The sequence below is a fragment of the Vitis vinifera genome, chromosome 6, assembly GCF_030704535.1.
Source record: "Vitis vinifera cultivar Pinot Noir 40024 chromosome 6, ASM3070453v1".
NCBI lineage: Eukaryota > Viridiplantae > Streptophyta > Magnoliopsida > Vitales > Vitaceae > Vitis > Vitis vinifera.
The window spans coordinates 8,096,956-8,238,981 of NC_081810.1; the positions used below are offsets into that span (position 1 = coordinate 8,096,956).

General features: G+C 36.5%; 12 protein-coding genes, 3 long non-coding RNA genes, 2 other non-coding genes and 1 pseudogene across 27 annotated transcripts; 10 read left to right on the top strand and 8 right to left on the bottom strand.

Moving 5' to 3' along the window:
- Window positions 1–1,297: 1,297 nt before the first annotated feature.
- Window positions 1,298–2,273, top strand: LOC109122760 (uncharacterized). Its single transcript, XM_059737292.1, has 4 exons — window positions 1,298–1,689; window positions 1,779–1,991; window positions 2,066–2,158; window positions 2,268–2,273. Exons 1-4 carry the CDS (start codon window positions 1,432–1,434, stop codon window positions 2,271–2,273), a joined length of 570 nt encoding a protein of 189 aa, XP_059593275.1. The 5' UTR covers window positions 1,298–1,431.
- Window positions 2,274–2,331: 58 nt separating this feature from the next.
- On the top strand, window positions 2,332–3,433 carry LOC104878736 (uncharacterized). The gene is made up of 3 exons (XR_009465795.1): window positions 2,332–2,436; window positions 2,533–2,912; window positions 3,213–3,433. It is a non-coding gene; the product is annotated as an uncharacterized LOC104878736 (long non-coding RNA).
- A 473-nt stretch (window positions 3,434–3,906) lies between these two features.
- On the top strand, window positions 3,907–6,315 carry LOC109122254 (uncharacterized). The gene is made up of 5 exons (XM_059737255.1): window positions 3,907–4,043; window positions 4,133–4,237; window positions 4,309–4,378; window positions 4,910–4,983; window positions 6,073–6,315. Exons 1-5 carry the CDS (start codon window positions 3,946–3,948, stop codon window positions 6,074–6,076), a joined length of 351 nt encoding a protein of 116 aa, XP_059593238.1. The 5' UTR covers window positions 3,907–3,945; the 3' UTR covers window positions 6,077–6,315.
- A 14,906-nt stretch (window positions 6,316–21,221) lies between these two features.
- Window positions 21,222–45,300, bottom strand: LOC100246673 (uncharacterized). 6 transcript variants are annotated; one of them, XM_010652555.3, is made up of 5 exons: window positions 45,193–45,300; window positions 43,699–43,849; window positions 36,033–36,275; window positions 22,463–22,552; window positions 21,222–21,741 (listed from the first exon to the last, which is right to left on the bottom strand). In XM_010652555.3, exons 2-5 carry the CDS (start codon window positions 43,835–43,837, stop codon window positions 21,539–21,541), a joined length of 675 nt encoding a protein of 224 aa, XP_010650857.1. In that variant the 5' UTR covers window positions 43,838–43,849; window positions 45,193–45,300; the 3' UTR covers window positions 21,222–21,538. The 6 variants fall into 6 exon arrangements, with proteins under 6 accessions (XP_010650857.1, XP_019076122.1, XP_019076124.1 ...); XM_019220577.2 differs by having other exon boundaries at window positions 43,699–43,846; window positions 45,193–45,298; XM_019220579.2 differs by having other exon boundaries at window positions 45,182–45,268.
- Window positions 45,301–45,595: 295 nt separating this feature from the next.
- Window positions 45,596–49,771, top strand: LOC100853238 (uncharacterized). The gene is made up of 2 exons (XM_003632082.4): window positions 45,596–46,464; window positions 49,242–49,771. Exons 1-2 carry the CDS (start codon window positions 45,697–45,699, stop codon window positions 49,455–49,457), a joined length of 984 nt encoding a protein of 327 aa, XP_003632130.1. The 5' UTR covers window positions 45,596–45,696; the 3' UTR covers window positions 49,458–49,771.
- A 277-nt stretch (window positions 49,772–50,048) lies between these two features.
- LOC100267390 (probable protein phosphatase 2C 26) lies at window positions 50,049–53,542 on the bottom strand. 3 transcript variants are annotated; one of them, XM_002273482.4, is made up of 11 exons: window positions 53,166–53,542; window positions 52,213–52,264; window positions 51,991–52,070; window positions 51,587–51,668; window positions 51,386–51,456; window positions 51,207–51,286; window positions 51,010–51,107; window positions 50,733–50,856; window positions 50,552–50,634; window positions 50,397–50,445; window positions 50,049–50,314 (listed from the first exon to the last, which is right to left on the bottom strand). In XM_002273482.4, exons 1-11 carry the CDS (start codon window positions 53,540–53,542, stop codon window positions 50,262–50,264), a joined length of 1,149 nt encoding a protein of 382 aa, XP_002273518.2. In that variant the 3' UTR covers window positions 50,049–50,261. The 3 variants fall into 3 exon arrangements, with proteins under 3 accessions (XP_002273518.2, XP_059593506.1, XP_059593507.1); XM_059737523.1 differs by having other exon boundaries at window positions 51,010–51,286; XM_059737524.1 differs by lacking the exons at window positions 50,049–50,314; window positions 50,397–50,445 and having other exon boundaries at window positions 50,552–50,629; window positions 51,010–51,286.
- On the top strand, window positions 53,467–53,537 carry TRNAG-GCC (transfer RNA glycine (anticodon GCC)). The gene has a single exon. It is a non-coding gene; the product is annotated as a tRNA-Gly (tRNA).
- Window positions 53,543–53,618: 76 nt separating the features above from the next.
- On the top strand, window positions 53,619–54,460 carry LOC100251809 (uncharacterized). Its single transcript, XM_003632079.4, has 2 exons — window positions 53,619–53,726; window positions 53,814–54,460. The coding sequence occupies exons 1-2, from the start codon at window positions 53,687–53,689 to the stop codon at window positions 54,284–54,286; spliced, it is 513 nt and encodes a 170-aa protein (XP_003632127.1). The 5' UTR covers window positions 53,619–53,686; the 3' UTR covers window positions 54,287–54,460.
- Window positions 54,461–54,521: 61 nt separating this feature from the next.
- On the bottom strand, window positions 54,522–58,802 carry LOC100245074 (uncharacterized). Of its 2 annotated transcripts, none has more exons than XM_002273410.4 (10): window positions 58,324–58,802; window positions 57,446–57,531; window positions 57,220–57,286; window positions 56,446–56,588; window positions 55,819–55,867; window positions 55,596–55,733; window positions 55,414–55,494; window positions 55,158–55,334; window positions 54,991–55,077; window positions 54,522–54,889 (listed from the first exon to the last, which is right to left on the bottom strand). In XM_002273410.4, exons 1-10 carry the CDS (start codon window positions 58,609–58,611, stop codon window positions 54,827–54,829), a joined length of 1,179 nt encoding a protein of 392 aa, XP_002273446.1. In that variant the 5' UTR covers window positions 58,612–58,802; the 3' UTR covers window positions 54,522–54,826. The 2 variants fall into 2 exon arrangements, with proteins under 2 accessions (XP_002273446.1, XP_019076120.1); XM_019220575.2 differs by having other exon boundaries at window positions 57,940–58,325.
- A 545-nt stretch (window positions 58,803–59,347) lies between these two features.
- On the top strand, window positions 59,348–59,845 carry LOC132253918 (abscisic acid receptor PYL5-like). The gene has a single exon (XM_059737293.1). The coding sequence runs from the start codon at window positions 59,348–59,350 to the stop codon at window positions 59,843–59,845; it is 498 nt and encodes a 165-aa protein (XP_059593276.1).
- A 1,216-nt stretch (window positions 59,846–61,061) lies between these two features.
- LOC100262041 (shewanella-like protein phosphatase 1) lies at window positions 61,062–66,226 on the bottom strand. The gene is made up of 10 exons (XM_002277745.4): window positions 65,972–66,226; window positions 64,858–64,958; window positions 64,401–64,514; window positions 63,842–64,054; window positions 63,470–63,605; window positions 63,186–63,361; window positions 62,755–62,843; window positions 62,505–62,574; window positions 61,988–62,105; window positions 61,062–61,485 (listed from the first exon to the last, which is right to left on the bottom strand). Exons 1-9 carry the CDS (start codon window positions 66,141–66,143, stop codon window positions 62,019–62,021), a joined length of 1,158 nt encoding a protein of 385 aa, XP_002277781.1. The 5' UTR covers window positions 66,144–66,226; the 3' UTR covers window positions 61,062–61,485; window positions 61,988–62,018.
- Window positions 66,227–75,793: 9,567 nt separating this feature from the next.
- LOC132253899 (uncharacterized) lies at window positions 75,794–76,563 on the top strand. The gene is made up of 2 exons (XR_009465796.1): window positions 75,794–76,076; window positions 76,376–76,563. It is a non-coding gene; the product is annotated as an uncharacterized LOC132253899 (long non-coding RNA).
- On the top strand, window positions 75,887–76,026 carry MIR390 (microRNA MIR390). The gene has a single exon (NR_127798.1). It is a non-coding gene; the product is annotated as a microRNA MIR390 (primary transcript).
- Window positions 76,564–79,666: 3,103 nt separating the features above from the next.
- Window positions 79,667–82,739, top strand: LOC100267213 (cation/H(+) antiporter 24). Its single transcript, XM_059737294.1, has 3 exons — window positions 79,667–80,137; window positions 80,246–81,286; window positions 81,330–82,739. Exons 1-3 carry the CDS (start codon window positions 79,925–79,927, stop codon window positions 82,461–82,463), a joined length of 2,388 nt encoding a protein of 795 aa, XP_059593277.1. The 5' UTR covers window positions 79,667–79,924; the 3' UTR covers window positions 82,464–82,739.
- Window positions 82,740–87,601: 4,862 nt separating this feature from the next.
- Window positions 87,602–88,509, bottom strand: LOC100854660 (uncharacterized). The gene is made up of 2 exons (XR_785919.3): window positions 88,050–88,509; window positions 87,602–87,864 (listed from the first exon to the last, which is right to left on the bottom strand). It is a non-coding gene; the product is annotated as an uncharacterized LOC100854660 (long non-coding RNA).
- A 512-nt stretch (window positions 88,510–89,021) lies between these two features.
- LOC100250239 (laccase-12) lies at window positions 89,022–92,440 on the bottom strand. Its single transcript, XM_002277686.4, has 6 exons — window positions 92,299–92,440; window positions 91,712–91,863; window positions 91,374–91,618; window positions 90,568–90,696; window positions 89,488–90,435; window positions 89,022–89,402 (listed from the first exon to the last, which is right to left on the bottom strand). The coding sequence occupies exons 1-6, from the start codon at window positions 92,416–92,418 to the stop codon at window positions 89,272–89,274; spliced, it is 1,725 nt and encodes a 574-aa protein (XP_002277722.3). The 5' UTR covers window positions 92,419–92,440; the 3' UTR covers window positions 89,022–89,271.
- Window positions 92,441–93,894: 1,454 nt separating this feature from the next.
- LOC100250209 (N-terminal acetyltransferase B complex auxiliary subunit NAA25) lies at window positions 93,895–119,679 on the bottom strand. Of its 3 annotated transcripts, XM_010652550.3 has the most exons (19): window positions 119,260–119,678; window positions 118,766–118,922; window positions 118,575–118,693; window positions 118,390–118,464; window positions 117,891–117,984; window positions 117,632–117,750; window positions 116,895–116,965; window positions 111,716–111,857; window positions 111,413–111,588; window positions 110,694–110,896; window positions 109,818–109,948; window positions 105,718–105,794; window positions 100,587–100,661; window positions 100,206–100,398; window positions 96,934–97,053; window positions 96,686–96,824; window positions 96,198–96,238; window positions 95,696–95,959; window positions 93,895–95,008 (listed from the first exon to the last, which is right to left on the bottom strand). In XM_010652550.3, the coding sequence occupies exons 1-19, from the start codon at window positions 119,404–119,406 to the stop codon at window positions 94,313–94,315; spliced, it is 3,039 nt and encodes a 1,012-aa protein (XP_010650852.1). In that variant the 5' UTR covers window positions 119,407–119,678; the 3' UTR covers window positions 93,895–94,312. The 3 variants fall into 3 exon arrangements, with proteins under 3 accessions (XP_010650852.1, XP_059593508.1, XP_010650854.1); XM_059737525.1 differs by having other exon boundaries at window positions 118,575–118,922; window positions 119,260–119,679; XM_010652552.3 differs by lacking the exons at window positions 118,766–118,922; window positions 119,260–119,678 and having other exon boundaries at window positions 118,390–118,460; window positions 118,575–118,689.
- Window positions 119,680–139,119: 19,440 nt separating this feature from the next.
- Window positions 139,120–142,026, bottom strand: part of LOC100257362 (signal peptide peptidase-like 1) — a 6,677-nt pseudogene continuing 3,770 nt past the window's right edge.

Below are 142,026 nucleotides of genomic sequence, written 5' to 3' on the forward strand. Positions count from 1 at the left end.
CATCATTATGTGTTGGAAAATACAACTATCATCCAACCTTATATCGAGTAAGGGTCAACTATTTTGATTTTATGTGTAGATTACTTAAACTAATTTTGGAAACTTATTGTTACTTTCTTATACATATCTTATAGAGAACACATGAAATGGTTGAAATTGAACAATCCTCGTCAATCTAAGAGACAAAAGTGGCTACAAGAAGAACACATGTGAACATTCACTCATTGGTTGCGAAAAAATGTATTGAATTTATTCTAAAAATTGCACCATTCTTAGCACTAATCATAAAAAATATTAATAACTATGGTCCATTCTAATAGGTAGAAGTTGCCATTGCTGACAAAGAACCTATATCTGAAACCTTAAGATGGATGGCACATGGTCTTACCCACTACGTGGCCAAGTATCATGGCTATGTTATAAATGGGTGTCAGTACAATACAAAAGACCGTGATGAGTTACGAGTTACCCAGAATAGTGGAGTTAGCATTGTAGCAACAACAATGCAAATTTCTAGTGCCAAGGATAAGAATCCAGTATTTGGTGAGCTATGTTTCTATGGTATTATTACTGAGATATGGGATCTTGATTATACCATGTTTAGGATTCCAGTTTTCAAATGCAATTGGGTTGATAATAAGAGCGGCATCAAAGTTGATGAGTTTGGGTTGACATTAGTTGACTTCACTAAGATGGCTCATAAATCAGATCCATTTATTTTAGCCTCCCAAGCCAAGCAAGTATTCTATGTACAAGACCAACTTGATCCAAGATGGTCAGTTGTTTTGTCAACTCCTGAAAGGGACTTCTCATTTTCAGCAAAGGATTCTGATGACTTCATAGATAATTCTATTGAACACCATCCTCTCATTACCACCTTGGCACAAGTTGAATCATTTGATACAATGGATGACTCTGATGTCATTTGCATTCGAGGAGACTGTGATGGATTCTAGATTGATAACAAATCTTCTATGTAACTAAATTTATGACCTTGTTGTTTTGTTGTGAAGGTTGTAACTATCCCATTAACTTGTTAATATTGAAATTCTGCATTTCAGTAAATAGTTTATTTATTTTCTAAGTGGATTAAATTCATCATGTTTCTAAATTTATTGATTCCCTATTTCATGATTATTATTATACACATATCTTAGAGTGATCTAAAGGGTAATACAAGGATATCAATTTGTCTCAGCTCAAAGCTTATGATTTCTAGTTCCATAAGAAAAAAGTTTGGTGAGGATCTTCTAGTAAGTTTTTATTATTATTATTTTTAAATATTTCATGACAACATGTGAATATTGTTATCTAGCATGTAAAATGTTCCTAGTATGTTCATGTTACTAATATGAGTTCATGTTATAAAAAATTCAATTTTACTTGCAATTAATGGGTATACTTATCATTTCTCATTGATGTGTTATAGGCATGGATTCAAAGGAAGAGAAAACCCCTTCACAAAAAAAATATAGAGGGACAACAAGGAAATCCATGATTATAAGGAATAGGAATAGAGGGATAAAGTTGGTCATAAAGTACAATGCTGATGGTATCTATGTAGGAGAATCTTCTGTGCACCTAACAAGCTACTTAGGTGTATTGGCACGTACGATGGTACCAATCAGATATAACACATGGCGAGATGTCCCTGAACAATTGAAGGATAAGTTGTGGGACTCTATTGAGGTTACTTTTTTTTTTTAACATAAATAAGTTTTCTACAATCTCTATATTTCTTTCAAATTTTGAGAAACTAATGACTTTATAATTTGTAGATTGCTTTTACATTAGACAAGAAAAGCAGAAGGAATTGTATGCTTACATTGGGAAAATGTTTTCGATCTTTTAAGAACACGTTGACTGTGAAACATATTCTTCCTTTCAAAGATGAGCCAGAGCTTCTTAAGAAACCACCAACTGAATATCATTTTATCGATGATGAAGATTGGAATATTTTTGTGAAAAATAGGTTGTCTGAAAAATTCCAGGTACAAATACAATTAACATTAAACATACTACATGCATCCACATATATATACTAAGCATCCATTTTAATTTGTAGGAATATAGGGAAGTACAAAAACAGAGAAGAAAGAAGCATATATATAATCATCATCTAAGTAGAAAAGGGTATGTTGGACTTGAAGAAGAGATGGTAAGTTTTTGTTAATTCTTATAGTGGTTTAATTTTGTATGATTGTATAAGTAATGAAGGAATATTTTATATGGGTTTCTTAATTGTTTCTTTTCTGACAAAAAAATAGAAATAAAACCACATGTGTCATCTAATAACTATCTTTAATTTTCCATTTCTATTAGATGATTGAAGTTGGCTCCACAGAAAGCATTGATAGAAGTTTACTTTGGAAGAGGGCAATGCAAAAAAAAGATGGCAGCTATGATGATGTGGTCCTACCGGTAGTGGAAAAAATAGTAAGTAGACATTTTGTACCCAAAAATCACATCTTTAAACACCTTATTTGGTTTTACTTATTTGAAAGTTAACTTCATAACTTCCTTTTGTTTTAGGATGAATTGATGAAAGAGTCTCAAGAGAGTGGCATAAGCTATAGTGGGAGCAATGACATACTTTCTCAAGCACTAGGTACTCCTGAGTATACTGGTCGGGTTCGAGCTAAAGGGAAGCACTACACACGCTTGGACAATATTTCAATAGTATGTCAGAACGTGTTGTGAGGGATATTTTAAAAGCAACTCAAGAACGTCAAGTTAAGTTTGAGGCTGATGTGTTAGCGAGACTATCTCAGATAGGAGTTGCTACACCATAACCTAATGTGAGTAGTTCCAACATGAAATCAAAACTGTTGCTTCTACCAGAAGTAGTGGAGAAACCAATTCGTAAAGTTGAGGAAGAGACCTTACCTGTGAAAATAGAACCACACATGAAGGTGTGTTATTTTTAGTTTACATTTCCTAGTTCAATGACGTAATTGTCACAAATTCCTAGATAATTTTCATAAATAATTTCTTCCAATTGCTTTTATTTTTGTTAGATTGATACTTACATTTTAGGTAGATTCTATTACAGTATAATTACTACTAGTAATATTCTATTCCACTACAACTATTACTTATAAAATATGTAACTTTATGTCTTAAATATAGCCCTAACATAGTCAATGCACTTTAAGCTTCATTTATTGATTATTTTTTTATATTGAAATTAACAATTTAATTTACTTTTGAAGGCAAGAAAATGTGAGTTGGCAGTAGGGACTAGAGAAAATACAGTGGCTGGTGGAACAATTGTAATGGATTGTGGTCCCAACTACCTAGTTGTTTTGGATGCTCCCTATGAGTCAAATACACCACTTCCTATTCCCATTCCTGGACAAGCTACAACAGTTGGAGCGGCAGTGGGCTACCAAGTTTTATGGCCAACCCATTTAGTCAATTTGAGTACTAAATTCATTAAAGTGTGTTATTTTCATTTGCAATAGTTTATAAAGATATGTATATCATTTGAAAACATGGTGCTTTCTTTTATAGGGATCTCACATAGGGAAAAGACAAAAAACAACAGAAAATGACTTGAAAATTGGTGAAAACCCTCAAGATATCAACAATTTTGATGCATTAGTAGGTCTCATGCTAAATGAGGGGAAAGCACAAGGTGTGGAGGTCCCAAATGATGTATTTGGCGAGAGTTTTAAGACCTTCCTTATGAAAGAAAACATGGATATGATAAATTTCATTTAAGGAAGTGTCGGCTAATTGTGTCATATATTATATATGGTAAATAATTTTATAACTTGCTAATGTGTGTTAATATATATATATATATATATATATATAAGTAAAATGGTCATTTCTTATCAAGGTATGTGGAATTTAAACAGGCACCTACAGAAAAAGTTAAGTGATGCAAGGCTCATTGAACGATTTGCTTTTATCAATCCAGCTTTAGTCTCTAAAGCTGGAATGGGTGAGACAACAAAGGAAAATAGGTCAAGGTTGATTGCAAATCGTTTAATGCATGCAAAGCGTGCTGACTACATTTTTATTCCATATAACCCTGAGTAAGTTATGAAAAATATTAAGTTTTTTTTTAATGCTAAATAGCTTAATCAATGCTAATTACTAAATAATATCTAATGTACTATTGTAGTTTCCACTGGGTCTTGGTGGCATTGGATATGAGGACAATGACTGCGTACTACCTTGATCCGATGCAAAAGCAACCATGTGATGATCTTAAGGAAATTGTTAACATGTAAGTGTCTTCATTTCCATACTTGAATAAAGTGCATAGTATCTAAAATGTTAATTTTCTTTTCCATGTAGGGCACTACGAATTCATCCACCAGAGAAACAAAGATCATCAAAGAGGAAGCCGACATGGGTAAAAGTAGTGGTAAGTTACTTGGTTAGAGTAAGATATATCATATGACCACTTATATCAACCCTAAAATTTGAATATGGTTTTATGTTTTGTCACTTAGATAATAATGACATAAAACATCATGATATTAATGTTTTTATGGTACCATAATTCATATGTGTGCCTATAGTGCCCAAGACAACTAGGAAGTGTGGAGTGTGGTTATTATGTGATGAGATACATGAAAGATATAATTGTTGATCCAAGCCTCCTATCCACAAAGGTATATACTCATTAATAAATTTTATTAGTTTCTATACTTTAGTAATTTTTTGTTAACTTAACTAATCATCATGTATGTACAATTAATTATTAGTTTAAAGGGAAAAAATCGTATAGTGAAGTTGAACTTAATGAAGTACAATCTGAGTGGGTTATGTTGGCAACTCAATTGATTCTTACCCATGCCTGAAGGTATAAATTAACATCTATAATGCTTGATTTTCATTATTAATGAAGTCTTGAATGGACTAATTTTTTTAATTTACCATCTTATGTATGCAGATGCCCTCATTTCAGTCCAGTAAGAGTTGTAGATCACATTTTGACGATTCTCATAAGTTCTCATCTCATGATAAGTAATTTTTTCCTCCATAGTGATAGAATATAATAGTTTTATACATAAACTATTTCAATATAAAAAATCAAATTATTACATCATCACCAATGTTGTTACATGGAGAAGTTATTTTTGTTATTGTTGTATGGAGAAGAAGCATATAATTTGGGAACTCAATAAATCAAATTATTATATCATGATCATCAATGTTGTCATTATTATTGTTGTTGTTGCATAGAGAAGTTGTTATTGTTATATATTTGGACTAAACAAATCAAATTATTACTAATATAATTATCACCATCGATCATCAATGTTATTGTTATTGTTATTGTTGTTGTTGTTGTTACATGGAGAAATTGTTATTGTTGTATGTAGAAATTGTTATTGTTGTATGGAGAAGTTATTGTTGTTGGAAAGGTTGTTGTTGGATGGAGGGATGGTAGAGAGCTTTTTTTTGTGTAGGGTTAATTATTATATTTGGGTTATAATTTTGGAATTGAAAATAAAGGCAAGTTTTAGAATGGTTGTTATTATGACATTTAACCAATGATTTGTAGGTTTCTATTGCCTTGGTTGTGCTCTTTTAATTTTTAGTTTAATACTCTTTTTTTCCTTATGGAATGTTATTAGTTAACTAAATTTGGTAATATAGGAAAGTTGTAAAAAGAAATTAAGGCATTTGCAAATGCTTAATATTAAATGTCTTATATTACTAGATATGATGATTTATGATTGAAACTAATTATAAACCATACCTACTGGTATATTCATATATTTATTTATGAGAAATGAGTTTGATATGTTAGACATAGATAAGAAAATATTATATTACATTCCATATTGTAGAATTTATACCATTGAAAGCCTAACTTGTTTCCTCTAACTTAATAATGAACTAAAAAAGTATTTTAATATTTTATAAACAAGTATCAAATTAAACAATTTTTCATCTTCATTGAAGCATAACATCTCATTAAATACCAAGTTATTCTCATTTGCACTTCTTTCATGGACCATTCATAGATTTAGATTTAACTTTCATTGCATGTATATTAACTAAACATAATTTGTTTCTTCTATTAATTTTTTTTTTAAATGTATACAGGTAAAAGATTTCAAGTTCAGGAGTGGATATGCAACCAACAAAAATACTTTTGGCTATAAATACTTTTGGCTTCTTCTTCTTCTTGTTGTAATATTATTTTTGATAAGGAATTTGGAGACCTTGTTTTTTGGTACATGTGTACTTGTTTTATATATGTTGAAGTTGGAAAATATGCTTGTAAATATTTTGATACATTTACAAATTTGCGTATTAATTAACTATGTAGACATTAGTTCTTTATCATTATATTATTCCCAAATTTATTCAATTTCTTTTGGAAGATGTAGTTATTAATATTGAAGTTATTGTTTGGTACTTTATAAATAATCATGCAGCCAAAATTATATATAACAAGACATACAAAATATATCATTTCAACAGGGGGATTTTCAATATTATTATCCACATAAGATGACACTTTTTTTAGTGTCGAAATAGACAAATGATATTTTGGTCATTCCTTGGCGCTAGTGTAAGTGTTAACATAGGTAGATCAATATTGACGTTTTTTAACGTGTTAATATAAACCAATCAACAATGACGCTGTCTAGAAGCGACATGGTTGCCTGCACCTATTCCTTGACAGAGACGAAAAGGACGCTTTCGAGAAGCGTCATCGTATACATTTATTGACGCCTAAAAAGCGTCATTATTACCCTTTTTCTTATAGTGTAACCTATTTTTTGTTATCATATTTGCATCTCCCTTATAATAAATTAAACTATGTTATAATATATTGTAACGTTAGTGTATAATGATTCTTGCTACACTGGCTGGATATCTCAAAAGAAATGGTTGGGTTTTGTTAATTCATCATTTTGATTGTCTTCATTAACGGGAAATTTGAGTTGCTTAGGAAGTTCTTTAGCCATGTTTAGAAGATATGGCAAAAGGTTTTAAATGAAAGGCAAAAAGGAGCTTCCAATTGTTTCTATTTTACATGCCAGATTATGCCTCTGTTTTCGTGGATGCTGATTTGGGTTGCTTTATCTTGTAGGAAGCACTTTTGCATTGGCTACAACCATTTGATCTTTGATCATGGATGTTGATTTGGGTTGCTTTATCTTGTAAGTGGTTGCCTTATAAGCAACTATGAATGGTGGGACTACTGTTGAGGGCAAGGAGTTTGTTGTCTTAACGAAGTTGCTTATGAGGCAATTATTGAAATTGGATGGCATCGAGACTGAAAGAGAAGCAAAAGTGTAGAGAAGGGCTGAGGTTAGTAGCCAATGCAAAAGTGCCAAGGAGTTTGTTGTCTTAACTTTTTTTTTTTTTAGTTTGTTGTCTTAATAGATAACTTTTTTTTCAAGCTTATTGTGGATGTACAATTTTATATTGTTTCCAAGATCATGAGTCCAGATTTAAATATTTCTTTACATATGTGGTTTGTTAGTGTGAAACTAATTAAATTTCAGATTAATGCTTGCTTTGTATGAGTTGAATTTTTTTTTTTTTGCAAGATTAGCATACTGTACTTGCTGAGTATTATAATCTAAGGAGTACATGTAATTTACTTTTTATGATTGGTATCTAACCGTTAACGGAATAATCGGACCTGGTGTCATTTAAAGAAAGATATTTTACAACTATTTGGTTTCATCAATAACTCTAGCCCCGCCCCGACAACACACCTAGGACGGGTCGGGTCGGGGATGGGATTGCATACCCCGCCCCGCCCCAGGTTTGGGACAGGATGGGAAATAACCAAATATTTTGGGACGGAAATGGGATAGGGGTGACCCGTCCTGTTGCCATTCCTACCCAGTTGGCTCCACTAGTGAACCTAACATATCCACACCACCGAGTCTTTGGAGTATTGGATGGATTGCTTGCTTGAAAGTATTCTATAGTGTGTTCCTTTAAATGAATGCATATAATTTCCATACTATTCTTACTTTCTTAAATAACTTTTGCACTTTTCTGCTAAAATGTAATAAATAAGTTTATCATGACATTGTTATGCTTAAAAAACAAATCCTAAGAAACAATAATGCAAAATTGTTTACTATTTGCATATAGTCTTTGAATCGTCTACTTTTTATATATCGTATTTGATTCATGTGCATCGCATGTGAACACTTATTAGCATATATATAAATGCACAATATTTCTCTAGATATATCGGTGGATATTTTGACACAAAATATTGATGGACTGAAAATTTGATAAAAACTTATAGAAATGTAAAAAAAAAAAAACTCTTAAAATATGAAATTAAAAGTATAATAGATATTTTAACGTTATTTTGTTCAAAAAACTGATATATGTATAATATAATTCATCATATTTCAAAATAACATTGTATACGTCGATAAAAAATATAAATTTCATAAATATACATTTATTATTAAATTATATCAAATATTATTCGATAATAATGTTGTGATATTTGATTATACTTTATCTAATTTAAAAATATATTTAATATTAAAATTATAATTCATTTAATATATGTATAATTTTTAATATTTGATTAATATATTAATGATATTAAAAACACTATGAAGAAAATTATCATGATAATTTTTATATTTTTGGTAGTCAATTAAATGAAAATTTTTCATTTAATTATAAAATAAATTATAATTAATTTGTTCATTAAAATATTATTTTAATATTATGTTTATGTGATGAGTTTTAGGTCATATATGTTTAGTGCAATATACATTATAAGAACCAAGGTTGGCCTAGTGGTTGGCCCAACCACAAGTTGAATCTTTTGGTTGAGGTTTGACCCCTTAGCTACAAAAAAAAAAAATTAAAAAATCAAGTGAGTTTCTACCTTTGACCACACTTCCCCGCGTTGATTGCAACAAAATATCGCAATAAATGGTCAAAAATCGATAAAATGGCGATAAATTACGATATATAAGAGAAATTCTCGATAAATTGACAAAATATCGAAGTACTGATTTTTCTCTGCTATATATCATGTCAGGTCTACCGAAACACGATATTTTAATCCACAGTTAGGATGAGCACAGGTAGTCTCGTGATTACCATGCTAACCACACTTAATGAGAATATCTACCTTATGTTTGTTGCAAAACACATCAAGGATTTTTACCTTAATTAGTATCTTAAATTTTTCCTTCAATAAAGGTAATTGATGACTTAGGATCTTGTACAGTTATTAACATAATTTTGATTTTTTTTTTCTTTCTAAATGATAGTTTTATGTTTCTTAATGTTACAGAGATACTTTAAGCCTTATCAGGTCTAAAATATAATGGGAAACATCCCTATAACATTCTTAAGGAAAAATAGGAGATGTGATTACACCAAACACTCACGAATGTTATAATCCCCCAACTTTTAACATAAAACCCCTCCACCCTATAATTTTAAAAAAAAAATTTATAGCTATCAAGTTCAACTTCATCACTTTGAATTCTCTTTATGACCTTATTTATTTTTGGATTAAATTATTATATAACTTTGATTATTACTTGTGCTTCATTTAATTTCATGGTTTAGGTGAAGAGCAACCCAAACTTATATGCTTTACTCTCAGATACATGCATTTGAATCTGATTAGCACCAACATATTTTTCATCCCACTATTTTAAAATCAAAGACCCTAAATGGAAAGTTAGAAAATTCAACCTCATTGAAGGTGGTGTAGTGCAAATCATCCAATACTTACGAATTGCATAGTGTTTCCTATAAATCTTAATATTCTTATGAAAATTGCAAAAAAAAAAAGTTGAGACCAAGTTCTTGCAACATATCTTAAGCTTTTTCTTCTTCTACAAGATTTCTACTTAATTATTAATCTTTTCAAACTTTATTTTACAAATTGGAGAAGTGACAAAGGAGATAAGTTATGGCAGTACTACTAACATTTTTTTTATAATGATAGTAAGTGATAGTCACTTTCTGCTTATATCATTACAAGTAGTGTCACATATAAAGAAAGAAAAATATGACAAAGATCAAGCATCTAGATGGAATATTTTTCTCTTACCTGTTAACATATTCCAAATAATATAGCTAAAAATTAACCATACTCCATTATCTTTGTAGGAAAAAAGTCAAGACTATCTAACTGATATTCTTTGTCGCTTATCCAATTGTAATTAAAGCCTTAAAAAAATTAATAATTAAGTAAAATTGTTGTACAAGAGGAAGATTAAGGTATACTACAGACACTTATCCTTGACCATTTTTGTAGTTTTATGTAAGAATACTAAGATTTAGAGGAAACACTTTCCTACTTGTAAGTATTAGATGGCTTGCACTTCACCTAAGCCATGAAGTTAAATGAAGAATATGTAATAATCAAAGTTCTACACTCATTTAATTCTAAAAGAAATAAAGTTAGAAAGAGAATTTTAAAGTGATTAAGTTGATCCTAATAGTTTGAAAAGATTGTAAGGAAAATGAGTTTGATGTCAAAAGTGGGGATTGCAATGTTACTGAATATCTATTGTAGTTGCCTATCTCCTAGTGTTTCCTTAATAAGGTTGTGAAGAAGCTTCCTGCCATATTTTGGACTTGATAAGGGTTTGATTATTTTGGTAACATTAGGAAACATAAAACCATTATTTAGAAAGAAAAGAAAGGTTAAAATCAGATTAATCACTATAAAAATCCTTGAATCATTTAATTAATTAAACACAATTATCCTTATTATGGAAAATCTAGCCACCTAATGTCTTACACATAGAAACCTGTTTGAAATAGATCCATCAGAAATTTAAGTTTCAAGAAAAAGAAAAACCAATGACCATCCATTGTTTCTAATCCTAGGTCCACAGTGCCTAATTTGTTGAATCCTTATGGTATGCACAACTCAGCATGTGCTATGGTCTCCTTGTGGTCATAATCATTTCCATACACCATGATTTGCTCATGCACTACAATAAAAATTGTTTAACCACTTCACCATGTCCATATTTCAAGATTCTTTTTGCAATCCTCTTTTGTATCTCTACATTTTAGGTTCCGTTTTTTTAGAAAATTTCACTATTTTATATTAGAAAAAACTTTGATACCGCTTGTGCTAATGAAGCTTTAAATGCCACTTAATAGTGCAATAGCATAAGAATAAAATCATCCATACTCAAAGATACAAGAGGTTTTAACATAATTTGACCAACCATGCTTACATCCATGAATAAGAGAGAATTATTGCATTGTACCATAGAGAATATTATATAGAGCTGAAAAAATAGATACAACTATTGAAGTTTGAACAATCTCATACATATTTTTTCATCCTTTGTATTTATAATTTGAATGGTGAGTCCTTGCTCTGTTGGGTAACTTACTGTTTTTCTTACATATTTATCTTCACAAGCTTATCTCAATCTTATAACTTTATATTTTCTAGCATGACCTAAAATATTTATAGAGATATTTATAATATTTTTCCTTATGCAATCAAAGAAACATGTTTTTTATAATAAAATATTATTCTTTATAAAATATATATATATATATATATATATATCAAATATGAATTGGAGACACCTTCCAACAAGTTATGAATTACAAATCCAATTATGATTAAGCCCTTAATCATATGACCGTTATTTGATTAGAATTATTACATGAAGTTGTCATGACTCTCTTGATAGCCCTTACAAATAGCTCATCTTTCTATCAGGTTTGTCATCAACAAAACCATCGAAGTCACTTGGCTAAACACATCTTTCTCTCTTTTCTTTTTCTGGGTTGCTTTCAAACTCCTGCTCTGAAGAATAGGAATACACCCCCCTACCACCGAGCCTTCCTGCTATTCTATTTTCTATATTTTTAAAATAATTTTTAGTAGTTATGTTCTATTTTTAATCATTCCCATATAATTGTTTCTTAAAACATTATTTAGAAAATAAGTAAAAACAACTTAGAATGAGTGAAAGATGTTATCTAAAAATATTATATTTTTTATATTTAAAATAAAAAATCAATTTTGATTTTATAATTATCAAATGTGTTTTTCTTTTATTTCGTTTAGAGGAAGAGTACTATTTTTAAAAACAGTTTTCACATTACATGCGTGTAATGTTACCTAGTAATTGCATACGTGTTCTGAGAACACATTGATGGCTTAGAATTTAGAAACTCCACTTGGACTACCATGTGTATGATTGTAGGTGACAAATCATGTAAAATCATTTCAAGGGAAGCAGTGGAGTAAAGGTCACCTACGTATTCGAATGGAGGTGGCCATCCATGATGACTCAAAATAGTCAAGATTTCAAGTCCATCGTCTATCAAAGTTGATTGTAATCCTAGTTTTTTAGTTTTCAAACGTTATATATATGCACATTAAGTAACCACCTAAAACATGGTCTGTACCTAGTTCATTTATGGGCATGTTTAACTGTAAGTGATATATGGAACTTATTCCACAACCTCAAACGTGTACTAAAAAAGTGAACAGTTCCACTCCAAGCATAGAGAGAGAGAGAGGGAGAGAGAGAGAGAGTTGAGGTAAATATAAATTAGTAAGTAGACCATGAAATATTTTTATGCTTTATCTTTGTAGAGTTTGCCAACTATCAAGTGACAAGTGGCAAGGCCATTGACTAAGCTCCACTAGCAAACAATAAAACTCGCTTACTTGGGTAGAAAATAACGGCTGGGAGTATTGTTAGTTAATTAAAGGTTTTTTACTAATATAAAAGGTGTAGTCTCGGGAAAACAAAAAAAAGGCATTCAGTTATATAGAACAGAGAACAAGAAATGAAGAGAGCTTTGCAAATCCATAACCATAGGTGTGTCTCGGTTATCTTGTATAGAAAGAAACAGAGGTGAGGAGGGTTCTTGGGAAAAGCTGTAATTTCTTTGTTTTTTATTCTTGTGTAATCTCTAGTTGGTACAGTTGAATAAAGGCTTCAGGAAATCAGTGTGGATGTAGATCAAGTTGATTGAACCACGATAATTCTCTTGTGTTCTTGATCTTGGTTGATTGTGTACCAGTTGTTTGATTTTATTCCTAAGAGAAGTTCTTGCAAACTGGTTGTTTTTCCTTTTAGTTTCTGCTCTAACAGTCCCTAGTTCAAGGCTGGTTCTTCTTCAACAATTGGTATCAGAGCCTTTGGGTTATAACGGGGACTGCAAAGTTTGATGTAGAAAATTTTACGGGCAAAAATGATTTTGGGTTATGGAGACTAAAGATGAGGGCATTGATGGTTCAACAGGGGCTCCAAGATGTCCTACTTGGAGAGAAAACTCATAGTGTTATCATTCTTTCTTTAGGTGATACTATGCTGAGAGAGGTGGCCAAAACAAAGTTTGCAGCTGAGTTGTGGCTCAAGATTGAGAGCCTATACATGACCAAGTTATTAGCAAACCGATTACATAAGAAGATCAAGTTATATACATTCAAGATGACCCCGGGTATGTCAATTGAAGAGCATCTTGATCACTTCAATAAGATAATATTGGATTTGGAAAATATTGATATCGCAGTATCAGATGAAGATAAAGCAATTCTGTTACTGACTTCTTTAGATGCATCATATACTAATATGAAAGAGGCCATAATGTATGAGAGAGACAGCCTGACCTTTGACAAGGTGCAGTCCATTTTGCATGCTAGAGAATTACAAAAACAAAAAGAATCCAATGAGGAGTCGGGTGAGGGTTCAAACATCAAGGGCAGATATGAAAAATGAGAAAAGAAGGGCAAGAATTCAAAGTCCATATCAAAATCCAAGACTAAGAAGCTCAAGTGTTTTATCTGTCACAAGGAAGAACACTTCAAGAAGGATTGCCCGGATAGGAGACAAAACACAGTAAAAAAAAAACAGTGAATGAGGGTGATGCTGCTGTGATTTTGAATGGATATGACAGTGCTGAGGTGCTGAATGTGGCAGAGATGGACTCGGGCAAGGAGTGGATACTTGATTCAAGGTGCTCTTTTCACATGTGTCCTATCAAAGCTTGGTTTGAAGACTTTAAAGAAGTTAATGGAGGTCATGTACTGCTGGGCAATAATAAACATTGTAAGATTCTTGATACTGGTACCATCAGGATCAAGCACTATGATGGCATTGAAAGAGTTCTTGAAGATGTCAGGTATATACCCGAGTTAAAAAGGAACCTTATCTCACTTGGAATTCTGGACAAGTTAGGATATACATTCAAGTCAGAACCTAACTCTTTGAGAGTGGCTAGAGGTTCACTTACTGTCATGAAAGGGACAATAAAAAATGGGTTGTATACTCTTATAGGCCAGACTATGACAGGCAAAGTTTTTACTATGCTAAAGGAGGATGTGGGGACAACCAAGCTATGGCATCAGAGGCTTGGTCACATCAGCCACAGGGGACTACAAGAGCTGGAGAAGCAAGGAGTGTTGGGAAACTACAAGCTGACATATTTGCCTTTTTTTTAACATTATGTGTTTGGCAAGGCTACAAGGGTGAAGTTTGCCAAAGCAGTACATGAAACACAAAACCAGTTGGACTACATACACTATGACTTGTGGGGACCATCACGAGTATTGTCGATAGGTGGAGCAAGGTACTTCTTAACTTTTATTGATGATAACTCTAGGAAAGTGTGGATTTATTTTCTTAAAAATAAAAGTGAGACCTTCCTAAAGTTCAAAGAGTGGAAAATTCTGGTTGAAACTCAAGCAGACAGAAAAGTGAAGAAGTTGAGAACAGATAATGGGCTTGAATTCCTATCAAATGATTTTAATTCATTTTGTCAAAAGGAAAGCATGGCTACACATAGAACTGTCAGATATACACCTCAACAAAATGGCCTAGCTGAGCGCATGAATAGGACCATTTTGGAGAGGGTGAGATGCATGTTGTCAAGTTCAAGGTTGTCAAAGGTTCTCTAGGCTAAGGCTGCAGAAACATTTGTCCATTTGATCAACAGGAGCCCATCATCAGCATTACAATTCAAAACCCCTCAAGAAAAGTGGACTAGGAAAGTTGCAGATTATCAACATCGCAAAGTTTTTGGGTGCACAGCTTATTTACACACCAAAACAAATAAGTTAGAACCAGGGGCTGTAAAGTGTATTTTCTTGGGGTATCTGAAAGAAGTTAAAGGTTACAAGTTGTGGATAGAAACACAAGGCAAAGGGAAGTGTATAATTAGCAGAGATGTAACTTTTAATGAGCAAGATATGCCAAAACAAACTCCAGCCAAAGATGTGGAAGGGTCATATCAGTTACAGTTTGAGGTGGATCATGAGACTTTGCAACCTGAAAAGTTTACAAATACTTCATCCAAGACAATTCAAGAAGAAATAGTACATGAAAGACAAAATGAACCAACTCAAGGGTTGGAATCCTATAGTCTAGCAAGAGACAGACAAAAAAGACAAGTCAAACCTCCCAAAAGATATGGCCAAGTTGAGATGACAACATTTGCATTGAGTGTAGCTGAAGAAATAATGGATATGGAGCCAAAAACATACCAAGAAGCCATCAATAGCAATGAGGTTGATCAGTGGGTAAAAGTTATACAAGAAGAGATGGATTCCTTAAGGAAAAATGAGACTTGGGAATTGGTCACTAAACCCAAGGACCGAAAGGTAGTAGGCTCCAAGTGGGTTTTTAAAAGAAAGCAAGGGACACTAGGGAATGAGGCTCCAAGGTACAAGGCAAAGGTGGCTAAGGGGTTTTCACAAAAGGAGAGTGTTGACTATAATGAGATATTCTCTCATGTAGTCAAAGACAGTTCAATCCGATTGTTGTTGGCTTTTGTAGCTCATGAAGACTTGGAGTTGGATCAACTAGATGTGAAGACAACATTCTTGCATGGAGAACTTGATGAGCTGATTTATATGCAACCACCCAAAGGCTTTGGGGAAGGAATCAAGGATGGTCAGGTATGTTTACTTAAGAAATCTCTTTATGGCCTAAAGCAATCACCTAGGCAATGGTATAAGAGATTTGATAAGTACATGCTAGATATTGGTTTCAATCGGAGTAGCCATGATGGATGTGTATATTTTAAGCTAACTGAAAACAGCATGGTATATCTTTTACTACATGTGGATGACATGCTGGTGGCATGTAAGGAGAAAAGACACTTGGAGCAGGTCAAAGAGATGCTTAAGGCTAAATTTGAAATGAAAGATCTTGGTTCAGCCAAGAGGATTTTGGGAACAGAGATAGAAAGACACAGGAGCAAAAGGGTACTTAGGCTTTCTCAAAAGTCATACATCTCAAAGGTACTAAGCAGATTTGAGATGAATAATATAAAGACAGTGAGTACTCCTCTAGGACAGCATTTTAGACTTTCCATAACACAAGCACCTGAGACTCATGAAGAGAAAAGGTTTATGGAAATGATACCTTATGCTAGCATGGTGGGTAGTGTGATGTACACTATGGTGTGTTCTCAGCCTGATCTTGCATATGCGGTTAGCATGATAAGTAGATACATGAGCTGCCCTAGAAAGTCACATTGGCAAGCAGTAAAGTGGTTTTTTCAATACTTAGCTGGTACTAGAAGCTTGGGGCTGGTTTATGGAGGTAATAGTCAATTGGGAACTCAGTTACAAGGGTTTGTAGATGTTGATTATGCTGGGAACATTGACACCAGAAAGTTTCTTACTGGATATGTATTCACAGTGTTTAGAGGAGTGGTGAGCTGGAAGGCCAACCTTCAATCAGTGGTAGCTCTCTCAACCATTGAAGCTGAATACATGGCAGTGACAGAGGCTGTGAAGGAGGCAATTTGCCTTAAGGGTATTACGGAAGAATTGGCTATGTACAGAAGTAAAGTTGTTGTATATTGTGATAACCATAGTGCAATCCATTTAGCCAAGAATCAATCCTTCTACGAAATGTCCAAACATATTGATGTAAGGCTGCACTTTGTGAGAGATATCATTGTTGTAGGAGAGATTGGAGTTGGAAAAGTTCCTACTAAAGACAATCCATCCGACATGTTGACTAAGTCTCTAAATGTGACTAAGTTCAAACACTATTTGAATTTGATCAACATGGAAGAATATTGAAGACTTCCCATTAGGGAAGGTACTGAGACCTGAAGGTAGTTCAGACACTTGTCAACTTAATAGGTTGTTAAGGTGGAATTTTGTAGAGTTTGTCGAATATCAAGTGACAAGTGGCAAGGCCATTGACTAAGCTCAACTAGCAAACAATAAAGCTTGCTGACCTGGGTAGAAAATAACGGTTGGGAGTATTGTTAGTTAGTTAGAGGTTTTTGACTGATATAAAAAGTGCAATCTCGGGAAAACAAAAAGGAGGCATTCAATTGAATAGAATAAAGAGCAAGAAATGAAAAGAGCTTTGCAAATCCATAACCATGGGTCTGTCTTAGTTATCTTGTATAGAAAGAAACGGAGGTGAGGAGAGTTCTTGGGAAAAACTGTAATTTCTTTGTTTTTTATTCTTGTGTAATCTCTAGTTGGTATAGTTGAATAAAGGCTTTAGGAAATCAGTGTGGATGTAGATCAAGTTGATTGAACCACGATAATTCTCTTGTGTTCTTGATTTTAGTTGATTGCGTACCAGCTATTTGATTTTATTCCTAAGAGAAGTTCTTGCAAACTAGTTGTTTTTCCCTTTAGTTTCTGCTCTAACAGCCCCTAGTTCAAGGCTGGTTTTTCTTCAACAACCTTGTTGGAGAAGTTTTTTAGAGAAGCTGGTGAGCCACTTCCACGTTTTCCATATTCTAATCATCCAAGCAATAGCCCTTCAATAAAAATTGCCACCAAGCTCGCCTTCTTTTCCTGTACTAGGTCATCTCCACCTGGTGAAATTACCTTTCCATCGAGCTCTACAGACTCTTTTTGAAAAGTGGTCCCATATTCGCCCTCCGCCTCAAGCTTGCCCAGTTGTTGTCGTCTCCTCTCCCTCCGCCGTCGAAGAATGCTTCATCAAGAACGACATCGTCCTCGCAAACCGTCCTCACTTCTTGAGTTCTAAGCACCTGAGCTACAACCACACCACTGTGGACACCTTACCATATAGTGAAGACTAGCGCAACCTCCACCGCATCTACTCAATCGAAATCATCTCCTCCAATCGCCTTAACATGTTTCTAGGCATCCGCAGTGATGAAGCCAAGCTTCTGTTGCATCGACTGTCTCAGGATTCCAGGGATAAGTTTGCAAAGGTAGAGTTAAAATCATTGTTTTCAAAGCTGACATTTTATACTATAATGAGGACGATTGCAGGGCAGCGATACCATGGCGAAGAAGTGGGTATGAAGGAGGTGAAGTAGTTTCGGGAGATCATAGGGGGGATTTTTGAGTTGGGTGGGACTTCAAACCCGATGGACTACTTGCTTATATTGGAGTGGGTTGACTATGGGGGTTACAAGAAGAAGCTGATGAAGCTCAGTAGACAGACAGAGGCTTCCATCAATAATAAGTGTTTATTATTAGCTACCATACTTGTCAGCTTCTTCTTATAGAGCTATAATTAAGTGTTCTATTCCATCAATAATATACATATGAGAAAACCTAAGGGTAAAGGAGTTAAGGAAAAGAAACACAATTTCTATTATGCTTATTATTTGGTCTCTCCAAAAATTCCCTACGAATTAAATGTATTTTTTGTTTTTCTCTCGATAATAGAATTGTGAAAATCATATTGTTCTAAAATCCTTGGTTACTATGATTGTTCTATAGGAATTAGAGTTATGATTATTCTATAAAAAAAAATAGGGTTATGATTGTTCTGTAAGAATTAGGGTTATTATTGTTTTGCATAAATAAAGAAAACCTAACATGTGGAATTAGAGTCATGGTTCCAGAACTTATGATTTTCCTTTAAAGATTATTTTATGTCTCTCTTATGATATCAAATTTTGATGAGAGAATTAAATTTATTGATAATACTTTTCTGTTACAATCAAAATATTTTATCAATATTTTTGTATTCGATTTCTTCCCGAAATCAATTATGGTGGCTTTAAGTTATCCTATGAATTACAATTTTATGTCAATTATTATTTGTTACCACATAATTGTTTATTGCTATTAATGCACGATTTGAATAAATTGAATTCGACTTTATGTCAAACTTGATCCTTTTATAAAGAAATTGCATATTGTACAACTTGAGATCATAAGTTATTTTTGGCAAATTGTCTTTTATGCTTCCATAATAGTATTATGAAGTTTTAACATGATTGGGATTTTGTTTAATTTGATATTCATATTATGCTTGTTTGCAATCACCAAAGGGCCCTTACGCGCATCTCGACTAATCTCACGAGGCCTTGAAGTTAACGATCAGGTAAACCTTCAATGGCCCTTAGGGGACTCGAACTAGTGATCATTGGGGAGTAAACCTAAGGCCGGACTAATTGAGCTACCCATCAGAGTTTGGTCAAACTGTAATATTTTGAATATCAAATTATATAATAATTATTTATATTATACCATTTGAAATTCTTATGGAGCTATGATGTGTAATACATTTCTCTCCTCTCTCTCCTAGGGTTTCCCCTGAATTTATTTTCTGATTTTGGGAATATGGTATTTGGGTGTCACGTGCAAGTCCTATTCTCCCCAACCCCCATCACCTTTGTCCTTTGGGAGCAGCCTCATACGTAACGCATTTGTCTATTTACTATGCCATGTGTCATAATCTTTTTGGGCCATTCTATGAGACTAAAATGCAGTTCCCGATCTCATTTAAAAAAATGGTGATCAATAAAAAACATACCGTATAACAAAAATATCTTGTTTATTTATATTTTAGCATAATTCCATTTGTTTCTACCCATGATTCATTTCCTTTTATACACGTGAGATATTTTAACAATTTTTTATTTTTAATTATATTAATAGGAAATACAAAATAATAAAAATATCTATTAATTTGAAAAGCTTAAGCACAAAAAGTCCATTTTTGTGTCTTTTTTTAAAAAGTCACTAAAAAAATTAAAATCATTTAAGTTAAAGAAGAAATTAATATAAACTAAGAGAGTTAATTTTTTATTTTTGTGACTTATTATAAATTTTTTATTCAGTAAAAAATAACCAAAATCTTTAATTTTTTTTTATAAAAAAAGTAATATGTTGATTTTTTTTATTTTAAAATACTTAATAAAAATAAAATATTATAAAAACAAATAGCTTAATACTTAACACTATTAAGCGCTATTTAGTTTTAAATTCTATTTATAATTAAGTAAAAAACAAAACATAAACACCACCTAAGGGAATATTTGGTAAAACTTAATATTTATTACTTAATCGCTTAAGTTGATTTTAAGTTAAATTATATTTAAGTTATTGATTTAAAATTTATTACTTAATTATTATTTTAAATATTAAGGTTGTTTGATAAAATTAACTTAAAATTTATTTCAAATCATTAAATTAACATATTAATTCTCATAATAATTAAAGTTAAATATTTTAATTTTAATAAATATTTTATTCGCATCATTTTTCTATTATTTTGCTAACTTTGCAAGACTTTACAAAATTTGTGTGTTGGATTTCAAATATTAAAACCATGAAAGGGATACACGCCCATATTTCCTAGAGAAAGTTAAATAATATTTCATACTATTATAATATTTCACACATTTCGTATGAAATATTTTATAATTGAATAAATTAAATTTTAAGTAAAAAAAATTTTCTATAATTTAAATTTATTTTTATTTTTATTTTGTTATTAATAATATAAATTGTTAGTAACTTTGATGAAAATAATTAATAAAACTTTCATTAAAATTTAATATTATAATAGTATATTTAAAATGTAATTTTCATATATTTGAAAGAGGGTAATAACTGTTTTATTTATTTTATTTTTTGCATATATTTTAGAATTTTCATACGAAATATATTCTTATTATATAAAATAAAAAATCATATTGAAATAATTTAAAAAATAATTTTAATAAATTTTTTGAAATAAACTTTTCAAATCAAGATTTTACTTCACACGTGAATTTAATTTATTTATTTTTATCATTTTAAAAAATAAATCACTAAAGAATTAAAAACCTAAACAAAAAAAGAAAAACAAATATGATGCATTATATATAATATAACATAATCACACAATATAAATTCATTTTATACAATTTCCATATCCTATAAATATTTTTGGCATTATGAGAAAATCAAAAACTGAAATTTACACCTCTTATGGACCTTAGACCCATTACTAGTTTTACCCGTAAAGCATAGTCATCTCTACTAAATAAAAATTAAAATGTTCCATTTGAGATGTTAGAAATTTATCCCTTTTGTAATTTTATTGAAACAAACAAATATTTGGGTAAGAGCTATTTTATGTAATGGTGCTCACGTGCAAACATTTACCAAAAACTAGGAACCGATTATATTCTAAACGCCGCCAACCTGCTCCTATTTCTACTTCATGCCAATACAGCATATGGATGGGGTCCCCATTGTTCTGTTTCTATACTTCTAACTCATGTACCGGTGTTCTTCAACATTTTAACATGCTCTGGAAAAAACTACAAGAGAATTCAGGCATCATCAAATGAATCATGGGTTTGCACCCTCGGGGAAGAATGAATCTCAGTTCACACCATCATCAGAGCCCCAAGCATCATCCTTCAAAATTTTCCTTGCAACGATGCGCTGCTTTCTGGCCGCCTCCTGTTTCTTCAATTCCCTTGACCCAAATGATGTGGAAGGTAGCTTCATTCCCATTGCCTGAGCGATCAGCCTCCCAGCAGTTCTTGCTGATGTCTCTGGCCTTTGCCGAGGAGGCTCCAGATCTGAAAGCAAATAACACAATGTTTGCCGAGTCTTTTAATCCTTTGGGATTTCTTTTGGCAGAGATAACTTGAGAACCATCAGATGATACTTCGTTCAAGACTCTTAAAGAAGCATGTATTCATTCAGGGCAATACTGCATAATACTTTTGTGGGATGCTACTTCATAACAATGTGGTATAAAGAAGGGGTAAAATTGAACAAAGTAGAAAAACTAGGATAGTCGGGCACAAATGTATAAACAAAATGATGATTGTAATTAATATTGCAAGAAATAAGTTATTAGGTTGAAATAATAAGGGGGAATTATTGAAAATTTAAAGCCTAACCAACGCTAAGGCAAGATTTAGTGCAAGTTCCAGCCTAAGAAAGGGGAAAAGACTCGGGAGGAAGGATGGATCTATAAACAAAAAACAGTGCTTAAATTTGAAGATAAAACATTCATCAGATGATGGCAGAACAAGACAGGACCTGTATTCATTATGTTCAGAAAATATTTAATTAATAAGAATCAAAATCGAAGAGAAATATAAGTACTGTTGCTGGACTTCCAAAAATGATTGATAAATTCTCATGACAAAATTATCATGCAAATAATTTTGTATGTATGTATGTATGTATTAACTTAGGTTTCAGGGTTTCCAGGGTTTCCTCAAACTGCAAATAATTTGATATGCAGTTCAAACTGAATCCAAAAGAAAGAGGAAAGACTAAGGAGTTTACCTCTTGTTTGAATTGAGTTCAAAAGGATATCAGTCTCATCCAGTACACGGACTGTAAACGGGCAACGGACAAAGTTACAGGCCTCAATTGCTGCATTAGAAGATTGAGACTCTTAACCATAAATCCAGAACCTAAGATGCCATTAAAAAACTTAACAAAACCCTAGGGCCATAAGAAAATGAAAAATGCCTGATTTTTAACATAGCATAAGCCTAAAAGAAAAAAGTCAGTATACAACAAAAATCAAGTTGATTTAACATTCAGGCAAGGACAAAAAGAATCAAAAGTACTTGAAAACAATTCCATTGGTCTTGTGCATGTGCATGTCCATGCACTCTTTTCCAGTCTCTCGCTGCTTTACTCTTTCTTCCTTATTTTTTTTATCTATTGTTATTATTATCATTTTTTTTCAGGCAAAATCACTGCAGACAGGAACATTTTCATAAAGTATAATAGAGAAATTAAATAAATAATGAAATTTTAGTATTTTTCAATTTTCTTTTGCTTCTAAGTACATCATTGTTCTGACTGGAAATTATACTGTTGCAATATCCATCTTTGACTTAATCACAGCACCTGTAAATAGAGAATGGAAAACCAGGTGAGGGGCTAGGTTAGGCTTAGGCCTAAAATTTTCGAGTCACCCAAATGCCAATAATATGATTGGGAAATTTTAGCCCAAACCACTCAGTTTACATGGGATCAACTCACTATTAATTAAGAACCCATTTATCACATACATTAATCATAGTTAGTGCCCATTTGCTCCAGCTGTACTATTCAGTAAAGTGTTTCTGTGAGAGGACCTATGGAGAGAAGAGTTTGGTTCAATTCAAACACCTGCTCATGTAGCCTCCACTGCCAAAGCATCTTGATCCTAACTTTTCTACAAAGAGCTTCTAAGAGGCTAGTTCTCATTTTCTTTTAAGTTCTTTAGGAGGCAACCAAACCACTGTAAAGTACTTTTGACGGTTGGACAACAATGTTTTCAAAACCGGACTGGACCAACTGGTCAGACTAGTCGGACTGTCAACCGGTTGACATTCTGGTTCGGTTTGGTTATTTGGCCTCTTATAACTTCCAGAATCTCCTTCAATTTGGGATGCATGTATTATGCCAAGGCTCAAAAACTGTTTTATTATTATGTAAGGGTTTTTTTTTTTTGGGTTCAGGTTTTATTTTGGTTTTCTGTAAGAAAGTGAAACCTTTCATACATTCAATTCAAATGGTTGGAAACTTTTTTTTTTATTTTATAAGTAAGCACGGAATTCAATAAAAAGAGGCAAAATAGCCACAAAGTATACAAGGGGTATACAAGGCTACTAAGGCCTCACAAGCAAAAAACCAATAAAAAACCCACCACCCCTTATCTGGAGGCTAACCACTCCAAAAAGCCTATGAGGGAAGACGGCTCCTCTCCAATATACAATTTAGTCCAACCCCATATATTACAAACAAAGAAATATTTAAGTCTCTGTATTGCTAACACCCCTCCCCCCCCCCTACCCCTAAAAGTTAGTCTATTCCTCTCCTTCCAAACCGTCCAAAAAATAAACAACGGAATGGAATTCAAAAGTTTTTTCCTTTTTTTCCCCACAAAGGATCCCCTCCAACTAAATAAAACCTCTTTTACAGTTTCTAGAAACAACCACTAAACCCCAAACAAACCCAAAACTAAATCCCACAGCACTCTGACCATTGTACAATGTATGAGAATATGATTTACATTTTCCTCTTCACAACCACACAAAAAACAACGATTGGGAAGTTGTCACCCTCTCTTCTTGAGTCTATCAAGAGTCATAATCTTCCCCCAAGCAGTTTCACGCGAAAAACACAATTTTAGTTGGAACTCTCTCCACCCATATGTTATTTTTTGGAAAGACGGCCATCAAAGGGCTTTCCAACAAGCTGTATGCTTTCTTTACTCTAAACTATCCGTTTTTTCCTTCCTTCCAAAAAACCAAATCTTCCTCCAAAGTTATCCTGTGACCCCTCAAAACATGCAGCAAGTTGCCTACCATATCCAATTCCCAATCATTAAAATCTCTAATAAACCTCAAATTCCATCCTCCTTCGCCAAAATTCTGGTCCCACATTTCTTCTATTGTCGCATTCCTTTGAGCAGCCAAAGTGAAGAAATGCGAGAATCTTTAAGACAGCACTGTACCCCCACACCAAAGATCAGTCCAAAACCTGATTTTAGTGTCTTTTCCCACTTTAAACGCCATTTTTTTCCCAGCACCATCCAGCTTCCTTCAAAATCTCCTTCCAAAGCCTCACTCCAAACACACCAAAAGTCTTTTTGGTCCTCCAACCGAAATCCTCTTGCCCATACTTCGCCATGAGCACTGGCTTCCAAAGATCCTCCTTAGCACAAGCAAATCTCCAAATCCATTTGCCAAGCAAGGCTTTGTTCAATAGGGTTAGCTTCCTTATGCCAAGCCCCCCTTTCTCCTTATCCACACAAACCGCCTCCCAATTGACAAAGTAAGCTTTCCTTTCCAGATTTCCCCCTCCCCACAAAAAATCTCTTTGCAGTTTTTCTAACCTCCTTGCCATAGACTTGGGCATGCTGAAAAGGGACATTTGATATACTGGCATGCTAGTCATCGTGCTCTTTATAAGAGTGATTCTCCCACCTTTTGAAATATATTGGCGTTTCCAAAGGACAAGTCTCCTCCTCACTCTCTCTTCCACCCCATCCCACACGGAAGTGGCCTTATTTGGCGCCCCCAGTGGTAGCCCTAGGTAGACTGCAGGCAGCTGCCCCACCCTACACCCTAGCTCCACTGCCATTTCGTCCACCTCTCCAACCAGGATGATTTCACTTTTAGTCAAATTAATTCTTAACCCTGAAGCAGCTTCAAACCAAAAAAGAATCCAACTCAAATGCGTTAAATGCTCATTCTTTACCTCACAAAAAACGATTGTGTCATCGGCAAAGAGCAAGTGTGAAATGTGGACCGCCCGCCCTTTACCATGCCGAATGTTACACCCCGAAATAAAACCCCCTTCCACAGCCCTTTTGTTTAAAACGCTCAACACTTCCATTCCCATGACGAAAAGATAGAGGGAAAGAGGGTCTCCTTGGCGCAGCCCCTTCGAACTTGAGAAGAAGCCAACTGGAACTCCGTTCACCAAGACTAAGAACTTGGCTATGGAGATGCAACACCACATCCAACTCAACCACTTTGGACCAAACCCCATTTTTTGCATAACCTTCATTAGGAACTACCAATTAATGCTATCATATGTCTTCTCGATATCCAACTTACAGATTAGACCTTTCTCACCCCTTTTTTGCCATGCATCAATCACCTCATTTGCAATTAAAGAGGCATCTAAGATCTGTCTTCCCATGACAAACGCATTCTGATCGGGGGAAACCACTTTTCCTATCACTTTTTTAAGTCTATTGGCCAGCACCTTAGCCAATAACTTATACAGCCCCCCCAAAAGGTTGATGGGTCTAAAGTCCCCTAGGTCCTCGACCCCTCATCTCTTGGGTAACAGCACCAAAAAAGTATTGTTGAGGCTTTTGAGGAAAGCATTCTGCTCATAGTTTTCCTTAAACATATCCAATATCTCCTCCTTCACAAAGTCCCAACAACTTTGTCAGAAAGCCAAGGTGAAACCATCTGGTCCTAGGGCTTTATCCCTGTTCATATCCATCAAAGCAGCCTGGACCTCAGCCTTAGAGAAAGGGAGCTCTAGTAGACCCGCTTCTTGAAGGCTAATTTGGTTCAACTGTAGCCTTCCAATGTCCGCCTTCCAATCCAAGCATTCTGAGAGCATCTGCTAATAGGCATTCGCTACCCCTTCCCTCACTTTTTGATCCCCTGACAGCCTCACCCCATTTATCTTGATTCTGTCCATGTAGTTGGCTCTTCTATGGGCGGATGCCATACGGTGGAAATAGCCCGTGTTTCTATCCCTTTCCTTTAACCATAACTCCCTTGAAGCCTATCTCCAATGGGTTTCTTCTAGGTCCACCCACTTAACGTACCCCTCCTTGGCTTCCTTTTTACAAGCTAATTCCTCATCTGTCAAACTTCTCTCACATTCCATTCGATCCCAATACTCCACTTGTTGGAGAGCTGCAGCCTTATTGCACTCCAGACTCCCAAACACCTCTCTATTCCAGATTTTTAAGTTTTGTTTCAACTCCTTCAGTTTTGCAGTCAATCTAAAGCCGGCACTGCCTCTAACCACCATCCCCTACCACCAACTACGAATTAGATCTTTAAACCCCTCAACTTTGAGCCACATATTTTCGAATCTAAAAGGGGTGGGCCCTCTCCTTAGGCCACCCCCCTCAAGTAAGATTGGAAAATGATCCGAGATATGCCAAGGTAACCTTCTCTGGACTACCCTACTGAACTGGTCAAGCCAGCAGGAAGTCACCAGAAATCTATCTAGCCTGGCCCTTGACTGGTTATTAAGGCCCCCACTCCAGGTGAAAGATTCCCCTTGCAATTGTAAATCCACGAGTCCTAGCTCGTCTACAACTTGAGCAAACCTCCTCGTAGCTGAGGTTATTCTCCCCTGTCTTCTTCTTTCACTTTGAGAGAGGATGATATTAAAATCACCCCCCAAACACCAAGGTTCTTCCCAAATTCCTCTAATCGCCCCGAAAGAGCCTAACACTTGCCGGCCCCAGTCGGACCCGTGACGAAACCCTTCTCTTGCTTTCCACGATGAAAACCAGGGTTTTGCCTCTTCTCTCCTCCACTTCGACTTCAAAAACCTTCGACTCCACCCCAAAGCTACTCCCCTGCCGTTTTCTCCGCCTCCCCGATTGGCTTTCTCCCTCATTGCCATTGCCCTCGCTCTCTCTCTCCCTCATCGCTTATAAAAGCAAGAACTATTAAATATAGGAACAAGGAAACTCTGAGTTGCAGGAGGAAGAACAGACCTGAAATTTCAAATGGTTGGAAACTTAATGGCATAAGGACACAAATGCATTTTTTCCCCTCCAATATTGACCCATTGCCTAGGAGTTTTGAGGCAGAGACTTTTTCTCAGCATCAGGGTTTGCTTGGATAGGTGTTTCTAATATGTTGGTTGTATATTTCTAGGGTTTGATAAGAGGCCCGTAGTCAGGGCCTTGTTAGAAGGGCCATATCCTAGCAACCTTACGAGTTATTTGGCTGGATAGAAATGTTTGGATCTTTGCACATAAGAAAAGACTGGTTATTGAGTCTTGAGAGAATATATATTTCCTCACCTATTTGAATGCTAGTTACCAAGCAGTTCTCAGGAAATCTAGTAAGCATCATCTTAGACGATTGGAGTTCAATAGCCTCCCAGTTAGGAAAGTGGTGGAGAGGGGGTAGAAGAGGGCTATTCCATTAGTTGGTTTGCAAAAACTAAATTTAAATGCATAGCCCTTGAGCAATCTAAGTCAGAAGGGTATTGATAGACTCACTAAGATCATAAAAGTGAGATTATTCAAGTGCAATAAAAAGAGCTAGGTTTGGACTAGCTATAGAAGTAGAGATACTTGCTTTACTGCAGCATCTAAGTTGCAATGCAATGGGTGTCACCCATTTACTGGTAAAGAGGGATTTAGAAACAGTTTTGTCTTGGCTAACTAAAAGTCACAGAGGGCCTTTGAGATTTGATCATTGGACAAGGAGGATTATAAAATCGGGGCTGCATTGCTGTTTGTGGAAGCCTAGATCAGCCAACCACAAAACCAATAGGAAAATAAGAAGGAGAACATAGGTCTCATTGGCACTACCTATGTGAAGATTGGGATTAGTTAGCAGATATACCAAGGGGATCGCCAGTGCAAGTTTGCATAAAACTTTATGCAAGTGGAGGATGTGTGACATCTTTATACATAGTTGAGGAGTGTTTAGGAAATACAAACTGTTATATTAATAATGCTTACATATTAAGGGCATTTTCATAGTTCCACATTTGACAGTTTTATTAGGTAACATGAGTAGAGAAACCATAATCCTGTGAAATCCTTCAGCCGCCAAAGTTTCTTTCTTCTTTCCATCTTCCTGCTAGTTTCTTTCTCTCTTTTCTTTTTGATGCTCTCTCTCACCGTAAACAATATATAATTCCAACTAAAAGAATGATACAAATTCTTGTAATGGCAATTTATCACTCTGCTCATCACATTTGTTAGCTATCTTTTCAAAAGTCAACTTCTTAAAGCTTTCACTGGCATGTCCATTTCAACCACTTATTCTACCACCATGTAATTACATGTCTGCTCATCACATTTGTTAGCTATCTTTTCAAAAGTCAACTTCTTAAAGCTATCACTGGCATGTCCATTTCAACCACTTATTCTACCACCATGTAATTACATGTTTTTTTTTATTTTAAGTATTATGTTATCATTGTATGAGGAGAACAAGAACATAATGTACCCATGCTCTATTTGCTAATTATATGATGCAGCTTTACCTAATTATGACTCTTATTCCAAATAAAAATGTCCTCCAATTGGACCTAGCTACTCATAGCACTCATACTATGACCAGAAGATAACCGTAGGCCACAGCAGAATCCATGTTACAGAAGTTCTTACTTTATTTATTAACAAAATAAACCCCTTAAAATGATGTCAGAAAACAGGTTGCTGTTAAGTACATGTCATTTATACTATAAAGGGAATCCATCTTTCGAAGAAGGCCATCAAGAAAACAAGCTTGTAACTAAACTCATCCACAAAATCCACAAAAGATACACTCCCAGATAACAGAAAGTAGAGACAAATCCCCTAGTAAAAAATAAAATAAAAGGTTGCAAATAAAAAAAATTTAAACCTATCCCCCAAAAGAGATCTCCCTTTAAAAGGTTTTCTTATCATGCCCTCTACAAATGCACTAAAGAACACTTTTTAACATAGATTCTTACCGTAACAATTAAATCAGTCAATATCAGTCTTTTCCATCAACATGCAAATTGCTACTAAATTAGCTAACTGTTACACCATTACAAAATATTTCTGGAAACAAAATTAATGAATAAAGATAATAATAGCATGCCACAAATTGCCAAAATTAGTTGAACTATTGATTTGAGATATATTATGATGAGGATGAAACTCCAAGATATACATCAAGAAAGGGAATTAGTATTAGTTGCAATTGAAGTAGGATTAGTATTACTTGGAATTAAATTAGGATTAATATTTGTTGGAGTCTAATTAGGATTAGCTAGTTAAGTTATAATATAATTAAAATTTGAGTCATGATAGGTTATTAAAGTCCTAATAGACTTTGGATGTTATAATTAGAATTAGAGTCATAATAAGTTATTAGAGTCTTAGTAGACTTTGAATTTCTTAGAAAAGCCTATAAATAGGCCAATTGATGTAAATCAAAGGGATGAATTGATATTAATAATATTATATTTTCTTTCATTGCAAGCGTTGCAATCCTCAATGGTGAAATTCCATTGATTTTCTTCTAGGTGAGACTCCTAGAAGGCTTTAGTGAGACTCTAAGGTTTTCAATCTTTTCTTCGTGGTTTCTCCTCTCTCTATTTTTTATCTTATATGTTTTCTCTAACATAAAATTTATTCTTTGTTCTTCTCCTTACATCCTAAAAATAAAACCCTAGCCCACCTACTTTTCAGTATAGGCAATCATCCTAGTATTGTCCTACATCAATTTTGGTATTAGAGCAAAAATTCTTGACATGAAGGCATGTGTAATTAAGGAGTGGAGAAACATATGCAAACATGGTTGAAGGCTACAGTTGTTTTATGCAGCCATTGGTGAACATACCAAGGCTAAATGAAGAGGAGGATCGGCGACGTACTAGCATCTTCCGAACTCGTATTGCTTACCAAGGGAGACTGTGTACTTTGATTATTGATGGAGGTAGTTGTTCCAATCAAGCTTCAAAGGAGTTTGTTGAGAAGCATAATCTAAAGACAGAAGGTCATCCAAATCAAGGGAGACTATGTACTTTGATTATTGATAGAGGTAGTTATTTCAATCTAGCTTCAGAGGAGCTTGTTGAGAAGCATAATCTAAAGACAGAAGGTCATCCAAATCCCAATCAAATAGCATGGGTAAATGACACATCTATTTTGGTGAGTTCTCATTATTTAGTGACGTTTAATTTTAGTAATAATTTTGAGTTATCGGCATGGTGTGATGTTTTGCAAATGAAAGCTGCCCATATTATGCTTGGAAGACCATGGCTCTTTTATAATAGTTGCCCTATCGATGTTTGACTTCCCAAGGCCAAACATTATCATGAGTGGTGGCAAACATGAAGAATTTGCTGAAATTTCTTTTAAACATAGGGAATTTAAGAATTTTATTCTTCTACAAGACAGTTTACAAGAAGAGTATGGGAAGCAACTCTTTACAAGCTTGTTGAAGACACGTAATTATTTCGAGAATTATCAACTTGTTTTACAACATCAAAAGGTTTTTCGAAGTCTAGTATTTGTCTTGCATGAAATTGAACAAGTTCAAGAGATCTTGAGATCCCGTCTTAGCACGGTAAAAAGACGACGAAGAAAGAAAGGGTAGAAGGCATTGCTTGGAATTTCAATTGACTGTGGAAAATCACTAAAACTCGAAGTCAAGTTTTTTTTCAAATCAGGGGAAATTAATGAGGATGAATCTCTAAGATATATATCAAGAAAGGGAATTAGTATTAATTGCAATTAAAGTAGGATTAGTATTACTTGGAATTAAATTAGGATTAACATTTGTTGGAGTCTAATTAGGATTAGCTAGTTAAGTTATAATATAATTAGAATTTGAGTCATGATAGGTTATTAGAGTCCTAGTAGACTTTGAATGTTATAATTAGAATTAAAGTCATAATAAGTTATTAAAGTCCTAGCAGACTTTGGATTTCTTAGTGAAACCTATAAATAAGCTAATTGATGTAAATCAAAGGGATGAATTGATATTAATAATATTATATTTTCTTTCATTGCAAGTGTTGCAATCCTCAATGGTGAGATTCCATTGATTTTCTTATAGGTAAGACTCCTAGAAAGCCTTGGTGAGACTCTAAGGTTTTCAATCTTTTCTTCGTTGTTTCTTCTTCCTCTCTATTTCTTATCTTATATATTTTCTCTATCATAAAATTTGTTCCTTGTTCCTCTCCTTACACCCTAAAAATAAAACCCTAGCCCACCTATTTTTGAGTATAGACAACCATCCTAAGGTTGTCCTACATCACATTAACTATTCTCTTAGAGTTTAAAAACATAACAAATAAAAGAATTTGTTATTAGCAATTGTTGTTGTTCGAAATACAGCAAGTGCCATCGTATCATTGACCCAACGAATAACAACTTCACGATCTCTGAAGTTCTCAAAGAGCTTCTCCAGATTTGTTGTCCTCGTACTTGGTGGAAAGTCAGCCAACACAAGAACATGTTGTGTACCATATCTTGCTGAATTCACAACCAAAAAAAAATTAAAAATAAATAAAAATAAAAAATAAAAAATAAATCCTTCACCAAATGTATCTGAAACACAGTTTATGCACATAAAACCTAGCAGGATTTACAATGATATGGTCAGATGATTGGTTAATATGAGAATATAAGTTTCATCATTATGGTAAGCATCCATTTTCTGTGCATGTGTTTTATCTAAGCCTACATGGAGGGGGGGAACAAGAGAAAGGAAAACCTCAGTGTCAATGAGAACTTCATTTTTTTGACCTAATCAAGACCAATGATCATTAAAACCTCCGTGCTTTTTATTATGTTTCTTATCTATTATCCTTATTTTCTGTCCAGACCAGAAAGGGCACAAATTGATGGGCAAGGAAGTTCAAAACTTCAAACCAGTTTTATCATGAATCACAATTGTCAAAACGGTAATTCTTTTTATTAGTGGATAACTTAATCAGAAATTTGTAAGCAATTAGAATCACCAAATGATCATTCATAAATAAGAGAAAACAAAATGAGTACGAAAAGAACACTGCTGGCACATATTTGACAAACATTACAATTCCATTAAAGACAATATAATCAGCAATGGCAAACCATGTCTCTTCCATATCTAAAATATTCTCAATACTTTTCAAAACTGGACTTAGAGAAATTTAGGTCCTGTTTGGGAACTGTTTTCTAGAACAAAAAAACTAGAAAACACATTTGGCAACCAAAAACTATTTTTTGTTTTCTATTATCAGAAAACATAAAATAGAGTATTTTCAGATAACATTTTTTAGTTGTTTTCACTTATTTTTTTAGAGTTGTTTTAAAAAACAACTATACAAACATACATGATGATTAAAAATAAAGTTTTAGACATAAAAATTATTTTTAAAACGGGTTAAAAACATTTTAAGTTCCCAAACAGATTTATGTTCTACAAAACATCAGAGAATTTAAAACCATTCTTTCAAACTATTTTTCAGAATTGTTTTAAAAAACAGTTACCAAACAAGCCCTTATCTTCTTTGGAGATTCTAGCCAATGGATAATCTTCATTTGTGGCAAGATTTAGGGACTCCATAAATGAATTCATTTTGTTCCCATGAGAGAAAGAAGTTTCCATTTTTATTACTAGGACGAAGATCTTATGAGTTATGACCTTTTATAAAAGCACCAAGTGGAACTTGTTTAGCTCTTTGTGTTACCAAAACCACAATGAAGATGTCATAAAAACATGCAATGGTAAAAACAATTTTTTCTCTGTAGTAAGGCGCCAAATATTTCACTTTGACCATACACTTTTTCTATTCTTGCTTGTGGTTTATCATTTAGCTCTAATCAATTGTAAAGAACAGAAAATCAGAAACTTCAGCCAGGTGGGTAGAGTATGGTAGAGAAAGTGTTTGGCTATATGATATAAATTGTCAAGCCACTAATGGCATTACTTGCATGAGTTTATATAACCTTGAACAGCATTTTCGAAAAGTTCCCCCTTTTTTTTTTCCTCTTTTTTTTTTTTTTTCCTTTTTATTGTAGTAAAATAATCTATATCAACAAACTGGTTTGATGCCTATGAAGCTTTACTCAAAATTATCCATGTTTTGAACCTATTCTTCTAAGTTCTTATTCAGGAAAAAAAAAAGCAGCAAACCAAGGTAATGAGCACTGAAGGATCAACAAATACCCCTTCCTTTAGGAAAAACCCAACTAATAAACAAAATTTATTAAAGACATTGAGCATTCATTTATATACAGTTCTACAACCTCTCCTCCCCCGCGCCCCCCCCCCCCCCCCCAAAAAAAAAAACTCCTCCCAAGGAAAAGGCTCTTCAAAAAATGGATTGACACCTTTAATTCCTCTCTTTCCAAACTGTCCAAGAAATGAAGGATCCATGTCATCCCAAAAGAGTCTTTCTAACAGTGGCAAACAGTACAAAAGTAACACCAAACAAAGATAAGAGTGACTGCCAAAGAAACCTTGTCTTGACAATAGTGCAACAAAATGTGATTAATTGATTCTTCATTAACTTTACATAGGAAACATCTATAAACCAACATGCACCATCTTCTCTGAAGCTGATCAAGAATCAATATTTTTCCCCAACAACCTTCCCATGCAAAGAAACTTACTTTAGATGGAACCCATGAATTCCAAATGACCCTCGTCAAAAAAGAGATTAAACACTCCCTTACTCCAAGGAAACATAAATGAGCTCATGCAAAATGTCTCATTCCTTAAATCTATCCACACTGCTCTATCCTCCTCTCTATTCACCACCTTACCTTGCAGCCTTAAGAAGTAATGTTCTACTTCACCCAGCTCCTACTCATTTAGATTTCTAGAAAAACAAGGGTTCCAATGACCCCTCTCACCTATATAGTCCCACAACTCTGCCACCCAAGACTTTAAAATGTACAAGATGGAAATGAAACATGTAAGGGTTCATCCCCACACCACCTATCTTTCCAAAATTTTGCCCTCCTCCCATTGCATACAAGAAAGGAAATTCCACTATGAGGGCATCCCAATCCTTCTTGATAGATTTCCATAACCCACCACCCTACCCATCTCTTACATCACAAAACCATCACCCCTCTTCTTCCTTCCCATATTTTCCACTTATAACCTATCTTCAGAGAGCTTCCCCATCCAAATCCATATATCCACTTGTCTAAGAGAGCATAATTGAGCAAAGAAAGATTTCTAACACCCAAAGCCTCTTTTCTTTTCTCCATGCATACAATTGACCACTTCACTTGAAATTTTTCTTCAATGCCCCACTTGCAAAGAGGAAGTCTCTTTGAATCTTCTCAAGCCTCATTATGACTATTCTTGGAATGGAAAACAATGACACAAAATAAATGGACAAGCTAAATAATGTGCTCCAGATCAAGTATGTCTATCCCTTTGTCGTCTTTTCCACATTGATAGATTTTTGTGAAACTGCTCTTCCACTCTATCCCAAGTCACCACTAATTCAAAAGAAGTGCCCAATGGAAGCCCCAAATAAGAAGATGGATGTTCTCCCACCTTACATCCCAATTCTTAAGCCAACTCCTCTGGCATTGTCTACCCTTCCAATTATAATCAACACATTCTCTTCTAGGTGGTTTTTTTAACATGAGGGCTTCAAGCCACAAGAGAAACCAACTTAAATGAACCATTTGATCTCGAGAAGTCTCACAAAAAACAATGGTATCATCTACAAACAATCAATGAGACACCTTCCCACTTACCCTAAAGCCTAATAAGTAGCCTCCTTCCTTTGCCTTTAGCAAACAATATCTAGTTTGCACATAACACCACATGCCTTGCTTTTCAACATAGAGCCCACTACTTCATTAGTTATCAGCACTACATAAAATAATTGTCTTCCCTCTATAAAAGCATTTTGAGACTCGGAAACCACTTTTCCCTCTCTTCAATCTCTTCTCCAACTTTCCTAAAAACTTTCTGAAAAAACTTAAAATGTTAGGATTTGGATTCAAAATGTATATAGTGCTCCAAGACCTCACATGTAGCCCCATACCCAAATATAGTGAGCACAAATTGAGCTACCAGCTTTCCTAAAAACTTAAAATGTTAGAATTTGAATCTAAAATATATATACTGCTCTAAGACCTTACTTATCAAAACAAATAGTGCTCTAAGACCTCACGTGTAGCCCCATACCCACAAATAGGAGGCACAAACGGTAGTTGAGGTAGACAAATCACCATTTGTCATTGTAGATAATTAGACAAACAAATGGATGGGGGAAGACTTGAGTACTTGAACCTAAGAACTCTAGTTAACCAAAGCTTTGATATCCTATTGAGCTACCAATTGACCTAAAAGATTAAGTTGTTAAGATTTGGATTCATGATGTATATCATACTCTAGCCTAGTTGCGAAAGAGTTACGAGACATGAAACAAAAAAATATGTTGATTCAGGTCAGGCATACTATAAGTAATGATTCTCTATCATTAGGAGAATTGCAAGGAATGAAGGACTCCAATCCAATAACTTCACACATTCATCAGCATCATGTTTTATACCCATGCCACTAATGAGGAGAAACATAAACAAAACATGTCAATTTTTCAAATGTCAAGGCTTGAATTCAAGTAGTATTGCTTGCTTATTAAAACAAAGCATGTAAAAGTGACAATGGAATACACACTACTAACTTACAATGTCTCATTTCTGTTTTTTCTTCTGAATCATGGCAAACAGCTTCATCCCTTGTATCATCAAGGGTGGATCCCTCAGACTGCCTATCACTATACAATTCCTCTTTCTGGTATGAGAATGTTCCCCTTCCTCGCCGCTTAGTGATTTGAGCTTTATTATCTTCCATTGAAAGTGTTGATACATCTGGAAGAGATGGTGGAGAGAGCAATTCATTTGGTGCACGATCTGCAATGGTTTCCCAATCTGTGGTTTTCAAAAATAACATTTAGTTCAACATCACAATATCATATGGGATGCATTAGCTCAAAATTTGCAAAACTATATGGGATTATAACAAAGCAGAGTATAGGAGACAATTGAAATTTAAGCATACATTTAGATCAGCATCACAATATTACATGGGATGCATTAGCTTGAAATTTTCCAAACCATATAGGATTATAACAAAGCAAAGTATAGGAGATAAAAATTTAAGCATAAAATCCATATGATCACAAAGCTAAATTCCTATCAAAATAAATGAATCAAATAAAATCAAAGAGAGAATTAAAAGAGTTATAGTTTCTTATTATTGTTAGCAGAAAATGGAGTTTTTTTTCTCTTTTTTTTTTTAATAGGCAAAAAATGAAAAAATTTATAGTTCTCCAAAATAGTAACTCCCACATTAATTGTTTCATGATATCATTATGGAAGCTTTAGGAGATAACAAGTCTCACAAATACATAACAATCTCCCCTCCCTCACATTCTGATTGAAATGAGTTTGATGCATATCAATTCTAAATTAGTAAGCCTTCAACTCTAGTCACAAATCCAAGACCCTCAAACCTCTCCAAAAGCATCAATTCTAAAGTAATTGACAATTAGTGTGTTAGTTCCACCACCAAGGTGCACCAAGTTCAAAATGGACCCCTCAAACCCTACTTGTAACTCAAAGAGGTGCACCAAGTCCATAATGAACCCCTCGAGCCTTGCTCCCAACTCAGAAGGGCATTTTAGCATCAAGGTGTGTATCAAAGGTGACAACTTCGAGTGGGTTACAAGTAGGGATTAAAATATCGTGTATCAGTGGACCTCAAAATGATATTTACCACGGATATATCCATGGTCAATGTGGGTCAATGCAGGGCGGTCAATGCTAAAAAATGAGTTATTTTTCTACCGCTAAAGGGACTCAAACCCTGAACAAAACATTTGGCAAGCACCTTAGCCCACCACTAGGGCAAGTTTGCCCCTTGATAAATATTTTGCACCAAATATATATATATATATATATATATATATATATTAAACATTATGATATAAACAAAATATTAAAAGAATACTTTAAAGAACAAATTAATTATAATTATTTTATAATTAAATAATTTTTTTTCATTTAATTGATTAACAAAAATATAAAAATTATCATGATAATTTTCTTCATAGTGTTTTTAATATCATTAATATATTAATTAAATATTAAAATATTATACATTTACCATCATTTATTTTATATCATTTAATACAATTGAATTACATGTATCATAATTTTAATATTAAATATATTTTAAAATTAGACATATTATAATCAAATATTACAATTTTTTTTTTTTTTGATAGATAAACACAAATATATTAAAGGGCAAAAAGGCCACAAAGCATACAGGGAGTATACATATCAGCTTAAAACAAGAACGCAAAAAACAAGCAACCTCACCCACCCTTAAGTGGCCGCTAGCCACTCCAAAAAGACTATTCCACTTTTGTTGTTGGGAAATATTACGATATTATTATCGAATAATATTTGATGTAATTTAATAATCCATGCACACTTCTAAAATTTATATTTTTTATCGACACATATAATATTATTATCAAATATGATAAATTATATCATATATATCAATTTCTTCAACAAAACAACTTTAAAATATCTATTATACTTCTAATTTCATTTCTAAGAGTTTTTTTTTACATTTTTATAAGTTATGATCAATTTTAAGCTCACCAATATTTTGTGTCAAAATATCCACCAATATATCCGTAAAATTGAAGTAACGATATATTCATGATTACCGATATTTTTATCCTTGGTTACAAAAGACCAATAGCCCACAACCACTTAAGAGAAATAACTATCTTTCCCAACAACAAGAGTGGAATAGTCATACTCTCAACTGCACATGGTGTCACCCTCACAAAGAGATCGAATATGAGAACCCTTGAGTATATGCTACTAGCACATGATGACACCTTGATGAAGAGGTAGAGTAGATGATGAAAAGAAATCATCTCAAGAGATTATAATCCTTAGATTTTTGGAAATAACATTCTTATTGTAATCCCTATTATTTAGTTACTGTGATTATAGGTTTTAGAATAGGTATTTGACAAACAATGTTTCTCTCTAAATTGTGTGTGAATATATTGGTTTACATGTGACGAAAGGTTAAGTCATTCATCAAAAACCTAAGGCACTTTATGATATTAGAGCCCTTTTGCTTTAAGCAAGTTCCAATTAATCCCAAAACTAGACGTTTTTTACCAAACATGGCCAAAAACTCTTCCCACTCTACCATGTCCCCTAAAAGCTCTAATAGTGTCATTGTCCTAACTAGTGCCCCAAACCTTAACTCATCAAATTATATCATCCCCATTAACACCACCTCGCAACTCCCCTTGAAACTCAACAAATTGAACTACACCTCATGGAGAGTTCAATTCCAATCATTATTGTTCGGATATGACCAACTAGGTTATATTGATGGGACATATCCCTGTCCTCCCTCTGAGATCCATATCGATGCAATTGGTTTTTGAGACTATGGTGCCTCTCATCATGTTAGCTATGTCTACGCGGGAGGATTCTTTAATTTGGAAGATTGAGAGGAAAGGAAAGTTCAGTGTTAAATCTTATTATCAGTCTTTAAAGGTGGAGAACAGACCCTTATTTCCAACAAAGGAGGTACGGGGTTCGCGTGCCCCTTTAAGAACTCGTTTTTTTGCTTGGGAAGCTGTTTGGGGTAAAATTTCTACTGTTGATATGTTAATGAGGAGGGGTTGGTCTATGGTTAATAGATGCAATCTTTGTAAAGAGAATGAGGAATCGGCGGATCATATTCTAATTCATTGTGGTAAGACAAGGGAACTTTGAACTGTGGTGCTCTCTTCTTTTGGGTTGGTGTGGGTGTTCCCAAACTCAGTGAGAAATTTGCTTCTTGAATGGAAAATTAAGGGCCTAGAAAAGAAGAGGAGTGTAGTTTGGAAAATGGCGTCTATTTGTTTGTTTTGGTGTATTTGGGGAGAGCGGAATAGAAGAATGTTCCAAGAAGAAGAGAAGTCAGATACAAGCTTGAAGAATCTCTTCCTTCGGGCTCTTCTTGAATGGTCTCAACAGTTCATGGACGTGGACTATCTCTCTTTTATGAATATGTTGGGTGGTTGATTTGTTAGTCATCTTGGGCTTTTCTAGGTTTTTGTTTCTCCTTTGTTGCCTTGGGTGAGGCCTTCTTTGTATACTGCCGGTATACATAGGGAGCGCCCCCTGTTTTGGCGTGGTCTAATATGATTTCTTCTCTTGGTTTATCAAAAAAAAACATTGGAAGCGTAGACTCAACTAGAGAGGACTTATGTAAACAAGTCCAAAACCCAAAATCATGGCAATTAGTTTTTGAGACTATGGTGCCTCTCATCATGTTAGCTATGTCTATGGTCGAAGCATAGACTCAACTAGAGAAGATTTATGTAAACAAGTCCAAAACCCAAAACCATGGGACTAAGAGAGATGTTGGGCAAAACCACCACAGAGTCCATGTCTATCGTTGAATATATGCAAGCAATCAAAAGCATATAAAGAGTTGAATGTGGCAATTTGTGCTTGTGATTCTTCAATTTCATTTGAAGAACCACATTAAGAACTCTTTCTCACATGAAACGAAGCCATGAAAAAAAATTCTCTAATCACTAGAGAATTCAATAGAAAGGTCCAACAACAATAATAACAAAGGCAAGAACAACAATTCTAATAGTAATCTAAACAACAAAGGACAAGGGCAACACTATGGAAACAAATATCATAGGCAAGACAATTCTAGAGACAAATATTTCCCAAACTTCTTTTTTTATAGGCAAAAGCACAAAAAAGAATTTATTAATAAAAAAAAAAGTGTCCAACAACCAACTCAAAGCATACAAGAAGTATACAACAGGCGCCTATAGGCAAAAAAACAATAGACAAAGGGGTATAAAAACTCTCCCCCGCCCTCATCTAGAGCCCAATCAATCAAAAAAGTTGATTAAAGAATTAGGTCCTTCATCCATACACAACTTAGTCTAAGACCAAAAATTACAAATAAAAGAATATTTCATCCTTTGGATCGAAAGCTTCTCATTTTCAAAAGCAATCCTATTTATTTCCTTCCAAACCATCCAAAAGAGACACAAGGAGATTGCTCTCCAAACCTTTATCCACTTCTTGCCTACAAAAGTGTCATGCCACCTAAGGAGGATCTCTTTAACTGACGAAGGAAGAACCCACAACACACCAAAGATAACAACTCCCACAAAACCCTAGCCTTGGTGCAATGAATTAGAAGATGATCAATAGACTCTTCAGCAGCACAACAAAGGAAACATCTATTCAGGAGTGACCAACCCCTCTTCTTTAGTTGGTCCAACATCAAAGCTTTACCCCATGAAGCTTCCAAACAAAAAAACAACCTTAGTAGGAACACAAGGGCTCCAAATAATGCTTTTCGGAAAAAAGACTATACTGCTGCCCTCCATAGCACTATAAAGGGATTTAACAGAAAAATTCTCATCCTTAGCCTCTTTCCACCTCATCCTTTTGTCCAAATTAGTAACCACCCTCTTCCCTTGTAAGGAGAATAGGAATCTCTCCACCATCTCCATCTCCCAATCATCAAACGGCCTAGAAAACCATGGATTTCAACCTCCCTCCTCCCTCGATGAATCCCAAACCTCCACCACCCACGCCTCTTTTGAGGCTGGCATAGCATACAAAGAAGGGAAGGAAACACTTAAAGCATCGTCTCCACACCACCTATCTTCCCAAAATCTCACTCTTCTACCATCCCCCATGGACAAAACAATTTTGTTTTTAATTAAAAGTCATTCCTTCCTAATTTCCTTCCAAAACCTCACACCATACCCCTCCCTTACTTCTCGAGTACACCACCCCCTTCTTCTACCCTAAACTTTCTACTAATAACTTGTTTCCAAAGAATCCCTCTTTCTTTCGCAAAGCACCAACTCTATTTACCCAAAAGGGCTCTATTGACTTTAGAAAGACATCTGACACTCAAACCACCCTTTCTTTTATTTGAACAAACAATCGCCCACTTTACAAGATGAGGCTTCTTCTCCATCCTCCCAACCCCCCCACTCCTCCAAAGAAAGTCCCTTTGTCAAGTATGCCCATATACTTCATGTCTCTGTTGCGTATGCCACAAGTGGTAAGATTGAGACTAGAGAAAATATTTCCCAAACTCTTATAACTGTAACTTCCAAACAACAATTTCGATGTCCTCAATATGGAAACAATCAACCAAGTCTTGTGTGCCAACTGTGCAATAAAATTGGCCGCAATACCAAGACATGCGGATCACATCCCACACCATTTTTTCAACCTGAAAGCAACTTTATATTGTTGGTCACAAAAGCAACACCAATAACTAGGTGGTAGCTCTAGGCATCTCACCACATCACTTCTAATTTTCAAAACCTATCAATGCACTTCAATTATGGTGGTAATGACGATGTTATTATCAAGGATGATAAACGTATTCCTATAATCCATGTTGGTTGCACTACTCTTATTACATCCACTTCCACATTTGAACTTGACAACGTTTTGTGTGCACCCTCATTCAAAGAAATATGCTTTCTATATCTCAATTTTGCACTCAAAATAATAGATCTATAAAAAAATTTCCCAATTGTTTTGTTGTAAAGGATCTTAGAATGGGTCATTGGAATCAATGAGTCATTGGAATCAATGTCTCAGTCATCCTTCACTCAAGATTTTCAAAAGTATAGTGTCTAGTTAGTTTCTTCCAATGTTCGAGTCCTCAATCACTGTGATTCATGTCTTTGTAATACGTGTCCTAGACTCCTTTTGGAATCTCGTCTATTTCCTACAATAAACCATTTAAAATTTCATACGTGAATACTTAGAGAACTCCACTAATTACATCATTTGATAATTTATGTCATTATGTTCTCTATGCAGATTACTGTACAAAATATTCATGGTCTACTTAATGAAGCAAAAATCTGACGCCAACTCAAATTTTTAGCTGTTAAAAGTATCTATCAAAAAAAAATTAGCTGTTAAAATGAGTCATTGAAAATTCTGTCCAAACTTCCATAATCACAATCTATTCTGAAGGAGGGGTGAATACCGAGGTCTCTACTTGAGAGCAGTAAAACATGGCATTTAGCACCTAAAAATCCGGCTCATGCACCTCAATTCATTAGAACCGCAGAGGGTTGGCGTCAGCACATTGTCAAGACTGGTCTAGGCTATACTCCATGAAGCTTCTATTCCCCATTCTTACTTGCCCATTGCATTCCAAGCTGTCAGCTACCACATATCTTATTAACTGACCTTTTTTTTGGATAGGTAAAAAGAATTATTATATTAAAAGCGCTTGAAAAAGGCGTACCAAAGTACACACGGAATATACAAATAGCACCTTACAACAAGCGAAAGGAAAGAGCAACAACAACCCACAACCTAAACCAAGCCTAGAGCCCTAAAGACCTAGAAGAAATAGAGTGACCTTGAACGACCTTGCAGGCATACAAAAACTGGTTGTTGCAATCCAAACAAAGCCTGGATGAACTTCCTCTTGATTGTTAGAAGACCCTCTAGCATTCCAAAGTGATGAAACAAAGCATCATCTACCCACTAAAGCAAAATCCCACTATCCCTTTCCACTTCCTAATTGTCTATCATTTGGTCCCTTTTAATTCACAAAGCATTCCAACTTCTTTAGTTCTCTTTCAAATTTTGAAGACAAAGAGTTCTTCCTCCTCTTTCCACCCTCTCAGCCCCTCACCTCTTTCCTAGCCGTCATTTTTCTAAGTAGAGCCAAGATCTTAGCCTTGAAGCCCACTGTTGGCATGCCCAACCAGTTGCTGAGAGCTGTTAGGTTGCTTGAGGACCAATCCTCCAATCCCAATTTTGAAAACTGGATTCCAACACTAGTTTTGAGCCTTCAATCCCCATCTGAAAATTTGTTTCATAAAAGCACAAATTATCACAAACTATAAGTGTTTAGCCGTTTGTACTACCCTTGGCCCTCCCTTATCCTTCATCTAGTACCTAAACCTCATATTTACCCAAAATAGGAATTGTTCTAAATGCCCAATTTTTTAGGCAATACAAATAATGATTCAGTAGCATATATGCCATATAATTAGCCCATGCATAACCTCACTTGATGTGCAAAAGCCCAGGCTTATAAGTCCACCTTATCGTCCTATGAACGGATTCAACATAAGATGCAGCCCAAGATAGAGTAGAACAACTATTTGACTTTAAATATTGACCTGGATAGAGTGCATAATTGAAATTAAGTAAACCTTGGACAATTCACATAAAGCTTTCAAGACAAATTGAGTTCAATAAAGAGGGAAAATTTTAAGAAAGAGAAATGCACCATCATTTGAAGACCCATCATGAGCTGAAGCATCGCATAGCAAAGAACCATTTGATGATAAAGCCTGGTATTCCACCGAATCCTTCCTTACAACATCTTCTACTGGTATAACCTGATTTTCCTTTGAGTCCTTTACCATCTCTATACACTGCTAAAATTTAAAACAACATACATAACTAAAAACCCAAGAAGCTACCATATAAAAAATTTATACAATATATTAAGGAAAACAAAAGAAAGTAAAATTGAGTCTAGTATTTTCCATTCTTTTTGTTTACAAAAGTTTATATTGTTTATAAAACTATGAAAAGTTTGTATACTTTGTTCATCCCAAAGTAACCTTACTTTTGTCTTCCCAATTCACCTTAAAAATCATAATAAATTCAACTTTATATAATTTATTAGTTGTAGCTAATAAAATCAAATTTATTTTACTTATTTTGCACTTTAAAGTTCTTTATTTTAAGATAAAGAGATTTTACCTTTTTATTTTGGTCGCTCTTCTTTTTTCTTTTTCTTTCAAAGGCTCCCATTTGCATCAAGTACCATTTATGTTTCCAGGGTAAAATTAGTGAACATCAATTCAACCCAAGTTATATTTATATATATATAAATAAAAGCTTGAGTTGTGGTACAAAATGAAATCCCAGAATTCAAAATTTTCAGCAATAGCATTGATGAGTGCAAGTATTCAAAGAGAAACCCCAATCCTATGTTTGGCTTACGAGAAAATAGAGGGGAAAAAAAAAACCAACAACAATAACAAACGTTTTCATTTTTATGCTATCTCTTATGTTTTGCTTCCAAGAACAAAGAAAAAAAAAACACAAAGAAAATAAAATAAACCCACGTCAACTAAGGCAAACAGTCTGTGTGAGTTTGTAGTAAAGCGGCATTTTTCTGTATTCTATAATCCTTGGTGATGAAAACTTTACAATTCAAAATTTAATTAATTTTCTCATATTTTCTCTGCATCTAAACTGAATATATTTTTATATAATAAAACATTACCAAACAGCAAAGACCACAAACCTAGCAAAAGTTTCAGTCATAGCTGTAATCCAAACTTGCAATAATTCCACATTTGTTCAAAGAGAAACCATAGATTTCAAAACTCCCAGCAGTAGGATTCCCAAATTATAAAGCACTCAGAGTGAAATCCGACCCTCTGCTTGGTTACCAAGAAAAAAATGAGTAAAAAATAAAAGAAAACCACATTTCTACTCCTATGAATTCTCTCGCAATTTCTTAGCTGCCAAAATCAGATCAACCCAGCCAAAGAATCATACGAGTTTTAGGTAAAGCTTCTTATTTGTATTCCCGAGCCCTAGATGGTGAAAAATTTGCAATCCAATTTTTTTTTTTCATTTTCTCATTATTTTCTCAGCATCCCAAGGATAATATACAACCTACAAGTACTTTCTCGATATCCAAATGATTGTAACTAATCTAGAAGTCGATTGATTGAACTGGTAATACAAACCAGAGCAGCACCTTGAACTCGGAGATCGATCGAAACGCAGAGTTTGGAGAAAAATACTGAATGCTTTTATGTAGATGGAGATCGGGGCTTCTGATGCGCTGCAAGCAAACCCGATACCGGTGGACACAGTAACTTAGCCTCAGCCACAGGCATCAATCAGGTGAAAACGGGCTGAGCCTGGGCCAGCCCAATTTTTTAACTATTGGGCTGTATGCGGGCTACTTTCTAATTCGTCAATCGTCATAAGCCCCTATATCAAATGTTGCAGTTCGATAATTTGGTTATAATGAAAAGCTTCTTCTATCTTCTTTCGATATTGACTTGTCAAACCTCTCTCTAGGCTTCAGATGCGATTGATTCAACCGCCACCGTCTGATCCTTCTTCCCACTGATTATCTGTGTATGGAGGGAGACAACCCATACACCCCAAAGTCTTCTCAAAACCCTAATTTTCCTAAGGCCCATTTCAATCTCCGCCGTTAATTTGATTCACACAACACATCTGAGCCTTCTCCATGGCGACCGACGCCACGCCCAAATTCCAAAACCGCGATTTTCGGCCGGTTCAGCCCGATTTCCACCCCGAAATCACTATGTCGGCTCACGACGGGCTCCATTTTTGGCAGTTCATGGTCGCCGGGTCCATTGCGGGTTGCGTCGAGCACATGGCGATGTTTCCGGTGGACACCATTAAGACCCGTATGCAAGTTCTTGGGCCGTGCCCAATTAAATCGGTCAGCCTTAGCCACGCCCTCCGGTCGATTTTGAAGACGGAAGGGCCCTCTGGCCTTTACCGGGGAATCGGCGCAATGGGTCTCGGCGCCGGACCGGCACATGCCGTGTATTTTTCGATTTATGAGATATTTAAGAAGTCTTTATCCGGTGGGAATCCGAATAATTCGGCCGCCCACGCCATCTCCGGCGTATTTGCGACGGTGGCAAGCGATGCGGTGTTTACGCCCATGGATATGGTGAAGCAGAGATTGCAGCTGAGTAGTAGTCCATATAAGGGGGTTTTGGATTGTGTGACGAGGGTTTTGAGAGAAGAGGGGTTTAAAGCTTTTTATGCTTCGTATAGGACTACTGTGTTGATGAATGCTCCCTTCACAGCAGTGCATTTTTCCACGTATGAGGCTGCAAAAAGGGGCTTGATGGAGGTTTCTCCTGACAGCGCCGATGATAACCGAGTGGTGGTTCATGCTACTGCTGGGGCTGCAGCTGGGGCATTGGCTGCTCTCTTGACAACACCGCTTGATGTGGTGAAGACTCAATTACAATGCCAAGTAAGTAATTTATTGTTTTCAAAAATTCTTCCGGCTTGTTTGATTTCGCTTTGTTGGGTCCACTTTTTTATCTAGTCTTTTATATGCTTACCTGATGAAGTTTTGCCTTATATTCAGACATTTTGAAATCTAGTTCTAGCTTAGCCCTGCTATTGCTGCTTTCTGCTTTGGAATATGTACCAAGATGAAACCTTTAGTAAGCTCTTCAAGCATTAAGAACTCCCTTGAGGCCTGGCTCAAATGGAAAAGGGTTGGAGAGGGTTATGGGAGCCTCCTGATTCAAGTCCCAATTGGCACAAAAATCTACCGATCAAAAAAGGATCTTTAAGCATTAAGAACATGAATGCCTCTGGTGATGATGGCACTTCTTGCCTTTCTAAAAGCAATGTAATTATGGGGATGTACATGACTAAAATTTTGGAGTGACTAAGTTTGTAGCGCATAACATGGTTGTCACCAATTTAGCTTGGGTATCGGGTGAAGTTTTGGAAGGACAGGTGGTGCAAGGATTTGTCTTTGAGGGATTCATTCCTAGACCTTTATTCTATAGCCTCTTCTAAAGATGCTTGGATGGTATATGTTTGGGATGGGGGTAGTTGGGGCTCGAGTGTTATTAGACAATTCAATGACTCGGAGATGGAGGAAGTAGTTGCTTTTTTGGGAGGTTGCATAATCACTCCATCTCTTTGGGTATTGATGATGTTATGGTTTGGTTGGAGACTAGAAATAGTTTTAGTTAAATCCTTCTACTCCTCCTTGGCAAGTAGGAGAGCATAGCCTTTCCCTCATAGCATAGTTTGGAACTCTTGGGCTCCTGTAAGAGCAAACTTTTTTGTTTAGGAAGCAACTTGGGCTAAGATATTAACTTAGGATCAACTCAGAATGAGGGGATAGAGGATGCCAAATAGATGCTATATGTGCAAAGTAGAAGAGGAAACAGGTGATTATATTCTCTCGTACTGTCCAAAAGCTTGGATGTTGTGACAATTGATTTTTGCTCTATTTGATGTACAGTGGGTGATGCACTCTTATGTGAGAGAGGTGCTCTTGAGTTGGGGTGGCTTCTTAGTTGGCAAAAAAGGAAAAAGGCTTGGAAGATTGCTCATTTATGCCTTTTTAGGTCCATCTAGAGGGAAAGAAATAGGATAGCTTTTCAGAATTCTTTTGCTTATTGATCAAAAAAAAAAAAAGGACTTAGAGAGATTAATCTAATCCTAGTAGGTGAGGTTCCCATTTTGGAAGAGTCAGCCTTCTTGTTGGGTTGTCAGAGTTTAAATTATCTGCTACCTATTTAGCTTTTAGGTTGGGTGCTCCTTTTTATGTTTTTTTCGATTTACAATATGGTGAGGAGAGCTTTTATAAAAAGTTGGCTTTCTAGAAACGTTTGTATCTATCTAATGATTGGAGATTGACCCCTATAAAGAGCAAATTATTGAGCTTGCCTGTTGCCTTCATGTCCCTCTTGGTCATAGAAGGGTGCATCTAAGATTGGAAAAGTTTCAAAGATACTCTGTTGGAGGAGTTGGCACTTATGGAGAACAAACCTAATCTAATAAACAGTCGACTGTTTGATTAGATTAAAGTAAGGTTGGCTTAGATGTTAGAAACTTGTCTCTATTCAGCAAACCCCTTCATACTGTTGGAGGCTTGCGATGGAGAGGGATAGGTCATCTTAGGCAAGTTTGGTGAAAGAATGGATGGTTGGTGTTCTTAGTTAAGTAGAAGGGTATGGCATGGTGTTGTGGAAAGCCATAAAGAGATGGTGAATAGAGTTTCATGATAGGACCAAACTTGAAGTAGTTGATGAAAGGAGAGTTTGGTTTTGGAATGATTTTTGGTGTTGTGATCCTACATTTGAGTGTATTGTGTTGTGCTTTGTATTTCATTATCAATTATGAAGATATTTAGAGAGCAGAAGTTTGGGTGGAGGTTAGAGGTGTTTGGCATTGGAGCCCTTGTTTTTATAAAAAAAATTCAAGATTGGGGGTTAGAAATGGTGGAAACATTCCTTAAGCAAATTGAAGACCCGATAGTTGGAAGAGATTGTGTAGATGTGTTTTGAAGATTTAATAAAAATGGAAGTTCTCTGTTAATTGTTTTATAGTTATTTGAAATTAATTTTTTCCCAAAAACAAAAAAAATTAGGATTCTTGGGTTCCTCCAAAGGTGGGCCTATTTTTGCTTATAAGGCAGTTCGGGAAAAAATGATGACTTTAGACCAGCTAAGGATGAGAAGTTGAGCTCTGGCCAATGGGTGTTGTTTGTGCAAAAGTGAGGAGTCAGCTAATCATATCCTTGTCTAGTGTGGGCTAGCTCATGGTGTATGACCCCTATTATTCTCACCTTTTAATGAGGTCTGGGTGCTTTCTCATACAGTGAAGGACATGTTGGTAGGATGACACAATGAATGGCTGGATATTTGCTTTGGAGTGGTCGACTCAATTGTTAAAGGATTCTTTTATCTTAACTTTCTTTCATTGTTCCAAATGAGATTTTGTAGTGGAGTGGGTTTGCTCATCCATGCTAGAATTTGTGGATGGGTGATGCCACACTGGTGTGCTTACGTTAATTGTTTCTCGCCCTCTGGCACCCTTCATATACCTTGTGCACTTGGCTTCCACCCCCATTTTTATTGAATTTTTTTTTTAATAAATTGTATTTGGCTTATTTTACATTAATAAAGGAAAAAAAACTTTTAAGGTGTGGATGGTCTGAGTATCAGATTCATTCAGTTATGAGCAACTTTTAAGTGATCACATCTTTTTTTGGCTGCTCAGGGGATCTGCGGATGTGATAGATATAGTAGTGGTTCGATTAGGGACGTTCTTCGGACAATAGTGAAGAAGGATGGATACAGAGGGCTCATGAGAGGATGGATTCCAAGGATGCTCTTCCATGCTCCTGCTGCTGCAATATGCTGGTCTACATATGAAGCCTGGAAATCCATCTTCCAAGAGCTCAATGCTAAAAGTGATAGTGATGGAGGCACCTGAGTAAAACCAAGAAGAAGAAATGACCTTCACAAATGAAAAAGGACACAGATTTTTTTCCTATTCAGAGAATCATCTAGGTGATTGACAATTAAATGTTTGCTTCATACCAGGGATGGATAAGCAACACAAAATAAGCTTCTTTTAGACCCTTCAGTGGTCTCTTTTTTAACAGGTACTTGTAGTCGTAATAGTCGTCAGATTAGAATTCATTTGTATTATATAAATGGTTGTCAGGTGCGATAATGTTTATTCATGAAATATTTTGAGTTATTCCTTTCCTGGATTATGTAATCCATGAAGCCCCTTTTAAACCATTCCACTCATTGTTTTTCACCTTTTAGAGGTTTCATGATATATGGGGTTAGCCGTCGAGCATTTTCATTTCATTTTGTTTTATGAGCTGTGTTGTTCAATTATTATAGCAGGTCTTGGCGTGATGTTTTAGGGTTCATCAGATCACAAATTCTTTTCTGCTTCAAGAAAAATATTATACATTAACAATCCCTGGATTGCTTGGGGCTCCCTTTTTTTTTCAACATTTTTATTTTTATTTTTAGCTGTCTTAAAGCAGTGGAATCATTGTGCTCAAAATACCTGAATTTGGCTTCTTTTCCGCCTGTTTATTTACTTTTCAATTACAATGAAGAAAATTCATAAGTATTCATTGTGAATCCATAAGTAGTTGCTGTGTATCACCCACTATATAAAGAGGGTCTCCTAAGTTTACAATAGAATGATGAGGAAATTAACATTTAAGGGCTATCTGGTGAAGAGATCTCTTAATCTGCGCAATGTATGAATTTTTCACGAGCTGACGACCTGACCAACAACCACAGTGATATCGTCAGGCTTCCCACCTGCTGAAATGAAAAACCTCTGTTCATATTGGCATCTAGCAAAAAGGAAGATTTATCACAAAAGAATTCAGATGAGCCATGCCTGTTAGCTTCACCCCAAGAACTTTCTTCCAGAAGGGAACATCAAAACCCTGCAAGGTATTAATAATCCAGATATTTGATGTTATATATATTGTGTATGTATTGCAATGATATAATTGGAGTAAGAAGTTGGCTAATATTTGAATGGATTTTTACCCTGGTTCTGGCCTCCAATGAATAGGGAGATTCAAAGTTGGAATCCATTGAATGATTGCTAGCCAGATCAGCTAATGCCTTTGCTAATAATGAAACAAGTCAAGGTTAGGAAGAAAAATATGCCCGTGTTGCTACTAAATTAGTAAATTTTCACAAATGGGTTGGATCTGAAGACATCTACCAGCCTCAGCAGCATCACTGTATTGGGTTATTGTTGAAACAATTTCGTGGTCAAAAACGTTATCAAAAAGTCCATCTGAGCCCATGACTATGGTGTCTCCCTCCAAAAGCTTGACACTGGTAACCTGTTTTTGGAGGGAGATTAGCTGACAATGATCAAGATGAGAAGAGGTACTATGCAGTTTAATTCAATCCATGGGAGTGATTTTTTTCCCCTCAAAATTGAATGTGACCATAATATAGTAAGAATGTTGGATATATCTAGTTAATCATCATACCGTGGCATCTAGATATGTTTGAGTAATCACCTCCGAGCTCAACTGGTAAGGGCAATCAAAATAATGCTCTTGGGGCAATGTAGAAAAAATTAGTTTGCCTGTCAATTCAATCAGTTCCCATGTCGTGTCATTACTTGAACTGACATCTAAGAGGAGTTTACAAGTTGAACAAGCAAAAAACCCTGGGTATTTTTTACCTTTTCGGATGACCCTTAGTCCACAATCCCCTACACTGGCGATCTTTAGAACCCCATTTTTCTCCAACATGGCAACAATTCTATGTAGCAAAATGGAGAATAAAACATTAATAGTCATGGTAATATAAATTTTTTAGATCTGCTTGGGCTAACATCTTCTGAAGAAAATAAAAACCTACACTGTAGCTGAACCTTTAGAGGAGGTAGCAGTATGTGCTTTCTTTAAGAGAATCTGGGGATCATAGTTAACCTGTCCAGAAATGAAAAAGTAAAAAAAAAATGAATAACCTGAAATAAAAGCTCCAAATTGGCAAAGATTTGAACTGACAGAAATCTTGCTAAGTGAGATTGTTTGAAGCAATTCATAAAAAAAATACTACCTCCTCATCTCCCACTAAATCTGAAGCATTAGCCATTAGTTCCTTAGGGAATAATGAAGGATCCACATTCTGTTCGGCCCACCTTGAAAAAAATAAGGAGAGAACTCAATCACAAATTCCAAATTCAGGAAGCATATGGGTAATAAGTAATTTGAAGTAGGAGAATTATATGTGAAATGTAGTATTACTCAACAACTCTCAAGCCTAAGGCTCACTCAGCAACTTCGTTAAGCAAATTACAAATAATTTTTTAATTCTGCATTTGTTAACAGGAGAGGTTGTAAATGATTTATGACAGGATTTTTATTAGCATTATCATCATCTTAAGACTATTGAAGTTTGAACCTAAAATTAATAATAAGAAAGATAGTAATGTTTTCCTTTTTTAGAATAAGGCTCCATACCCAGAGACACCATCAGCAACCGCAACAACTCCCCCATTATAGCTGCTTACAAAGAATGCATCTTCACCACCTCTGTCAACCTTTCGAAAAACAAAGACTCACAAATGTGGCACATGTGGAACCAAATTGATAATTTGTGTAACAATATAAGCAGTAAATTAATTTATAGCACAGGAAGCCAACATGGTCACATAGGAGAACCCAAGGCAATCAGTTCACTACCTTGTTGGGGTGGGGAATGAGGTGAGTTCCAACACAAAAAGATACTTCCGACCTACGAACATGGCAAAAGAGATCAACCCAGTAGTTCAATTGGTTACATTAATCTAGAGGGCAATAATAACAATAATATTGAAAGGCACAAGATATAGCATCATGGTGACCAAACAACTGAACCAGCATGCAGCCTTAAAAAAATTCCATATTAAGAGAAAACATTAAAGATCCCAGAAAGGATTTTCCGGCCAAACTGCCCCGTAGAGCACTTCACACCTAAAATATGAACAAGCACAGTGCACATATCCATGGACCCCATAATTTCTGCTGCACTGATGGAGCAGGATAACAATGGAATTCATGCTAATACGCTAAGAATACCCAAGTCACTTATGGCTATATGGGTATTGAAATTTAGGGAAATGCAGAAATTGTTTGGTAACAAAAGAAAAAAAATGAAGTAGATTTTGTTCAAAAACATGTTCATATTCAAAACATGAAAACAGTAAAACATGTTCTTGTTTGGGATCAGTTTTGAGATAAAGTGTTTGCTAAAATGACCAGCTTCTAAGAGGACTTTTGAAAACATTTTAAAAACCATGTCAGCAGAACCCCATACCTTCCTGCATGTTCCACAACATTTATACGGCGAGAATGGTGGCTAAGGATGGATATTCAGCAATCAGTCAAAGGGCTTAGGTTCTTAGAACTCAGAGCTTAAATGACAAAGAACACTGATGACTGATGCATTTCTTCTATTCCTAGGTTTCACCGATACATAAAAAGGATTTCCTAAATTCAATTCTCAGCCAATTTCCAGAATAAAAACAAAATGCTGGTTTGAAGGATTACACTTAGCAGCCAGCTGAATAAAATGCCAAACATGAAATAAAATCAACCAAGCAATAATTGAATTCAGAATTCAAACTTGATGAAAGAAACCAGAGGAGTTGCCGCACCGAAGTGGATTGATTTCCGATGGAGCAGAAGCAGAAGCCGAAGCCGAAGCAGAAACAATCAACCTCCTCTTCTTTGGAATTGACAATAATCTAGTGGTATGCGATAAGGAATTGAAGAATTCGTGAGAATCAGAAATCGCAGCCTTTAGTATGGGAATCGCCATTTCCCGCTTCGACTCTCTCTCAAGCACAACACACTTCCGAAGCTGGGATTGGATTTGATGTCGAGAAATCGAGCCACGTCGTGAAGGTTTGCGTGTTCTTTTGACTAATACAGATAATTCCGTGAAGCTTGCAACAAGCACCAGTGGTCTAGTGGTAGAATAGTACCCTGCCACGGTACAGACCCGGGTTCGATTCCCGGCTGGTGCATTCATTCTTCTTTTTAGGTTTTTCCTCGCCTTAGATTTGGATTTTTCTGGCCATTCTTGCAATTTCTTCGAATTTGAGGGGCGTATTCCATCACGAAACCAGTATTAGACGATTCTTCTCTTTTGAACCCCTCTCAAATCTCTTCGGCAATGAACGGTATGTCCAATCCCACGACTGATTTCATGGAAGGTAAGTTTTGATTTCTTTTTATTAATCCACTAGATTTCTTCTTCTTTAAATCGTGAAATTTGGAGTTGTGTTTGAATTGACGTGAAGGGAACGGTGGTGGAAGCGATTCGGATACGAATTCCGAAGATTCGCCGGAGTATTACCAACCGATCTCCGCAGTCGATTCCGATGGCGAAGCTTCTGATCAAGTCAACTCCGACGAAGATCACGAGGAGCACGCCTCTGATTTTCACCGTCTCCCGAACGGGTACTGCGGTCATGTAGCGGAGAATGGAGTGTCGTCATTGAATCTGAACGACGATGTGGAAGAAGAACACGAAGAGGAGAGAATGAGAGAGACTTCTGATTCGGCGATACGGAGGGCGTTTAGAGAGGATGAGAGCCGGCGAAACGCGCCGTTGACGCCGGAGAATGCGATGCAAGTGATGGAGGCAATGCGTGGGGTTTCGTTTGGTGGATTGGCTCCTGATTGGGCTGGCCATGTTCCCGAGGATCGGTGGATCGATCAGCTCAGGCGATTGAGACAACCTCCTGCACCCTCAACCACAATTCGAAACTGAGAAAAAGGCCAAATCAGAAAGCAAAAAATCAGAGCATGCGATCGCGATGCGATAATGTTTCTCTTCGTTCTCTCTGTTGATTGAACCGTGCTCTGATGCCCACCTCATGTTTGATGAATTTCTTGAATGATTGAATTCTGGTATTCTTAATGAAATTTTGTCTATCATGCTGCATTTTATCTTTATAATCTTTATAAACGACCGATTCAGCAAATGAAGGGCATTGAAATTGAAGTTGAAAAGGGAAAACTGAAGACTCTAGTAGTTCCACTTCATTTCTTTGAGTAATGCAGCAATTCTAAGACATTGGTAATAAACAATATTCAATATAACTCTCCGAAACTACATGAATCCAACAAGCTCTCCAATGATAAACTGAAGGTACAATACGGTTGAACAAATCTTAAAAATTCAAGATCTTGGCTTGGTTTGGCTTCAAAAAGGAACCTATACCCACTGCACCAAGAAGCTAAAGATTCGATTCACGGCAGAAATGGGAAGAAACAAAACGCAGCGCATAACCTCTGATTCCCAGCTCAATCAAGCACTAACATTCTCTAAGTCGGCAGTTTTGTCCATTCTCTTGAAAATGCCAGCGATAACCTGAGATTTGATGGAAAATAGAACTAGAACTGAATTTCTCTGTTTCAGATTTAGGTGTGTGACGAGAGAGGTCAATAGGACTGTAGTCAGAATAATAATACCTTTCCAGGCCCCAATTCGTAACTCTTTTTTAGTCCTTTGGTTAGGAGAGTCTTCACTGTTGTTTCCCATAGAACTGGGGAAGTCACCTGGGGATTTTGAGTTGATTTGTTGAATTAGCATGCCATTTTTTATTCCTGATAGAAGATCACAAGTTCAAGTATCTTACTTGACGCGCCAATATCTTCTTAATCGTGTCGGGATCTGCATGTGGCTGTGCATCAACGTTTGATATAACTGGGATTCTTGGAGTTCTGATTTCCGTAGCTGCCAGTGTGGCTTCCAATCTTGAGACAGCAGGTTCCATGAAATGAGTGTGGAAAGCACCAGCCACTGCAAGACGCACCTGAGAAGAGAAAAAAGTTGTGCCATGAGTCTTGCTGGTGGAAGGATGGCTTCAGACAGAAAACTGTAAAGAAAAATACCGTCATTCGGGCCTTGAATGACTTAGCCTTAGCTTCAACCGCTTCCACTCCTTTCACTCCTCCAGAGACTGCATAATTCCCCTACCAAAGTAACAAGCATTTCATGCTATGGTCTAAAGAATCAAGAATTGATAAGCTGTCTAGGTTTACTGAACCAATAGAAGGATCTAAAAGAACCTTACAGGGCATAAGAAATTTGCGATTTGGACTTTATTATCTTCATCAACTTCTTCATTGGCTGCATCACACAACAGTTGGACTTTTTCTGAATCTAGTCCAATGACACTGACCATAGCACTTTTAGCAGCATCGGCAGCATCCTGATGACAGCCACATAGAAATATAGTTACAAAGGGATTCTTGGTTCAAAATTAAGATAACCCATTAGGTAATAACTGATGGTACCTGCATTGCTTCACCCCTTAATTTGACCAGCTTGAGTCCATCCTCAAAGCTTTAAAACAGAACCAAACAGACCAATAAGACATATTAGAGTAGGGATATGATAATCCAAAAAGAATGTAACAGACAGCAGTGAAAGGTGCATCTCATCATTTATAGACATCATGCACCTTAGTTCTTGATCTAACTCGAAAGGGTATTTGATGTACCATATGAATATTTGGAGAAGATGCTCTATCCCTCCATTCCTTAAACCTTACAAAATCATAGTTTTAAAAGGCACAAGGCGCAAGAGTCTCCTAAGTCTTAGTTGGAAGGCATCCAAATCACCTAAATAAGTTGAAAACAATATGTTAAAGCCGTCCAAACCTTTAAGTTTCATTAGTGTTACAATCAGGAACACTCAATAGCTTGAAAAAAAAAAACCAACCCTGTTGGTTTGTAATTGTGACTTGCTAGGCATGCTTGGCCCGCTGATTCAATTCTGAGATCAGTGAGAATGCGAGTCCCAATTTATGGTGTATAAATCCCATTCACTATTAAGAAAAGCATGATGTTGCTTTCATTTAAACGGTAAGAAAAGCATATACTGAAAGCATTATTGTCATGCTACTAAATTACATGGCACACCTGAAAGCTCCAGCAAATGCTAAAGCAGTGTATTCTCCCAAGCTTAGACCGCATGTGACATCTACAGAATCAATTATCTGCTGACCTCCATCACGAGCACGAAGCACCTCTACTGCAGCTAGGCTTGTGACATATATGGCCGGCTGCAATTAAGCAGAATCAATGCTAATCTATGATTATTACTGGAAATGCCAACGTGTAACAATGGATAGCATAATGTTACGTCATTATCAACATTAACCAAAACACCAACTACTTCCAAGTTAGGAAAAAGATTAAAAATTAAATTGATGAAAAAAAATATTTTCACACTACATTAGAAGCAAAAATGGTGGATATATCATGATTTATAATAAGTGATGTACTTGGTTTGTGCTGAACACGAAAAAAGGGTCTTGGATCTCTGAAAGTAGTAAGGTTATGGTATTATAAGAATGATGTGCTTCATTAAAGATCTTAGGAAAAGTCACACCCATCATATGGTTCTGACTACAGTTTTCTGTCAGTCCAGAGGATATATGGAGGCTAGTTAGAACTTCAGAATATTATTTACAGTAGGGATCCAGTAATCATAGGATAAGTATCTAATAATTAGTAGACAAAAGCCCCTTATCTCAAATATAGACTACTGCCACAGGTTGTCCCTTCTGGGTATAAAACAACAATGAACTATTACCAAGACACAAGTAGCTAAAGAAATCAGATCTAACCTTCCTCATCAGAAAAAAAAAAAAAAGGTAGCTAAAGAAATCACAAAGCAATATGGCAGAATACCTGACTTAAAACAGTAGAATCTAGCTTTTCTTTTGGTCCATTGATGCAAACATCCAGAAGGTCAAATCTGCATGCAACAGAACATCACGTTACTCAAATCAACTACCCTGTGTAAATTGAAAAACATACTTCCAAAATAGCACATTGTCACTATTGTCCCCAGCCGAGGTTTAGATTATATAGCATAAAGCATCAAAAGAACGAAAAGAAAAATTATTGACCCTACCCGAGAATGTCATTTGCTTTCTTATACAAGTCCGCAGCAGCTGGCACACTTTGAGCCTCTGAACCCATTCCAACAGCTTGAGCACCCTGCAATTTTGCAAAATACAGATATAAGTAAGCGGGATCTACATTAATACCCTGCATCGCCAAATCAGATGACTTGCATAATCCAGCAACAGAAACACAATTCTTTGCGTACCATGATACAGTAACTCTCAAATTCATGCACAATAATAATTGTTAGTCAGATGCTATGTGAATAGCCTAGTAGCCACAAAAAGGATTCCCCTATTTCACTTTTCAAAAAACCCATTTTGCAAAATAAAACATCAAACAAGTTAAATTTCCAAGTTATAATTTGTCAAGATGAGACATTAAACAGGGAAATAGATGGTATTATGCTGTTTATAAAGAAAAATACAGTAGGTTTTTTTCCCCTTATTCATGCAAGCTACAATATCACGATCTAAGACGTTAATTGTTCCGTCCTCCTACATTAGATAGTACTTCATAACAGCTCAAGACTAGCAAGGAACTTAGTACATCAACAACAGTTCCGATCATGCCTGTGAAATCCGAAATTCAATTCCATGGACAGATGAATTTGCAAAATTGACTTTCAAATTTCATCAGCAACAAAGCTGGAAACAACATGCGAATTTCAATTCTGGACAAGCACACCTGCTTCATTATCTCCCTTTCGCTGATTCTTTAATTCCCTAATTGATCACTAAATGTATCAAAGCTCGGGAGAAATTAATGCCAAAATCTAAAAATTCACAATCTTTCCGACCTAATCTGTACCAAAACTCCAAATTCACTTCAATTTACAAAAAGGAATTAAAAATTCTGGAAATTTTCGCATCAAACCCAACTCACCTGACCAGGAAAGAGAAAAGCACAAGTGGGCTTGTAATCCGCAAACAACGCGTCATCAACGCAGGTCCTGGACCCCACCGAAACGCTCATGGAAACCCTGGATCTGCCTACATTTCTAGGGCTGAAACCCGAGAGGTTAAAGCCGCGGAACGAGTGAGAAGCGCTGAAAGAGAGGTTCCTGGGAGAGACTGATGGGAGAAGAAGCGAAGAAGCCATGGCGGAGACTGAATGGGAACGAGGACGGCGTAGGATAAGGAGGTGAGGGTGAGCGAGAAGGTGGAGAGGCATGCAATGGGAGCAGAGGACTATATAGCGTGCAGCATGCGTAGGTTAGCGGAGTTTACAAAGCTGAATGGAGCCGGTGGAGGTGACTTTAAAACCAAAGGAACTGGCCAACGCCATAAGGAATGTGGGCTTAGGTTGTTCGATTCTAGCGATGCTTTCCAAACATTTTGTTTTTGTTTTTATTTTTATTTTTATTTTATCATAATCTTTCAATGAAAATCGTTTAAAATTTTATATATTTAAATTTTTTTTGTGCTTTAAGAAAATAAAAATTGATTTTTAACTATATATATATATTAAATAAATGATAAAATAAATAATAAAAATAAAAATATCATTACTTAATTTTGTTGGCAAGGATGTAAATTTTTTTTTTTTTTTTTACCATATTATCTATTTTATACCAAACTTGACTTGTGAAACGTTTTTAAAAAATGATCAATTTTCAATTGCTAAAAATTGAAACAAAATTTCAATATAATTAAAACAATTTCTTATGCCACATTAATAGATAATCATAAATTTATTTTTTTTAATTTAAAAAAATTAATTTAAAATTCAAATATCATTATGAAACGGATAAACAAAGGCAATCTACTTGTCACTCAGTTGAAAAAGGTCCTCACTCTTTCAAGCTATAAATAACACTGAGACACCATCACCTTCTTCATCTTCGTAGAGAGGAGTTCGGGAGGGTTACGGAGAAAAATGGCGATTACAGGCCCAAGAGTCTCTGTCAATGGCGCCAAGGGTTCACAGCCGGGGAGTCGCTCGTCAGGTTCCGTTATCACTACCCATAGCTGTCCCATACGACGTCGCTTTGCGTCACCTCCGCACCGTCAAGCCCAACCAGTTCACCTCCGCTCACTACCGGGAAATTGACGCCCCCATTACCACTGTGTGGTCGATTCTCCGGTGCTTCGATTCCCCGGGAGAGTACAAACCCTTCATCCAGTTCTGCCACCTCGCCAGTGGCAACGTTGAGGTCGGCAGCATCCGCCACCTCGTTGTCCACCGGAACCTCCCCGGAAAGGACAGCATCGAGCGTCTCGACATTCTCGACGATAACGCTTATGTCACCGGCTTCAGCATTATCGGCGGTGCCAATAACCTAAAGAACTACCGCTCTGTCACCACCCTGCACACTGCGGCCAACAGCGAGGGAACGGTCGTAGTTGAGTCGTACGTCATCGATGTTCCGCCGGTGGATCACCGGAGGCCTGCCGGGTCTTCGTGAATACTGTGATTCACTTCGACATGATCATGCTGACAGCCAGGTCCTACAACGAAGCCGGTATTGTGAAGCCGCTGGAAGCACTCTTTTTTCGCCCTCTGCCGACGTGAACGTCGCCGGCCGCCGTGAAACGCCTCCATCAGTCGTGTCCGTACTACCACCGGAGCTTTTCCCCGCGTCCTCTTTCTTTAATCATTTTCTATTCTCCATGGATCATAATGTAATCTAGATAAAAATTATGGAAATAAAAAATTAAAGCAGCCGAGCCTTAACTTCAGTATCAGTTGTTTGGTTTCCTTCAGTTTCCTCCAATTTTTTCTTTCATTCAGAAATTTGATAACAGAAATGGTGGTTCCCTTGAATCTCTTTCGTTTTGAGCCACAAATGAATCATGGTATAGAAAAATGCTAAATTTTTCTTAATTTTTCACATAGATGAAGATTCTATATCTTCAACCAAATGCATTCCACTTTCCATTTTTCCATGTATATGCAAAAGAGCCACACCAGACCTGATTGCTAGGCAATGTAATATGTATCTTCCCTGAATGCAGTTAAGAAAAATCTCACCAAAAAAAAAAAAATTCAGAATGTGAATTATAAATCTGAAAGCTAGACGACCGGCCAGTCTTCATCTTCATTATGGAAAAGGAACATATCTTCAGAATCTGGTTGCAGAGGTGCAACTATTGATGCTTATCCATGCAATTAAGTGATGATTATCTAGAATTCTTTTTCGCGAAAAAGACAAGTTTGAAAATTTCCAGTTTTAGTGATATCTTTGGTGTCATTGCCATGCAAAAATGGCAGTTTTCAGACTTAACTACAGTTAAAAGATACAATGGGTGCCCTGCTGTTGTATAGCCGGTGGGCGCCGTTTATAATCTATAACCCTGTATTTGATATATGATATGGATTAGGGAAAAAAGTTTCTACCATTATATACGTAGTGAGTATATCTTAATCATTAGACATTTTAAAGCTATGAGAGTCCATTGAGCCTAGAACGAAAAATATTTGCGTGGAAAGGAGTCATTATAAATGGTTTTAAAGCCAATCTCCAACTTCGATATGAGACATTATCTGTTCAACCTCACAAATATTAAATTCCTGACATTGTAGATATAGTGGGTATCTCTTCACCACAAAGATATATTTTAGAGTTGTGAAAGCATATTGGGCCTAGAACGGACAATATCTACATAAGAGGAAGCGGACTATTACATGATAAACTAATTATTATTTGTTTGTTGTATTAATCCATAGTAAAATTCTCTCCAATAGAGCTAAGAATGAAGAAATCCACAACCAAACTCCAAATCCTAATACTAATATTTTCTCAAGTTACAATATTTGTTGTTGATCTCATTCATATTCAACAAGTTCTGCATTTGAGTCCTATGTTTCAGTAGGACAATTTCATTCAACACAAAGACAGGTCCTAAAATCAATTAGGAGTAAGTTTTACCTCCTGGATGTGATACAAAGTTTGCTTTGCCTGTCTTGTGCTCTTACTTAAATTGCCAAAGGCAGCTCGGTTTGCATCATTGAACTAACCCCTTTTAACAGAAAGTGTCGACCATGGTAGATAGTCCAACAAGCTATAAATCGAATGTGAATGGGAAGGGAAGTACCCAGTATTTCCTGTGAAATCCATCAAAACAAACAAGACAATTAAACTCAGTTGATCTTAAACTTGTGCATCGAAAATAAGCTTCTATCCAAATCAAGCAGTTCAAACACAAAATGATTGATTTGAAGAATATAAGGTGAGGAAGAAGTGTAAATACTGGCAAAATAGGGGAAGCAATTCAGTATTTTGAATGTGAAGTACTGGCAGAGTGAAGTATTCAAGGACTTGGAACTACAAGCTAAGAATTCATCAATCAAAAGAACAGGCATTTAGGCATCCAATGTTCTCATTTCAAAAAAGGTGTGGAATGTGACATACTGGCATTATCTAGCACTCCAGGACATGAAACTACAAGCTAAAAATACATCACTCAAAAGAACAGATATTTGGGCACCACAAATTCTCACGACAAAATAAAAAAGGTGCAGTACCAGCCAATCACCGTATCCTTTCACAAGAAAACTTATTTTTACTTGACAAAGTAACAGAGCAAGGAATGTGAAAACTCGGTACCTGTTATACTTTGTCGGTTTATATTCTGGGCTTATGTATAATCAACAACCTGACGTTCATTAAACCTGTCTCTTTTGCTCCTTATAACTCTTGCTGTATTGTCTCTTATTTCAAGAACCTGGTGAAAGTAAAAATCGGGTTGAATGTTAGACCCCATTACCCGGAGTGCTGTTCATAACAAAGATTCCAAAAAGAGAAAATAACGAGTAGAAACTTCTACTCAACAGAAACAAAAAATCTGGGCTGTAAAGGGGGTTTTTGGATGTCCCATGGACACATAGCATTTGAAATTTATAAGGAACAAATTGATCCTATGGAATGATCATTTATTGAAATCTGAAGGTGACCCTGTACATAACACAGAGTTGAGATAGAGATAAAAATCATTGGTTTTTTCATAATGAATCATATGAGATGGGATAAAAGATCAAGATCTTCAGGAAATGATATTAAGTGGTTATGTTTTGTTGGATCTCACAAAATTTTTCAAAATGGGAAACTAAGAAGTTCAGTTTACCTCTGGTCTTGAATTAAGAACTCCACTGGACATTCCCACATCAATACGCCATATACTACAATCATATTTACTGCAAGGCAAAACCCAAAACCCAATAACTAGATATACAAAGTATATAAGTCTACAATGCAAGAAACTGCAAGCCTCGCTAGTTTGGGAAGTATGTTATGAACATAGAATTAGTCAAATTAGAGATATCATATATCAGTAGTTCCTCAAAATGAAAAGCCCAGCAATTGAGGTTTCTTACCAATTTACTCCTACAGTTTGAGGAGTATGCCCAACCACCATGGCCTTAGCACCTACTGCTTGCAGTGTCTCTTCAAGAAGAGAATATATCTGCTGAGCAGAACAACTCAGTTCCAATAGGCAGATATACTAGTATAACACAATCCCAAAATTTACTTTGTAACTGAAGATGTCAACTGAATAAATAAGCAACCAATGGACTGGACAAAAAGAAAAAACGCTTTTTTTTTTTTTCAAAACCAGGTTTCCTCACTTTCAAGTCAACAATTCATCCAGCTAAGGAGCTGGTCAAGTGGGCAAATTGAAATTCTGTAAAACCAAAAAACAAGTTCTGAATCTTTCAAAACTCAGTCCACCCAAGTTTCAAGCTGCCAAACTTTTGAAAATGAAATATATAAAAACTAAAGAAAAAAATATTATCAGGATTATTACTTGGTTATTCTGGTAGTCCGCAAAATCTGAAACATCTCGAGAGTATAAGCGGTTCCAAACAACACTGTCATAGCCCCTGGTTGCTATGAAAGGAATTGGACGATCATTATCATTTTCAGTGAGACCTCTCATCCAATGAGATACTTCCCTGTTCATTCTCTCTATGCCATATGCAACTGTGGAAGTACCAACACTCCTATCAGGCATTTCAAACAAGAAAGATAAAACGTCTTACATAAGTTTAAACAAGCAATGCATTCAAATGGCAATGGTACTATTTTTACCATGGTGAGGAAGAAGACCACCATGACAAAACACCCAGTCATCGATTTTAAGAACAACAGCATGTCGTGCAAGCTCGCATGCCAATAGACCCCCTGGTCTTAGAAGAATTGATCTAGCAATCACCCCCTTTTGCTTCTGTCCTAGTATTTAATCGGAGTGATTAATTGAAAAATGATAACTGGACAGGAAGCAGGAATTGCCAAATGCTCTTGAAGGGAATAATAATCACCAAACAAAAACTAATTCGCACGAGATAGAGAGAGAGAGAGAGAGAGAGAGAGAGAGAGAATCAATAATAGCACCACCAATAAAAATGATCAAATATGCTGACTCTTGTGAATATGAATCAATGGGATAGAGAATTTGAGTACCTTCACTAGGTTCCATGGACCCCAATAATTTTGGAGCATTTTTCGATCTTCTTTCCACTTTTCAGAAACACCAACCCAACCAAGAAAAGCTTCTTCCCAGTTCCCTCCATAGTCATCCAAGTATTCAAGGAAATCTGTACACTCATCAAATGCCCCTGAATCAACATATCTGAAATCCCCTTCCACATTCATAGTCTCATGATTTCCGTTAACCTATATCATAACACAAGAACATTAACAGCACATTAATTAGGGAAAGTAGAACTAAAAGTTTCAGAAAATCATCCATTGATAGAATTAAATAAAGTTAAAGATTACTGAGAGCTTTTGCATAGGGTATTCCAAACACATTTTTACAGACCATGGTGAAAAAACAGGATACAGAAAGTCATATTACCATATTTTCTATCAAATCACCAACAAAAAAATGGTACTTCATACAGTGTACACATATCTTTCACAAGCAAATCAAATACAAAAATATAGACATGATAACTTGAGCATCATGAATATTTGTGCAACAGTCAGAAAAAGTCTCTCCACTTGTAGCTGCACAAACCTGGAAAACTGCTCCACCACTAGCTTTCGCCTGGATATCCAATGACCGCAATAAGGATAAGATAGCTATTTCATCTTCTCCTCGATCAAGTATATCTCCAAGCTGAACCAATACCTAGGTGAAAAGGCAAATAAATCATCATTGGTTGGAACACTTCTTGACTAGAAGAATACATCCTACAAGTTTCTCCTTTAAGTCGAGAGTTTTCCAATTGTAATTTATAAAAGTCCAATGATAATTGATAGGGCAGAATAGTATAACGAGAATTTCATGAAATGGAAAAAGGTAATTTTCTTTGGATAGGTATCTAGAACTTATCTACAATTATCAGAAGAATAAAATAAGAGATGTCTGCAACCACGACTTGTACCAAGCCTCTCCACCATAGGTAAATATATAAGATTTTGGCAACTAATTTTATATTAATATTTCTGCATTATGTAAATAAAAGAGTTACCGTATCTCCACCAGTCCATAAGTTTTGACCATTAGAACTTAAGACCCCAGCCATCTCAAGTGCACATCTCGCTTGGGCAAGATCCCCATGCAGGTCCCCAACTAGCACATTCAACTCTTATAAGAAGACAGAATATTCAAAAACCAAGCAAATGAACAAAGAACTAAAATCAAGTTACTGACCTGCATTTTTTAGGAAATCAACATACAAAATTACTAAAAAATTCAATGTCCACATATAGAAGATAACTAAACATATTATCCCAAACTTATCTTGTATTTGTATGCATGCAGAGAGTGAGAGCAGAACTGGCTCTCTCTTTCTCTCGAATGACAGTTCAAATGCCATGACTAAAAATAAGAATTGAACCCCTATAAGTATTAGTTTGATTGCATTACAAGATTCAAACTTCAAATTAGCACCTCTTTTTTTAGTCCCTTCATTCAATACAAAAGTAATATGATAATTGAAAATTGTCTTTCCACATTTATTTAAATTTAGCCACTTAATTTACTTCATATACAGCAATCCAATCATGACCAATAGATAAACTCAGCTATGATCAACTAAGCCTCATATTCCAACTACTCTGGTCAGCTACATCCATAAGGGTTGTAGAAAAAGTCTTAAACTGACCGGATATCCATCAGCAGCCAATAGTCCTAATCTTCAGCTCCTTTCCATGGGCACCTCAATTACAGTCACATCAAATAAGCAGATGCTACAATAACCCTAAATGTTGGTGAATTCAGAATGAATTTCATGTTTACCAAACAAACCATTCATCCAAACCACATTTCTCATTGGACCATCAAACCATTTCCCAAGTAATAATACTAGAACTCGTTAACTTTCATTGAATTATAAAGAAGCCAAAAACTAACCCAAGAACTCAAGACGGAAAAATAAGAATCAGTACAACAACAAAAAAGAAGTCCAAATTCTGATGACCCACCTGCTAAAACGTTAATTCAGAGACTAAAACAAGGAAACAAACGCTAAAATTGGAGAAAAAAAAACACAAAGTGAGTGTCACCAAATTCACTTGAGAAACTATTAAAAACACCAAAAAAACATAAATAAATAAATGAACAAATAAATAAATAAAGCTAACCTGCAACAATACGTCGACCAGGAGCAGAGACAAAAGTGGGCGGGTTGCCACAGACCACTATGGGTTTTGAAGCTTTGGCTATACTGAGAGTAGAACATGGAGAAGTTTGTGTGAGTCTGGGAGACTGATATGGAAGTGGGAAAGCTGACCAATTTAGAGAGAGCTTAGCCATTAGAAGAGGAAAATCATGGTCCCTGCTTTTTGGGTGTCTCGTTTTAAAAAATAAAAACAACTTGCTTTTGCCTTTTTCTTTTATCTTCCGCCACAGAATTTCTTGCAGAAAACTCCTCCGCCAAGTGTTTGGTATTATCGATCCAGTTGTCTGGTCCAAGCCCATTTATTTTGGGTTGGACTTGCCCCATAATAATGCAACCCATCCTTTGGACCAATCACAAGTTTGGGCCAATGCCCACCTCACTTTCAAAATGGGCTTCCATCCTTATCCATCTTTATCCCACACAAAACACCATACATAAAATATCAATTTTCTAGTAAAATCCATAAAATAACAACTTGTACACTAAGATTCCAAACATGGTGAAAGATCTCGTATATATTTCTTAAGAAAAGTATTAAATAGCTTCTACTCTCCGAATCATACAATCAGACGACCCACTTCAACAATGGGGTCTCATTTTCAAATCACATTTTATGTGCCTAAAAAAAGCAATCCATGTAAATTACCTTCCATATACCAACACTATATTTCTAATTTTGTTCAAAAATTATAGCACTTTTTTCATTAATTAGGATAAATTTTTAGGTTGCGTTACCATGCCCTATTGACCGCATTCGTAAATTTTGTTATCAAGTGTCACTGTAGATTTTCATCTTCTCATTGGGCTTCAAAGGTGGGCCCATCACCCTGTGTTTTTTTTTTTTTTCTTTTTGAACTATTCCTTTTTATCTCAACCGAGCGGGTTTGATTCGTTGAAGTTCAAAGGACGAGAGGGAGATGGGAAAGATTTAAAAAGAGGGAAGGAGAAGGAAATGAAGGCTTGAACACTTGCAGGGGGGCATTGGGATTTGAAACACTGAATGGAGAGGTACAGTCAAAGAGAGGATTGGACTGATATTTCAGCTTCAATTTCCAACATACTGACTCCAAATCCCCATTCATTCTCAGCCTGCATCCACGTGCTTTTCCCACATATTCATATAAGCATGGATATTGAGAAGAGTGATGTGTTCTATTTTATGAAAATACACATGGTACGGATTCACAGTCACCTCAAAAATAATTTATCTTAAATTATAAATATATAGTAAAAATAAAAATTTATTAAATTTAGCCCTTTTTTTTTCTTTTTTCTTTTTTAAGTGAAGGAATTAAGCTGTGGAGTTTGGAGAGGGATGTGGGGGGAGAGCCCCTTGCTTTCCCTAAGACCATCCTACACTGCCCGCTCACTACTCACGAGTAATGCTGCATAAATTCAATGATTTTATGACTTTATTTTTGCAAATAATATATGTATTTCATTTATATGATTTGTTTTTCATTTTATGACTTGTTTTTCCAAATATTAGGCTTTTTATTATTATATTTTTAATTACCTTGTAATCCCTATTTGTTAAAACCTTTTAGTATGGATTTGGAAACTTTTTCTATTTTTTAAAATTAAAAATAATAATATTTTTTATATAAGATATAAGACATTAAAGGTTTATAATTGAGAACATGGAGATTTTAAATTAGAATTATTGATATGATAAATGTGCATCCTCTTTCCTTGTTATTCTTCAAATCAATGATAAATGAAATTTTATTTGTTGATGAACCTAATTTAAAATTTATTCAAAAGCTCTTACAAATGAGCAGAAATCCAAAGTAATTCAAATCTAGTTTAGTATTTCTTTTCTTTCAAATAAAATGTTGGTATTTTACATAAAAGCTTATTATTCAGCTCGGTGATGGGTAAACCTTAACCAATAGGAGACTTCCATGCCTTGCACCAATTACCCTTTATTTCAACCCTCTTATGCCTATGGCCACACATGATATTTACAATGGTCCATCATGGGGAATATGCCCTACTCAAATTCAATTGAAGCATATCCAATGCATGTGTGGCTCTTTTCATCTCCAATTCCCATTCATCAAATTATAACCCTCAACATCTCTCAAATATTCAACGGTAGAAAGTTAACTCACTGTCAAAGTATATCAACTTCACATAGGTAGGCACTACCCTCCACTTGGAAAAGTATAATAATATCAAAATGTTATATCAGAATCAAGTATATTTAAATGAGTATAAAACATTAAGTGAATAGACTATAAGTGTAAGAAATTTGAAGGAAGTATCTCTTCTTGAAAGAAGAGTATATTGAAATATCTTATACAGAAGGTTAATGGAAAGTAAGTTGGTCCATTGATGATTAATTTACCGGAGTATGTCAATATCACTCCTATAAGAAAAGTCATTCTATACAACCCTAATAAGACAAGTGGAGTTGATGGAGATTCTCATGAGTCACCTTCGCAAACTAAAATAAAAAGGAAAAACCCTACCCCTTCTATTTTCAAGGGGAGCATTACCTTATTTGAAAATAGCGAGTGCATTCCTTTTCATATATATCATAAATCAATATTTACAATGATAACATTTATTTATGGAAGGTGGACACTCTTACTAACACATGACTTTTAACCTAATATAAGATATATTAATAAAAAGTATACATGATATGATGTAACATATATCGAATCTTACGGATGAGGAATCATTTAGTTGACATCATAATGTATTACAGACAAACAGACACATCGCATTATCTTGACATATGCCAATATCTCCACTATAGTGTGATTTCCAAATATTCTAAAATAACTTCGGGGTGACAAGAAAAAGGAATTATGCCATGGATCATGATAAAAATGAAGAGAATGGTTCAAGCAAAAAGAGGAGGAAAAAAAAAAAATCAGGAACATGTTTGAGGCAGCAGAATCAGAGTGAATCAAATGGGCTTTTAAAGTGGAGCACAAAAGAGATGGAGGAGGGAAAAAATGGGCCTTAACCCTGCATCTACCACGTGGCAAAGAATCCAAAACAAAACGAAGCTAGAGTGCGAATCTGATGGATGTGATGTGACCCAAGAACACCCTTGAAGGCTTAACCTATATGCACATGCGGGCTGGGGTTGCCATTTTCCTCCTCCTCTTAATACCCTACTTTTTAGGTTACCCATTATGCTATGCCGCCCTCCTCCTCCCTACCATCTTCTATGATCTATCATCTATCTATCCACTGCCACCACCCTACCCTAAGACTTTTCTCACTTCCCATCAAATTTTCAAATTGTAAGTGATCTCCCAAATCTCCTCTTTTTTTGTTTTTATTAATTTTGAAAAGACCATATTTATTTCATATTCTATATTTTATGTGGTAATTGAAGTTCTACTTAGGAATGTCATTTGAGTGACTTCAACCCAATTCAATTTTCTACGAACCTAATTCAAGATTTTATTTTTACAAATTTAGATAATTTAAATTAAACTAAAATATTTATTTTGATTTAGAAGAGTGATGGGGAGGCCGCCCATTGGAGAGAAATGGGAGTAGGGTAGGAGGAAAATATAATAATAGGCCAAAAAGGAAGGATCAAAGATGGAATTCACCTTTTCGGCAGGGTGGGGTCAGGGTCGGAAACAGAAACACTGGCCAGCCCCAAATGGCAGTGAAATGGCCCTCAACTCACCCAAATAAAGAGATGGTCAGAGCCCACGAGGGCATTAATGTCCTTTTAATACTTTTCCCAAAAGTTATTATGACAAATTATTTAAAAAAATAAAAAAAATAAAAAAATAAAAAAAGAAGAGGGAAGAAAGAGAGGTGGGGGGTCCTCTTTCTTGGGCGTCGAAACAGAGAGTATGAGTGTGGGGAGTTCTGAGAAATGCAGGGAGATGTGTACTGAATTGAATGAAGAAAAAGGAGGAAAGAAAGAGAAGGAAAAAGAGAGAAAGAGACGGGTGCAGGTGCCGAGGCGTGTCCCTCTGAGTCAGAGAAAGAATGACTCAGGGTACATTTTTTGTTTTTCTACACCCTAAATTGCCCATCTTTTTCTACCTTATTTACATTTCTATCTCCCGCTTCTCAACTTGCATTATCTAAATTCTTTTCTTTTTTTTTCTACTTTTTCTCCCCCAGTAATTGTCAAAATAAATAAAAAGAGAAGATACCCACAAAATTACAATTGTGTTCATATGATGAAGGTGTAATGAATGAATTTTTTTGACACCCCTCAAAAACGTGCCACGTATATATTTTTAGTTTTTATTATTTATAATAAAATATCATTTCTTGATATTTTTATATTTTGATTTCATTTATTAATATTCTTATTTAATAACTTAAATTTTATTATATATATATATATATATATTCACTAGTATAAATCTATTCCATTCATTTATATTTTGATATTATTGGTTTATATTGTGGTGGAACAAAACGTTATTCATTTGGTGTTAAAAAAGCTTATGAGGGAAAAAGAAAATAGAAAAATAATTATAATTTTTTTTAAATGTGGATAAAAAATAAAAAAAATTAATTAATAAAATATATAATTTTTAAAACCTTTTCTTTTTTTTAAAAAAAGAAAAAGAAAATTAGAATGAAATTTTGTTAATACCTTTAAAAAAAAAAATTGGTCCTTTTTCTATGGCATCTAAGAACAAGTTTAGTTAAGATTTTTTTGTGAGAAGATTTAAAAAGGAAATTAAAAATTTTCTTAATGATTTTAAAGGTGTCAGGGTCTTTCCAAAATATTTACAAATGGAAGACTCCTTAGTCCTTACTCTTAATGATTAAAGCCCATGATGCCTTTTGTACTTAAAAAAAAATTTATTTTTTCTTTTAATTGTGAAATTTCTTTGAGAATGGTGATGAATAGTGGAAATTATTGATGAATGTATATATTTCTAAAAAAAATTTCACTTTGTCATTAACTTCAAGTTATGGGTTGAGGATAAATTTAATTATGTTAAGAGATTTTATTTTATTTTATTTTATTTTTAATAATTTGATTGATTCATAAGAAAATTTAAAGAAATTCTTTATTGTCTATAAAATCAATTGTTTTATTAATAATCCAAATGTTTTAAATGTGAAATATATATATAGTAAGAGTTGTTACTCTTGATGTTGCAAATTGCTGGAATGTTAGTTGAAAGGGAAATTTGATTTTTCTTTCTTCTTTTAATCCAATGGAATGTGTTTTTTTAACAAGGGAAGAAATGAAGAAGAAGAAGATGGTGAACATTGAAAGAGTAAGAAAATGCAACTTTGAAAAGGAAATGAGCAAATTGGTCTTTGAGTCTACCAAAGTGAGAATAGAAGCTACATAGGGTTAATGAAAAAGTCAAGGAGATTGATTGATCTGCTAACCATTTAGAGTTCATACTTTTAATAATTTTTCTACTACTTTTAGTTCTAATATAAATCTTTTATATTACAAGTGAATTCAATGTATCGACTCTCAATATTCATCAGAATCATCATCTTTATGTTGACTACACCAATGAAAAAATAAGTATATTCTTAATAAATATAAATAAATCAAAGTACATTCTTAATATATGACTTATACTATGATGTGCTTGACATGATCGTTTCAAAATTATCGCCTTATTTTTGTTTAAATGTCGATCATATAAATGTTGAAATTCCAATTAGAAGAAAGCTTATATTCGATAACATTTTACCTTGGTAACCATCTAAATACAACACATTTCTACAAACCCAATGCATAAACTAAGTTACATTACTTTCTAACCATACCAAGTTTCACATAAATAATATTCAAAATGTACCCAAATTGATCGGAAACAAAATCCATTCATATGCATATAAAAAATTTAAGGTAATCATGCATCAAGTTCATCATTTCACTAGCTTTTTATCCTCATCCTCGTCATCATCCTCATCCTTACCATTTGCACTCTTATTTCCATCATCATTATCTCTTTTATCATCATCAAATGTGTTAGAGTTGGAAGACGCGCACAAGGGTAAGTTGCATTCCCGTCGATGATCAATCTTTCTAATTAAAGATGCAAAAATGTCAACACTTTATTTGTAAATTTATACAAAGTATGTACACCTTTTAAATATCAAAATGAGGTATATGTTGTAAAAATAGTGGTACAACAAGATTCTCTTTCCTTTTTTTTTCTTCAATACTAGGTTTATAGGTCGAAGTCAATAGTATATTACATTCAACAACATCATTCTTCTTGCCTGAGAAATCTACCTCAACTTTCTCAAGAAGCAAACAAATGGTTACACCATATGGAAGGGCCCTTGTTTTAACAATAACGTGTTATGTCTCAATCATATTATAACATATTTATTTCATAAAGTTCAATTGATTGCGAAGGTGCATATGATAAACAATGAATAAAAACAACAAAGTAACCTCATTAAAGTGGCTTTTTTTAGGTGAGAAAAGTCTTGAGCACGATGAGATTGAGATGTTTTATTTTAAAAAGAGAGTATTTTGATTAAGAGTTACACCCATGGAAAATGGCAACCACAAGGTGTTGATATTTTTCCAATCATTGTCCTAATATCATTGTCCGACACTATAACAATACAGTATTTTTGAGCAACGAGAGATTCGAGACATAAAATATAATCTTTTGAGACATGATGCAATAATATAAATAATAAAAAATTACAAATTATAAATTTTCTTCCCAATTTCCCTTACTTCATACCTACATATGCATCCTTCACACCCTTCAATTTTACACACATCTTCCTCCACTCCATCCTAGAAGACTGAAAAATTCATACTCTTATTCTTTCCTTTCCTACTCAAATTTTGCCTTTTATAATTCCTTGTTACATAAACCTATTCATCTTCCCTAACATCTTTTCTCACTTTCATAACTACAAATTCATTTTCCTTGACCCAAGTTTTCATACTCAGATTTTGCTACCATGGGTTTTAAACTCCAAAATCCTAAATACAACTTAACTAGGACATATCAAACCATATATATATATATGGCAGCCACATTTCAACTGCAAAATTCAGACCTCTTTGAGTCAACAAAATTAAACACAAAATCAAACCTAAACACAAACAACAAAAAAATAGAAAAACTAAACTCACATTATGTTCGAGTATACATTGTCACCACAAAATGGGAGGAATTAAAGTTGTTCCCCTAATAGTTGTAGCTTATTGGATCTTTCCTAAATTCCTCTTGTGAGTGGGGTTCTTGGGTAAAAGTTGTGGACTTCAATGAGAAACCAAATTCAAAGCAAAAAAAGATTTCAACCCTAAAAGTTTCCCCTTCTTAAATATTTTTGAAAGACTTCTATATTTTTAACGAAGAAGTTTTAACTGCTCTCTTTTAAAATTGATTTTTGAGTGTTACCTTTTGCATTATTTTCTCTTTATTTAATTTAAATTTTATAAAAAAAAATGTCATAATTATCTTTGTTTTTAATAAAATTATTTTTAAAATATAGCTCTCAAACATAAAATTTTATGGTATTATACTTCTAATAAAAATCAAAGGGCATTATTCCAAATGGAGATAAATGGAAAATGGAAAAAGAAATAGGCTAGTTTCAACTTCCAGTTATCTAGATGTTTTACATTGCAAGAACACCATTAAGATAATAGATTTCAGGAAATAGAAATTAAGCATCATGCCTTAATTTTAATCTTCTAATCATAACAATCCAAGGCATGGTTTGGTTCTTACCCAAAGAGGAAAAAATGTAACCATGCTCAAGCCATTAATCAATTGATATTAAAAGCTATAATTTCAACTGAATTCATAATGGTTTTTTTGGCCTATATTCTCAGTCCTGATTTCATACTTCACCTGGCTTCATGAGTAAAGCAATATGCAGACCGATGAAACTGGGATATGCTCCACCTTTACCACCTGACTTAGGATTTGGTTTTAAAAGCATCCTAACTAAAACAATTATAATCAACCCATTTATTTATTTATTCATTGATTCTTTGGATACTAACTTTAATTCTTTAACCCATGTTTAAAAGAGGAAATGTTGAAGTTCATAATGATGATTACAAGTGTTGATATATTTATTTAAACACTCATTTATTTATTTATTCTTTTGCTACTAACTTTAATTTTTTTTTTAATCCTAAAAATGAAAAGGACCAAATGTTCGAGTTGATAAGGATGATTACAAAATTTATCATGATAAAAACACAAATTAGATTGGATATTTTTAGAAAGCACTTCACTGAAACAGTCTCTTCATGATTGTAGTAGTGTTGGAGGGCCTTCAAGAGAGAATAATAAGATTCATGTTGCCGACTCTAATTGAGATTATTACCTCATGATGATTGCCTTGACGAATAAGGGGGTTCCAAAAAGTATTACTCACAAGTGCTGTTGGGATAGTGAAGGGCAGCCAATGGACCTATGGTGCAATGATTCTTGACCCACCCAGTAATGCTTGATTAAAACATAAGTAATCCCCATTTGCATCACATTATGGGCAACAAGCATTTGATGATTGTGAGATCTTCATTTTAACCTCCTTGGTGTACAGGGTTCAGAATTTTGAGTATCTACTGAAAGAATTTAAAGAAAATGCTTTATTTTCTGGAAATAATTATTTGAAATTGCGGATATGTAGAGTTTGTTGAAAAAAATGATTGATCGGTAGGAATTTGAGGGATTTTTAATATATCATGTTAAAATTTCATGAAATTAAGAACATTTGTGCCTTAAATTAGTTCAAAAATTTGTTGGGTATTGATGTTTTATTTTTAACTAAAGATTAATATACTAAGTTACTCTTATTCGCTTACATCTTAGTTGACTTTTATAAAAGTGTATAATTTGGTTATGTTGATAATAATCTAATTACTTTTTTCATATCTTGATTTTATTTGTATTTGATACATTTTTTTTGTATCGAAATTATTTTTTCATAATCTTTTTATATTTTTCATTCTTTAATTATGTCTTTTGTACTTTAATCACATTTTTGTCACATAAGATTATATAAAAACATTCAAGATGATACCAGAGAGATGATCTTTTTACAAAGTGAATGATATTAATGCATTGGATTGATCATAAAATTGTCTCCTGCTTTTATCATTACTCTTAATCAGTAGTAAACATGCAAGACAAGTACTAGCTTGAGTCCCATCTCTTATCCCACTTGAATCTTAGTGGGGTTAGTGGTGCATTGCATCAAAATTTTGTAAAATTAAGAACACTAACTAATACAATGAACTTACTAAAAATATTTTCATGAATTTTTGTAGAGACTCTTACCTACTTCAGTCTTGGTGCATATGAGAAAACTTATTGGTGTGGGTCAGGTTTCACTGATGGTATATTGAATCTGGGCAACTTTCCTTCACAAACAAAATCAAAGAAACCAGTGGTATATTGAATCTGGGCAACCTTCTTTCACAAACAAAATCAAGGAAATTAGGGTTGTGTTCCTACAAAGGAGGAAAAGTGGAGAAATGGGGTTTTGATATAAACGTAGAAACCCTCAACTCATTCTCTCCATTACCGTATCCCAATAGAGGGCTAAGAGGTAGGTAACGTAGTCGGCAGGCTTACCAAGGATGAAGAAAAAAATATACATATATTGCAAAGATGTAAATTATAAAATCAAAGAAATAAATAAATCATAAAAGAGAAAGGAGGAAAAAATAAAATAAAATAAAATCCGACTCTCCACATAGACCCAACATTTTTACTTGGTCCAAGCACTTACAAGTTCCCATTGAACTGGCTCATATGAACCCATCCACACGTCCGCTTCCCCTTATAAATACAAGCCTGGGCTCTTCTCTTCATACCCACCATGTGAGACTTCTGAGATGTATAATGAAAATAGCTTGTGGGTTTTGCTTGGTTATGGGTTAATTTTTGTCGGTGAACCTCAGTATGGGAGAATCTGTTAAGCTCAGGAGGGATAGCGCCATGAGCCATGATGAAAATGATTGTTGAGTTGAAAATTTTTTCTAGCTTGTTTTTTGGGTCATCATTTTGTGTGTGTGGCGCTATCTATCCTGAGTTTCACGGGTTCTTCTTACTATCTCTGGTGCAGTTTCAGCTTCAAGGACGATATTGAGTATTTGGGTATGTACTATATTTACCTATATATAAATCGTTTCTGGCTGCATCTATGATTTTCCTTTTGTTTTTCTCTTTTATTCTGAAAGCAAGGTCTTTCAAATTATACTCTCCTTCTTGGTTTGATTTCAGTAGGGTACTCAATAGTGAAATATAAATGATTACATGAGGTTGCTCTGATGGGTTTGGCCTTTTTTCCCACTGATCTTACTTCTCTCACCCTTCTTTTTTGGGTTCATCCATGGTTTTTTGTTTTTGTATTTTTTTTCGAAGGGCTAAAGGGACTGTTCTTGGTTTGATTTCAGTAGGGTAAGGATGAGCTGTGGCTGTGATCTCCTGTCAAAGAGCTGAATCTTGCGGATGCACCTTTGGTGTTTCTTTTTTTTTTCTTTTTTCTTTCTGTTCCTTTTAACCTAGAATCAAGCTCTTCTGATTATGTCTTTCTTTTTGTTTTGATTTGAGCAGGGTGCTGATATCAAAATAAGTGATGTCATCATTATGCGCTCTTCTTCTCTTCTTCTCCTCCTCTTCCTCCTCTTTCTTTGTTACTGATCAGAGATAGGGTTACATATTGTTCTTTGGTTCTTTGGTTGCATTTATGATTCTATGAAAAGTAAAAGGGAAAACTTGGGTCTTCAGATTAATCACTCCCTTTTGGGTTGATTCCACTGTGGTAGACTCACAGGAAAGATAAATAATCTGTGGTTGATGTTGTTCTTCTTCATGTAAGTGGTACTCCTGCAGGTTTTTTATATATTTGGGCACTGAGTCCTTCTGAGCATGCTCTTGTTTTTAGTTGGATTTCAGTAGGACAGTCACAGCAGTATACATAAATGATCTGTGGCTCTTCTCCTTCATGTTACCCAGATGGGGTTTGTCTCATTTGATACTGTTCTCTTACCTTTCATACCCTACTTTTTAGAGGGTTTCCCTTTTTCTTTTGAAAAAGTTAATTTTTCTGGGCTTTATTTGAAGGAAAAAGGTTAGTTGTTTAAATTTCTCTCTCTCTTGTCAGTTGGGTTTCAATGTTGAGTCCGAAACCCTAATTTTCTACAGTGGAAAGTTTTCAGTTTATGGAGCTAGGGTTTTATGTTTTGACTTAAATTTTTGCAGGCTTTTTTAGCCATGGTATTATGACTGTGGATGTTGACCCCTTTCCATCGTCGTTTATGTCACATCCTCCATCCTTCTTTTCTTTCCATTTCCTTCATCATCACCGGTTAAGGCAAAAAAAATTGATGTAATCTTAAACTATTCCTTCTTTTTTCCTTTTGAACTTTGATTTTTTTAATACAATTTTTCTCATTCTCTTTCCTTTCATGCATGATGCATCACAATAAAAAAAGAAAAAAGAAAAGAAATATTATTTTATTTTATTTTTTATTTTTTAAAATTAGTAGTCCAGAGAGGGCATGATGGTGGAGTTTGACTTGATTTAATGTGATTTCTTTAAAGCAAGTGTATTTATCCATATCTGTTTGAGGTGCAAATTGGGTCATCTGGTTGGCCATTATGTGCCACGTGTAGGGTTGGGATGAATTTAGCTGTAGATGATTGCAAGTATTTAGAAGATTGATTTCACTTTAGGGTACAAAGTGTGTCTTTACTTATAGGGACAAAAGAACCAGCTTACCTGTAAGAATTCTCTCCAAAGCTTCTCTCCTCTTATTCTAAAATTTTTAATTATCATCTTCAAGGTACTGTGGAAATGTGTTTCTACAGCCACTCCCACCTATTCAAAATGGACCCATTCATCCATACAACATCGATTTGTGCTATCTCAAACTTTAAGTTCCATCCTTGGACTTGTATGAATAAATTTCAACTGATTGGAAGAAAGGAGATTTAGACCTTGTTTGGACTTAATTTTTGAGAAGTCATAATTACTATTTTTAGCTCAATAAGGGTTTATCTTATGGTCGTTTTAAGTTATTGAGAAAGGGCTTAATATAAGGGCTTAATCAAAGCTAAAAACAAAAAAGAAAAAAAATCCAAGTGGGGTCTTGGATCTCTTTGAAGTTTTGCTTCCTTGTGGTGAAAAAAAATCTGTTGGGGTCATGAATTTTGAATTCGAGTATGATGTGGAAATGATTCTATTGGGACCATCCCTAAGCCATTATTTTTTCCTCCTGTATTGTGGGACTTGGTATGGCCATGAGGGCTAGGCCTGGTACATATGATACAATGATTTAGCTTTCAGAATTAAAGTATAAGCTATCAAACAAATATATAATCATCAACACCGCTGGAACCTTACTCTTATCTACAAAATTACAAGGCATGGAATCCATGATTGGCTAAGCTGCAAGTTGACCAAGTTAAGACGGTCCAAAACCACATTACTTTTCAAGTGGGGTCTTGAAACCTGTCTGTGTTTCGATACTTTGGCGTAACCTTGACGACGGTTTGCAGAGACAACACCGATTGTATGAAAATAATATAAATGTATTCGTGTTCGTGTCATAATCGAATAGAAATAACTTGGTCAAATTTATGTGAAAGGGATGGCAAGAATGTAGACGGGGAAGCTGCAAAATGGCCTCAATGTATTCATTCTTGCCAAGCACCCATTGGAGTTGAGGTTGGAAATTTGGAATGATATGTGGATCCCCCGTTGTCTACAGATGGGGGGTTCTCAATTTTCATAATTATAAATAAGTTGAACCATTCTACAAAAATAAAAAAATGTACAACCTACTATATTCTAATATAATTATATCAATAAAGTTTTCAATTAAATTGGGAGTGTCACCATCATTTAAAAGAAAAATATAGTTTGGATTTCTTTTCTAATGTTATGAGATATGCACATTGTCGATGTGTAAGGTGACAAGGAAAATTTTTGGACAAATCTTTGTCAAAATATAAATGGGGGAGGAGTCGATTTCTAGTGTGGAATAATATTTTTAATATCTTATTAGTTAAAAAAGTAAAAATAAATTAATATTGTGATACGGATGGAGTGATAGGACATCATAAATTTTATGAAATTAAAAATAAAAGTATTTGGTTGTGAAGCAGGATTGGATGGTCCAACCGTCCAAGCATGAAGAAGGGAGGAGAGGGGGGGGTCCAAGATGGGTGGTGTTCGTTGAATTGCTTTAAAATTTATACCCTGAAGAGTGGCGGCTGAAATACAGCTGCACCCTATTAAATCCCTCTCCACGGATGGAAACATGGAACATAACAGCCGCCTTATTTTTAGGCATGGCTTTCCTCTCCCTGACTCTCATAAATAGCATCATCATCCCATCCATGGAAGCATGGGCCTCCACGACTTTAAACTTTGGGGTGAAGTAATAACGAGTGTGAGATAAATTGAAAGGGAAAGAATGGGAAAGTGAAATTCTACTCTAATTCTAATTCCCTGAGATCTGAAGTGCTAAAATGAAAAAAGATCATGAAAACTATGCTCAACAACTGTCTTCAAATTGTGAAATTTAAAAGAGAAATGGATGTGTCTTCCATTTTTGTTAGGTGCTATATTGTGAAAAATGGGAAGAATAAGTTGGTGGAGAGATGTGGTTCCCGTGTAAACTTTTATTCTCGAACACAATTTGAAATTATTCTAAAAAAAAATGGTCAACTAGCTTGGGTCCCTGATTCAACGGACGTCCATCCCATTAAAGAGCTATCTATTTCTCTGTCTTTGGTTTATTTGTTTTGCATGGATGGGATTTTATCCAAGTATGTTGCATGGTGAGGATCATCCAGTTATTGCGGATACTTATGCAAGATTCAATTGCATGGCCAGAGAGTTTCAGTTACCGTTTTGCATGGTGTCCTCGATTCTCTTAACTTTCTTTCTTCCAGAGGAGAGTGGCTGAATGCAGGCCTACTAGTTGTTTCCGGCTATGGTGAAAATTGATCCCAAAGCTCGGGACCTGGTTTCGTGCCGAACCACCGTCAACAAGCATCGATCTATCGGGATATTCTATGGGGAGAATCCTCTGCAGACCCCTTTTTCACTGCTCTTATTGGAGATGTCCCTCGTCATCCTCCTCAGTCGTCTCGTTCGCTTTCTTCTCAAGCCTCTGAGGCAGCCTAGAGTTGTCTCTGATGTTATTGTAAGACTCCCTCATCACCTGCCCACTACTCTTTTTCTGCCTGGTTTTTCATTTTCTGGGAGCATGGCTGCATTCTAATGATGATTGGATTCTAATGGTTTTAATCAGGGTGGTATAATCGTGGGACCGACGGTTCTGGGGCGCAGCAGGACGTTCGCGAGGAAGATGTTTTCGGATGAAGGAAGCTTTTTGGTGCACAATTTGGGAGTACTGGGTTTCATATATTTCCTATTCATATCAGGAGTGAAAATGGATCTTTCTATGTTGAAGGGTTCGGGAAGGAAGCATGTAATGATAGCTGTATGTGGAGCGATTACTCCCCTGGTATCGGTCACTCTAGTGGCGCTTCTCTTCCGGACACGGTTAGATCACGAGCTTGAGAAGGGTTCATCGATATGGGGGGTTGCTGCAAGTATGTCCATAACAGCATTTCCTGTGCTCTACCCTATCCTGAGAGAGCAGAACCTGCTGAGTTCGGAGATAGGACGAATGGCATTGTCCGTCTCAATCATAACCGACGCACTAGGGATCACTTTTGTGATAGCTTTTGAGGCTGCAAAACAAGGGGAATCCAGGAGCAAGGCTGCTCTGTGGCATTTGGTTTCCTTGTTTGGATTTATAGGGTTTACAACGACTGTTGTTCGGAGAGCCATGACTTGGGTCATTCGCAGAACACCAGAGGGGAAACCAGTGGCACAGGTCTACATAATTTTTATTTTGCTGGGGGTGATGGTGATGGCGTTTTTGTCTGACTTCTTCGGTGCAGCCATTGCGAATGGGCCGCTGTGGCTGGGGCTGGCAATACCCGATGGTCCGCCGCTGGGAGCCACCATAGTCGACAAATGCGAAACTATCATGATGGAGCTTTTCATGCCCTTTGCATACGCATCAGTGGGGCTCTACGTGGATCTATTTAGCTTGAGTGACTACTGGTCGGCTCTGTCCCCCCTGTTTATCATGGTCATCACCGGATTTGCAGCCAAACTGCTTTCGACTCTACTCACTGCTCATTTCCTTGAAATGCCGTTTAGAGATAGCCTCACTCTTAGTCTCATTATGAGCTTTAGAGGCCAAGTAGAGTACCTGTTATACCTGCATTGGGTAGACCTTAAGGTACTCTCTCCGTTTTCTCCTTTCTCCTTTCTCTCTATCTCTCTATCAAACAGAAATTCCAATTCATCTATGTGTGCAGATGGTGAGGCTGCCAGGTTTCACGTTGATGGTGCTGTTAAGTACTGTACTAACTGCAGTGGCCACACCTTTGGTCAGTACTCTCTATAATCCGACAAGGCCATACATGGTTAATAAGAGGCGAACCATCCAGCATACTGCTCCAAACGCTGAACTCCATTTGGTAGCTTGCATCCATGACCAGGAAAACGTGGCTTGGCTGATTAATCTTCTTGAAGTATCAAATCCAACATTGAGTAGCCCCGTTGTGGTTTATGCTCTCCGCCTGGTTGAGCTCCTTGGCCGGGCTTCACCCATCTTTATAGACCATGAAAAACATGAGAAGCAGTATGGAGAGAATACCAGCTACGCCACCGTCCACAGCGCCCTAAAGCTCTATCAGGAAACCAGAGGCGATTATGTCAGGATCCATCCCTTCACAGCTGTGTCCCCCCGACGAAGCATGTACCAAGACATATGTGAGCTCGCTCTCGTGAATAAAGCTAGTCTCATTATCCTGCCCTTCCATGCCGAAGGCATTGATATCAATGGCAATATTTCGCACATGGTCAACTCATGTATCTTGGCCCATGCACCTTGCTCTGTTGCAATCCTTGTAGACAAGGGTCCTCAAAGAAACCAATGTGTGACACGCTCCTTCCGGGCCTCATCCCGTCATTTTGCAGTTTTATTTTTAGGAGGAGCTGATGCTCGAGAGGCCCTTGCTTATGCAGATCGAATGGCTGGGAATCCCGATGTGTCTCTTACAGTAGTACGGTTCCTTACCGAAAATTATGAAAGAGATGATGGATTAGAGAAGAAGCTTGATGATGGGTTGGTGACATGGTTTTGGGTGAAGAATGAGGCAAATGAGCAGGTGATTTACAAAGAGGTCGTGGTGAGGAATGGAGAAGAAACAGTGAGCGCCATTCAGGCTATGAACAACGATGCCTATGATCTTTGGATCATGGGGAGGAAACATGGGATCAATCCGGTGCTCCTCGAAGGATTATCAAATTGGAGTGAGAATCAAGAATTGGGAGTGATTGGAGACTACATTGCTTCCATGGATTTCAGTAGTACAGCTTCTGTATTGGTATTGCAACAACAGGTATTAAGAGGGCAAAGGATGCCTGCATCCCATAGTATATGTTAGTAAAGTTCTATTAGTTCCCTGTGACACGCTTTCCCTCCTAACTTTTGCCCTTTCTTTTTTTTTTTTCTCTTTTGCTGGACAGACTAAGAATTTTGTTATCCAAAGATAGTGGTTTACAAAACGATTATAGGAGCCAAAAGAGAGAGCACTACAGAAGCTTAAGCATCCTATAGATCATATCATGTTGTGTCTAGATGGTATTGAATTCTATCAAGACAGTTACCCTAGAATTTATTTATTTATTTTTTCCTTCTGTATTAGATTTATTCTTCTTCAGATTTGTCACTTCATGTAGATGACATGTTCATCGTAAACCAGAAACTTGAAAAAAAACAGGCAATTTCCCGGTACACTATTTAATACACAAAAAAGCATTTGACTAAATCTGTAAAGAACATTTGCAGGAAAGCTTTGGGTTGCACGAGTTGAAGTCAGTAGCCAAGCTAAAGCCCATGCCAGAATACTATTCATACCGTTAATAGGTATACCAGCTACTTCAGTTGTTAGAGATATATATATATTTTTTTTTTTTTGAGAAGCACACAGAAAAATAACATAGATAGATTAGGCTAAAGTTTGCCAACGTACACCAGAAGAATACAAAGCTTGCCAACCAGAAAGAACAGATAAAGAAAGGCAAAAAACTAAGACCACCTACCTACCCACAACTACTTGGCTTCTAACCAATCTACAAAATCGATCAAAGACAGGATTTCCTTCTAAATGAAACCTAACATGGTCCAAAAAGGAAAGCAAAAGAACAGATTTAAGTGCTTGATCCGAACGTTCCCACATCTTCAAAAGCTCTGATTTCTTTGATGCCAAATTACACAAAAAAGGCATCAAAGCGCAACTAACCAAACCTTCTTCCATTTTTTTCCTTCTTGAACTCCACTCTAGCTTAGCAACATCAATCTTACCGAAAAATGCATCACCCACTGCAATCCAAATAATGAGAGAATCAACTGCTACAAATATCTAGCTGTAACAAAATGTAGAAACAAGTGGTCGATGGACTCCTACAAATATCTATTTACTAAAGGAACCCTCCTTTTCAATGGGTCTAAAGTCAAAATTCTTCCCCAAGATGCTTCCCAAGCAAAAAAACCAAATCTCGTCGAAACCCACGGGTTCCAAACCACTCTAACTGGGAAAGCCTCTGCACCCCCTAGAGTCAAGAAAGTCAGTTTCACCAATAAGATCCGAAGACTTACTTCACATTTGGAATTGCACAGAAAAGACTATTTATCTCGGAGAGGTCTACGGAAAATTCTAAGAAAACATCAACAGTTGCAGTCTTATTTGGCAAAGAAAAATAGAGTACGTTATAAGAATTAATTGGTCAGTTGGGTATTCGGGAGACAAAAAGTCATTAATTTGAAAAGTCCTTTTGAATTATTTGATTTAGTAGATCTTGAATTTTGATGAACTTCTTTTCATTTTCAACAATTCATGGAAGAATGAATCAGGGGAAAACCTATGAATGTACCAACTACAAGAGAAGACCTCATGATAGTCAATATGGGTTCTCATCACCCATCAATGCATGGTGTTCTTCGACTCATTGTTACTTTAGATGGTGAAGATGTTATTGACTATGAACCAATACTAGGTTATTTGCACAGAGGGATGGAAAAAATTGCAGAAAATCGAACAATTATACAATATTTGCCTTATGTAACACATTGGGATTATTTAGCTACTATGTTCATAGAAGCAATAACCATAAATGCACCAGAGTAGTTGGGAAATATTCAAGTACCTAAAAAAGTCGGCTATATTAGAGTGTAATCATGTTGGAGTTGAGTCATATAGCTCTCATTTATTATGACTTCGCTCTTTTATGACAAATATTGGTGTATAGGCTCCTTTCTTCTATATCTTCAGAGAAAGAGAATTAGTCTATTATTTATTTGAAGCTACCACCAGTGTGAGAATGATGCATAATTATTTTCGTATAGGAGGAGTAGTTGTTTACCGCATGGATGGATAGATAAATGTTTGGATTTCTCTGATTATTTTTTAACAGGGGTTGCTGAATATCAAAAACTTATTACGCGTAACCCTATTTTTTTAGAACTTTCTATTCCTTGAGGCTAACCAAGTCATTCTATCCTCCATCTCATGCCTAATAAAATGCTTTTGAATTCTATGCAAAAAGGCCTTCACCATTTCTAACTCACGATCATGGAATTGTCTTGAGAATCAAGGACTCCAATGACCTAGCTCCCCTTCTTCATCCCACGTATCCACAACCTAGGCATCCTTTGAATTAGTGATGGAAAATAAGGTGGGGAAGACTCTTTTAGGGAGTTGTCACCACACCACTTGTGCAACCAAAACTTGATTCTCCTCTCATTCCTAATAATGAAAGCAAACTTTGCTATTAAAAACCTTCCAATATTTCCTGATGGCTTTCCAAAAACCTACACCATAACCTTCCCTAAGCACCCTTGAAGTCCAACCTCCACTTTCCTCCCCGAATTTCCCAACAATCATAGGCCTCCACAACGAGTCTCTCTTCGAAATGAATCTCCAACCCCACTTACCTAGAAGCACCAAGTTGAGAACATAAAGATTCCTAATGCCCAATACCCCTCCTTTCTTGTTTAAACATACTTTGACTCAGTTCATTAAGTGAGATTTTTTTCTTTGAAGCACTTCCACCCCACAAAAAATCTATTTGGAACTTTGCAAGCCTTAAACTTACCCTTCTTGGAATTACTAAAAGGGGCATGTAGTAAACAAGTAGACTAGATAAAGTGCTTTTAATGAGAGTGAGCCTCCCCCCTTTCAACAAGTACTATTTTTTCCACAAGGCTAATCTTTTTTGTGCTCTCTCCTCCACTACTTCCCACACTACCGATGACTTGAAAGGGGTTCCTGGAGGAAGACCTAAATAAGTAGAAGGGAGACTCCCATCCGACAATCCAACTCAGCTGCCAGCTCTTCCAAATTGTCAATCCTCCCCATTGGGATGATCTCACTCTTATCCAAATTGACTTTCAACCCAGAAATAGCTTCAAGTCACATGAGGGTTCAGTTCAAATACATCAACTACTCTTCATTTGTCTCACAAAAAATTATAGTATTGTTAGCAAACAAAAGGTGGGTCACCTCAACTAACGTAGTTTCCTGCCACCCACCGAGAAACTAGAGATGAAACCTCCTTCCCTTGCCTTAACAAGTAATCGACTTAAAGCATCCATCACCATAACAAATAAATAAGTGGAGAGTGGATCCCTTTGTCTTAGACCTCTAGAACTTTGGAAGAAGTCAGTGGGGGTCTTATTCATTAGAACTAAGAAAGAAGCTGAAGACATGCACCCCTCCATCCAACCAGCACAAACTAAATTCTTTAAGAGGTTTCTTAGGTGGGAACATTTTTCTAAAAATTTCAATCAAAACCTCATAAAACTTGGCCAGGTATCCAAGATTTACACTATGGATTAAGATGAAGCTGATAATGTAGGACTTGCACATTTTTTAGAAAATGGTTTGAATTTTCTACTGTGAGAGAGAACTCCAAACTCTTCTCCAAAACTATTAAGGTTCTATATTAGCATCATCAATTTTATTCAAATTTCTTTGCTCTTCGTGGGATAGGAAATTATCCAAATTTCCAATGTGGGTTCCGTAATCCCACTCTATTAAAATACCAAATAATCTTAACATTGAATTCATGCTGATAAAGGAAGAGATGTAAATGACTGGGCTTAAACTGGAGAAAAAAATAAGTGACCAAGATACGTACATTGACTGAAATTTTCTCACTGGATCAATTATATAGGCTACACACTAAAGATTCCCTGCATGCATCTTTATAGCAGAACTCATAAAGAACAAATGTTAGGGACTGTAAGGTGACTCCAAGATGTATCTTCGTGACCTACTGGCCACTGGCCCCTTTGAAAAGAGGTTTTTATCAAACAATAAAGTTTTCTAGATCCATGAGCTCTTATTTGCATCCTCTATCCCTAGACAGTCAACCTTTTTGCAAAACAAGAAAGCAGCAAGTCAGGATTTGATTAATTCCGCTTGGTATATGAGACAAAATCTCCAAACTCATGCCTGCTATGATCTTTAGAAACAGAATGATGATTCCTACTATTCTAGTGAAATCATTCTATGATATTAAGTTTAACCCACCAAAATCAAACAGGCCAAAGAAGAAATCCACAAAGGCTTATGGGAGCTTATTACATGACTCTAGATACTTTTGAAGAGAAGCTAACAGAGACTGAATACAAGTATCCCTACTTTCCAAGCACTTGAGAAAGTGGAATTCTGTAACCTTGAATTTTCACAGCAAGACTTTCTCAAATAAAATAATTTCTATAGCAAATATCCTAGTTTATCCCTTTTGCTACGAGGTATGTACAATGGGAAATCATAATATTTAGGTAGGTGCTTCTACAGTTTTCGGCTAAAAGACATGGCTAGAAACACTCTCTGATGATTACAAGTGTTTGGGCTGGACCAAAGGTTAGATTTGTTTGTCCTATTTTGCACACCATTTATTACCATAACCATCAAGAATATGTTTTAAAAGATAACAGTTTCAAGGGCAGCCTTTGGACAAAGGACTGTGGTCTGCCAAATAGAGGATGATTGATAACAGATTGTGTACCTTGACTAAGAGCCCAGTACATGTCTTAACTAGATCTTCCCCAGTTACCAAAGTAAATGAGCTACTAATCCAACTGGTGCTTCACGGTAGTAAATATCTAATTCTTTAAGCATATAATCTGAATTTAGTGGCAACTAAGGAACCTATAAACTCCCAAAGTAGCAGCAAAATAGACCACAGAATTTCTTACTTGGAGCCTTAACTTGTCCTATCTTGAAGACAGTTTCAAAAGCTCATGCCTAGCAAAAGTCTTATCTAGAAACCCCACTTGATCTTGACGAAGTTCTATACTATAAGTTTCTGAAAATAAGAGGGGCCTTATCAATCAACTCCTACCTCTAAAATCACTTTGAAAGAAGGGAGCAAAATGGGATCCTTTAGCAACCATCCTGCTCACTAGTCCACATACTGTCTTTTCTTGATTCTGTGACCATTCTTCATAAAAACAAACTGGGAATCTATGTATTCTTCACATTCTGATAGATTAGCTTATTTAGTGCAAACCTCATCTCCTAATTCTTTTGGATAAAATTAAAAAACCAATAGTATAAACAAAGCAATTACAAGAAGAACAACTTGCGTATTAAGTCAATCATTAAACCAATAAAAATATAGCATAGAAGCAAAACCATATATGCATATACATAAAACCTATAAATGAGTAGTGGAAATCCTCTGAGCAACCAACAACCATTGCAAGCCGGCAAGCTTACACCTTAATTTTCCATTTTGATCTTCCTGTCAAAAGTTGTATAGATCTCATATCAGTCCCTAGAGACAATAACAACAACAATTATCAGTATTCTTCAATAGAGTATGCCAATTCTTCTGAAATTGTATAAACTAAAATCAAACAATTAGGGCTTAATTTTCTTCTCCCAATTCAAGACCAATATTCCTGACATAAATATTCGGTGAAGCAAATCGAAATCTAAGGCGAATACTGAGACATTAACCTGCTCAAGAACCCTAGCTGAACTCTTGTCCATAAGCCTCGCCAATTCCTTAAGCTTCAAAATCATCTTCTCGTACAAATCCTCAATCTCGGGATTGTGATTCAATGTATCCGAACCCATTAACCTCCTCAAATCTCCCCATATCAAACCTCTGTTCACTCACGCCCAAGTCCCAATGTCCTTTCGAAATCTATCTCACATTGCTTCCATCCTCTTCATGGCCAATTGCAGAAACGGAGATTTGAGGTGTGGCGAATATGGCGAAGGCACATGGCAAGAATCTCATAGAATCATCGACTCGTACCCGGAGTGAGGGTCGAAGAGAGGTTGAGTGGACGGTGGTTGTAGGGAGTGGGTCGTAGTGTGAAACGACGTCGTTTCTGGGGCGAATGGGGTTGAGTTGCTGACATGGCCGCAGAAGAGGCTGTCCACGTGGCTATACGAGGAGGAGGACCGTTGGATTGTGTAACTCAGAATCGGGCAGTAGCTTTATTAACTTTTTTTTTTTTTCTAGAAGATTCTAATTTTAGTAAGAGTCATACATGGCATTTCACGGTGTTTTTACTTAAAACTATTTTTCGGTAGAAGCGTATTCTTTAAAATAATTTTTGAGAATCCCGAAAACATTATAAAAGATTTTTTAATATTATGATCGATTTTTCAAACTTTTAAAATCGTTGCTCAAATTTTGTACAACACTTAATTTTTTTAAAAAAATTATTATCAAGCGGACTTTAATTATGTTCTTAAGAATTAAGAATTATGTATCCTGCCATTCGGCCAACAAGAGTTTATTGGCTAGTAGGGATTGATTTTGGGGAAAAAGATTTTTGAAATGAATAATTGGGATTAAAATGTGAGCTTGTAAAAAATGAACTCTAATTGGTCCTACTTGTTGTTTTTACAATGCAAATAGTTCGTCTTTTCTGAGATCAATGGTCCTTTTACTTCCCAAAGTTGGAGTCATACAACTCAAGGCTCACACATCCTAATACTCATTCATTAGAATTAAGTTGGGTGTTACAATTTCTTCGGGGAGTAGATGAAAGAAGAAAAAAGTTGTGGACTTCCTACATGGAGAAAATGGAAAAACAAGACACCAAATGTGGGCAAATCAAATGCTTTTACGCCAGAAAACAAGACAAGACAAGACTAGACTTCAATCCCTGCTGTCAGGGGAAGCAGATCTGATCAATGGGTGCTGCTCTGCTGATGATCTTAATTAACACGGTGGTAGATCAGCCGGAGGTGGCTCTATGGACTGCAATTCCCCAGCTCCATTCTCAACCAAGAAAACCATTGCCAAACCCCAAGTGAGATGAGCATCAATGTGGCAATGCATCAGCCAGGTTCCTGTCCAAACATAGTAAAATCAATGAACACCAATCAAACCTATCTCCATATAATCAATCACAAAAGAGAGAGAAGAGAATATGACCTGGGTTATCAGCCACAAATCGAATCACGGCCCACCCACCAGTCGGCACTCCAATCGTATTCCTCACCGGCGGGTCAATGAGGTTAAACTTGGCTGTATCTGTTACTGGGTTGAAATTCCCAAAACCTAGTGCAACAACATAGAAATGGTAGCCATGGAGATGCATTGGGTGGTTCTCTATTGAGAAGATACTGGTATCCTGCAACACAATCTGCACAGTAGAACCATACTTCAACTTGTAAACCTTCGTCCCCCTCACAGGTTGCCACAGTGCTCTGCTCACGTTTCCAGTATAATCAAATTGTAATGGTGGGGAAGCTGGGAAGTCTGTGGTGAATACACCAGGGATGCCTTGGTAGGAAGCTTGGAGTATGGAGTTGCTTGACGGTAGTACAAAGGAAACATTATTCATACTGGCACCGAACCGGGTTCCATTCGGGCCTTGGCACCGGGGGCCAGGGCGGCAGTTAAACAACCCAAACCCTATCGTGAAAAACAGGCTCTCATCAATCTTGGTGGGGACCTTCGACGTGGTAAGACTCTTAAATCGGCTGGTGAATGCTGTCACAGTGGGAGTATCATTGTAGGCAGGCAGCCGTGGGAAAACAGGCTTTGAAGACTGGCCTTTTTTGGTATAGCAGGCACCTTTGTACTCAAGGATTGCGGTAGTAGTGGTGTTGTCAAATGGCGCATTCTGGGCACTGTCATAGGCTCGTGCTGCCATGTAGTAGCGGGCAGGGGGCTGATCAGCAGTGAGTAAAACATCGGTAGTTTGACCTGGCCCCAGCATCATGACTGTGGTTGTGAAAGGCTTGGTGTAGGCGGCATCAGCTCCAACAACGGTCAGTTTGTGATTGGCAACTGAGAAAAAGAGTTGTTGATTGAGTGCGGAGTTAATGATTCTGAGCAGAATCCTCTCGCCGGAGTCCAGTGGTAATCTTGCTGTCTCTGCATTATCATTTTTCACACCACTATCTAATGAGATACAACTACAAGAAGTAATGAGCCACTAAAACCACAATGAACCCATGTGTTTTCTCTTGAAATACAGGGAATCTCAAAAAGAAAGAAGCTGCAAACCTTTGCTGGAACATCTGTATAGATCTCCAGGTTGGCCATTAATGGTGTATGCATCAGATATATTTGGAGCTGCTCCAGTAAAAGTTGCCTGTCTTAGGACAGCAATGGGGTCCCTATCCCACCATTCACCTGTTCATAACGGAGATCATCATTTTTTGTCCAAAGAGCATATTATTCACTGAAAACTAATGGTTCCTCGAGTCAATTGAGTTTCACTTATGAGTGCAACTGGGACACATTGATCCAACCTAATCTAATGATTGAGTGGATTTAGACAATTATTTTCGATACTTAAGTTGAATTGGATTAGGTTTTTTTAACCTAAACTCAATTTTGATTGAATTCGGATCAAGATTCAAACAACCTGAAAATAAAATGATAAATTATTCTATATAAAAATATTTTATTTTTATTTTCAAGAAAAATCATTAAATTATATTATCTTTTATATTTTTTCATCCTTTCCAAAAAAAAGTGATATTTTTTGTTGCTATTTTAAAGTTTTGTCATATTTACTATTTAAAATTCCATATAAATATATTAAAAAACAAGTATTTCAAAAAACATTATAAATGGATTTTTAATTATGCAACCCAACTGATCTAGGTTTAACCCGATTAATCCAAACTCAACAAGACCTCCGAAAATTGAGGTTGAGTTTAAGTTGAGTATCTCGTATTAAAGGTTGGATCCATTGTTTCTTAATTTAGATTGAATTCAATTAGCCATCGCGATGGTCAATCAGTTCAAGTTAAAACCCTAATTTCAATGACTGCCATAGTTGCTCAGGAAAAAGAAGAGGTTACCAAGGAGGATGGGGGCCTCGTGGTTGGGCTGTGGGAAGGGGTAAGAAGAACCCAGTTTAGGATAGATGACAAGAGCTCCATAAACAGTAGCTCTAAGCCATTTGCTGTGAGCATGCCACCATAAGGTCCCCTCCTGGTTTTCAATTGTGAACCGGTAAGTGTAGGTGGCTCCTGGTCGGATTGGACACTGGGTCACATATTCAGGTCCATCCGCCCATGGTGTCCTCATCTGACGAATTCCATGCCTGGCACATCAAGTAAGGTCTTAGATTGTTGACTCTCTCATGATTGATTCATCATATTGAGGAATTAGTATGCATACTATTAAAAAAATTTACCAGTGGAGGGTGACATTGTAACGAGCGCTGTTTACAACTTTGATCACAAGAGTATCTCCATCTCGTACTTCCAAGGTTGGCCCTGGAAACTGCCCATTCACTGTGATTATGTTATGGGTTCTGCACAGCCTCTTCACTGGCGTTTGTTGAACCTATTTCAGTGAGACAAACAGTATTCAACTGATAAAGCTTTGTTTAATAACTGTTTTTTAAAACAGGTTTTTGTTTTTCAAAAAAATAGAAAACATGGTATTTTCAGATAACATCATCTAATTATTTTCAATTACTTTTACTTATTTTCGAATAACTGTTGTGAAAAATAATTTATACGAACATGGAAAATGATTAAAAGTAAAACATTACATATAAAAATTATTTTTAAAATATTTTTAAAAACATAAAAAAATAATTTCAAAACATTTTAAGTATTCAAACATGCTTTTGTCTTATAAATCATTAATGAACAATTTTCAAAATCTATTTTAAAAATCTATTTTTGAAAATCATTTTCGAAAACACTTCCGAAATAACTCAATTATACTCTAGGAGAAATAAGAAGAAAAAGAAAATGAAGGAAGAGGACATACAACAAAGTCATGGTAGTGAGTTTCTGCGTCTGCTAAAGAAGCTGAAAAGGCAAAGAACAGGAAAAGGCCTAGGAAGAGGGAACAGCCCCTGGGCTTGATGATAATGTTGTTTGCCTCCATTACTCTATCAGCTCTGGGTGAAGTTGTGTAGTGGTAGTGCATGAGTTAGAGCATGGAGAGCTTAGGTATTTATAGTAAACTGAAGAGAGAGAAGAGGAGGCTTTGCTTTTTTATCTCATTTTTCTTACTACAAAGAGGAACTGAGAGAGAAAGATTAGGTTAACGAGTCAACAAGGAAATTTGTCGAGATCATAGGAAAAAGTTCAACCATCAGGGGATTTGGTACACCCACTAGGTTTATCAGTTAAACAAATGAAGATTCTGTTTTCACTTTTCAGGGGCATTAGTAGCTGATTTGAAAACTAAGCCGTATAGTTTCCGTACTTGGAGTCTTTCCTTAAAAAATCAGTAGTTGAACTGTTGAGAACTCAGCATGGAATTGTAAAATCTTATTTCTTATGCTGTTCTTCGTTTTAAAGTACAGAAATTAAGGTTTTTTAAAACTGGTTTTTTGTTCTTTAGAACAAAAAAAAATAGTTTTCTAAACCAAAAGACATGTTTAGCAAACTTTTGACAAAAAAACAATCTTTTTTTAAGAATTTGTTTTGATAACAAATTGTTTTTTAAAACAAATTCTAAGTGTTTTCAGTTGTTTTTTTTATAATGTTTCAAATAATAAGTAAAAATAAGAGAATATTTTAAAAAAAATTCCATGTGTGTTACAATCATGGAGAAAAAACTGAGAATACAAGTGGGACTAAACAACTGAGAATAAGACATGCTTCGATTTCATTTCATTCTTAGATTAAATTTCATATCATCAAAGTTTCATTCCACATCTTCACCATATATTTGACTTCTCAAACACAATGTTATTTTTAAAAACGATTGTAAACTGTTTTTGAAAGCAATTCTCAAACAAACCAAAGGAAGAAGCTCCCCTCTTTTGCAAATGCCCTACCACTTTTGTGAAAGGACAAAAACTCCAATCATGGACCATAACTAATCTTCTTTATTTTTTTTATAAGTACTAACTCACTTGGAATGAAATTTATAGGCTCCACTGTCTCTAAGCAAGTTGAAATTTGTATAAATCATTACAATTTCTAAGCTTCCAAGATGTGGCCCTACACGGATCTACAGGTGTAGAGAGAAGCATGTCATAAATATTTGGGGGAGATAATTAGAGGAGTTGATGAGAGTGGGAGAGATTGACCCAGTGGCATATAGGAAGCAGACAACACAAGTTAGTTGTCAACATTGTTAAGCTCAACTGCTTGCTTTAATGAAGGCCGTGATTGGCTTGAGCAGTTATTGACATATTGTATCAGCTGTCGGGTGCCTGGTAAAAGAAATGGAGGTCAAAAGATCCTTTAAACAAGTCAATGGTTATAATGATTCGGTGGCCTAACAACTGACCATATGCACCATGGCACTAACTCACATAAAAAGGTCTTCATTGTTTCTAAATACTGACAGTTTGTTTAATGTTCAAATGGATAGAGAACAAGACAGCATAAGCTTGTAACTTCAATCTAGAAGAATGAAATGAATCTACATTGGCAAAATTTGAGCTTAGAAAAGAGTAAAGATACAAGCCTGTGAAAATGTAGAACTCGATCAGAGAACAAACTTTTCATGTTTATTTAGTGTACACTGCCCAACAGAAAATCTGAAAGTGAAAAAAAGGTTAAAAAAAAACAAAAAAACAAAACCACTAAAATTGCAGCTGATCACAAAGCCCGTGCAGCACCCATTAACTTCAGAGTTGCTGCCAATTTCGTTGCTGTGTAGGGGTGTTTTAAATACCTTGGAGAAGATATAGGGTTTGATCTAACAGTAGGAGATTCAGGTCGATCCAAACTTAAAATGCGACCAGGAGAATGGGGTTGGGTTGATCCAAATGCAGAAAATTTTTGTGCTGCTGCCGCTGATCCCTTCAAACTTAAACCAGCTATATCTGCTGCTTTAATGACTGGAGCAACTTAAATTTGGAGTCACAAATTTGGAGGAACTCGGACATTACCTTCCTCTGCCCAGTTACTAGCTTCCTTGCGACATCAACATGACTCCATGACTTCAATGTTTGAGAGATCCGGTCGCCAAGTTCAGTATCACTTGTAGATGAGATCAAAGCTTGTAAAACCTGGAACACCTGCCCAGGCCCCACGGTCTGTTCTTTCCTATGGAAAGAGGAGAGTATGATTTCCACATTTTCATCCTCAGACTTTTTTATCTGTACTCTTAACCATTTTGTGACCTCCTCAACAATACTACAGAGAGATTGGATTGAATCCCGAATTGCATTTGAAACTGGAGAATTTGACTGATCTACAGATCCACTTTTCTTCTTCCTCTTTCCAGATGGAAGGGCTGATCGAACACAGGATTGGATTATTAAACCATGCCAAGCCAATGGTTCTGTTACCAATTGCACCAAAGTTGGAAGGTCACAGCCAAGAGAAGAAATTAGAGGTCCCATGGATCTGACTTTCTCCACAATGTATCTCTCCAACAAAGAATTAACAATGTGCCAAGTACCAGGCCTGCATCCATCTTCATCTGACAGCCCTAGTTCATGAGAACCCAGGTTCCACGCATTCAAAAACACAGCAAAGTTCAACCAGTCAACTGTGTCTGAATTAAAAGCCTGCACAATTTTTACAAAGATGTGACATGAAGCTAGCTTTTTTGAAAAAAAATCCAGCAGTAAGAAAGGAAATTTTTGTTTCCTTTTACAAAGAACAAAGACAAGGAAAGAATAATTATAAAAGGGAAATTTTGTATGGAGAGGAGGATGAAACATCCTTTGCAAGAAAGCATGACACTGAACCCAAGTACATTCCATGTAGAATCAAAGGTTAAGGACCCACTGTAAGTCTACTCCCAGGAAAGTCAACCAAACTTTCCCTTTGATCCAACAAAATCAAACTAAAAGGGATGTCAATGAATTCCCCGGTCATGGACACACAAGGAGAGATCAAAGAAGAGAATTTAAATATAACAATTCACTTCATTTGATTTATTAACTTATACAGTACTATACATAATTCTATTCTGCATGCAACAAAAGGCATGTATACACATGTACACGCATGAAAGTATGGCCACACACATGTAAACAAATGTGTTTGGATGGTCTAGATGAATATGGGGTCATACTACCTGATGGCTTAAGGTGAAGCCCAATTAAGAATAATGGGGTGAGACTCCTATATATAAAGGTATGTGCATGAGTGATCATTTAAAGCAATCACAGGAGGGTGAGCCTCAAATATATAAAGGTGTGTAATAATTAGAAGAAATCAAAGGAGTTAAACTGACAGCACAATCATACCTCAGAGGACTTTTGGCCACTCAAAACACCTACAACAACTTGTATTGCATCATTGAAAGGAAATCCCAAAATCTTTGCATAGCGTTCAAGCAAAAACCTCAGCTCTGAGGAGATCTTAGGGTCATACATGGAACCATTGGCTTCAATATTTTCTTTGAGTGATGCTGAAGCACACTGGATAGACAGATAGATCATCCGTGGAACCAGGGATCTCTTCTCGATGGCAGTCCGGACATTCGCTTCCCTTCCTTTCCTCTGCTGTTGCTGATAAGACACATAAGAAATGCAAAACACCTTTACCATCTGATAAAAAAATGGAACTAATTGGAAACAAATGCTTCTCTCAGAACAAACTAATCTGAAAACGGTTCTACTGTTGACAAATAGGAAACTGAATCTCAAAATAAATCAATGTAAAAAACACCATAGCATTTCGCTATACCAATAAAGTGATAAATATTAAATGTGATGTACAAAGTTGTAAAGGCACAAGATTCTATACCAAGTTCTCTCGAGGACAAAAGGAAACTCCCTCAAACGGTTCTGCAAACAAAGGTAAACAGTCAATTAGGGCCAAACAATTAATACCAAGAAAAATATAGGTTAGTTTTCAAATAACACAAAGAACATACCATAAGTCTCAAATCAAAGAGAAGGCAGAAAAATGAAAAAATGATTGAACTCTTTTTCGAAGTTTTAAATTATGATAAATTCTTAGTTTCTACTAAGAATAGGAAATTCAGAGGAGAAAGTAGCATTTCTCCCTTCTCTAATTAAGCATACAGATTGGTGGCGTACAATCATACAGTTTATGATGTTACAATTTAACAAACACTTCTACCAGGCAGCATCATGTAGTTTCCCAGCAACATTTCCCTTGACAATTCTGATAATACTATAACCAGCATAAATTTCTGCTGGTCAACAATTACTCATATATCCAAGTGTTGTGATTGAAGCTGCAAAAATCAAGGTATATGTTATACTAACCTAAAAGATAATTTTTATCTGGTATTGGTGTCCACCAAGGTCGAGACTGCATATCCTCATTGAAAGTTAAAGATTTGCCTCCAATTTCACTAGAGAACTCGGGAAAGTGAACTCTGCTTTTCAAGCTTTCAAGAATACACTAAAAGAAAATGCAAATAAAAATATGTTATATCTATAATTGATTCCATTAATAAAGCTATATAAACAGTGTAGCATTTAGACCACAGAGTTTCAGAGAAAAGAAGTACCTCCTCCTCTTCAATGTTATTTGCATTCAGCTTGAGCTGTAAAATGGGAGCTTCAAGCCTTGCCATTAGATACTGATTGGAGTGTTGCAAACGCTCTTTAAATTGGACAAACTCAATCACCTGAGAGAGATTAACCCAAAATAATAATAATAATAATTTTTTTTTATAGGCAAAAGGAGAAGATATCCTAAACCCTAAAACACTAAACCCTAAACCCCAAACGATAAAACCCTAAACCCTAAAGCCACAAACCCAACCCTATTAAGGTTTTGTTTGGGATAGCTTCCTATTTTTTACTTTATTTGGAAGTTGAAATTGAAGCGAAAGTAAAAATTTTAAAGGGTAATATTGGTATTGTAAAAGCTTTTATTAAACATGAAAAAAACTTCTTACATAACCTAAAATAGAACTTCTACAAGAAACAATATTTTCTTGACTTCCATATTAAGCTCATTTTTATCTCATAAGCTCTTTGAACAAAATTAGCCAAGCATGCATTGAAGTTCTTATTGAGCTTAAAAAGAGCTTTTGGCTTCTCAGAAGTCGATCCAAATAGGACCTACAAACACCTAAAACAAATGTAGATGTACAAGGGTACACACAATGTATAACACAAGAAGCAACATCAGGAGAGCAAAAAAGAAGATAGAAAACAAAAAACAGCCTTCCTCCCTCTGCTTAGAGCTAAACCAATCTACAAGGTCTGTCAAGGTCAAATGATAGTCATCTATGTACACTCTAGCTGAATCCAAAAGGACGCCCATAAAAATGCATTTTTTATTGCTTGATCCAATTGTTCATTGTCTTCAAATGACCTCCAATTTATTTTCATCGATAATGACCATAATAGACACAAAGGAGTGATTCCCTAAGCTTTCTTCCACTTCCTCCCTGCAAACAATCCATGCCAACTTAGAAGATTTCCTCTTCCTGAAGAAGATATCACTAAGTCACTCCAAAAAGAGAAAATTAGTTGTCACCTTGCTTTGGAGCAGTAAAGAAACATATGATTAGCTGACTCTTCTTCCTTTTTACACATATAACATCCATTTGACAAAATTCACCCCCTCCTAAGTTGATTAAATGTTAAAATCCTTCCCCAACAACTTCCCAAGCAAAGAACCCTGCCTTCATTGGAACCCAAGGGTTCCACACTATGCTTATGAGGAAAGGCTCATTTATGGCCCAAGTTAAAAAGTGTAGAAAGAATAAGATTTGACAGAATTTGCCACACTTGGTTTCCTCTCAACCCAATCTATCTTCCTCTTCCCTTCTAATGGAGCCCAATTGCACTCTTCGAAAAAAGGCCTCCAATCCTAATTCTCAATCGTGTAACTGTCTGTGAAACCAAGGATTCCACCAACCCCACCTCCCCAACCTACTCCCACATCTCTGCTACTCGAGTGTCTTTAGGCTATAAAGAATAGTACCAAAAAGGATTCCCCCTGCGCTAACTATCTTCCCAAAATTTTAGCCTCCTTTTAAAGAAAATAATAGTAATAATAATAATAGTTCCATAACTACCGTCTAAGTCTTTTTTTCCCTGTTATAGGCAAAGAAAAATTTATTGATTAGCGCCTAACAAAAGAGGAGGCACAACCTAGCACATGAAGTATACAAAGGCCGACCAAAGGCACAAAGACAAGAAAAGCTAGTATCCTCTATTACTATAGAAAAAGATCTTGCCTCAAGGGGCTTTCTTGACCAGAGGAAAAAGGCACATATGAATGAGTATTTTAGTGCTTGACTCCACATCTACAAAATATTTATGATATCTCTCCTACAAAACAGTCCAACATAAGCATAGAGGCACAGATCTCCATTTCCTCTCTTGGTGAAGAAGGATTCACCAAAGCAATGCCAAAAAGAGAGAATAAAATTCCATAGACTCCTTGTTGTTTCACATTGTTAGAGAGAATATGATGAAGTAATTCTTTTTCACTTTTGTAAAGGATACACTGATTTCTTAAAGGCCAACCTCTTCTTCTAAGATGATCCAGAGTAAGAATCTTACCCCAAACCACTTCCCAAGTAAAGAAACCAACTTTTACAAGTGCCAACAAACACAAACCTCTGTTGCAGGAAAGGCAATATCCTCTTCTGGCTCCAAAGAAGAATAAAAAGATTTAACTAGGAACTTAGTATCTCTGGATCTCCTCAAAACTAAAACTATCCTCACAATTCCTTGGCACCTTTCTCTTGAAGCCTTGAAAATAGACACTATGCTCTCCAAACTCCCAATATGGAATTATCTGAAAAGCTAAGTGTCAACACCCTTTCAAGTAGCTATGGAATACAATGTGGGGAACAATATGCACAATTTCAATTCACTACACCAATCATCCTTCCAAACTTTAACTGTCATGCCATCTCTCAACAATCATCCAAGTCTAGTTTACATGGTACTTATGATAGCATCATGAGAGAGAGAGGGTTTCATCTGATTTTAATCCCCCAGTTGACACTTGCTGACTTGTCAGTCTTAATGCATCAAAAATCTTTAAATAAGTCATACTTTTCCTCCAAGATGTGTCCGGGTGCTATTGACAGTTTGGCTGTACTAAAGCAATTAAATTTTATCAACACTTCAACTTACACAACTGCCAGAAGGCAAAAATCCATGCTGGCATCAACTTACACAACAGTTTGGCCGTACTAAAGCAATTAAGTTTTTCTTTTTTTCTTTTTTTCTTTTCTTTTTTTGTTTTTTTGGGTGGGGAATGTTTTTCAAGGATCCAGTCAGAACTTGTATGCATGCATGAAGAAGAGCTAGCTTTTAATGATTTGTGCCATGATAAAGTTTTTTTTTTTTTTTTTTTTGATAGGTAAAGAAACATCATTGTAAGTTATAGAAGTTAGATGGAAAACCAAACACACATTTTTGTTTTAAGCTCTGTGGTCATTCAGAAGGGTTTCTACTCCTATTTCTCTCTATACCATAGTTTCCCTTCAAACATTTAGGCAAATGAAGAGACAGAAAGAAAAGAATCACACAAGTTGATTACCAGAATTCCATATCTACTCCATTGCCTTCAGAGTCAAAGAAAAAGTGACAACAACACACATAGAACTTTTATATGCAACCTAGAACCATGTAGCACATGTTATTCATTGAAAGAAAACAAGTAGCATGTGTTACTCATTGTAAAATAATGAATAGCACATGATATTCATTTTAAGAAAATGATTAGCAGATGTTATTCACAGTAAGAAAATGGAAAAAAAAATAAACAGTAAAAAGGTACAAGCATAATGATGCATGTGCTACATACTTTAGAGTAATTGCGGTGGCGATATGCAAGAGATGTAAGATCTGCAGATTCTTTCAAGTGGTCATCCATAAACTTGAGATAATCTTTCAAGACATCATTCAAATCTACCCAAAGGGGAGACACCAACATCTGAGGTAAAATGTGGTGTGAAACAGATTCCAACAAAATGTTTTTCACCTCCAAAGATTTATACCTGCAAAATAGAAAAAAGAGCTAATTTTACACAGGCAAAGGAGGAAAAGATGCTGATTTAAGAGTGCCAAAAACAGAAACTGCAACATAAACACAGTAGCAAAGTTGCAAAATCAGCAGAAATGCTTAGCAAAGTACAATGCTTTTTCAATAAACAGCAATATAAATTGAAAGTGACATCTACATTACCATTCATATGATAGAGAGTAAGCACCCAGGTACGAATACAAGTGCACCAATAAGATCTTGTACTGCCACACATGTCTGCCAAACATGATTAGATACAAATCTGTTATCTGTTATCTTTAAGACTAATTATCTTCCTGACATAAAAAAACAATAAATAGATTCCAGAAGGAAAGGTAATGATCTGAGGTAAATATCATTTAGCATAATTTTACCATAAACACTGCAAAACACAATGCCACATTTCCATGAACAGTATGGATAACAATTTATCAGCATATGTTCACAACCAGGTAATCAGGATAAACCCAGAAAAGTAAGATAGAAGACATACATAGGCTCCATCATTTCAACTGAAAAATGAAAGAATGGGGTAACATAATGATTTTGATGGTAGTGCAGCACATTATTGAAGTAGTTACTAACAAATGAAATAAAAGAGATGTTGAAAACAAGAATTGAAGTACTTGTATGAGATGAAAGAGATGCTGAAAATGAGAATTGAGGTATTTAAATAACATATGAGATGAAAGAGATGTTAAAAGCCAGCCTCCTCCAATGAATATGAGATGAAAGGGAAAAGAACTAGCCTCCTTCCTTGTATATATGAGTTGCACCCATAGTTGTTAACTAGTAAAACATATCAAAGTTGTTAACTGGTAAAACATATCATAGTTGTTAACTGGTAAAACATATCGTACATTGTTTTTTTATTTTTGTGGATTATGCATTGTATCACATCATGTATTATAAGTTCTTTTATATAATGAAAAATAAATAGAAAAAAATATTTATATATATATTTTTTTTTTATAGATAAAAGGATGTATATTAAACGAAAAGAGGAAGCACCAAAAACGGTGCCCTCAAAGTATACAGGGAGTATACAAAAGTAGCCCAAAGGCTCAAACCAAAGGGGAGGGGAAAGAAACAAAACACATCACCTTCCCTTACTTAGAGCCTAACCAATCAAAAAAACTTACAAGAAAAGAAGGGTTCAAAACTATAGACACCCTAACCCAAGACCAAAGATTACATACAAAAGAATATTTCAATCTTGAAGTGAAAGCTCCTCATTCCCAAAAGCTAACAAATTCTTTTCCTTCTAAACTGACCAAAATATACATAAGGGAGTCATTTGCCAAGCTTTTTTATGAGCTTTCCCCACAAACGCTCCATGCCACCCAAGAAGAGTTTCCTTCACTAAACACGAGAGAATCCAAGCCACACCAAATAGGGAGAAAAGAAGATTCCACATAATGTATGCATATCTATTAAAAGTATGTAGTATAGAGTAATATATAACTAATTTTATGAAAAACAGTAGGATCTAAAGAGTTAAACTATATCATATCATATGAAAATATTGAATATTGGAGTTTTGACAAGTTCAAACTACTTCAATTTTTAGCTAAGATTTTTAGTTCCAAATTCTAACTAGGCGCATGCACTTATTGTGTTGTTGATTGATATACCTATATATATATATATTTGCATGTGCATGTGTGTATCATCTTCAAAGTTCCAACTTTATCATGTTCATCATCATTCCTTCCTTACTGAAAAAAAAACTAATATATTAATTAAAATTTTAAATTCACTAATAACCATCATTTACAATGTCAACATTCAAACCATTCAAATAAAAATTCTTCAATATTCATTGCAAAAATAAAGTTACTTGACCTCCAATTTAGTATTTAACAAAAGGAACATAGCATTTCATATAAGATTATTTTATCTATTTCTCCTTTTTATGTTCAATTTTTAATCTTTTAGTACATTTTAAACAATTAATATAATAAATTATTTTAACAAAAAATAATAATTCAATTTTTCTTAAAAATTATAGAAAATAGTTGAAGATGTATCATTATATCACATATCATATTGTGTATCGTATATGTATTATAAGATATGCTTTAAGATAAGATACGGAATGTGATATGTATCGATTTTCATAAAAAATGTATTCTATCGTGTATTGTAAGTTTTTAACAACTATGGTTGCACCCTTTTTGTTAGGCACTTTTAGTAAATATACTATGCTTATCAAGATTTTAAAAAAGGCAAGAAAACTTTACCAAAACAATTAAATAACGTCATTTAGAAAATATTCACAAATTCAAAACTGCAAATAACAATGTTTGAAATAATTCAAAAATAAAACCCATTTTCAATGTGCAACACCTAGACCAAAGATCTAAAAATCACATGCCTAGTCATCCATATATGTCTAAGACCATCCACAAGTTTGCATGTTAACTTTACCAAATCTTCAAAGAAAAGAAACAACCTAAAACCACAAACAAGCATCCAATTTATTAGACTTCCAACAGGGGTGCACATTGATTTTAAGTCAGAAAAGAACTGGCATCCTATTTGCAAGACATGATTATAATAATAAATAACCAATAGACCACCACTTAAAAAGTACATCTTTATCACCGAAGAGTAATAAATATTTTTAACCACTTAATGATCTCCATGTGTCAAAAAATATTTGTACCAAAACAAAAAATGATCATACACATAAAAGGAAGACAAGTTGTCTTCAAACAGATAAACAAAAAAGAATTTTGGTAATTAAAGTATAATTATCAAAATAAATAAAAAATAGTGAATTTGATAAGTGAAAAGTTAAGTATCAAGTCTCATTAAAAAATAAATTAGAAAGTATCTAATTTTTTATTTTTTTATAGGTAAATAAGAAAGATATATTAAAAGCACTTGTCAAAAGGCACAACAAAGTACACACGGAGCATACAATTAGGGTCGATCGGCAAGCATATTTAGAAAGTATCTAAATATGCTTTACCAAGTTTCCTAAATATTAATTTTTAATTAAAGAATAATATTTTAAGAGTAAAAATTATCGAAATATGTCTCAAAATCTCCCTAAATATTAACTTTAATTAAGGAATAACATTTACAAGGAATAAGAACAACTATTGAAATAACCTTGTAAATAAGGGGTCTCCTTAGTTTTCTCTAACATAACTTTTTTTTTCCTTTTTTGGTTACTACATTTTAAACTCTTGTAGAGTAGAAGCAATATGCAGTTTAGGCTCATACTTTCAGGAGCATTTCCACTTTTGAACTTTTGATTATATTAGATAGTTGAAGCATATCCATTGGCTTCACCTTGTCCATTTCTTGAACATTTATACTAATGACTTGTTCGAATAAACCAAACTTTAACTTGTGAGTAGCTTGTGTTCATTCTTCCTTACTTGAAAGAGTAACTTTTTTTTTTTTCAAAGCATATTAGAGCGTAGAGGTTCAATAATAACTGTAGTAAAATTAAATTTGATGTTACACTCTCTTCCTCTTCATCAGTGGTGCTTTTACCCCCTCTAGTATCACCTTCAAGTTCTTCAATGGATGTGTTTTCACTTACATTTGTTTCCACGATAAGCTTTATATCATATGCTTGTGTAGCTAATTCTTTAAACTTTTTTGGCTTGATACCTTGCAAGATGAAATGGAGTTCCCAATGCATTCCTTGGATGCATATTTTGAAAATAGAACTTTCAGATAATTTTTTTTTTGCAATCAAGAATTAATTTTTCTCCACTGATTGAAGTAATCAATCATCAACTTACATTTTTGTTGTCTAGTATTAGTGAGTTCAAACATGCTAATGGTATGATGAGTACTATAGAATCAATCAAGGAACTCTCTTTCTATTTCTTCCCAACTGTCTGTAGAAATGGCTTCAAGATCAGTGTATCAATTGAATGCATATCCTTTTAATGAACAAACAAATTGTTTGACTAGAAGGTCTCCCTCTATTCCAACATTATGGCATATTTCCACAAAGCCAGCTATATGTTGTTTTGAGTTTCAATTCCCATTTTGGTGGTTGACAACCTATTAGCATTTACATTTACTCAATTCTATGTATACAGACAGTCTTGCATATGTGAGAGAAGGATGGCATCCACCATATGATATTTTTCTTATTATATCTAAGATCAGGGTCTTTCAGTTGATTTGTAGGAACAAACTCATTTGAACAAATTTGAATGCTTTTTGTGATATCCTTTTTAGAGCAAATTTGAGATGCATCTTGGCATGCATGTGTGGTGTAGTTCGTTGATCTTACCATGAGCCTAAGCTTGTAGAAAAGCACTTTGATCTTAGCATCCTGCTCTTGATTGTGTTTTGCAAGTTCTTCAATAGATTTGGTCAATCTCGTAACTTGTTTTTCAAAAGCATATGTTTCAACCACCATGACTAACATGACAACATTATTCAATGTTATAAAAGTCCCTTGTAAAGATCCATGCGAAGATGTAGACATAGATCTTATGTTATACTTGCCATTTGCTTGGTTGGGTAAGTGCATATGTTTTGAAGATGTATCTTGAGAAATGATTGTGTGTGGTACCACTTGCTCAACCATGTCCTTATTGGTCCCTAGTAAAGCTAATGAGATGACTAGATTCTTGGGATAAGTCACTCCATGATTTTAGCTTAATTAAGAGAAGATGCAATTTAAGTTTGTTGTTGGGGAGCTGCGTTTGAGTTGCTTCAATTATGGGGCCAGAGCTTTTCTTAGACTCCATGTAGAGATTTCTGACTTGTAAAGAAGAGATGAGAGAAAGATTGTCTCACCGAGCATGCCAAAAATTTGTACACACGTATTTTTCTTCAAAGAGAAATTTGTGTGTACAATCATGATTTAATATGGTAATATTAAAAATAATGTAATGAAATATTTTAAGTTTTTAAACTATTTATATATAATTTGAATTTTTTATAATTATTTTTATTTTTAACAATGTATAAATTATATATTGATGATATATATGACGAAATCACGATTCAACCACCAATCCAACCATTACACCGTAACTTGATGACTTTTTCGGTTCAATTACATCTGAAGACATTGATGGTAAATAATGAATTCATGTATGTGATCACAAATAGTTGTGATTTAAGATATTGTACTTGTAAACATAAAGAAAATAACGAGTTAATACTCATAACTTCCCTATAAACTCTATAATCAAGAAGATTATATTTTCGATGCTTTTAGCATGGTTAAAAGTATACATCAATTTAATTAAATGAATGAAAAATGGTAATCATAATTAAAATTAGAAATCTAAATCATTATTCTGACCTTCGGATGGTTAAGCCCAACTCCAGAATCATAATTGCCTCCAGCAAATAGCCTAGCTGCCTAGTACGCCAAAACAACTACAGCCAAAAAGCATACTTAAACATATGAACATAAGTCTAAAAGATAAAGCATAGACATCATATGACAAAAATTTAAAAGCTAAAATACTTTTATCAAAAAAAAAATTAAAGGCTAAAATGATAAGAATTTTATAGACCAATGCAAAAGAGTATTACTTTTTAAAAAAAAAAAAAACAAACAAACATATTTATAATACAAGGGAGGACAACCAATCCTTTCATGATGTACAATCACATATTAGAAAGTAGAAATGTATACTACACAAAAACTAAAACCATTTGGACAAACAATAGAAAGAGAAAGCAATGTACACTACAAAAGCTTTACACACATCTTTAACAAAGAAGAACAACTGCTTTGCTCCTTACTTGACTAACAAGTTTATAACTTGATTAGCTAAGCAAGGTACCTAAGAGAAGAAGCATCCCACCTCATTAGCAACATCAAAAAATTTGTGAAGCCAATTGTTAAACTTCCAAAAGCCTCTCTCCTTATTAGACACCAAAGAGATAACAACAACAGAATCTCCCCCTACATTTAAGTTCGATAGACACAGCTTTATCTTGAAGCAACTCTTCAATCATGCTAGTATCTTCACCTTAGAGTAGACTCTCAATGATGTAAAGGAATGATCTTTGATCATGCCTCCTATACTTGATTGTCCAGGATTACATAGAGAACACCAATCAATTTTTAACTGAACCAACCTATTGGAGCAAACATTCTTCCAATGTAATAATAGAAGATTCAAAGGAATGTTCACAGAAGGATCTGCAATCAAGGTTCAAAAGGAGGAAAAAAAGGTATGTCAAATCTCAAATAGCATCACAAATCCCCATGTCCTTGGAGATCCTAGCATTTCTCTTCAATCATAAAAACCATATCAAGGATGGGATAGTCATTAACCAAAAGCCTTTCCTTCCAACCAACTACCAAAGCCCATAAAGGAGATTACCAATATATTTGTTATACCTCTAAGAGGCACCTAATCAATCCTGGAAAAATGGAACAATCTATGTCAAAGTCCTAATGTGTTAGGGCAATGAGGAAAGAGATGAGCAGTTGATTCACTATTCTCCAAGCATAACACACCGCTCAGGACGGTAGCTTTGTAAGGCCTCCTAAATGAAGTAAGTTGTCGAAATTAACCTTCCTATTAGTCATAATCCATGCAAAAGCCTTAACCTTCAAAGGAGAGTTTGAATTCCAAATAAATTTGACAAAAGCAAAGGAGAAAGATAGGAGAAATTGAAAGAACCTTAAAAAACACTCACTTAGAAAAGTCCTACGGGTGTCAATGACCAAACCCCTCATTTAGGAAAGCAAGTGAAAGACAAATGCCATAAGCAAAGAATATCTAGATTAGAAATATTTTGACAAAATTCATATTTTCAAGATAAATTAGTGAAAGAAGGAACTAAAACAGAGGAAACATGAAAATTTCTATTCCTTTGATCCTTGGAAATTAAAGTGAGGTCGATCACACAACCATAGATCCTTCAAAAAACAAACTTTTGTATCACCTCCTACTAAGAAATGAGTAGAATTAGAGAAATTAATCGAAACTTGAGCAATGGATTTCCAAGGACAACAATGTGACTACCTAATTACAAGGTTGGCATCTCAACCATTTAAGTGTAACCCATAAACACTTGAGATGGCCCTATGCCATAAAGGATTGCTTTCCATTGGATATCTCCACAAACACTCATCTAGAAGGGTTGTATTGCTTAAGAAATCCTATCTAACCCTAAACCTTCATCTCATTTCAATTTGCATATACACTACCAACCAATGAGGTGCCCCCCACTCTCGTCACCAAATCTTGATCAAAGAAAATCTCGTTGCAATCTCTCAACTCTAGTAGTCACTTTTCCTAGGATCTTGAAAACAGAAAAGACATAAATGGGGATAAGAGATAAATAGGATTTCACAAGGGCTATTCCACCACCCAAGGACAAAAAGGCTTTCTTCCATTTGTCTAACCGACAAGAAATTCTAACACTTAGTTTCCCCCTGAAAATATCTCTAATTGACAAGAAATTCTATCTAACACACCGGATCCCTAAACTAAGGTTCCCATCCCTTCCCCACACAAAAGGAGACCTAAATAAGTTAGGGGCCATTTAGAGACCTTACATTCTAAGAGGGAAACTAAATCATGAATAAGAAACTCTCCAAAAAAAAATTTTTTTTTTGATCAATAAGTAATATATGTATTGCAAAAGAGGCGCTAAAGAGGCGACTCAAAGAGTTACAGCATAGTACAACTCACCCCCTTACAAAAGGACCCAAGACACTAGGAAAGCTCAAAAAACCCTCTCCCTTAACACATACATACCCATTCTATAAAATCTATTAAGGTCGAAGGACCATCTTTTATCCACAATTTGGTTTCCGACCATAGTAAATACACAAAAGAAATTTTCAGCTTTTGAATGGACAACACACCGTCCTCAAAAGCAATAGAATTCCTAGCCTTCCGAATAACCCAAAATAAGCATAACGGTCTCATAAGCCACACCACCTTCCTCTTTTTGCACACAAAAGAGCCTCTCCAACCTACTAGAGTTTCCTTAACCGACTGTGGAAAAACCCAAGAAACTCCAAAAAAGAGAGGAGCAACGTCCACACCTCCCTTGTTCTTTCACAATAAAGGAAGAGGTGATCAATCGACTCCCCACACTTTTGGCATAGAAAACACCTATTTGCCAAAGCCCAACCCCTCTTTTGCAAACGGTCCAAGGTTAAAACTCTACCTCACGAAGCCTCCCATGCAAAAAAGCTTATCTTGGGTTGAGCACAGGACATGCAAATAATCTTTGAAGGGAAAAAAACAGAAGACACCGGCTGCAACGCCCTATACAAGGATTTTACCGAAAAAACCCCACTCTTTGATTCCACCCATCTCACCCTATCCTCCTCGTCCACCCTCACCATCTTCCCTTCCAAGCAACAAAGTAACCTTCTCACTTCTTCCATCTCCCAATCATTAAACGACCTATTGAAAGTAGGAGTCCAACTTCTTCTCCTTTCCCCCTCGGCTGTCCAAACTTCATTTACTCAAGCCTCTTTAGACGTTGCTAAGGCAAATAATGAAGGGAAAGCCTCGCTTAAAGGGTTGGTTCCACACCACTTATCTTTCCAAAAACTCACATTCTTACCATCCCCCACCTTATTTATAGCTTTCCACAAACCAACACCATAGGCCTCCCTGGTCTCACAAGATCTCCATCCTCCTCTTTCCTCCCCGTACTTCCTTCTAATCACCTGATTCCAAAAGGCCTTTTTTTCGTTTGCAAAGCGCCATGCCCACTTGCCAAGGAGAGCTTTATTGAACGAACCAAGGCTCTTAACCCCCAAACCACCTTTACTTTTGTCTTCACACACAATCGGCCACCTTACTAAGTGAGGATTTTGCTCAAGAGCGCCATCTCCCCATAGAAAATCCCTTTGTATCTTTTCCAATCTCATCCTAACCGCCCTAGGTAATTGGAAGATGGACATGAAATAGATCGGTAGGTTGGATAGATCAGTAGGTTGGATAGAAACTCTCCAATATTAATACCTACCAATACGCATTTTTTCTAGATTAATCTTGAGGTCTAATATGCATCAAAAAACCATTAGGATGAACTTAAGATTTCACAACTCTTTGGATTAGATCCAAAGAAATACATAGCATCATATGCAAATTGAATGCGAGAGACCCTAGTTCTATCCCTACCCATCAAAAAGCCCTCCAGTAAACCACGATCCTTACCTATTAATACCATCATACTCAATGCATTAGGGACAATGATGAAAAGATATAGGGAGAGGGTCATCTTGTCTTAATGGCATTGTCACATATGACACAAATATCTTCCACATAAAATTTACCATACCTCTATAAAATAATTTCACCCCTCCCAATACTCAAATAAGGTAAATGCAGAATTTCAACCATTGTCTTGAAAAAAACTAAATAGAGAATTTTATAAAATATTATGAATACAACTTTATACATGATGAGATACCTGAACCAACACATTGCACGCCATAGATAGGAGCTCTTCACCATGCATGCTTTCTTGTTGATCCAAGTCCTTTGAAAGTGGAAGGTTTTTGCAATACATTTGTGCCATTCTTATAGCAGAGTTCTCAAGTTCTGAAAAGAACAATAAAAAATCAATATTAGATACATTATCCAATGACAAAAATACTATCTAGATTTTGGTCAAGAGTAAAATTTTAAACATAATTATGGTGGAAAAATCATGAGCCAATAAAAAACAACATAGGATTCATAAAAAGGACAATAATGAAATATGGAATTCCAATACCACCTCAAAACCAGCCTAAATAATTCATGATAATTCACATCAAGTCCAAGTCAAATTACAACTTGTTAGCCCTTCTTATTATTAAACTTTCTGAAAACTATGAGCGAAACCCATGTTTCACCAATTCAATAGCTCAAATAGATACACCAGCATGCATGTCATGAAAAGAGTTACTATGATCAGCTATTGGTAGGTGACCAACCAAAAAACTCTAACATTATTTTCAAAAAACGACAATAAAATAAAAGACCTAATTTACAAAACCATGGATGGTGCAATTCTTAATCTCTAAACATCTTGATATTCGGGACATATATGATGGGAACAACAGGGATATATTCCAACAGCAGATTTGGCAAAGCTTAGATTCCATAAGCCATTATTCAAGGATCTAACAATAAGAAGTTTTCCACCATATGTAATTCCAACCAGACTTCTATTGTAAAGATTCATGCAGCACAAAAATTGAACAATCTATTACAAAACCAGATTAATGAGAGGCATTACCTTGAAAATTATCATAGAAAGAATGTACAGAAACACACAAAATAAAAAGGACAAGAGCCGCACCAACCACAGGGATCTTGAACATGTTGCCAATTAATTCTTCAATTTTGAAAAGGCTAATTGATTGTCCCAGCAACTTTGTTGGGACTGCTGACAGGGAATCACAGCTTTTTATCAACTTCTCCAGAAACTCCTCCTTCTTACCAAAAGGTAAGACTCGGAGAAACCCCTCAATGTCAGAAGCAAAGCAGGCCAAGTGACCAAACCTGTTTTTCCAAAACAAAAGCTCCAAATTAATGGATGTGTTCCATAGCCTGCTTTATTATGTATATTGGACTAACAACCATAAAGAAAAGAAATAGCATGATCCAGTTGCCCACCAAAGAATTAAAGAGCCGAACTTTACAGCATATGTATAAGGACATAATAGTAAATAATTTGTCAAGAGTCTATCAAGTTGATGAATCTAGTAGCTGTAAAGGAAGAGCAAGAGTAGAAATTAATAACATTGCTTAAGAACTTAAAAAATTTACTAGTGAATTCACAACTCAAAAGGAAAGTAGTTAATACATGCATTGGAGAAACACTTTTTGACTAACAGAAGTCCTACGAACAGACCACAAAATACTCCAGATAACTGAGCTATTAAGCCTAATCCAACTACTTCAGAAAAGGAAAAAGAAATCAATGATACAATAAGAAATTCACAAGTCTAAGGCAATAAAATAAAGTAAACAATATCTTATAGAACAATTGAAACTTATATTGAGGTTGAGATGTACCTGAAAAAATATTGCATCAGAACTTCTATTAATTTGTCATCATCCCCCTTTCCCTGCAATTGCTTCCTCCTCTCAATTTCAAGGTTTGCTAAGTAAGGACATCTTATAAAATCATTACCAGCTTCTGCTTGTAACTTTTGTGCAAAGGCTGATGCATTTGATAAACGAGAAATAAACTGCATATCGAATTTGCACAAATCAAATCCTGTACATAGGATTGGAGTAAAATGCTGCTTGAAATATGCACAATCTAACAATAAAATCCAAAATAATAGTCATGATGCAAAAATCATAAACATGCACCACTTCATCTGTCAAGTGCGAAGAGTTGCGCTCCACATCTTTTGGAGGATGAACTGAATCATTAAGAGGCTCATTGCACCAGTAGCTGCCATCCTCCAGTAAACAGTCCAAATAATGTTGGAAACACTCCCAATCATCAGGGCTTCCAGATGAAATAAACAATGTTAGTGGTTGAAAAGAATGTCGTATCAAAAAAAGAACAGAAAGAAGCAACCTAGAGTGCTGACTAAACCAGAACCAATGCGACCAACAAATTATCAGGACAAAATCTTGAGCATGTAATACTTGATATATTTTCCAATTTACAAGATGCCATGGTGATAGGTGCAACTCGATGAATGCAGCAAAGAACATGTTATATAACGAAATACACAAAACAAAAGGATAGAAGGGTAAAGACATGTAAAATAAAAAAATAAAAAATAGAACTCACTGGTACTTGGTGGATAGTAGAAGTATTAGTACACAAAAAAAACAAAAACTAGAACTCGCCAGCAGTTAGAAACAATTAAGAGAAATAAATGGATAGTAGTAGTAGCAGTAGACGTAAAGATCAATTCAAGCCCTTGGGTATGGCTGAAGTGGCAAGTGATTAGGGATTGGATGGAGAACCAAATTTGATTTCCTATGTGACAGGAAAACAACAATAACAACAACAAAAAATCAAAGAGAGAGAGAGAGAGAGATCCAAGCCTAAATGCCAGAACAACCTGTCAACCAAGCAGTCAAACCTTATATCTGATATGTTAGGCCCATGATTGAAGATCAGGTATCAGTTTGTAATTAGGCACAACTTTGCTCACAATTTGCACATCCCAGAGCATTGACTTACAATAGCAGCTAGCGCCTCTTAGTTAATCTAATTCAGGTATTTGAACAATTCAAAGGGAAAGAAGAAAGTCAAAAAATTTACTGCCAGTATATTAGCATCCTGTTCTATAGACAAACCCTCTGCCTTCCAGATTCATTAGCATTAAAAGACCTCCTTTGCCATCAAGGTGACAGTTTCCAACTCAACTTGACACCGTGTTAGTCTCAACCACCTTTTTCTTTTTTTGATACATAAAGGAATGTATATTAAAATGAGAAAAAGCATCCAAGTACACCAACATACACAGGACGTATACCATGAGCACCTAAAGCAAGCCCTCCAAAAAGAGCACAAAAAACACTCTAGCCCTCCACAAGACCCCACCCACTCTACAAAATCAAACAAGGTCATTGAGTCTTCCCTTATATACATGCTAACCAAAGAAGAGAGATTACAAAGAAATGAAAGTTTTAACCATTGTCCAAAAAATGCAAAAAGGAGCAATGTTCCACACCTTTTTCCTTTTCTTCCCAACAAAGGAGCCTTGCCAACCTAAGAGGAGAGCCCTCACTGAAGAAGGGATCATCCATGGCACCCTAAATAAGGAGAATAATAGGTGCCATAGAAGTCTTACTTTAAAGCAATGAAGAAGTAAATGATCAATAGATTCCTCCTCCTGCTTACATAGACAACATCTATTCACCAAGGGTCGCCCTTTCTTCTGGAGATTATTTAAAGTCAGCACTCTTACCCAACTAGCTACCCAAACAAAAAAGTTAACTTTGGATGGTACCCACAATTTCCAAATAATGTTCTTTGGAAAGATGATCGCCCTCCCCACATCCAGAACCTCATAGAAAGATTTGACAGAAAACAATTCTTTCTTATTATAACCTCGAGGGGTAGCTCAGTTGGTCCGGCCTTGGGTTTGCTCCCCAATGGTCACTAGTTCGAGTCCCCTCAGGGCCACTGGAGGTTTACCCGATCGTTAACTTCAGGGCCCCATGAGATTAGTCGAAGTGCGCGTAAACTGGCCTGGACATCCACGGTTATCAAAAAAAAAAAAAAACAATCCTTTCTTATCATCTTTCCAAATCACCTTGTCATTATCATCCCTCCTGACCAAATTCCCTCTCAACCTAGAGAGAAAAGTCCCAACGATGTCCAACTCCCAATCATTAAAGTGCCTAGTGAAGTGCGGGGTCCAATGTCCCATTCCTCCTATGTCATCCTAAAAATCCACCACCCAAGCCTCCTCGAAGACCGCCCAAGCATACAAAGAAGGGAAAGACAAGCACAAAGGCCCCTCCCCACACCATTTGTTCGTCTAGAACTTTACTCTTCTACCATTACCCACTTCAAAGGAGGTTCTATTAAAGAAAAGATCACATCCCTTCCTAATAGCTCTCCAAACACCGACTCCATATCCACCTCTCACTTTACAAGGGTGTCAGCCCACTCCTTCCTTCCCATACTTCCTCTCGATAATTTGCTTTCAAAAGACATTCCCATCAAAGACATATCTCCAACATCACTTACCAAGAAGGGCCCAATTCAGGAAAGAGAGACTTCTAATTCCCAACACCCCCTCTCCCCTTTTTTCTCCTCTCTGTGCAAACAATCGACTAACTAACCAAATGTTGTTTTTTCTCCAAAGCCCCATATGCCAAGAGAAAGTCCCTTAGAATATTCTCTAATCTCAATTTAACCTTTCTAGGATGACAAACAAAGACAAATAATATATTGGCAAGCTCAATAAAGTACTTCTAATCAAGGTAAGTATCCCCCCTTTAGAAATGTATTGTCTTTTCTACAACGATAGTTTTTTGTGAAACTTTTCTTCCACAACGTCCCATACTACTTCAGGTCTACAGGAGGCTCCTAAAGGAAATCCTAGCTAAGTGGAAGGAAGTTTCCCCACCTTGCAACCAAATTTTGTAGCCAAACTATCTACATTTATAACCCTTCCAATTGGAATCAATTCACTTTTTATCTAGATTGATTTTGAGCCCTAATAATGCCTCAAAGCACATGGGTAGTCAACTCAAATGAATCATATGCTCTTGGGAATCCTCACAAAAGACCAAAGTGTCATCTGCAAAAAAGAAATGGGACAGCACCACCCCTTCTCCCCCCTCTCTCTCACCCTAAAACTAGACAAGTAGCCCCTCTCTCGAGCTCTCTCCAACAGGCAACTCAAGACCACCATAACCAAAACAAAAACAAAAAAAGAGACAAAGTATCCCCCTGTCTCAATTTCCTCAAACTCTGAAAAAACTAGAAGGAATTCCATTAACCAACACTGAAAACCTTGTTTTGAAAATGCACCATTCAATCCATCTAATCCATTTATGGCCAAAACTCATATTTTCCATAACTGCAAACAAAAAAACCTAATTGACATGGTCGTATGCTTTTTCTATGTCCAAATGACACCACTAGAGTCGGCCTTCAAGCTTGGATCAATTGTTTCATTTGCTACAAGGAACGCATCTAAAATTTGTCTTCCCTCTACAAAGGCATTCTGAAACTTAGAAATCATTTTTCCCACCACTTTCTTTAATCTATTTGCCAACATTTTTGCTACAAGTTCATAAAAACCCCCCACTAAACTTATTAGACAAAATTCTTTAAATCCTCTACACCCCCCTTCTTCCCTCTACAAAGGCATTCTGAAACTCAAAAATCACTTTTCCCACCACTTTCTTTAATCTATTTTTCAACACTTTCGCTAAAAGTTCATAAAAACCCCCCACCAACCTTATTAGACCAAAGTTCTTTAAATCCTCTACACCCCCCTTCTTTGGGATTAAAGCCAAAAAGGTAGCATTTAAACTTCTTTCAAACTTGCCATTGGCAAAGAAAACCGAAAAGAACCCCATCACTTCATCCTTAACGAAATCCCAATCAAAATGCCAAAAGGCCATAGTGAAACCATTAGGGCTAGGAACTTTATCCCCACTTAAATCACACAAGGCACTCAACATTTGCTCCTTTGAAAAAGACCCTCACAAGCCTAAAGCTTCCTAACGATCCAAAGTCTTGAAAGATATGCCATTAATGCTTGGCCTCCAATCACCAGAATCAAACAAAAGATGGTGAAATGCCCGCTCCACTCCTTGCTTAATTTCAAATGCATTAGTCTCAACCACTTGGGAACAGCTATGTGAATCTTTTTCATCATTCAGGCACATTGAGATATATATCCTCAATTAAATTCTTGACAATCATGTCTTTTACTTGTACAATCCCATCTCAAGCCCCACAAGAAGGAGGGGAACCATGGTAGGTGGATGGTCAACATAAAACATATAGACACACAATATGAACTCGAATCCTAAAAAGAAACAAGTTATCAAACATTACGGCAATTTCCCAAATTTATTTAAAAGTTCCAAGCTATAATTTACTTCTCCAAAAATATTCAACGTTGTTCAACACTTTCTTTTTAATTAGCAAAATGAATAGATAGACAGCATAAAAAAACCTATGTACATAGGACGTGTGAAGTGGGTACCAAAAAGAGAGAGAGAGAACAGACTAGCTCAAGTGGTAAAGGGTTAGGGAGGGTTTGAGGGAGGTTCCAAGTTCAAGTCCCAATGGAGATGAAAATTTACCTTAAAAAAAAAAAAAAAAAAGCCTACTCCCTCTCTCAGCTAAATCCCACCTGATCTACAAAATCAATTAAAGGCAATGTGATTTCTATATGTGATTGAACACTTAGGATTCAATGATTTGTTAACACGCCAATTTAGTTCCTAAATTATTGCATATCCAAGTCTGATAAAATGCTCTTGTTTGCTCACTTTACCTTCTCACCCTTCCCCCACTTAATCTCATCCTCAAGTTGTTTCTAAATTATTTTAGAAATTACTACCAAGTTACCCCTACAATGACCTCTCTTTGATCTTCTTTCTTTTTCCTTTTCTTTTCATTTTTTTTTTCACCCAACTACTTCATTGCTCTTATAGGTGTTGAATAAATCATGAAGTTGTTGTTGTGCCGCCACAACAATCAATGCAATAGAAAAAAAGAATGGAATTAATTTACAAAACATCAATGGCATGTGGCTTCAAAAGGCATTTAAAGCTACAAAACTAAAAACTTCAAAAATAAATAAATAAAGGAAAAAAAAAACGAAGAAACAATTGGATCTTACAGAAGATATAAGAAGCATAAGATAGAGAAAATGGGTTCATCAATATACCTACCATTTTCTTATTAAATTACAGTTTTTCTGTACCACCTTTAATTGTTCTAAGCCACCACAACATTTTGATCTAATGCTCACAAGAACACCAATAATTGCCAGATTTATGAATTTAACGAAATTATTGCACAAAATAATGTAGGCTTCCACGAGCATACCATGATTCTAAGACTTTCTGATATATATTAGCAGCAGTTGCATAGTCACCTGCCCGAGCAAGAAGCCTCCCCTGTCAACTTAAAGTCAAAGAGTACGAGTTGATAAGACAAACAAACAAGTCCACAAAAATGGGTTTCAGTAATATCATTGGAAACCCAACAACATATGTGAGATTTGAGAAACCTTGAAAAGGCCCAATGATTTTCCAAGCAATGGGATTTGTTTTTGAGTGGCAATGTGGAAAAACACAAATTGAAAGAGATGAGAAGGTAAATTGAATAGCTGGGGATAAAAAAGAAGAAGTGAAACATTTACTTAGGTTCTGTTTGTAAAGTGGAAGTAGATTTCCCAGGAAACAACTCAACTTTCAGTTAATCACTTCAACATGACAAATTTAAACCGCATTACGTTATTTCTCTTTTTTAAACTGTGACAAATTTAGATGAAACAATCAATAGCCTAAATTTTAGCTACCACGCAATTAAAAGTTATGATTTCAAGAATACTAATCTCCATCATGCAACACTGCACCCCCATTTATATAGATGCAGATAGAAAATTAATCTAGCAACTTTGTTCACAGAATATGTGTATTTTGTCGACTGTATCGAAAAAGGGGGTTGTGGGAGAGAACAGAAAATTCAAGAATACTTTGCACAAGAACAGTAACAATAGTGTCCCCTCTAATAACATTGTAATGATACAAAACAAAGAAAAAGAAAGTTTCAGAAAGTACCTGTATGCGTAGCCTATCAACTTCAATCACTAGAAGTGATCCTAATTTCCCAGAAAGAACTTCTAATGCATCCCCATACTTAGCTTGCTGTTCCAATACGGAAATGTAGACAATAAGGGCTGCAAAAGATTCTAAGAATTCAATAAATAAATCAAATGTAAATGACTATAGAGATCTATCCAAAAAAAAAATGTAAATGATTATAGAGACTCTCTGCCTAGTTGCCCATGCTAGAAAGGGAAGAGAAAATGAGATGCACCTTCTGGCTCATGCAAACTATGAGAGGCAATGTGCTTCTTAAGTAAACCTTCTGCCAAGAGTAACAATTTCTCTCCTCCATTGCCACACAACACCTAACAGAAACTCAAGATCAACAAAATAAGCAGTTCTGACAAGAAAGTCGCTTGAGAAAAATAATCAGTTTTAAGCATCAAATAGAAGAAAGAAACGGGGTTGCTACTAGGGTTCAGAGGATAAGCAACTTTTTATGAAAGCTCACTAACCCAAACTCACTCTCACTTCAAACAATGAAGCCCTCAAAATCAAAACCAGGGAAAAAAAATAGAAGTCTCTAAAGTTGGCATAAGGAAAGATAGCAGCAGGCCCAGGAGTCAGAAAGTTTCAACACTCTCCCAGCAGCACAAAGAAAGATGACGGGAGAGCATCAATCCAATTGCAAAAAAAAAGGGGGGGATTTAAGAATTAACAACTGTATGAAGTTGCACAGACTAGGATAGCACAGAGTTGATAGAAAGAACCTGTAGCTGAATACTACAAACTGCCCAAAGCAAAAATCTTTCTTCACCAACAATCTTGTACATTTTAATAGCTGTCTGCCATAAAATGAAATGGAAATGAAAAATAAGAATACATTGAAATTATCCCAAATCACACAATACCATCTAATTTGAGAAGCAAATAGTGATTATTGGATACAACTAACCTGTTGCTGCTTGACAAATGAGTACTCACGAACATAACAGTTGAAAAGCCCCATCATGATTTCCAAATTGTTTAGAAATTTTCCACAAGCATACTCATAACAACTGGTAGCCAAATCCACTAGTAATGCAAAAAGAATGATTAAATGTCCGAAAATTAAAAATAAAAATAAAAAAGTGAATATGCACTGACAGTGATCAAGTCGTTGGAAAACAATCTGCAATGTGCTGAGCGTCAGTTCATCCATTAAAACCGAATCATTGGTATATAACAGCTCTTTGGCACTTAAGCAAACAGATAGTGCTTCATCAGATTTTCCCATTCTTTCCAAAATGAGGGCCTTGAGTGCCTACAGAACAATTAAGGGAAAAATAAATGATGGTACTCCTCTGAAAGCAGTGACTTTCTAGAATATAAACGAGGGCAAGGAACCCTTCCAAAGCTTGGACACACTATAAATTGGTTGAGCCAGTAAAAACTCCATCCAATAAATTTGCAGAAATATAAATAAAAAATGCATACATACATGTAAAAGATGACCAAAACATGAACATACATACAATATCAACTGCTGGTTCCAAGCTCCATCACCAAAAGGTTCGATTTTCAGACAACTAGTCACATGCATTCGTGAAAAAACAATGCGCTTAAACGAATAAATATGTGAAAAAAGAGAGAATACTTACAAGAGCGTAGGGAGAGTTGGGGTACTTGGAAAGCAACGAGGCAGAGAGCTTGAGAGCATTCTTGAACTGGCGAGAATCGATGGCGTCCCATATCGGTCGAACCCGCCGCTCTGGTATGCCGCCGGCCATGCCGAATTTTGACGCCATTGGAATCAGTACTGTATCTCGTTAGGGTTAGAGTTCAGAGATTCTCTATGGCGCCTATATTTTTGCAGTGTTTCCTTTGAATCTTTGATAGAGGGTTTGAAGAAGCGAGGGTGAAACACTGACAGCGGATGAATGGGTGATGGCTTTGGCGTCGGCTTTTGGTGTAAGTTTGTCAGAGGAATGAAATGGGAGAAACCTAATCGGAGTGTTTGGGTACGGTGAGATGAACGTAGACCTGTGTCGCCTAAACGCCAAGTCAGATCCGGAGTTTGGGAAAAACTTTCTGGGTGTTTGGATGCAGTTTTTAACGGAACTCCTGCGCTGAAATCATTGTTTGGATAGCGAATTTGAAATTCCTTTTCATTTTATCCACTGTTAAGTTTATTTTTTAATATCATTTTAAATAATCTCTATTTATTTCTACCATCCATGCCTTTTCAAGATATTGAGAGTCTATTAAGTAATTATTTTTAAAAATAATTATGAAAAACAGTATTTGTTTGACTGTGATTTAAAAATAGTTTTTTATTTTTAAAAACAAAAATTATTTTTAAAAATTTATAACATTATTTGGTTGTTATTTTTTAAAAATAATTTTTAAAAACAAAATGAAATAGATAATAATTATTTTAGAATGACTATGAGTTATTTTCACCGGTTTTTAAAAATAAAAAAAAACATATGGACCTATTTGCCCATGTTTTTAAAAACTTAATTTTAAAAATTGTTATTAAGTTAAAGAATAAAAAATAGTTTCTAAAAATAAATTTCAAAAAAAAATGATTAAACAGACTCATAGTTTTTTTAAACAGTTTTTGAAAATCGTTCTTTGATTTTTATAAAACAAAATTCAATTTAAAGACCTCAAATGTTTTTTATATTTTAAAATATGTTTTAAAAATAATTTTTTTATGTAGTATTTTATTTTTAATCATTTTATATATTTGTATAATTATTTTTTTAAAACAACCTTAAAAAACAAATAAAAACAATAAATAAATAAAATATTCTATAAAAAACATTTTGTTTTCTATTCTTAAAATCATAAAAAGAAAACAAATTTTGATTGTCAAACATATTTTTTGTATTTTTTGTTGTGAAAAAAAAAACCTATTTTCAAAAATAATTCCTCAACATAACTAAGTGAAACGTGGAATATGGTTTAGGCTTCTTGGTTGTTGATATTTATATAATTTATATTAATCATTTCATAGTTAGTAAAAAGTTATCCATTTATGGTACTAATTTGGTATTATACAAAACTTTTAACTAAATCATTCAAAAATATAAAAAATTTGGGTAAAAAATTTGAATACAAACTCGTAAGATTAAAATTAAAAAAATAATAATAATGAGATAATATATAGAGTATAAACTAGAAAGCAATAAGACATTAGGTACATATAAAGTATATAATTGTGGACCCCGCATTTCGGCTCAATGCGTTTCCCACTCGAATGGCGAGCTCGATTTTTATTTTAATTAAAAATTGATTTTATTTATTCAAAAATGACTTGGAGTCGCCACTTATTTTTGTTTTATTTTTAAAGGGTAAACAAAATAAGAAAGAAAAACCCTAAGTGTGACTCCTTATTTTGGAAAAGGTGGTCTGTGAAAACCGGATCGGGTTCGGGGGTCAGGTTACTTATCGGGAAGGTACGGTAAAGACCGTAGCACCCCTCTAAGTCCCTAAGTCGGGTCTCTACTAATGAGATGAAGCTGACATGACAATCAATGAGAAAATCAATGAATACTTGAATCAATCATGCACATATGAAAGTCAGAAAATGCATATAAACTTACCAGAGTGGGAATGAGTCTGTACCTGAGCAGTGAGCCACTATACGCTATCAAGAGAGAGGGTTAGTGCAAAATAAAGAGCATAAACATAGCTCACATGTCACTAAATCGAGTACAAAATCATCAAAGGCACGCATGGCACTTCACTCAAAATTCATTTTTATTTTAAAGAAAATTTATTTGATGTTGGGCCCCCACCAAAGCCCATTTCATTTTTGTATGAATTAATCCCATGAATATCTATTATTTAGAATTACGGGATTTGATCCACACTTATTTCAAAACATTTTAAAATCAAGAGAAGTATGGAAAAGATGAAAAGGCTTGCCAAAGAGGAAAATGGCAACCAAAAATTTATTAAAAATGGAACCTTGGAACCTAAAGAGGCTCTCGGGATGAAAAGCTTGGGTGATTTGAAACTATTTGAAAATAAAAAATTATCAAACTATTCACAAAGTGAAGTTCAAGAAATTCATTTTCAAAATCAGAGAAGGGGGAATGAGAGGAGATGACACGTGATTCTGCCCTGGGTGCAGAAGCTGAGAAGAAAGTCCCATATCAAGGAGCATGAAGATTATCAAAACTGAAGACGCCAACTGCTTCCAACACCACACGCAGATGCCAAATCAAATGACAGTCCAATGAATCATGTGCTGACAAGAAGACACTGAACATTATCTTCCTAAGTCCAAGTCTGTTACTTTCACTAGCTTGTGGAAGCATAAGATAACAGGCTGAGTCATAATGCTCACCCCCTACACTCCAAGATGCAGCCTCATCTATAGGACCTTCATGTTGCTAGGAATGAGGACTGTGATGATGAGTGCAACACCAAGGATATCTTATCCAATCCAAGCAAAGTTGATGCGGCAAAAAAACTTAACAAATGATTCTGCAACTTGTTCAAACCATCTGAAAAAGAATAACAAAACTCAGGACACCATAGCAAATTCTCTGAACATCAGATCCCCCAAGAAGCTTGAATCACAGTGGCTTTCTTCTGAACCCTTGCAGCCAGTTCTCTTCTTCCCTGCTTACAGAGGACATTCTGATTATGAGTGGCATTAATGATAATCTCTGTGAGCATTGGGATTACTCTAACTTCAACGCAAGAGCCTTCGTTCTCATCAAAAAGCTTGCTTACCATCTGAACTGGAGGACGAATATGCCTAGGATCTACTTCTGAGGGGGAATATTTTCATAACCTGCACAGGATCATTCTTCATTGCTTGCAAAAGCATCATCGATTCTCACCCTCCTGTAGAAAAAGCACATAAGCAGTAGCAGATTTGACATCCTCTTCATTTAGCTGATATGTGGCTATCATCAAAGTTGTACCACTTGTCCTCATCTAGAAACTTTATGTGTGCAGTGCCGGGTCCACTTCCCAAAAACAGATCGATTAACAACCATTGATGTATCTTCCAAGACAATGGTACTCGTAGCAAGAACTTTATAAGGAAGTAGTAATCCACCAGCCAACTGCAAGTTATCCAATGCAAAACTGTTTTCATCTGTTTCGGATAATGAGGAGTGAGGTTGTTGAAAGCTTTGAGAACCATCCAAAGATTCTGCAGCATCCAGTTTATAGTCATCCATCACCTCAGCTTTTCTTTGAAACTTTAGACCATAGGATTCTAACATCCTAGACAAATCAAATCCATAAACTTCAGCAGGCAAAACAACTTCAGTCATGTTCACCTAGGCGTCAGCTGAGCTATCATTTGCAAGTAGTGGCTGCTTGTCGATAGCTATAACCTCTTTACCAGTAATACCTAGGCTTGGAATTGTACTTTGACTGCCAACAGTAACAATTCTATCCTGCATCCCAGGATGCTTGGATTTAACAGAAAGAGGTGAACTTATCTGCAAGACACAATCTCCATTTACTAATGCTGTCGCTCCTTCTTCAGACATGCTCTTTGCCTTATCAATGCTTTTGGAAATGAGATCAAACTCCATATAGAACCAAGGGAATTCCTCCATATTTTAAAGCACTAGGATGGATCATGAGAACGATCATCATTACAGTCTCTGGTAGTTGAAGAGCTGTAAATTGACAACAGAACTGATTTATACAAACCAGCTTTCAAGATACTGAATCCAATCGGAGGGTTTGGGGTGGACCGCACCATTTCTGAGAAAGAAAACAACACATCTAAACAATGCTTATGAACTGCACAACAACATGCAAGCATAGCTATTTCTAATAAATCCCAGAAATGGTCGTGGCTAGCATGCTTTCCCCTTCTTACGCTGCGTGCCCACCATTTTTCCTTGGATAGCAGCTGCAGCTTCACGAGCCTTGTACTCATCAATAGCATCTTGAGCAAATGCAATATCTACATTCTTCTCCCATGTTGCTTTAGCTGATGACCTGAACTATCTCGGTTAAGCTGGTCATAATCCATGACTTTCCGTTACATTGAAGCTTTCTTTGCTTTCTCACTTCTCTTATGAAATATTCCATACTCAGCATCTTAGGTATACCCCAAGTAGTCCACAAAATTCACGACAGCTGGCTATAACGAGAATATATATTCAAACACCCGTGACTTTGATATTTACATGGAGGTCCATAGACGCAGCTATCCGCTTTAAAAAGAGACATCTGTCATTACCAAGTTCATACATGCACATGGAACACGGGCCAATGCCTCCCAAGCTCGTATCCAGAACACCATGCATGATCATTCGAACATCATTGGATGAGGTAGTGGGTTTGAAAAGTGCAGGTTGTGATTAATGTGACGGATAATGAGAGAAATTGGTTGGGTGGTAGGAAGAAAGAAGGAGACGTGGGCATGATAATGGAATAAAAAGATTAAATCTGAGATGATGATCAAATGAGGAAAGAAAGACATGGAGAATGGTAGACAAATGGGAAATGAGGAGCGAGTTAGCTGGGTATGTGTGAATAAAGTAGAAGGTTATGAATAGTAATGGGTATGAAGATTTAGTGAGAGAAATGGATGGATGAATGATGGGTATGGTGGAGTAGAGAGAGAGTAGTGATAATAGAAATGGGTATGAAAGATGGGGAAAGTGATGAGAGAAAGTGGGTGTAATGGGGTGGTAGAACGAATATATGCATGAGTGGGTGGTAATGGATGTGGTCAGTATGAACCGGACATTTGGTGGAGCATTCTGGGTGTAATGGATATGAATATGGGTAGGAAAATGGTAGTCGGTTAGATGATGGTTTGTAGTTGAATGGAAATGAGAGGCATGAACATAGAGATGAGTGTGAGTCCATGCTAGAACTACAGGAATCACAATGACTTTCAGAGGTAATTTCCCTTCCAGTTTCAATGCGAAACTGCTCAGATCTGCCTGGAGATTATCACTACCAGAACTGGCAGTGAATGAGGGCTCCAATGCTTCTTGACATCTTCAGGCACATGGAAAAGTTCATATGGCCATCCAAAGCTTTTCGTTAACAGAGGCTCCCCTCTGGCTTTAGGAGATCTGAAGCTCAGCTTCCTCTTCCGGCATCATACGCGATTGGATACCAGGGGGTTGCCTAAATGGATCACGTTTTGAAGACCCGGGAAACAATGATGGTTGATTCTCATCTCAGCAAATATCCAACCCACAGACTACACATCAACAGGAGAGGAATAGTAACGCAGTCCAAACAGTATCGTAGGTGTTCTGTACCACAAAAACCATCACCTTGTGTATGAATATTTTAACAGAAACCAAGTGCACTGACCAATCCAGAATCTGTCAGCTCTAATGCATCGGTACATCGATATAAAAACAAGCTTTGTGGTCTCGTTTCCTTCACGAACTTAATGGTGACCATGTTGAGCTTAGATCTACTTTCGGGAATCTGAAGGAAATAAAGAGAGCCTAGAAGGTTTCATTGTGTCATCCGGGTGCTTGACATCCAAGTATATTGAAAATGCCCAGAAAATCCCTTGAAATGGGAGTTTTTCGTGAAAGATGAACGCTAATAGAAAGCACGCAGCTACTAGGAAATGATGGCGAAAGATGTCCCGTCACAAAGCATGCCAACATAGGACTTCTTCACAGTTCTGTGCATCTTCATGCATCACGCAATCATTAGAAAGCCCCCAATGAATATCAGTTTCATCACCGTGTTATGAACTGAGATGAAGTCTATAAATAGACCCGAATGCCGAATCAAGAGCACAAGCACGCAGGGCTCCGAGTTTTGAGAGAAATCCCGTCAGTTCATTAACATGTTCAATCCTGGAAATGGTAGTACGGAGACTGTCGTTTGCACAGCTGATATTGATGCCATAGAAACTGCCGCGGCTGAGGAGGTTTGGCGCATAATGGTAAAGAGCAGAGAATCTGTTGCTAAGAAGAACATTGACATTGTCACTGCCTCGGGCTCATGAAGAAACTATGATCGGCTTGCATGACCCAAAAGCAACTGAGAAAGCCCTGGATGAGTGGTGTGTAACAGGAATCTGGGTGTGGCCATTTAATAAGAACACCCACTGAGCATCTCATGCGGACATTTTCTGATTCAGATTCTACAGCTTCCAATATCCTCTTCACACCACCGTCATCCTCCGTAAATCAACCTCTCCAGCTTCCTGATCTTAAAGTCTGACAGTCTCCTTCAAGGGGAAAACAGAGGAGCAAGAAAAAAAAAACCGAAAGGAGAACAGAGCATGGAACTTTTAACCAGTATGCTAAACCCATGTCATTATTTCATCCATGAGTTTAACAATCAGTGGGTTCGAACGGAAGATATTCGCCAAAGTAAAACATAAAATGCAGCAAACTCTTCAAATTTTAAACCAATAATCACCCGATCAAAGCAACTCAACAAGCAAAGTCAAAAATCACAGAGAATGAGATAAGAAAAGTATGAAGAATGGAAACGTACATGAAAACCATAGTAACCAAACCTAAAAGTCTCTTCCTCAGCTGGGTGTTTTGAGTTGTGACTTGTTGATCCGTCTTGGGTGAATCCTCAGCTCAGAATCCTTCTTGAAGCTCCTGCAGCTCCAAAGAACCCCCTCCAAATATCTCTCTCTAAGCTCCCCTGAAACTCCTCTCCCTCTCTGGTCATCCTTCCCCTAAGCTCCAGGAATCTTCCCTATCCCAAAGCTCTCTGCTATCACTCCTCACCTATACCCGATCTCCCCTCTCTGTTTTCTCTCCAGTGTTTTTCCACTCCTCTCTTTTTCTCACCTTTTTCCTCTAGTGCAGCTGCCCTCTCTCTCCCCAAAGTAACCAAACAAAAACCCCTGCCCCCCCTTCCTGGCCTGCCCTTTCTCCCTCTAAAAATATCTCCAACGGCTTGCTCTCAGACCACCCTCCTGCAGCCCCAGGTACCGTCCCCACTACCATGCAGCTGGCAGCCAAAAGCACTCTCCTAACGGCCAGACAACCTTTACAGGTGTCCAGCCTTGATTGTTCCTCCAAAAAGCATTGTCTGATTCCATAGTAGCCAACTAAGAGATGCCATGTGGTCTCTTAGGGTTGCGACACTTGGCAACACAAGCTGCATAAAATGACACCCAAATGGGGGGTCTACAAATATGCCCCTCTTCGGTAGAGTTCACGAGTGTAAGAGATATGAACACTGAAGTGAAAAGTAAGTGTGAATAGTGAGTGGAATGAAGTGAACTCTACCGAAGAATCAAGGAGACCCCCATAGGGTCACTAGCAAAACACGAATTCGGTCAGGCTGACAGACTAACACATATGCTCTGATCCTAAAACAAAATGATGTCCCAAAATGCATCTGTGGCCACACTAAGGATCCGGGCTCCCTCTAATATGTCTCCAAAAGTGACTCGAAGATCGATGTCAAAGGTGAGTAACGGTCGAAGCACCCTGGAGTACGAACAAGAATGCGTCTAAAGGAGACTGCCCTATGAGGACTACGACATGAATAGGCGATAAGCACAGGGTAACGAGGTGAGGAGAGTGAGAATAAGTGCAAACCCATGAAAGTGAGACATGCAATGCCAGAGAATATGAACGCTAGGAGCTGTGACTCTGCATGACAAGACTGACTCTAAACGCTAAACTAGAAAATAAGAAAATAAAGCTCTGCAAGCCAAACAAAAAAAAAAGCTAACTCTAAACACTAAACTAGAAAATAAGAAAATAAAGCTCTGCAAGCCAAACCAAAAAAAACTAACCCTAAACACTAAACTAGAAAATAAGAAAATAAAGCTCTGCAAGCCAAACCAAAAAAACTAACCCTAAACACTAAACTAGAAAATAAGAAAATAAAGCTCTGCAAGCCAAACCAAAAAAACTAACCCTAAACACTAAACTAGAAGGCCCATAGGTGAAGACCTACGGTGGTGATACAATAAAAATGCCCATAGATGCCAATCTATGGTGGTGAAAATCTCGAAAGCCCAAGGATGAAAATCCATGGTGGTGAAATAACTGAAATGCCCATAGAAGTCTGATCCATGGTGGTGATATAACTGAAATGCCCATAGATGAAAATCTATGGTGGTGATAAACCTAAAATGCCCATAGATGAAGATCTATGGTGGTGATATAATCTCAAAAGCCCAAGGATGAAAATCCATGGTGGTGATAATCTCGAAATGCCCAAGGATGAAAATCCATGGTGGTGATAATCTCAAAAGCCCAAGGATGAAAATCCATGGTGGTGATAATCTCGAAATGCCCAAGGATGAAAATCCATGGTGGTGATAATCTCAAAAGCCCAGGGATGAAAATCCATGGTGGTGATAAACCTGAAATGCCCATAGATGAAGATCTATGGTGGTGAATCTGAAATAAAGGCTCATGGATGAAAGTCCATGATGGTGAATCTGAAATGCCCATAGATGCCTGATCTATGGTGGTGAAAACTGAATGAAGGGGGATGCCCTAGACAAACTAATGGTAGGGGGATGTCCTGAACAAGATGACAATAGGGGGATGCCCTAGACAAGATGACAGTAGGGGGATGCCCTAGGTGATAACTCGCAAAGATCAACAAATGGGTCCGACAACCATGAAATCAACATGAGACACGGTAAACCCAAAGAGAGGGGGTATGCCCCAGTAGAAAAACGCTAAAGGGGGTATGCCCCAGTATGACGACTCGCAAAGATCAAGAAATAGATCAAGCAGTGGGAGAGTACGCCAAAGATCTGATAAACTCAAGGATGGGGGGGGATGCCCCAGTGTGACGACCCATAAAGATCAAGAAGTAGATCGAGTAGTGAGAGAATCTGCAAAATATCCGATGAACTCAAGGATGGGGGTATGCCCCAGTGTAGTATAGTAACTAACATAAGACACGGAATCTCACCATACAAGACACTCTGGGATATGCTCAATGATGATGCAATGCAAAAGATATACATAGCCTCAATGAACAAACGCTAAAACAAGTCCAAACATCACTGAAACTATGCTGACAAAGCAAAACTAAAATAATGGATCACACAAACGCTGACCAAAACTCTAGGTCTGAAATGTAAGCAAATCAAAACACGACATGTCAACTATCAATATGAGTACATCATCACAAGTGCATCAACAATCTAATAGGTCCTACCATCATGGAAGATGTTGAACCTAATGTCCAAAGGCATGTGAAAACTCAACCAGAAAGCTCAAGACTAGCCCATATCTTCCTCTGATCAAGAGAATGGGGTAAGGTCATGTAAGATGATGAAATATGTGGGCTCAAAAGATGTAAGGCTCTGATAAGATGGGTGCAGGTATAATGGTGTCCAATGTAGGATGGATGGGTGTGTAACAAAGGAAAGTGGGTACCCAAATCCAACTAGGTATGCTGAGAAGACTGAGCCCAGGGTGCCAATGACTCTATAATCCATCGAAAGCAGCAATCACAAACAGGAGGTAGAATCTCTACGTCAACATCAGCAAAGTGGGTATGCCCCAGTATGAACGCATCATCTCGAAATGGATAAGCCCTCAGTGCAAGATGAACTCTGGGAAGTATGCATCTGGCATAAACTGTCATCTCACAAAATCATCATCAAGACGAGTGGGCTATGCCCCAGTGTAAGCACCTCCAAAACAAACATCCATGAGAAGAGTACAACTAACCATACATCATCTGATCAAAATGAATCTCCGCTCCTCAAAGTCATCATGGTAACATGAAGAGAGCATCTGACCTCCTCTAAAGAAAAAGTATGTCCCAATGTGAACTGGTGTCTCTAAGATCAACCGCCAATGAAAGGGTTATGCCCCAGTATAGGGCAAACTCTGAAATGACTAAGCTTCACTGCAAGCTCTCACAAGTGTCTGTGTCCTAATCCAATCATCTGAAAAATCTGTCAACAATGATGAGAAGGCTACGCTCCTGTAATCACATCAAAGATATCACCCAATCATATCTCGTACTCCAATGTAAAATGAATCTAATCGCCTCCAAGGAACAACTATGCCAAAAAAAAAAAAAAAAAAACCATCATCGATCGAAAGGGGTATGCCCTTGTGTAAAGTACACCAGATGAAACGCGCCAATCATGTCTCATGCTCTAATGTGAAAAAAGGACATCTGATATCCTCCAAGGAATGGACATGGCTCAAAAATCCGTCATCGACTGAGAAGAGTATGCCTCGACATAATGGTCATCCGATAATAAAACTCTCTGAGATGGCTATGCCCCAGTGTAAGGTCATACCATAACTCCTGGTCCATCACAAACAGAGTGCTCCTGAATCAATCCTAAGTATCGCTCACATAAGAGCTATCAAACACAACGTGTGATGTCATGGCCTCAAGGTGGTCTTAAGACACGGGACGTAACGTAGGCTAGGGTGATAGGGTGATAGAAATGAAGGGAAACTAGGCCCAAATACCCAATGATCAAAACCCATGCCCTCATGTATAAAATGCAACATGTATAAAAAATATCGTGAGCCATGGACCTGAAGATGCCTACTGTGAACATGGTAATAATGATGATGCAATGAAGAAAAACCGAACTGATGACGAGATGTATAATGATGGTACGAAGAGGGTACCAAACCAGAAAATGAGGTCACTGTAAGAACGGAATAAGGGGTGGAATGAAAATGATGAAACATAAGTGAAAACGAGGATGATGATGAAGCATAGAATACGAGAACAAGTGATGATCTGCTCAAATCAAATATGAAAGGAAGTCACGTCAATAACGAACACAATGATGGAATGGACAATGACCCAGAGCTCCTAAGAGAAGGCCACTCATCTCGCTCTCAAAACATACAACAAAATGAATACGAAGAATGAAAGGTCTCGGGGAGCTCACATACGAACTCCCATCAATAGACATATCCAACAAAGCGACCCCTCGAACACTCATATACACATACTCAATGATAGAGAATAATACACACATGTGCCTCTTTTCTTTTTCTTTTTCTTTTTTTTTTTTTTTTTTTTTTTTTTTTTTTTTTTTTTTTTTTTTACATATATACAAATATACATGCTCTAAAGCAAACCAAGAAAGACCCAAAGACGGGATAAAAAATGAATAAACATGCCCTCAAATATCAATATATCACAAACTCTCTCTAATGATGTGACCCTCTCAAGCCAAGGATCCCTGGATCAACGTCCGTAGGATAGATAGTGGAAAATGACATGACTACCCTCCATGTAATGAACTGAGGATGATCACCACTCGGGGTGGGAGAAGATGAAGCGGAACAAACGATAGATATAATAAAGAAGAGGATGAAGCACCAACGAGATGTGACGAAATGCAATGACGCAATGATAGGAAAAGATAATGAGAAAGATGTGCCCCTCGGTCCAAGGCTCATGAAACTCCTAAACAATGCATGCATACACTGAAGGGCGCCTATCCCGGTGTAGAAGGTGAGCAAGGCTATAAGAAATAAAAGGCTATGATGCTCATGTGAGGCTCAAAGGGCTAGCAATGGTCTAGATGTCAATAAAGGTAATAAGGTGTGAGCTAACCGAAATGAAGGCCACCCATCCTGCGACCACGGTCTCAAACATCGTGCTATCAAGTCCTCAACTGATCAATACTAAAGATCGATGTCCATATGATATAACCATGTCAAACCTCTAGAATCATGCATCAAATCGTACTCCAAATGCTCTATAATAATCTCAAAGATGATCCTCTCAAAGCAAAGTGAACGGTGATCTCATCAGGCACGAGTGCCCATCACAAGCCAACTCTCATCATACAATATCAATCTCTATACTCATGGTAAAATAAGTAATAGTCCGATCAAGCAACCGACCAATCCACATATCGTAAACCACCCAAAGATCATAAGATATCCCTCGCCATGCAAGATCAACCCTGGGCTCAAACTCCTCACACTCCACCTGGTCGAATCAGAGAGGGGATGTGTAAAGCTAGAAAAACTGAGGATGGAAAAGGTCATATAATGGTCTCAAGGGTGATGCTGTGTAAAGCTCATAATGGATGGATGTAGGTCAAAACAAAAGTAAGGTGTGGGAAGTGAGCGAGGTACTGCTCTAATCATAAGAAGATATGTCACAGTCTCAAACTCTCTAGGTCAAATCTCTGATCCTAGGCTAATAGGCTCAATATCCTCCATGATAGGTCAGGCCTCAAGACCACAATGTGCAAGTGAAAAGGCGCCTCAAGTCAAAAGTATAGCACATCATAAAACACAAGCATACGTCCATAAAGGAAAATGCATACACTGGGATAATCCGATGAGTACATCATGCAAAAGAAGGATAACAAAGACAATACTCAAGAATCGAGTTATAGTCTCTAAAAGTCAAAATCAAAACAAGACTAAACAAACAAAAACGAAAACAGTGACTGGTCCTGTCATCACATCTTTGGCCACAGAAGGAACAAAATCTGAGTGCCACCACACCAAGGTAAGCCAATCATGAGTCAATCGCCCAAGTCAATAAGATCAGGGACTGCTGGTGAAGGGGTCTCTGCATGCACGGCCTGAGCTGAGGTAGGAATAGGAAACATATCGGACTGAGGATGCCCAAACGTCCCAGAATCAACAATGTCCTGTATGGCATGTCGTAGAGCAGTGCAACGATCAGTGTGATGTCCTGCTGACTGGTGGTACGCACAATATAAATCAAGTCGAAACTGTGGAGGCATAGGATCTGGAAGTGCCCTAGGAGCCAGAGGAGCCAAAAATCCCATGGCCTGCAACGTCTCAAAAACCCTGCTCAGGGGTGCGCCCAAATCTGAAAAGTGTCTTTGACATCGTCGACGAGGGTGAAGTCGCTCATGAGGAACTGTGATAACTGGAGGGCCCTGAAACTGGGGCGGAGGTCGTGTCGGCGTAGCCAGTGAAATGGATGAGGAATGCTGCTGGAACACTGAATGTGGGCGAGGTCGCGGATGTGAGGCACCCAAAGTAGCAAACATCGATGGAGTCAAATGTGGCAATGAAGGCATCGCTACTCCTAGAGCTCCTCTCAATGACGATGGATGCTCTGACAAAATAAGCTCAATCCTCTCAACCCTCCGTGTCAAATCCATCATCATCTCATAAAGAGTAGTAAGAGTAATGGGTGTGATCTCGTCCGACATAGTGAACTTCAGCTGAAGAAGTCTAGTCTCACGGTGCTCTGTATCATAATCATCATACCATCAGTCTCTGCTCGGGGACCAGTCACGACACTAAAACCGTCCAAGACTCTAAAACAAACACGTGCAAGCGACAAAACAAAGCAATACAAGATGCTACACAAGATAACAACACATAAAATGCATGATACGAAACAATGATAATAATAAAAAGAAAACAAAAACACATACCCAAGAAAACAACAATATCACTAAGTGAAATGAGAGTACATCATGCGAAAAATAAGACAGTAAGGTCTACTCTCGAAACACAGGGTACGACTCGAATCACTAACTATAAAACAAGACTCAAATACAAAGTAAAGGAGAATAAAAACTCAAACAACCAACTAACAAGGTAGTCCCAAAATATACCAACAAGGTGTCAAAGTGTCCTGTGAATATCAGTGCCCTGGGTGTCCAAAACGTGATGGTATAAGCCCGAAGGAGGAGGAACTGCATGTGTGGAATAGGCTGGAAAGGAAACAACAGTCATATCTGGACCAAGATCAGTGTCTATAGCCGATACAGGAAAGCTAACTGCACCACTGTCAATAAGATCCTGTATAGTGTGACGTAGAGAAGCACAATAATCAGTGCGGTGGCCTGCCATCTGGTGAAATGCACAGAACTCATGAGCACGAAAACGCGGAGGTAAGGTACTCGGGAGTGGCCTAGGGACTAATGGTACTAAAGAACCAGTAGATCTGAGCTGCTCAAAAGCTCTATCCAAAGGCATCCCCAAATCAGAATAAGTCCTCTGATGTCGCCGATGGGGACGAGACTGCTCATGCAGTGGGATGCCAGTCTGTGGACGCTGAAACTGAAATGAAGGTCGCACCATGACAGCATGAGGATGCGTAGAAGGGTACAGCTGAACTGGATGAGGATGACGATGCTGTAAAGGTGGGAAATCACTCCTGGGTATCTGCAATGATCTCGCATAGGAATGATAACCAGGTCGTCGATGCTGAAAGTCCGTAGAACATACGTCTCCATAGCTCTCAGATGATCCACCAACTCCCTCCTTCTCAGTATCTGAAGAAGGAATAATATCTGACCATAATCCTCTAGATATGCCATCGTCTACATCAATCAAAGCCTGAACCAACGATCTGAAATCCCGGAATGGGACTCCTGTCAGATGCCGAGCAAACCTAGGATGCAAACTCCTTAAAAACATGCTCATCTGATCTCTCTCGGTAGGTCGCTCAATCATCTCTACAGCCTTCTCCCTCCAGCGAGAGATAAAAGAAGAAACAGACTCATCTGATCCCTGTCTAAGAAGCTCAAGCTCTCTACGTGTAACACTCGTATCACCACTGAAGGAATACTGTCTCAGAAACTCTTGTGCTAAGTCCTCCCAAGTCCTCCGACGAGATGACTCTAATGAAGCGTACCATCTCTGTGTCATGTCGCTCAATGACAATGGGAACAAAGTGAGCAACTGTGCCTCATCTAGACCAAGAGCCCTCATAACTGTGCTATAAAGTCTGAGATGAATACGTGGACATCCAACACCCGTATATCTCTCTATATCCGGCATCCTGAAACCGACTGGCAAAGTGGCCACTAGCACATCGTCAAGGTCATCCCACGGAATCATCTCATCAGGGTCTCTCATCTGTCTAATCCTCCGCTCAAGTCTGTCTATACGAGAACGAGGATCCTCAATGATGGTAACTGGTGTGACAATGGGTGGAGTGACAGCAGCCTGATCATGTGAAGTAGTATGCGAAGTCGGTGTAGCTGGCATCTGAACAGGTAGAACATGTGGTGTCACTAAATCAGATGGCGTGTCCTCGAGCACTACGTGCCTACTCTACTGAGTATCCATCCTCTAGCTCAAACTGGTCAATGCCTCCTGAATCGAAACCACAGAAGTGATAAGCTAACCAATCGAAACTGACTGTGAATCTGTCTATAGCAGCTCAACGATACGAATCAACATCTCTCTCACTCAACCCAGGGCACTGAACTAAGACTGGGACCACAAATAGACTCCTATAGAAGAGCCAATCAAAACGACTCAAACACGACTCATGCAACGACACGGGATGCAACGAACAATGACCAATGCATGATACAACACAATCCACAACATGACAGGGCGCGACACACAATCATATGGTGAGAATCAAAATTTGGATAGACGATAGAATCTCTAGAGTCACATGAGTGTCCAATGTGAGACAACTACAAATATGACTAAAGAATTTCTATCGATAATCCAGAAAATGATCGAGGTGTGAAGAAAATAAATGGGGTGTGAAGAACAACACTATCACGAGATCGATACTCAATCTATAACAAAACATCCTTGATTTGACCTTCAACTCGGGCTCCATAGGAGAAGAAAACGATAAGGTGATCCAGGCGAATCTCTCGAAAAATGTGTGAATATGAAAATATGCCTTTCACCTTTCTGTAATGAAAATATGAGCATCGAGTCGAAAATCGAACCAAGGATCAGACAAAGAATGAGGTACTGAGCTCGTGATAGGTGTACAGTGCAAAAAGATGGTCAATGAACATATCCCAAAGTATCGAGAAGTGACGACAAAGTGAAGAGGTGTGCCGAGCCAAGAAATGAGAATGAAAGCCCTAAAGAGAGAAACTCATCAAATGAAAAACACAAACTAAGGAGACAAGACGAAAGGTGACCCAACCGTACTCAAACTCATACCGATCTCCAAGCACTCTCAACTGGAGACTAAAAAGAGGGAGTGTCAAATCCGAAGTGTAACCACAGAGGCTCTGAAGGCCCTCAGATGCACCCACGTGTAGGGAGGGAGTCCTAATCGAAAGATCTATGGCTCAACCTACGAGGTCAAGGTGGCTCTAAATGGATATGGGTGGACTTTAAAAGATCCCTAGCAGAAGCGATCATACCCTCCGGCGGTACGCAACCCTCTGCACGCCTCTAAAGAGACGGGGCGCTTCCATGCAAGGTGGCCATCACCTCCACACATGCACTACCTCGCATCCCAGGGGGCTTCCTATGGTGAAATCTCTCAAACTCTCAACGCTCAATAGCCAACTAAAGTGCACAGTGAATGGTGTGGGTGCATCCGATAACCCTAAGAAGCTAAAACAGGAGAGAAAACACACTGGTCACACGAATATCCATGAAACCTAGCTCCGGGCTATACAGGTCTTCAATGATCGGACTCCAATCAGCATCAATATGTCGGTCCCCTCCAAAACGCTCCCAAACATCGATATAGCCCGTCGCTAGACCCTACTCCTAACCTCTGGCTCGGTCAGAGAACAAGCACATAGAAGGTCTCAAACTTGCAATAGTGAGAACCGAGATGAAATGAATGACCGACACCAAGAGAGTTGGAGGTAGGGGGATAGAAGTGAGACCCACATAGACAAGCAACATGCAATCATACAGAGGAAGGGCAATCATGCGACATGCGGTCAGGTAGAGTACAAGATATATCACTCAAGTCCACACAAACTATGACGATCAAGATGAATAGTGATACAAACATCATGCTCAAAAGACGATCAAAATAGTATACAAGCCAGAGAAACAACGCAACAAGCTGAGTGATGTATAATGGTGAGTGTATGCATGTGAAGTGATCAGAATAATCATGGCAAAATCAGGATCAATGCGCTAAGCAATACGAAACAATCAATCAATATAAGCAGCATGTCAAAATCTCAAATGAATATATCAATGAAGCACAGAGAAAATAGCTATCTCGGAATCCTCAATCAATACGAATCAATCATCATAATCAGCATGTCAAATATCTCAAACAAATATATCAATGAAGCGCAAAGAAAATACCTATCTCAGAATCTCCAATCAAGATAATCGACCAATACAATCAATCATGTCAATGTCCCAAGTGAAAACTCGGGAACCCTCAATGTGCAATCAAGAAGTGAGTATCCACTAATTGACTCATCAAAAGCCACATTTGCTTCATCCTAAGTTCAAGCTTGACCCTCTAATGATCCCCAGTGGAGTCGCCATTTTGTGGACCCCGCATTTCGGCTCAATGCGTTTCCCACTCGAATGGCGAGCTCGATTTTTATTTTAATTAAAAATTGATTTTATTTATTCAAAAATGACTTGGAGTCGCCACTTATTTTTGTTTTATTTTTAAAGGGTAAACAAAATAAGAAAGAAAAACCCTAAGTGTGACTCCTTATTTTGGAAAAGGTGGTCTGTGAAAACCGGATCGGGTTCGGGGGTCAGGTTACTTATCGGGAAGGTACGGTAAAGACCGTAGCACCCCTCTAAGTCCCTAAGTCGGGTCTCTACTAATGAGATGAAGCTGACATGACAATCAATGAGAAAATCAATGAATACTTGAATCAATCATGCACATATGAAAGTCAGAAAATGCATATAAACTTACCAGAGTGGGAATGAGTCTGTACCTGAGCAGTGAGCCACTATACGCTATCAAGAGAGAGGGTTAGTGCAAAATAAAGAGCATAAACATAGCTCACATGTCACTAAATCGAGTACAAAATCATCAAAGGCACGCATGGCACTTCACTCAAAATTCATTTTTATTTTAAAGAAAATTTATTTGATGTTGGGCCCCCACCAAAGCCCATTTCATTTTTGTATGAATTAATCCCATGAATATCTATTATTTAGAATTACGGGATTTGATCCACACTTATTTCAAAACATTTTAAAATCAAGAGAAGTATGGAAAAGATGAAAAGGCTTGCCAAAGAGGAAAATGGCAACCAAAAATTTATTAAAAATGGAACCTTGGAACCTAAAGAGGCTCTCGGGATGAAAAGCTTGGGTGATTTGAAACTATTTGAAAATAAAAAATTATCAAACTATTCACAAAGTGAAGTTCAAGAAATTCATTTTCAAAATCAGAGAAGGGGGAATGAGAGGAGATGACACGTGATTCTGCCCTGGGTGCAGAAGCTGAGAAGAAAGTCCCATATCAAGGAGCATGAAGATTATCAAAACTGAAGACGCCAACTGCTTCCAACACCACACGCAGATGCCAAATCAAATGACAGTCCAATGAATCATGTGCTGACAAGAAGACACTGAACATTATCTTCCTAAGTCCAAGTCTGTTACTTTCACTAGCTTGTGGAAGCATAAGATAACAGGCTGAGTCATAATGCTCACCCCCTACACTCCAAGATGCAGCCTCATCTATAGGACCTTCATGTTGCTAGGAATGAGGACTGTGATGATGAGTGCAACACCAAGGATATCTTATCCAATCCAAGCAAAGTTGATGCGGCAAAAAAACTTAACAAATGATTCTGCAACTTGTTCAAACCATCTGAAAAAGAATAACAAAACTCAGGACACCATAGCAAATTCTCTGAACATCAGATCCCCCAAGAAGCTTGAATCACAGTGGCTTTCTTCTGAACCCTTGCAGCCAGTTCTCTTCTTCCCTGCTTACAGAGGACATTCTGATTATGAGTGGCATTAATGATAATCTCTGTGAGCATTGGGATTACTCTAACTTCAACGCAAGAGCCTTCGTTCTCATCAAAAAGCTTGCTTACCATCTGAACTGGAGGACGAATATGCCTAGGATCTACTTCTGAGGGGGAATATTTTCATAACCTGCACAGGATCATTCTTCATTGCTTGCAAAAGCATCATCGATTCTCACCCTCCTGTAGAAAAAGCACATAAGCAGTAGCAGATTTGACATCCTCTTCATTTAGCTGATATGTGGCTATCATCAAAGTTGTACCACTTGTCCTCATCTAGAAACTTTATGTGTGCAGTGCCGGGTCCACTTCCCAAAAACAGATCGATTAACAACCATTGATGTATCTTCCAAGACAATGGTACTCGTAGCAAGAACTTTATAAGGAAGTAGTAATCCACCAGCCAACTGCAAGTTATCCAATGCAAAACTGTTTTCATCTGTTTCGGATAATGAGGAGTGAGGTTGTTGAAAGCTTTGAGAACCATCCAAAGATTCTGCAGCATCCAGTTTATAGTCATCCATCACCTCAGCTTTTCTTTGAAACTTTAGACCATAGGATTCTAACATCCTAGACAAATCAAATCCATAAACTTCAGCAGGCAAAACAACTTCAGTCATGTTCACCTAGGCGTCAGCTGAGCTATCATTTGCAAGTAGTGGCTGCTTGTCGATAGCTATAACCTCTTTACCAGTAATACCTAGGCTTGGAATTGTACTTTGACTGCCAACAGTAACAATTCTATCCTGCATCCCAGGATGCTTGGATTTAACAGAAAGAGGTGAACTTATCTGCAAGACACAATCTCCATTTACTAATGCTGTCGCTCCTTCTTCAGACATGCTCTTTGCCTTATCAATGCTTTTGGAAATGAGATCAAACTCCATATAGAACCAAGGGAATTCCTCCATATTTTAAAGCACTAGGATGGATCATGAGAACGATCATCATTACAGTCTCTGGTAGTTGAAGAGCTGTAAATTGACAACAGAACTGATTTATACAAACCAGCTTTCAAGATACTGAATCCAATCGGAGGGTTTGGGGTGGACCGCACCATTTCTGAGAAAGAAAACAACACATCTAAACAATGCTTATGAACTGCACAACAACATGCAAGCATAGCTATTTCTAATAAATCCCAGAAATGGTCGTGGCTAGCATGCTTTCCCCTTCTTACGCTGCGTGCCCACCATTTTTCCTTGGATAGCAGCTGCAGCTTCACGAGCCTTGTACTCATCAATAGCATCTTGAGCAAATGCAATATCTACATTCTTCTCCCATGTTGCTTTAGCTGATGACCTGAACTATCTCGGTTAAGCTGGTCATAATCCATGACTTTCCGTTACATTGAAGCTTTCTTTGCTTTCTCACTTCTCTTATGAAATATTCCATACTCAGCATCTTAGGTATACCCCAAGTAGTCCACAAAATTCACGACAGCTGGCTATAACGAGAATATATATTCAAACACCCGTGACTTTGATATTTACATGGAGGTCCATAGACGCAGCTATCCGCTTTAAAAAGAGACATCTGTCATTACCAAGTTCATACATGCACATGGAACACGGGCCAATGCCTCCCAAGCTCGTATCCAGAACACCATGCATGATCATTCGAACATCATTGGATGAGGTAGTGGGTTTGAAAAGTGCAGGTTGTGATTAATGTGACGGATAATGAGAGAAATTGGTTGGGTGGTAGGAAGAAAGAAGGAGACGTGGGCATGATAATGGAATAAAAAGATTAAATCTGAGATGATGATCAAATGAGGAAAGAAAGACATGGAGAATGGTAGACAAATGGGAAATGAGGAGCGAGTTAGCTGGGTATGTGTGAATAAAGTAGAAGGTTATGAATAGTAATGGGTATGAAGATTTAGTGAGAGAAATGGATGGATGAATGATGGGTATGGTGGAGTAGAGAGAGAGTAGTGATAATAGAAATGGGTATGAAAGATGGGGAAAGTGATGAGAGAAAGTGGGTGTAATGGGGTGGTAGAACGAATATATGCATGAGTGGGTGGTAATGGATGTGGTCAGTATGAACCGGACATTTGGTGGAGCATTCTGGGTGTAATGGATATGAATATGGGTAGGAAAATGGTAGTCGGTTAGATGATGGTTTGTAGTTGAATGGAAATGAGAGGCATGAACATAGAGATGAGTGTGAGTCCATGCTAGAACTACAGGAATCACAATGACTTTCAGAGGTAATTTCCCTTCCAGTTTCAATGCGAAACTGCTCAGATCTGCCTGGAGATTATCACTACCAGAACTGGCAGTGAATGAGGGCTCCAATGCTTCTTGACATCTTCAGGCACATGGAAAAGTTCATATGGCCATCCAAAGCTTTTCGTTAACAGAGGCTCCCCTCTGGCTTTAGGAGATCTGAAGCTCAGCTTCCTCTTCCGGCATCATACGCGATTGGATACCAGGGGGTTGCCTAAATGGATCACGTTTTGAAGACCCGGGAAACAATGATGGTTGATTCTCATCTCAGCAAATATCCAACCCACAGACTACACATCAACAGGAGAGGAATAGTAACGCAGTCCAAACAGTATCGTAGGTGTTCTGTACCACAAAAACCATCACCTTGTGTATGAATATTTTAACAGAAACCAAGTGCACTGACCAATCCAGAATCTGTCAGCTCTAATGCATCGGTACATCGATATAAAAACAAGCTTTGTGGTCTCGTTTCCTTCACGAACTTAATGGTGACCATGTTGAGCTTAGATCTACTTTCGGGAATCTGAAGGAAATAAAGAGAGCCTAGAAGGTTTCATTGTGTCATCCGGGTGCTTGACATCCAAGTATATTGAAAATGCCCAGAAAATCCCTTGAAATGGGAGTTTTTCGTGAAAGATGAACGCTAATAGAAAGCACGCAGCTACTAGGAAATGATGGCGAAAGATGTCCCGTCACAAAGCATGCCAACATAGGACTTCTTCACAGTTCTGTGCATCTTCATGCATCACGCAATCATTAGAAAGCCCCCAATGAATATCAGTTTCATCACCGTGTTATGAACTGAGATGAAGTCTATAAATAGACCCGAATGCCGAATCAAGAGCACAAGCACGCAGGGCTCCGAGTTTTGAGAGAAATCCCGTCAGTTCATTAACATGTTCAATCCTGGAAATGGTAGTACGGAGACTGTCGTTTGCACAGCTGATATTGATGCCATAGAAACTGCCGCGGCTGAGGAGGTTTGGCGCATAATGGTAAAGAGCAGAGAATCTGTTGCTAAGAAGAACATTGACATTGTCACTGCCTCGGGCTCATGAAGAAACTATGATCGGCTTGCATGACCCAAAAGCAACTGAGAAAGCCCTGGATGAGTGGTGTGTAACAGGAATCTGGGTGTGGCCATTTAATAAGAACACCCACTGAGCATCTCATGCGGACATTTTCTGATTCAGATTCTACAGCTTCCAATATCCTCTTCACACCACCGTCATCCTCCGTAAATCAACCTCTCCAGCTTCCTGATCTTAAAGTCTGACAGTCTCCTTCAAGGGGAAAACAGAGGAGCAAGAAAAAAAAAACCGAAAGGAGAACAGAGCATGGAACTTTTAACCAGTATGCTAAACCCATGTCATTATTTCATCCATGAGTTTAACAATCAGTGGGTTCGAACGGAAGATATTCGCCAAAGTAAAACATAAAATGCAGCAAACTCTTCAAATTTTAAACCAATAATCACCCAATCAAAGCAACTCAACAAGCAAAGTCAAAAATCACAGAGAATGAGATAAGAAAAGTATGAAGAATGGAAACGTACATGAAAACCATAGTAACCAAACCTAAAAGTCTCTTCC

What these genes read in the sequence shown, in the direction of transcription:
- LOC109122760 (XM_059737292.1), top strand. Translation starts at nt 1,432, where the DNA reads ATGGATTCAAAGGAAGAGAAAACCCCTTCACAAAAAAAATATAGAGGG. An exon ending in AGTTGTGGGACTCTATTGAG is followed by an intron (nt 1,690 to 1,778) that starts GTTACTTTTTTT and finishes TATAATTTGTAG; the next exon opens with ATTGCTTTTACATTAGACAA. An exon ending in GGTTGTCTGAAAAATTCCAG is followed by an intron (nt 1,992 to 2,065) that starts GTACAAATACAA and finishes TTTAATTTGTAG; the next exon opens with GAATATAGGGAAGTACAAAA.
- LOC109122254 (XM_059737255.1), top strand. Translation starts at nt 3,946, where the DNA reads ATGGGTGAGACAACAAAGGAAAATAGGTCAAGGTTGATTGCAAATCGT. An exon ending in TTTATTCCATATAACCCTGA is followed by an intron (nt 4,044 to 4,132) that starts GTAAGTTATGAA and finishes GTACTATTGTAG; the next exon opens with TTTCCACTGGGTCTTGGTGG. An exon ending in CTTAAGGAAATTGTTAACAT is followed by an intron (nt 4,238 to 4,308) that starts GTAAGTGTCTTC and finishes TTTTCCATGTAG; the next exon opens with GGCACTACGAATTCATCCAC.
- LOC100246673 (XM_019220580.2), bottom strand. Translation starts at nt 25,690, where the DNA reads ATGAAGGTTATGCAAAAAATGGGGTTTGGTCCAAAGTGGTTGAGTTGG.
- LOC100853238 (XM_003632082.4), top strand. Translation starts at nt 45,697, where the DNA reads ATGGCGACCGACGCCACGCCCAAATTCCAAAACCGCGATTTTCGGCCG. An exon ending in AGACTCAATTACAATGCCAA is followed by an intron (nt 46,465 to 49,241) that starts GTAAGTAATTTA and finishes TTGGCTGCTCAG; the next exon opens with GGGATCTGCGGATGTGATAG.
- LOC100267390 (XM_059737523.1), bottom strand. Translation starts at nt 53,542, where the DNA reads ATGAATGCACCAGCCGGGAATCGAACCCGGGTCTGTACCGTGGCAGGG. An exon ending in ATTTAGTGGGAGATGAGGAG is followed by an intron (nt 51,457 to 51,586) that starts GTAGTATTTTTT and finishes ATTTCTGGACAG; the next exon opens with GTTAACTATGATCCCCAGAT. An exon ending in CAGTGATGCTGCTGAGGCTG is followed by an intron (nt 50,635 to 50,732) that starts GTAGATGTCTTC and finishes TTTCATTATTAG; the next exon opens with CAAAGGCATTAGCTGATCTG.
- LOC100251809 (XM_003632079.4), top strand. Translation starts at nt 53,687, where the DNA reads ATGAACGGTATGTCCAATCCCACGACTGATTTCATGGAAG. An exon ending in CACGACTGATTTCATGGAAG is followed by an intron (nt 53,727 to 53,813) that starts GTAAGTTTTGAT and finishes ATTGACGTGAAG; the next exon opens with GGAACGGTGGTGGAAGCGAT.
- LOC100245074 (XM_002273410.4), bottom strand. Translation starts at nt 58,611, where the DNA reads ATGCCTCTCCACCTTCTCGCTCACCCTCACCTCCTTATCCTACGCCGT. An exon ending in TCGCAAATTTCTTATGCCCT is followed by an intron (nt 55,495 to 55,595) that starts GTAAGGTTCTTT and finishes TTACTTTGGTAG; the next exon opens with GGGAATTATGCAGTCTCTGG. An exon ending in AGAAGATATTGGCGCGTCAA is followed by an intron (nt 55,078 to 55,157) that starts GTAAGATACTTG and finishes CAAAATCCCCAG; the next exon opens with GTGACTTCCCCAGTTCTATG.
- LOC132253918 (XM_059737293.1), top strand. Translation starts at nt 59,348, where the DNA reads ATGGCGCCAAGGGTTCACAGCCGGGGAGTCGCTCGTCAGGTTCCGTTA.
- LOC100262041 (XM_002277745.4), bottom strand. Translation starts at nt 66,143, where the DNA reads ATGGCTAAGCTCTCTCTAAATTGGTCAGCTTTCCCACTTCCATATCAG. An exon ending in TATGGACTGGTGGAGATACG is followed by an intron (nt 64,515 to 64,857) that starts GTAACTCTTTTA and finishes CTTTTCACCTAG; the next exon opens with GTATTGGTTCAGCTTGGAGA. An exon ending in CGGACTACCAGAATAACCAA is followed by an intron (nt 62,844 to 63,185) that starts GTAATAATCCTG and finishes TCTGCTCAGCAG; the next exon opens with ATATATTCTCTTCTTGAAGA.
- LOC100267213 (XM_059737294.1), top strand. Translation starts at nt 79,925, where the DNA reads ATGGTGAAAATTGATCCCAAAGCTCGGGACCTGGTTTCGTGCCGAACC. An exon ending in GAGTTGTCTCTGATGTTATT is followed by an intron (nt 80,138 to 80,245) that starts GTAAGACTCCCT and finishes GGTTTTAATCAG; the next exon opens with GGTGGTATAATCGTGGGACC. An exon ending in CTCCTTTCTCCTTTCTCTCT is followed by an intron (nt 81,287 to 81,329) that starts ATCTCTCTATCA and finishes CTATGTGTGCAG; the next exon opens with ATGGTGAGGCTGCCAGGTTT.
- LOC100250239 (XM_002277686.4), bottom strand. Translation starts at nt 92,418, where the DNA reads ATGGAGGCAAACAACATTATCATCAAGCCCAGGGGCTGTTCCCTCTTC. An exon ending in CGAGGCCCCCATCCTCCTTG is followed by an intron (nt 90,697 to 91,373) that starts GTAACCTCTTCT and finishes CGTTATGAACAG; the next exon opens with GTGAATGGTGGGATAGGGAC. An exon ending in ATACAGATGTTCCAGCAAAG is followed by an intron (nt 90,436 to 90,567) that starts GTTTGCAGCTTC and finishes ATGATAATGCAG; the next exon opens with AGACAGCAAGATTACCACTG.
- LOC100250209 (XM_059737525.1), bottom strand. Translation starts at nt 119,406, where the DNA reads ATGGCGTCAAAATTCGGCATGGCCGGCGGCATACCAGAGCGGCGGGTT. An exon ending in CGTGCAATGTGTTGGTTCAG is followed by an intron (nt 105,795 to 109,817) that starts GTATCTCATCAT and finishes TTTTGGCTGTAG; the next exon opens with TTGTTTTGGCGTACTAGGCA. An exon ending in ATAACATTGAAGAGGAGGAG is followed by an intron (nt 96,825 to 96,933) that starts GTACTTCTTTTC and finishes ATTTTCTTTTAG; the next exon opens with TGTATTCTTGAAAGCTTGAA.